Raw genomic sequence first — 121,896 nt, 5'->3', positions numbered from 1 at the left:
CACATGCTGGCCTTTTTGTAATTTGAGGGACTGGCCAGGGCATAGTGCCAAAGAATTAGAGAGGCGGGTGGCAGGAGACATTTTAATTTGTGCTTCCATGTGCAAAGGCATGCACCTCTAGCTTTGGTCGGTTCCTGTGATTAGGGTGGCCAACATATTCCAGGAAGGGGGGGAATAGGGGAGTGGGGGCAGCAAAATAGGGAGAAATGAACAAGACATAGGAAATGCCATAATTGGCACAAACAATGTTAATATCGAGATATGACGTAGTCTTTCAGCAGCATCCTTGTTTAATCAAAACAGGGGGAAACAATCAGTATCTGAAAGCGTTTGCTTACTTAGTGAATTTTCTGTCTCCCTTTTTTAACAAGCAATCAAAAAGTTCAAATCAGTAAGTTTTAGTAACATTTTTTAAAGTACTTACTTATGTATATAAAGCTGAGAAAAGTTCAATATTTCACCAAAAGGATTAGGGGGGTTATCTATGTTATGTATTGGTATGAAGCCCCGCCCACTTCTCTCTGTGACGTGCTTGCTTTGCAGTTTTCACTTCTGTCAATGTAAACATTATAATATGAAATGGACGTTTTTTCTTCAATAGGATATTTTTCAAGAAAAAGAAGCAATAGTATTTCCCTGAACCAGACGAGGGAAACTTACATTAATCTAGTTGTTTACAAGTGGATGAACCAGACTGAAGCAAAGCAGAGAGCTTTTGGAGTATTTTATACATCACAAATTCACCCGTTTTCAAACAGCTTGATTCACAAAGATTTAAATAAAATAATACTCAAAAATGCAATCTTAAGCTTAATTTTCTATATACATGTCCAACAGCATCAGAAAAATGACACAAGAACATAATAATAACACAATTTTCTTTAAAGTTAATCTTCAAATATAGATTTCAGAGATCGCGCTAATATATATCTAAAAGTAGACTCAGTGGTAGAATTATAATTTTTTACAAGTTTATATCTTTTGATTGGAATTTAAGAAGCGCCTAATTTTAAAACCATACATTTTCCAAATATCGAGTGTTTTTTATTATACGTTCAGATTTCTTTACCAAAGACAGAGTAAACTTTTTTTGAGGGGTTGATCTGGCATAACAAAGTTTTAATGCCCGTGCTACAATAACAGTCTGTGTCAGAAAGGCTCTTCGTGAAATATCAGCTCCTGCGATCCACATGATGTGTTTGGTCCGATGGGATGTTCTGCAGCGTCTCCTGGCTCTAACAGCGAGGGAGCGCTTTCAAGTCTCCACGGTTACAGACTTCTGTGGCAGCTGCTGGGCTTCATATGCATATCCTTAATGACACAAGTCCTCTTTAAAATGTACGAATTATGACTCAAACAATGTGATTTTTTTTATACCTCTTAAGATTTATCATTAATGATACAGTGGGAAGTAATTATCAATGGCTCTTTGGCCTGGGCTCATTTATCCTCAGTAATCCTGTTTAGCAGTTGAGAGTTGACTGAATTTAACAGGTTTGTCAGATATAAAGCTTGAGAAATTCCTCTGTTTCTTGGAGAAAAGGATTATGGGATGCAGACAGTGAGATATTTCAGGGCAGCTCGGGTAAAAGGAATGACCTGGCAGTCATTAGTGAGCTGGGAAGAAAGGTAGCAATTACCCCTCAGAGTCCCGCAGGAAGACAGTAGCAACTCTAAAGGGCCTTGTTAGGGGTGTGACAGGCTGTATTCAAAGTCCTCACAAGGCCTTTCCATGACTTATGTGTCTATATGTGTCTGATGATGTGGATTTACTGCCACAATATTTTTTAATTTCCTCAGTCAAATCAACGTTAAAAGGCTGGAATGTTTAATTTATTTAATACTCTATCTTTTGAAAGACTTGAATTAACTATGGGGAATCAGATGCAGAAAAATGATCTGATCAGAAACTGCATATGTTGTGATCAAACTTAAATCACTTTATTTTGGCTTTCCAAACTGATTTTAAAAGGGGTTTAGCAGAAACCCCACCTTCATTGATCTGAAAGTGTCAATAAAGGTTTTACCTAATATCATGATATTTTTAAGCATTTCAGAATAAACTATATCCATATATATCATAATAATATATCATAATAATAATATAATAACATGTAACCTTTGGCAGTGGTTCATTAGAAAGATTTACCTCCAAGCTGTGGGCTGGACTTTTGGCGTGAAGCAGCCCCACCCCCACCTTCTGTCACCCGTCTGTTTACCCACTAAATTCACACAAAAGTTTTTTTGAAATATTAGTTATTTTCGCTGCAAATTTTCCAACCCCAAAGTAAAACGACTCGATCTCTGAGGAATCCGCCTTTCGCTTCTTGTGGGTGCCGCCCATGTCATGTTGTCAACCTAGAGCCGGCCTCAACAGTGTGTCTGCGTTTTACCCCCAAAAACAAACAACATCTGAACTTTGGCAAAGATGGACGTGCATATTGTGCATATAAAAGGAAAGCGTTTTTGCCAATCACCGCTAGCTCCGCGGAGAAAGTGGGTGTGTGTGTTAGCCTGGGGGCGGTGCTGACAGCACAGACTCTTCCTGGAAGGGGCTGTTCCTCACTTTGTGACATCACAATGTCAGAACCCGCTCATTTACGTGGGTTGGGAGGGGCTGATGGTCGGAGCGCAGGTTTTAGTCAAAAATGCGTGAATGGAATAAAATACTGTTTTGGGGTTGGTTTTTGTGACGAATTAGCATTATAGTACATTTAAAAGCTCAAAAAAGTTGATTTTGCGTCATATAGGCCCTTTAAGCTGTAGTCACATGCGTCCATACAGGATGTTGACCTGTACTGGAGCTGCGGGTTTTTAGGTTCTCCGGGCTCGTGGAGGAACGTAGACAGAAATAGTTGCATCTTGAGGGGATTGCAGGTGGATCTTGCAGTTCCCTTGAGGCTCGTACGGCCACCTCAACGGACGTTGTGAAAAATGATGTGCATTTGTTTTGCATGAGGTAAGCGTACCATGAAGTATTTGTAAAATTAATGTACGTTGCACGCAGTTTTAGTGTACGAGTAATACTGTCGTATGGTGCCCTAATGCCCCACTTGTTAGTCCTGGCTGCATGTGCTGTGCAGCTGATACACAAGTGCCTGTGGGAATCCAGCACAAACTACACTTTGATCGTCTAATTTTCTCATTTTCAGCAGTCAGGTTGCACACACGGAGAATGCACTTCTCACCTGAACAGCACTAACGGGGCCCTTGCACTCTGCGCAGGATATGGAGGGGGTTGAAAAAGAAAGAAAAATCTGTACAACAGGCCTGCGTCTTACCTACTTCCCCCTTACGTGTTGTATAAGTTTTTGCTATGACCTATCACTCGCACCCTATCTGTAGGTATGGAGCGAGTGCTCTACGGGCTCACAGAATGGTCAACAATCTTAACCTTTCACGAGAGCCGCCTGCGTGCCCCGTCCAGGTTTCCCCTTGTCCACCAGTAAGGGCAGTTGTGACTGCGCCTTTATTCACTGCACCGTGAACAGAAGCTCCAGTGATGTTTTAATAAGGACTCTTTACAATTCACAGTGAAACAAGGAACTGTGTATTTGTGCATTAACTGTGCAGTTTTGACTGACCCTAATGCAGAAGTTGGAGCAAACATCACACTGCTGTGGTAAGAATCAGAAAATGTGCTTTGTAACATAAAGACTTGGAAAGCCCTGGATTTTTCTTGCTTTTGTTTTCATTTTACATCCAGAAAATGTCCTTCTGCTGATGAATGCCGCTTTTAGCTTAAAAAATAAATAATTAAATAAAAGCTCTTTAGCACTCTAAATGACCTGACTCCTTTGGCCTAAAATTATCTAAAAAGAATGCGAGTTCCTTGTAAAATATTTTCAGGTGACGTTATTTGACATCTGGAGTTGCTCTGAGTGGGTTAACTGTGCTCAGTTGGACCACTTAGATTTTTTTAGTGTGATTTCAAAACCTTTAAAGATTGACTGAGCCATTATTGAAATTTATGTGGAATTGCTGACTCACAAGAGCAGTGCACTAGTCCCAAGACTCGCTCCCAGATTAGAGATGAAAAATGTGTGCCTGTGAGTGAGAGCCAACTCACTGTTGCTAATGACTGCCTTCCCGTGAGCTTAATCAAAGATTTGTACATTTAATTGCTGTCAAGTCAGCGCTCACCACCTGCCATGCCTGGCCACACGTGTTCACCCCCTCTCTGGGAGCATTTCCAGCTCCATCTATCATCCCTGGCTCGAGGCTGAGACAACACAGCCTGCTTGACAACCTGTACTCAGCCGTCCAGCAGGGCCCAGCCAGGCCTGCGCAGCATGCAGCCTGAGAGCCTGTTCGGCGTGGAGGGAGGTCTGTCAGCACCTGGGCCTTACAGTTCCCAGCCGTTCCTCCCGTTATCTGAAACAGACCTGCCTAAAAACTGACACCAAATAAAGTCAGTGCGATGTGTGTTTTTGTTTGGCTCTCTCGCTGAGGCATTCACACGGCCCCGTGCAACCTGGTTGTGACATGAGATACGTATCAAAGAGGAGGAATTTTGTGAGGCTCCTCCAACCTCTGGAGGCCTCCTGCTTATGGATGTGTGTGAGCTCTGGTGGTCTACTCAGTTCCTCAGCGCGGGCTAACCAGAGATTGTGTGCTTAATCTGTTATCACTCTCAGCTTGTTTTCTCAGCTGTGGTCTAACAGGTTGGTGTAATGCTGCCACACTTGCAACGCCTTTGCAAGATTCTGTCAAGAAAGCTCATTGAAGTCCCTCACCTGGATTTGTGGGCTCATTATAGCATGTTTCAGACATTAATAGTCCCAGACGGCTTTGCTCATTTTAGGGGGATTAAGGAGAACACCGTATACAAGATCTGGTGTTTTTTAGCACAGAAAGCCAATTTTTTTATGTGTACTGATGTGATTTGGGGTTTTTTCTGGTCCCACTCCGATCATCTTTTGGTCTATTGTAAAGCTTTACCAGTGGTACAGTATTTCATTTTTAATTGAGCAATTTTTTTTGGTCAAAATTGAAAAAGTTGCTCATTAGAAATTCGCCTCTGAGTTGTGGGTAGGACTGTTGGCATGCAGTAAACATCCATTTGTTTGCATGCTCTCCCTCCAGTTTACAGCCCCTAACAACCTCATCCTAACATTACTGGTGCAACTAAAACGGCAAGCAATATTGGAGCTATCCAGCCGTACGGTTTAGAGCCAGATTTCAGCTCGGACGAGGAAAACAAAGACTTACATGGTTCCACTTGTCTGTGAATGGATGCATCAGAATTGAGCGGAGCTGTAATAGCTTTCCATAGTAGCTTCTATATCACACTTACAAGCTTTTTACGATGACATTTTTTCTTCTCCTCCTGATTAACGTTGATATGAATAAAGAAATACTCAAAAGAAGTAGGTGTAAAAATGCAGTTTGAAAAAGATATTTTTTTTGTAGAAAAATGGGCTACCTGCTTTGCTTCTTTCTGATGCATCAACTTTTAGGCGACTTGATCCATGCACTGGAAATGTTAGGCTGGGGGTGTGAGCGGCCATAGGGGGAGAGGGTGTAAGCACAGCACTCTTAGCAATGGGGAGCGAAAGGGAGATGGGGTTGCTCTGTCCTTCTCACAACTCAGAGAGAAATTTCTAATAAACTACTGCCGCTCTGCAGAAAATATGTCAACATGGTTTTTTTTTAGTTTGGATAAAAACTGCATAATCTGTGTGCAAATCGTAATGACTGGAGGGAGTCTTTAAACAACCAATATTGCACAAAGGTTCCTTTCAGCAACGCATGAAAATATCTAAGGTACAGATATAATTTTATGAATCAGTAATCAAATAATTTCCCGAATTCTGAATGACTCATAACATAAAAACACCTATCTACGCATATGTTTTATTGTCTGTTCCAGGTCAACACGATATGGTGCAACCTGATGTGGAAACAGACGTTAAACCTGTTCCAAATCCAACTGCTGAGCAGACCATGCCAAACTACATCTCAGTGGCTCAGGTGTTACACTTTATCCATTGTTATACTCATCCCTGAAAGTTTGCTAATTATCCCAGACAAAGCTGCAGGTGAGACACAGGAAAACAGGCCTGGCCTGTAGGGCGGGATTCAATTTGACTGTACCCTGGCAAGTCTGGACAAGGATCTCTACATCCTGATATCTCTTGAGGATGAGGAGCTTCAAGCAAGATGTAATCCAAACCTGCTCCCAGGGGTAGCTGTGCCAGTGAGCATGTTGAGGGCTACAGCTGCCTTCTGGACTCCCTGAGCTCATTAGTGGCACGCAATTTTCACTGAAGAGAGGATAATAGGCCATCCAAGAAGCTCTTATTTCCCACAAATTGTTTTAATTGCAGGATTTTGTTTAATTTAATATTTCAGTCGCAAGCGCCGCGCTACAACTTTATAAGTTGAAAGAGTTGTTGCGAACAGTTGCTCATTTGAATGGGAATTTAACCTGTAGAATTGATTAGGCTGTTGGAGAATCAGGTCCTGTCTTGATGGTTTATGGAAGTTTATCCAAGTTTATCCAGGACCTGAAGCTACCGACATCCCGAACATTTGACTAAACGTGAGTATAACCCATAGTATTCACAATGAGCAAGCAAGAGGCTTCTTCTCCTTTTTCTTGTGTTTACTAGCGCATGTTTGCCACCTACAGTTAAAAGAGGCTTGATGTGAAATGTCATAAACTTATTCACTGCTCTATTCTGATATATAATAGGTGATATAATTCGAGCTGAGCACAAACTGCAAGTATTAACCCTGGAGAACCTGCAGGGTCAAATTTAATCCTCGGTTTCTTTTTTTTTTTATGTTTTTATTATAAACCTTTTGACTGCTGTTACTTGCTGCTTCGTCAAAATGAACAAAGAAAAACCAAATTTTTCTAATTAACTTTAAAAGCGCTGAAGAAAATTGTTGTCCTTGATTGGTCAAAGTTCAACCGGATTTAGGTTTCAATGGATGTGCATTTCGTACGTAGAGCCCGAAAAAGGTTGTAGAAACTAGCGTTGCTATATGTGAACACAAGAGTTTTGAACGCAGACCCCTAGATTTACTATTAGACTTTTCAATGGAAGGGGTCGCTTGACCGCGTGCGTTGCAGAGAGCGATGTGAACGTAGGTTGACATGCTTTATCTAAATAAACATGCCCCCCCCCACACACACACCTGTAATTACACCAGTTAAACTTTTTTAACTTCCTGCTGCAGCAAACTAAAGTGGAACTACTTTTCTATGAAAAGAAAAACTGGGTCAAATAAAGTGAATTTCCTTTTTTTCAAATAAGTCAGAAAAAGTTAGAAGCTTTCCCTGTAGCTCCAGTTTTTGTCAGAAATAATCTCTAAGCTCAAGTTTAATGAGGTCAACACTTTATCACAGAGCGATTTCAGTTCTCCTCGTCTTGACTGATGTGAAACCTGAACTGAGCTTTTCCCTTTTACGTCCATAGTGTGATTATGTGGATTGTGTACATATTAATCATTTCCAGAGCAAAGCTCCTGACTCTGCCTTTGCTCATCTTTAGCGCTGAACCCGATGGAACCAGAGTCCACTTTTTGCGCTACGAGAGGTCTCCACCATATGGCATCTCCTTCTAAGAGGAAAATATACTTAGAGCTCCTAATGTCTCATATTGTGACAGCAGATGCAAAGTGAGTGGTCTTTTACGCTGACTCATATGTTTGGGCCACCCACGTACAAAAATCGCAGAGCTAATATGTTACCGTTTCCATAACTACCATAATTTATCCTTTCAAATTAACAGCAAAGCCTTTAACTTTTGGACCGACAGTGTCATAGATTTAGTTGAAAGCTCATGTGGATGATGGCTTTTGGCACATAACCGGAGAGCTTGTTAGAGAAACCCTTCAGAGACAGACGTTTGTGAAAATCCAGCAGGTGGCCTAAAAAGATGTCCCGCCTCATAAATCGCGGCGCGAGTGGAAAAATCCTTTGTGAAAGCCCAATCCACCATTCTTTTATTTTATCTAACTTCCTTGCATGGTTTCCTTTTTTTAGGTCAAACACAACTTCCTTCTTCACGATCAATCTGGACCATTTTATATGTCTGAGCCAAGATACCACTTAGGAGAAAGTCAGGACCTTTTGGAGTATGAATGGGAGGAAACGGCTGGAGAGTTCACCCATTCAACGACGACAGCTTTTCTTCGCTCCCGTGCGCTTAGGTTAATCGCCTAAAACGTGTTTTCTCTGCGTGGTATCAACTGACTTCCATGATTTGAAGGTGACCCTCCACCCCTATGCCTCCCATTGTGAAAACAGGGCCAGATATCTGGCTGTGGCCCCAGCGCCCTGCTTGTTGGGACAGCTGCTCAGATGATGTGGGCCCTCTGCAGGTTCCATGACTCATTTTCTGAGTCAACACCACAAACTTGGGCTTCAGCCTCAATGCAGCAGTGATTCACCAGCACATTTGTAGATGTGAATGATCATTTGTGTGTGTATACTTCACACAGAAGCTGTGAAACAGAAATCATTTCTCCAAAAATGTTTCTGGTTTGTCACTGAAGGATCAGGTGATTTTGGGACAAAAAGGGGAGTTCTGGGTTGTTAGCAGAGATTTGGTTTTTTCCATATTACCGAAAACTGGTCAGTCTGTCTTTTATTTTGACCTTTTCAACAAAGGGAACATCTTGCGTATTTTCTGCATATTTTAAACAAAACAAAAAACGTTTTTTTTTTTGTTCAAAATATGAAAAAAAAGAACCAGTGAAGCATTTTGTCCCTGCTCCTCCAAAGCCCCACCCTGTGTGTTTTTTAGATAACGCTGTCCTCCTAGCTGCAGATTACCTGGATCAGGTGTGTTCAGTCAATCAGAAACTGGACTCACCTGATCCAGGTAACAGGCAGTGACTAAAGCAGGGTTAACTGGAAAATAGGCAGAGGAGTAGATTTTAAGGAGCAGGGAAGGAGACATTTTTACAACACAGGAAGATCTTTATCTGCTGCCAACAGGTTTCAATCCATCTCAACGGTCATATTTGCAGTAAAGGTATTATTAAGTATGTCTTATGGATGATTATCAACTAAAGCATTCCTACATACAATTAAAGCCAAATAAACATATCAAACTCTCACATGGACTCCTGCAAGGTCTTCAGTTTACAGTTCCACTCTGATAAAAATGGTGTTTTTAACATGTTCTTAGGGCATTTTTCTTATGATGGAGGACATTATGCATTTCTGAGTATTTATTCATTTAAATCATTGTGAATCAGAATGAGAAAAAAACAAACTGTTTGAAAAAGAGCTTATTTGTGACTACATGTATTTGTACCTTTATTTTAGTATAAGCTGACTTTTCTCCCATTGTTTTTTTTTTTTACATCCATTTCTACTTCATCGTATCCAGTTTAAAATGCTGGAATAAATTCACAGTAGGATGCACATTCCATAAATATCAGGTTGTTTTTGGTTTTCTTTTTGCATGCGAAACAAAAATGTTTGGGTTTTTTCATCATTCATTCATCCTTCATGCCCCACATTCCCCGACCCTGCATTTACTTGTCCCAAAAATTCATGTGGATTTTATTTAAGCCACTCCCCAACTGTTTCATATTTAAGAGTGAATGATCGACACAAATTACAAGCTAATCAGATGTTTTTGACCACACCATTTAGCATTTATAATTAAATGATGATATTTTGGTTTTTGTTTTCACCTCTATTGTGGGTTTGCTTAAGACCCTCTGACAGGACTTGGATTGCATTTAGAAGTGTGTTTAGCTTTAGAAAAAGTTATTTTTGATTCCATAAAGCCAAAAACGAATCTCTTCAGAGGTAAAAGTAGCCTCCCAGCCACACCTCCTGCCTATGACGTGGGAAAGGTCAAACTTTTCATCTGGATTGCTCCAGTTCCACTCACCCAGGGACTGAATTAGCAACTTGCTTTTCAGTTGGTGCCTCCCTTGCCAGTCTAGCATGAAGAATGTGTGGGCTGGGATGGATTAATGATGTCAGGCCAGCAGTTTTGTAAAAAGAAAAAAAAAAGAAAAAGAAAAACCACTCCCAGTCTGCATATAAAAGCCTCTAAATACCAATCAACCTTGTGCTGACTGCTCTGAGTTCCCTGCGCGTGCTAAATATTATTGTTGTGAGTTGTAGGTTTGTTGACTCATATCTTCCATTGACATCTTACTCATTCAGACGCAACAATGAAAAAGGGTGTGGCTTTACTGCTGACACACATTCCCACACATTTATTCATCTGGCTTCGTGCAACTGTCATTTTTGAATTCCCGTCTTGTGTGATTTTTACTGCTTTTTTTTTTTTTTTTTTAAAGTTTCAAAAGATTCTGTGAGTGAGAAAAGAAGATAACCCGACCGTGAAATGTAATCCCACAAAGCAGTCAGTCCTGATCGGGCATGTTAAAACTCATAGTTGGGACGTTTTTGTGATTTTATTGGTTGTAGTAATTTGTTCCCCTAAATGTTTTGTGCCCAGATTGAAGACGCAGATACGGCAGAGCTTTCCATTAAAAGGCGGAAGACAGGAAAACCTGCTGTGAGTCAGTGTTGTATTTCCAATGTACTGTTTACTTATACGTTTGGCCTTTATGCATGACATGTGCTTCCCAGACATCAGATACTATCAGAAGATTAAATACCATTTATTTAAACTGGTACAATTTCTTGAGGTGTCTGAGATACATTTTTGTAAAAACAAATTACAGAGGGGCAGAGAGCAATGACTGTCTCAAAACCACATCTTAAAAACTCTGTTTTTAGCACAAAGTGGAGGAATGAAGGGCGGAGTCAACCAGTCTACTCCGCCTCTCGTTTCTTCTGCAGGCTTGTGATGTCAGAGATCTTAGGAGTTCACCTAAAGACACATTTTTAGACCTACAGGGTCCAAAAACTAAATTACAAAGGTATGTTTGAGAAAAGTCTTGTCAAGTAAACAAAAAGCCCAAAATACCTTAAAGACCCACTAGGACAAAAATCGTGTTTTTTGTGTTTTTAACATGTTCTTGTGGCATTTTTCCGATGATGGAGGACATATATAAAGAAAAATACTTTAATTTTGTAGTGTAAGTCGCATTTTTTCATAATTTGGCTGGGGCTGCAATTTATACTTAGGCACTTTAACATTGGGAGTTGGGTCATCTAGACCCACGAGACAGTGCGCTGAAGCTTTTTATTTAAATGATTTTCGATCTTCACTGGTGTCCATGGATGACATGAAATCCTGTCCACCTTTATCCACCTTTGTTATGGTAGGAAGAACACCTCAATGTAAGGGTGGGGTCATAGGATAGCACAAGTGTTAATGAACTACTGCTGCTCTGCAGAAACTATGACCTAGAAAACCATAGATTTTGGGAGAAAAACAACTGTAATAAATAGATCAAAAGAAGATTGGAGTGGGACTTGAAAAAAAGGGAATGAAAAGTTTTGGAAATTGACTGGAGAGCCAAGTGACTGATCCATTGAAATTTTAGATCTCACAGACAGAGTCCTCTCTGAGGGTTTTGTGACGGAACAGTAAAGAAAAACAAATTCCACTTTGAAACCATTTCGCTTGATCTGCTGTCAAGGGAAAATTCCACATAATGCTCTTGTGTTTGCATGTGCCGCTGCGATTCTCTCGCCGGCTAAGCTCTTTTAGTGAGAGTGTGGGAGTGTTTGAGCGCACACGGTGGGGCGTCAGCACACAGGCTCACTTCACGTGGTCCGAAGAGTGAAGGGCTATTAGGGGAAAGGTGAGTGTGGGACTGCTGCTCTGGGTTATCCAGTAACTCTCTCAGGCCTCCGCTGCCAAACGCGCACGCACACAAAGCAGGCTCCATCCCTGAAGGCTCAGCCAAATTTGCACTTCCACATTTTATCCTTGGAGGTGTAACCTTTACACATGCTAGTTCGGTATACACAGAAGCAATCAAGTAGTTCTTTATGTGCTGAATTCAGCTGCATGACAGGGAATCAATTTCACTCTAAATGACATATCTTTTGGAAGGGATAAGACACAAATTAGACTTAAACAGGTCAAAAAACTTGTTTACAGGTTTGTTTTTAAACTTGTCCTGTCCAACAGCTGAGTAAGCAGATCAGAGCTGAGTGCCTCTTGTATTGGACAGATTTTATTGTTACAATTGGGGTTTATGGATATTCAGACAGACTGAGTGTATATTTGTATAAACCCCTTTTGTGTTTGAGGCTAAGCTTTGTTTATGAAAATTATATTTGCATGCATACCTTGTTGGACCGGACGGAAAAAATGAAACAAAAGAGGAGAGAAAGAAACAGAGTGGGATGTCAGAGATGGGGGATAAGGGGTTAGAGAGGGGGTAGTCGATGTCACAAAGTTATAAAAGTGTGTAAATTAAATTACATAATTTAGTTCACACAGCAACAGAACAAACAAACAAAAAGGGTTTGAAGTATAACCATGCATTAATGATTAAAGATTTATCTCCCACAATTACTGCACAGGTACACACAATATCCGCTATATCCACATTACCGATATTCATGAAGAGGGGTGTAGAAAAAGAAAAAGAAAAAGGAGTAGGTGGAACAGAGAACACGCAGAGGAGCCCCGGCCCCGGCAGGGGCCCGCCCCACCCCAAGGCGCACCGGGCCTAAACCCAATGCCCCGACTGCTCGAGACCTACGCCGGCGCCCAGACGAGAGGCACGCCACCGCCCGGGAGTCCTGAGCCCCCAACCCCAGTGACAGGCCCACACAGCGCATCCGTGCAACTTCCCCGCCAGCCCCACTGAGGTCAAGAGGGGGGAAGCGGCAGAAACTGACCGCCCGAGTGGGAAGGCGGCCGCATTCGACCAGCGGAGGCCCCAGGCAGGGCCAGGGGGCGGTGGGCCTGACGACCAGGCTCTTTACTGCTATTTTTAATCAGTTTTGAACAGTGGAAGTTAATGAAATGTGAAAAAGTGACATACTTGTTCAGAGGGCGCTTTGGACATTGAAGCCAAGCTCAGAGCTAACTGATGTGCTTCAGAATTAAATAAATAAATAAAAGCTTTGAGTAAAAGGACTCTTCAATCTTCAGACTTTCTGCAATTACTTTTTTTTTTTCCTAAAGCACATCACATCAGAAATGGTACAATTGGAGTGGTCCTTTTTTTTGCTTATTGGGGGCTTTATTGACCTTTAATAACCTTCGAGAGAAAAGGCAGGTGGGCAAAAAAAGATGGAGGTGGGTGGGGTCTAGCTCCTCCTGTGTAACCTTACTTCTCAATGTACACGCCGATGACGCTGCTCACGGACTTATTTGTTTACCGTCCCTGAGCAGGACACACACTGAAGTGGGGTGATCGAGTCTGCATCCGTGACCCCAGTGACATCATCCGCCCCCGTTCATATGACCGCTGCCTTCATGAAGACAAACAGCTCGGGCCAGTGTCTCTGTCTGAGGACGGGGAATCACGGGACGGCGCTTTGAAGAAGAAGGCCACCGCGCACACGGGTCAATCAGAGCCAAGACACTGCTCTCTGGGTGAGTAATGATGGGCATCACGATAGATTACTCACAGAGGCATTAGTCACAGTAAATTTGTTTTATGTTCTTGTTCTGTGAGTGTGAATACATGTGTTTGTCTGTCTGGCAGGTTTGTGTAACAGTTAACCTTTAAAAAAAAAAAAAAAAAAGAGCACCAAACCGTCAGTAGATCCACCTGTAACAAAGTATTCTGAACAACACGGGTGAGATGTGGCCATTAGTGAGATCTCTGCACAGGATAGGCTGAGTCCAGCAGCACGAGGTACAAAGTGTTCATCCCAGCAAGAGCAAACATGTTTCTGCTGGGGAGGGTAGCTTACACAATGAAAAATTGCACACGTAATACTGTACAAGCATTTCTGAGGCGCCATTGGGGAGGGTCCAGCCATTTTCTGGCAGTGCGAGGGCACAGCAGCTCTACCATTGGCTGATCTGGAGATGGAACGAGCCAGTCAGCCCCGAGCTCTCCTCTCATCCCACAACTATCCAAGGACTGAGCCGTCAGCGGCGCCGATATGGTTTGTTTATCAGGCCACCTGGACATGCATCTGGTCAGGCAGGGAGGAGGCCTGTGCACAGCAATGCCAGATGGAGGAACATTCAGAACTGCGGCTGACTTTACAGGCGGCTCGGAAATCTCAGGAGCTGTGTGGAGTGTAGCGGACTCAATGAAGCGGTGATTGGGGCAGTGGGAAAAGATGAAAAAAAAAAAATTAATTACAGAGTTCTCCAGTTCCAGGTCAGTACTTCACAGTGCTGTCCTTCTCATGCTAATAGAGAAATTACATAATGGCCTCTGTACACTGACATAAAGTAACCTCTCAAGATAGTAGCGATGTGGACACAGAAGTGAGAGGAACTGATGATTACGAAGCAGCTTCATAATGAGATGAGTGACCATATCCTACGATGGAAAAAAAACCCAACAGATTTATTTGTAATAGGCCTAATGAGCCACACGAGCAATAATGAAGATAAAACTCTGATCAAGACGGAGGCTGGCGTGATGAAATCCAGGCACAAAGCACTTTCCAAGCATTGAGTAAGCCTGTGTTACTTGTAAGGATTGATGAACTCGATTTTGGGTTACCCTCGTACTTGGAGGTGCTGTTCAAAGAACGAGGCAATGAGGCAGCAGCTCCAAGTCTGCAAGTACGGAACATTTTGTGAAACGCAGGACATCATCCCAACAGATAACACATTAACGCTGTGTACTGCTTTGGAAGTTTAGTGTCACAGAGTCCAATATTTCGTAATTGGGCTTTTTAATAACTTTCTCTAGAACAGCAGGTTATGAATCTGGAAAGTGGAGGCTGTGATGGGGTTTCATTGTTTTGTTTTGGGTTTAGTTTAAAGTTGATTACTATGTGAGTCATGTGGTTTGAATAACCAGGAGAAAAAACTTTATCATTAAACGGCGTATACTTACAAAATGCCCCTCTCCCTCTTGGCGGGTGGTATCTATCTATCTATCTATCTATCTATCTATCTATCTATCTATCTATCTATCTATCTATCTATCTATCTATCTATCTATCTATCTATCTATCTATCTATCTATCTATCTATCTATCTATCTACAGTATCTTAAATTCCTAGCACTGCGCTTTTCTGGACTGAGAGGTCTGAGGTCTTTCCAGGTATCTGTTGTAGCCACTCCTCCAGCTTGGGGGTTACTGCCCCGAGTGCTCCAATTACCACAGGCACCACTGTCACCTTCACTTTCCAGGCTTTCTCCAGCTCTTCTCAGAGTCCCTCAGTATTTCTCCAGTTTTTCATGTTCCTTCTTGACGTTTCCGTCGCTTGGCACTGCCACATCCACCACAACGGCTTTCCTCTGTTCTTTATCCACCACTACAATGTCTGGTTGGTTCGCCATTACCATCCTATCAGTCTGGATCTGGAAGTCCCACAGGATCTTTGCCCTCTCATTCTCTACCACCTTCGGAGGTGTTTCCCGTTTTGACCTTGGGGTTTCCAGTCAATATTCTGCACACATGTTCCTGGATATTATTCCCGCCACTTGGTTGTGGCGCTCCATGTAAGCTTCAAAGAATTGCAATAAAAGTGAAACCCTTCTCTACAGCTATGCAGATGACAGTTTTTTTCCTTGGATGGAAAAATGAAAGGAAAAAAAAAATTTTTGTTGACAAAACTATAAAAAACGAATGATTTCTAAACATTTTTATATGAAACAGTACACTTCAGAATCGTTGTGTTCTAAAGAAACTATTTTTTTGTCATTATTGTGAATTTAAAACCTCACTAATCTTTATGTCCCAATAAAACCTTTTTTTAAATTGTATAATTTTTGGGCCACATTTACTGTCAGTCACTGGATGAAACTCATATAATGTTCTTTTCAGTGCCAAACACCTTCACTGTGCTGAGACACAAAAGTCATACTCCTCCTAGTTACTAAACCATTTTCTGAGATGATGACTCATCTCCAAAAGAGGAAAAAAAACCAAAAACTTCTGGACTCAGCAGAGCAGCATAAGGAGTTCTGCTTTGGTTCTTTTTCCGTTCAAAGGTTCTCCCGAGGTAACGGGGAGAGTCAAGCTAAAGGAGGTTTGACAGTTATTGCCACTCCCTGGAGAGTAAGGAAAAAAAGTAACTCAATAACGCCAGTATTATCCTTTAACCCAGATTACTGTCAGACACATGCTCCAGCAGGTAATAGCCTGGTAACCGCTGTCCTATGAAGCAGATGATGGGATGAATGTTCGCCACTGTGCTCACTACTACCTGGCGTCTAAGTGGTGACTCCATCACCTCTCACATCTGCCAGCTCGTTAATACAGTCAGCAGGAGAACAGAGCTCATGCCTGCTGATCTGTGCAAACCCACATGTATTCATTCACACGCGACTGAGTGAGCGGAGGTGGGCGCCCTGTGTGTCCATTTACATAAAATGTGCTGTTATCGTAGACAGCGGAGTAAAAACACTTTAGGTCTCAGCTTGTGTTCAGCCACAGACGCAACCCAAAAAAAGAAAAAAAAAGAGTCTGTCTATTTAAAGGGTTTTACAACACCGTCCAGATGCCGAACTTTGTGGTATTCCATTTATTCCCAGTACTGAGTGTCCCGGCCAGCGATATCCGAGTAACATCCGGTTTAGCTGGGGAAATCCTGGGACTCAGTGCAGGCTGTGCTGCCAAGATCGGGCCAGCTGCCATGAACCTTGATGTCAGATAGCAGAAATGAAACGCCACCTCTCAGAGCACAGCCCAAAACAACAGAGCGGATCAATATTCACTTATCTTAACTGTTTACTGGTGTTTCTCTGGGGATTACGTTGGCAGGGTAGAGCCAGATTTGCAGCGATATCAAGTTACATGTCACAAGTGCCAAAAGCAGACATTTGTGGACAAACATTACCCTCTGTTGTCACACATCAATGAGTTTAAAATGGCCAAACAACTAAATCCGGGCTCATTAAAGTCTTATTTTAACATCTCCGGCCACAGCGCGCATTGGAAAAAAATAGTTTTTTTCATCTTTATACATTGAAGTCAAAACATTTAATCATAAAATGAACATTTTCTTGACCACTTCTCTGTGCAAAGAAAGAAAAGCCTCAGGATTGTTGTTTCTTAGCTTTTATATAATGCATATTTGCTTTTGTTTTTACAAATTTGAACAAATAAAACAAACTGCACCAGTCAAAGTGTCACATAAATTTCATAGTGTTTTACCATAGACTTCATATACATACATATATGTCTCAGGCCACTGACCCACCTATACTTCTATATACATTTGTGGTTTTAAGCTGCACCACTTACATGCTCTCTAAACAACTTGTTTAAAGAGCATGTAAGGCTGTCCTCTGCTGCTCCGCCCGCCTGCACGCCGCCCGCCAGCCAGCCGCCTTTCGGATCAACAAGTCACACCAATGAGCTTCAGGAGAGCAAAGTCTGAACCTGCTGAGGAGTTCTGGGCAGCAGGGTCTCTGGATCTTTGTAGCCGTTGTTTGGGTTATTCAGAGCCGAGTAGACCTCCGCGTACGCTCTGCACACCAGCTCTGTCGACTGTCGGAAAATCTGCTCCCTGCAAGAACGGGCGAGACTTTCAATGAGGTGTGCTCTTCAAACAAAGCAGAAGCATAGCTTATGATTGAATCAGTCATTGATAATGGGCCCAGCCAGCATGAGTGAGAATATACCTTTTTTTGGGCACCTATTTGGCAAAACGGTGGGTGACAGAGTGTGGTGCACACTGCCACCTATAGATTCACAGCAATAAAGTGCTAAAGTGGAGTGACACAGCAAAAGAGGAATATAAAACTGTCAGGTCATTTTGCTTTTATTTCACTTTACAGAATTCCAGATCAAATCAAAAAAATTGACCCTTAAAACCGTGCAAAAAAACCACTAAATTTCTTTAAAAAATGAAAAAGAATAAAGAAAGCATATTTTTAACAACTAAAGTAATGCGCAAGGTTATTTTCTTTTTACATTTAGTTCTTATCTGTCCATTTACAGCGTTGTGAACATTTCAAAAGCAAAATTATTTAGAATATAAATTGGATTTGTGCATCTAGTTGTAATTTTGCTAGCAGTCCCAGAAAGCCGGACGCAGATTTAGCCCGTGGTTCCAGATATAAAGCAGGGACTTGGACTGGAGAGCCCAGCGACTCGAGGACACAGTGGGAGCTCCTCTGTTGCATCCCTCTCAGGCTCTTGAGGATCCATATTTTTAATTGGCCCACAGAGAGCAGGACACACCTTGGCCCACGCCACCTTCACCGACAGGAAATGTGAAACGATGGGGGGATAAAAATTGCCTTTCAGGATTTTGTCAGCGCTGTATTTTATTTTATTTTTAGACTGTTTTATCTCAGCAAACAAGTAGATGTGAGAGATAGCGGGGGGAGAATACGATTGATTTCAGGCTGCATGTGTGAGCGAGAAATGGACCAGAAGCTAATTAATGGCATCCTACCCATCAGCGCAACCATGTCCATTAATAGAGAACATTAACCTGAGGCACAGAGTGCTCCTCAAGCCCACCACTCTTCCCTGCGAGCGCAGCTCACAGAAAGAGCCCGGCAGCTGCACTGAGCTAAAAGCATGTACATTTTCCGACCAGAAGGACAAATCCAGACAGACCGTTCCCTCAAAGTGTTGGTGGATGTAGCAAATTAGGATTCAAACTCACCGTGCATTCGCTGCCTTGCTCAGAATACAAAAATGATGCATCTTTAAAACTAATTATTTTTAACCACAAATGCTATCTGCACGCCCCTTCTGTTCTAATCCCCGTGAACACGCAGTTCCTAAGCTCCTATCTATGTGATAAAGCATAAATAAACCTTAATGTTGCCTGCATGCTTTTGCTTATTTACCCAAAGTCAACAAAGGGAGACTCACTTGATGGCTGCACTCAGCAGGAAGTTGAGCTGCGGCATCACCAGAGAGTCGGGCGATGACAAGTACCGATCAAACTGGAGCTGTTTTAGAGGGATTCAGGTGAGACTTTCAATATTAGGCTCCTGCAGGTAATTCTCCCCGTGGAGAGCAACTCACCATGGCTGCTTTCACAGAGGAACCATCCATACTTGGGAGGAGGGACAGAGGACCCTGTGCAGAGAAAGAAATCAGCTTAAACTCAAAGCTGGAGCCGAAGTGGCAACAATGCAGAAGATGGGAAAAAAAATCAGACAGGAGCTCTTTTGTGCTTCAAAAATGTGTAGCTTTCAAACAAAATACGACACTCTTTCATATGACTGGGTTTTTCCGTACTTTAAAATGTAAAAACGCTAAAAAAAAATGAAAGCCGGTAGCGGTGTTGCTACCCGCCCCCGGCCTTCACCGCCCCCCTTTGACCCACCTTCACTGGCTTAGCGGCTGCCATGCCCTGGCCATACAAAGTCTACAACTTCTAAAACCAAAATGTTTTTCCAAAGTAGCTTCCCAATGAGGCTTGAGGAGTTAGAAGCTGATGGATCAAAATCCTGAAGAGGGGTTTCAATTTGTGGCGGCTGTGTGAAATTTCATGAAAATCACTTGAAGAAAAGTTTCCTTTTCCAATATTGTTTGAAAATGTAAAAAAAATCGCCAAATTTCACACTTTGCCACAAAGTGGCCGTCAAGCTGTGAGTCCTATGACCATCCCATGATAATTTTAAAACTTCCCTTGGAAGTGTGTTTTGTTAGTGGATTTTTGAAATATGTTTTTGGGCGCCATAAGATGGATTTTTTCGACGGTTTGAGCCACTGTGATTATATATTTTTTGAAAGTCACAAAGCCAATAATTCATTTTCACCGGGTACTAGGTGGATGCAAACTCTAGTGAGTTTTTAGGAATGTGTGTGGGGGGGAAAAAGGCGCAGTAAGAAAGAAGAATTGAGAAAACAATCTGGTCCTTGCAGTCCAGGTCTGCTGTGGTCCACAATAACTATTGTTAGGACTACTAGACTCGTGTGGTTTCATGTGAGCTAAAAAAAAAAGGAAAGTCTTCTCAAAATCCTGATGTCAACTAGACAGAGTAAATACACGTCTAACTGTGTGTACACAACGGCAGGTACATTTAAGGCAATTAGCCGTCACTGAATATCCAAAATGGTAACATTAAGTCAAGCTTTAATGCCTAAATTGCTAGTGTTAAAAACAGCAAATAGAAGAAAGTGCAAGGTTCAGAGCATTGGAGCTGCACCTAGAGTAGTTTTATAGGATTATGGGCGCCGTAACAAGCAGGCCATGATTCACTCTCTCATCTACGAGCAACAAGACCTGCGAGGAGGCCAATCTGTTTGTGTTTCCAGCCTATTTAATCACATACATAACAGAGAATTATGACAACAGACCTTACTTAAATAGCAATAACACATTTCAAACTGAGATGAATGTTTCACTCTAATCTTTGGGTGCATTTTGTTTACGTCTGTAATCAGGAGGGTGGCGGACTTGGGTGCTGTGCTGCTTCAGGGATGCTCCTTACAGTTTTTGAGGGTTGATCTATTGTGATGAGTAACCATGCCAACGGGAACAGCGGTTGCATGCAAGAACGTTGCGTAAACTTTTAAAAACCAAAGAAATGCCTTGGAGTTAGAATCTGAATCCCTAACAAGTTGAAGAGTACACTTAAAAGGAGCAAAACTGGGACTGAAGGGGAGGGAAATTCTTTGAAAGATCTTGATGAAAAACCATTGACCATTTATGAGGACTGGTCTGAGTGACAGGAAGTACCCGCCGTCTCCAAGAAGCAAAATTCCATAGACTTCTATAAAGAAATAAACATCTATTACTCAATTTATTTGTCAGAATAACCATTCTTGCTCTGACACCTTTTTAACCATGCTCTTTGCGACATATTGCTAATCCTAATCTTTCATGAAATTCAAGTTATAAACTGGCCAATCAGATGCCTCAAAAAGAGTATGTGTTGTCTGCTGGCCCCACGGTCAACCCTAGAAACATTTGATTGACAGATTGTACCAAGCCGATTTTCAAGTGGTAGGGGTGTGGACTTCCAACAAGCTCACTCCAGATTGGCGAGAGTGGTTGGCATAGAAACGTTGACTCAGACCTACTTGGACCAATTATGGCTGACTGTTGTCGCCTGGCACCAAGATGGCAGCGTCCGTACCGCGGAAAAAATGCCGACTGAATCACTTGGTTGGAGCTGGAAGTAAGGAGTTTTCTATTGGTGACATCACAATCAGTCAGTCCAGTTCTCAGATACCGTCAATGGGAGAAACTCCCAAAAAAACAGGATCATGAAGACACAGATGCAAGATGTGAAATGTGTTTTTAGGCTTATGGGTAAAAAGACAAAGTATAATTGTTCAGCTGTGGAATGACTGTAAAGTTAGTGAATGTCCTCTTTCCTCTTCCTTTAGCTGACAGTAAAACATTTGTCCCAAAATTTTTTTTAAAAAGTGTTCCTTTAATACCCCAATGTTTGTTTGATGTTTTACTGTCACATCTTTGGCCAGAAAAGCACGTAATTCCTGTTCACCTCTTCATGATGCTTCAGTTTTGTATTTTTTCCCCATGGATTTATTTCTTTAACAGGATTCTTAAGTTCCACCAAGTAAACTCATGTTTTCATTTTTAAAAACAAGTGAGGCTCCCTACAGTATATCGATGTTTATTCTGTATTTTATCACTTGATGTAACACCACTTTTCCCTTTTACAAACACCAAAATTTGTCAACACAAAAATTTTTTTTTTAAAGTTAAAGAGGTTTTAATTTTTTTTTATAAAACACCATTTCATTCTTGAAATTGTTTAAATGCACACAAAAAAACACCTTTTCTAATTAAAGTTGTGGGAAAGACTGGTCAGTTTTATCAGCAATAATGCAAACTTAGTTGTATTTTTAAACGAGTAAAAGTACTGGTTTCAGGACGGCAACCTACAATGTTATTCAAAAACCTTTTGCAGAACCGATGTTTATTTCAATTATTTTTGTTTATTGCTTTGTTTATTCTGCCTTCATTTATATTTTTTTAAACATATACAGAGACAAGGGTTTTGTTTGTGTTGCGGCGTTGGATGGAAGTGAGGGTGAAAATATATATAGATCGATGTCTCTAGTTAGACGTTTTTGTGTATTTTTATTTTTTGCTTGAGGTTTTTTACACTTTGAAATGTACTTTGTAAGGTCCTTTATGCTGTGCTTGTGTGAAAAATGCTTTGTAAATAAAGTTTGATTTGATCATTGTTCAGTGGAACAAAAACAGGGAAGAGGTGGTCACAAGAGTCTAAAGACAGTGTGACAGTGTTTTAAGACTGGAACGTTCTTTGTGTGACCCAGAATTTGATCATTGCCGTAGCCGAGCGTGACAGAAGACATAAACTGTGAGAATTACAGCCTCCTCGCCTCCAGGACATGGAGGTGCTTCCCCAGCAGCACACTGGGAGAACTGTAAAAGCTGCAGAACAAGAAGAAAATGACGAGAGCCTGCAGGGTGAGGAGCAAGGACGGGTTCTTCCAGCTGAGAGCCAAGCTTAAAGAGAAATGAGGTGTTCAGGAAAAAGGGGAACGGTGGATAAGGAAAGTTATACGGCCAGAGATTTCCAAACTGCTTTATTTTGTTATTAATATTAAAAAAACAGTACTATTAACTGAGGTGCTACTAGGAATGTAAAGCAGTAGCAAAAACTGAAAAAAATGTCCTGAAATTATGGAAAGATCTTAAAATATTAAGAGATTGGATTTTTTTTTATTTTTGTAATGCTTAAAGAAGCATGTATTAAGGAATTCTGAATCTTTATTAATAATTATACTAATATTGACCCAAAATGACTCTGTAGCTCCGCCTCTAACCTTATACCTTCACCTTGAATCTACAAAACAGTTAAAATTCTAAAAACTAATCAAATTTATTTGCACTTGAATAGATTTTCTTGTAGATTTATTTTACCTTTTTTCCTTGGAAAAAAATGACTGTTAGCTTTTAATGTAAGAACTTATCATTTTACTAATTAAAGTTTAAAAGAACTCTTGTTAAGCTTGAATCTTTACATTGGTGAAAATAGTTTATTATAACCTTATTAAAATGGTTTTAGAAAATGCATTTCACCGAAAAACTGATTTTTAGTGGATTCATGATCAATCTGGAATCAAATTAAATTGGATATTGATAAAACTATATCAAATCAGCTTCGTAATAGGTCAGGATCAAGTTTTAAATATGGAAAAGTCCAAAAGAAGCGTTGAGTTTTTCAAAAGTACAGAGCTGTCATCTGTAAAAACACTCAGGTGACTGCAGCTGTGGGGAATGTCAGTTATGGGAGTGCAGGAAGCTGGTGAGCAGCTTGGTGTGGGAGCAATCAACCAAACTGAGGGATTAAGACAACGGAGATGGCTGTGTGCTTTAGGAGGAGCAGGAAAAATCTCAATTCCTTTTTTATGTCCTTTATTTTGAAAAACTGAATAAAAAAACAGGATTATTATAGAGACAAATTTTGCTCAAGCTGTTACATATAATGATCAGCACTGCATCATCTAGCACTAAGAACCGTTCCAGAAGGTTTTCTGCCTGCAGAAACAGTTTTACACGACTCTACCAGGAAAATTTATTTTACTTGCTAGACATTTACTTTATTTTCCAATAAATCTTCCTGCAAAAATAAATGGAGCATTATTCAGTTCAGTTCCAGTGTCTGCCTGCAGAAGCGTTAAGAGAAACCTGCGACGGGCCACCCGCATAGAGAAGAAATGTGCAGAACGACAGTAACCCAGCTTTGTGCTCGGCCGCCGCCACCGGGGTGGGGTGTGTCCCAACATGACCCAGAGTCGAGCCTTGCACGCTAAAACCACAAGCATGGCTTTCAGGCAGCTCAGTGACAAAGTGCTGCAGGGCATCCGCTCTCTTTTCTGCACGAGAGCCCCGCGAAGAGGCGGCGGCGTTTTAACGGAAAATGACACCATCCGTCTTCAGCCCTCCTCCTTATCTGAACATCTGACAGAAACGCTATTATCCTCCAACAAAGACACAGGTCATGTGGTAACCATAGCAATAGTAAGGCCTATAAACACTGGCAAATGAGTTAACGCGGCTGAATTAATGATACAGTAAAAGAAAAAGGTAATAAAAGAGAGAATGCGAGGAGAGACCTGTTCGGTGCTGTGCTGCTGCACGCAGTTGTAGATGTAGCTGAGTCCAGCTCTGGTCAGCACATAGGAGGCCTGCTCGTTGATCAGGGTATCAAGGTGAGCCTCGATCTGGAAAATGTTGGAGAGAGGGCCGCAAAATAAAGTCCATGCCTCTATTGTGGACTAATGGTGCTTATCGTAAATGGAAAAACGGATAACAAAACTTTTACTGAACCTCTTGTCGTGCTCAGTTACAAAGCAGGTGCTAAAAATACAGGCGTGGATGGAGCATGTGAGCAACAATACGTAAACACTCTATGAAGCTTCAAATTAAATATTTTGGGGAAAAAAAGATTAAATGAAAGGGACGAGAATTATTTACTATTTTCTATTAAAAATGGGCTCACAGACAACGGGAGAGGACAACAGCGTCAATTTTATGTTGCCTTAGTTAAAAGTATTGTTGAAATCCCAACAGTTGAAAACAAGCTTGATTGAACAAAAATCCAAAAAATAATGTATTCACTGTTTGAAAATAGCCTTAAATTGTGGCGAACCTGAAACTCAAGCATCTCGAGTCTCTTATCGGTGAACTCAAAGAGAGCCAGCGTGGTCTTCATCACATACAGGGAGTTGACCATATAAGAGGCCATGTCAGCTGTGCCCAGGTTACTGGCTGACACGGTGCACAGCTGCAGCAGGGGATCCAGGATGCAGGAGAGCACCTGGGAGACACAAAATGAGATATAGAGATGGGGGGGGACTGAAATATTGAAGACTAAAATGCACAGAATTTAAAGTCAATACCCTAAAAACCACAGAACTGTTTCAATGCTGTTTCATGACATTCTGATTCCTAATTCATTCACCCAGATATGAAATTACTACCTTTTATACTCATTTCAACCTAGTTATGTATAAGACTGTTGAAAGATTTGAACTTGAGCAATTCACAATCTAGCTGTGAATATGCTCACCTTGATTTCGCTAAAATAGGGTGTTTACCTGAGCAAAGTCAGCCTGGCGTGCGTCCAGAGGAACAACAGAAGAGTCGTGGGAGGTGAGCACCTCCCTCAGGAGGGAGAGGGTCTGAGTGATGGATGCTGTCGGTCCAAGGTCTGCAGGAGGGAGCTCCACCTGTTCAGGCAGACAGATATGAGAAATACTACCAACACCTAAAGCTGCACTTTAAAGACCAACTCAAAAAGGTGGTGTTTTCTGGTGTTTAACATGTTCTTGTGGCATTCCTCAGATGATGTTGGACACATAAAAAGGAAATTAAGCACAGAATAGCATGTCTGACTATTTCTTTATTGAAGTTGTTGTAAATTAGGACCAGACAAAATACTCTGCAGAAGCTATGTCCAAGAAAACGACTCAGGTTTTTGATTGTGGCTAAAAACAGCATAATTATAGTTTAAAGATCACTGGGAACACTTTTACGAAAGCTCTAAAGACGATCAGAGTTCCACTTTAACGGGTGTCATGAACGCGGTGCAATAAACAAGAGCTGCATGACCAACAAATACACAGCTGCTACAGTGAGCACGAGTGGTCCTGTGATGAAGAGGGGTACTGATTTCTTCTGGACTCGTGGTGTAGAACTTAGCAAGGCCACCTTTGTCCACCTAATAGAGCAAATTATGAAAAAGGCTGTGTTCCTGGTAATAGCTGGAATTGACACCAAAACCCGGAGGGCTTCCAATTTGATTAAGACTAACCTACAGGGATAATTCTCGTAACTGCTATCGATCAGGACACAGCCAGCGTGTTAGGTGAAGGGGCTGGCGCTCGTGCTGTGGTATATTTGGGCGCCAATTTAACTAAAGAGTAAGGAGAATACTGGTTCTTGGCAAAAGAAAAAAAAAAAAGTCATCCTACTGCTGAGGCCAGGAGGCTGAAACTGTTTACAACCCCCAGTGTTTCAGAAATAGCCCTGTTGTCTTTGAGGGTTTTGGCGTAGAGTTGAAGTAAACAATGTGTCCACGGGAAGCAACACTTAAGCATTTTTATGAAAGAACAAGGCAAACGGAACTTTGTGTTTCACTCTGCCGTCTGGGCGTCGTCTTCCTAGCAATTACTTCTGTTCTTTTTACACATGCAGATGTTATTTTGAAGACACCCTTGTTGCACACACAGCACCTTGTCCATGAGTCTGCTAGCATGAAGGCTGAGGCTGTTGAAGAACATCTTCTTGCTGAGAAGGTGCATCTCCTCAATAGTCATGAGCAGAGAGGCCACACTGGTTCCAATAATAGAGCTGCACAGCATCACAAAAAAAGATAAATGATTAATTGATGCAACCTAGCCTCCAAAAATCCAATATCTGTCAATCAAACATACAAAACTACATCTAAAATCAAAGATAATATCACACCTTTGAACAACTTTACAGTGAGATCAGGTTTACATGAGTAAATTCTTCATTTACCTGATTGTGTGATGGTAGAATTTAAGCAGGTTGGACAGCTTATAGAGCAAGACGGCGCCAGGCTCGGCCACAATAACCTGCTCTATCCGCACCTTAGGAGCAGATCAATAACAGCACAAGTGAGTACATCAGCGCACCATGACAAAACAAATGATGGAGTCAACATTAGGCTGTTGATTGAGTTTGAAACTGGTGTTCCAGGCCACCTTCAGCGGCCTGCAGACGCCCTCTGTGATGTGTCCCACCACCTCTTGCATGTTGTCCTCCAAATCTAAAAATAGGAGAAAGACAAAAAAGTGCTTTTATAACTGTAGTTGTGTAAGCATTGACAGGAAAAACAATAAAATGAGCATGATTTTTTAATACGCTCAGTGTTTTGAGTAAGTGCCAATAATTAGGGATGTCCCGAACAGGGTTTTGTTTTGCCTCCATCAGATTCGGAGTCATTTGATTTGAAGAACCTGTTGATACTTAATCCAGTACTTTTGTAACACATTATAAAGATGAACAAATTTAATAAACCGATTAAAGTTGTTCCTTATTTTCATTTTATTCACCTTCTTTTGTCTTGTAATACTTTGTTCAAAGTAGTTTGAACAAGCGCAACTATCAACTTGCAAAAATAGGTAAAATTAGTCATGTAAGAAAATTTGGAGGCTGTGGATTTAGTATCCTATTAAATTGTATTAAATTATATTTTATGTATTAATTATATTTATTAATATTGTTGATAATATGTGATCAAATCTCCATTTAAAACTCCTAAACATGAAAAACAATGACTTTCTTTATAAATTGTTGTACTGCAAAAATGATGAGTATTCATGACCAGCCCATACCAATGTTATTATTTGATAGTCTTTATTGTTTTTGAGATGTTTTTGATTTTTTAAAATCACTTTTTTACCAGAGCTCGCGCTATGTAGATGGTCCCTTGGCAGCCTTCTCATTGGCTTCTCTCTTTTTAAATTATATACAAAAAAATTTGATAAAAAATTAAAATATATATATATATATATATATGTTTAAATGCCTCTGACTGTAATAAAGGCAAAGTATTATTATGCATTATTGGTTAATATTATTATTTCTTTCTTTTTTAATCAATTTTCCCAGAGCGGGTACTTTGTTGACGGTCCCTCACCCTGTGTAATTGCTCAAACTATCTTCTGCTGCGTTTTACGGCAGTAAAATGGGATCCGTTTATGTAATGGAGACTATAGGTAGGGTATTTATCTGTAATGAAATATCTAGGGCTGATCAAAATAATAAAACTAATACTGGATTCCATTTTGAAATACAAAGTCCGCCCTGAGTTTCAAACTTGAGTCTGAAACCTCATGATCACATGATCGGATCAGGAGACGCCTACAATTATCATTAAAAAAATAAATATACAGAAGAACAGAAATGTGTCACATTTACATCAAAAGTGGTGCAACTTGTATGAAAGAAATGCTTGGTAGAACTAAGAAAGAGATGTTTATAAGTGCATCTTACCCTGGAGGGTGACTTGTTTCAAAAGCGCCTCTAGATGCTCCTTTTCTGAAGCAGTTGCTTGGTGAAGCCAGGCCAGCATGTCTCCCACATACCTTCGGATCAACACAACCGGTCTGATTCAACTCATACAACATTTACACAGCAAAGAGATTATCCCTTCAATAAAAGACCAGCACTGATGAAAATTGTATTTGTGGATTTTTTAACATGTTCTTGTGGCATTAGTCTTCTGATGAAGGACAAATAAAAAGAAAATGAAGCTTAAAATTGCATTTCTGAGTATTTTTCTTTAATCCTTGTGAATCAGGAGCAGATGAAAACATGACATTTGAAAAAGAGTGTATTTCTGATGTAGAAAACACGCTGGACGGGTCACTAGGTGCCTGCTCCGCTCTATTCTCATAGACCACTAGATCACGTACGTCTTCGTTTTCCTCGTCCGAGCTGGAATCTGGCTAAAAACTGTACGGCTGGAAAGCTCCAATATTGCTCTCAATTTCTGTTACGCTAATAATACTAGCTTGGGGGTGTGAGGGACTGTAAGCTAGTGGGAGGGAATGTAAACAGATGAAAACGACATTTTTTGAATTTGGTTTAAAAAAAAAAAAGTCATAATCATGATCAAAAGACGAAAAGTAAAGCTTTTAAAATAGAGTTAAAGATGATTGGAAGGGGTCTTTAAAGCATTTACTCATGTTAACCCCAAATGGCTTTTGCTGTTACATAACAGAAGAAAGAAAAAAACTCAGGGTGAGTGTGTGTTTTGGTGAACACAGGGGGACAGGAAGCCGAGAAAGATCAAGATGTTCAAAGAAGTGTTGATGGCGGCAATAAAGTGGAGGCGATTTTGTGTTCTAGACATCTCGGCTTTCTGAGAAAATCTCCTATTTGGCTGCCGGGCACAAGAGGAGAGGGGCTGTGGTTTAACAGAAACACACACAAGGATTCTCAGACTCTCCGAGGATTGAGCTGCACTTTCAGCGTCTATTGATGTTCTGCAGGACAGCTTGTATTGGGTTTTTCTGGTGACGGCACAGAACAAAGCTTTTTGGCCGGATGCATTTTAGAATCGCAACTAAAACGAAAACCTCCTGCCCCCATGCTGTTATTTCTTTATATTTTAATTTAAATTCAACAACAGGACAAATTGTGCAGAAGTTTGGGTTACTTGTTATCCAGAAGGTAATTAGGATTGTTTTCATCGTCCAATATTGCCAGGGAGGAAGTGAACACTGACTGTCGCTAATTTATGCTGCAGAACATGAAGCCAGAAGACTTATCATAGAGAATTTTTTTATTGATAAGTATTTGTTTTAATCCAGATTTTATTATTAAAAAAAGCATCCATTTCTGTATCATGAAGTTGGGTTATGAGGTGAAATCCAACTCTTTTTTTCAAACTTGCAGGGGGAAAAAAACAGGCAAATCATTTTAAGCAATCGTTAACTTCCCACTGTAAGCACATCATAATCTTTACCATCAGATTTCTGTCACACGCTTCTTGGTCTGTCATGTTACTTTCAGTCGTGCAGCATGCCTCTCCTCTTTAAATCAATGGTGCACGTACTCGAGTGTTAATGAATGACAGACGGTGTGACTGAGGACGGGGCTCGAGCCCTGTGACAACATTCTGTGGCTCGGTCAGTGTTTGTGCTGCGCTTGCTGATTCCACGCTCATTTAAAAGCCTTTTCTCTATCTTTGTGTTCATCGAGCTGTGCAGAAAAAAAAGGTGCCATTTATGGATCACGGTTAAACAGTCACTGAGAGCCGCATCAGATTGAGGTTAAACTTGTCTATTTATTGAGTCACTGAGAGAAGGTTAACCTCAGGATTTCAAACTCAGTTTAAAAATGAGGTAGAAAGAGGAGCGGCTCCAAAGGGGCGTAGTCTAATACTACGTTCACATTAGACTCGGAAACGTGCCTTTGAGCGACCACTTCCCATAAAAGGTACTCAAACAAAAGCATTTTGGGCTTCCGTGTTCAAAACTCTAGCATTTAAGCGTCACTATGCAAGTTTTTAAGTCCGCTTTTGGACTTTACGTACAAGGCATGCATCCACTGAACGCGTGTTGAAAGATGAACAAGTTGAACTTCGACCAATCAGGGACTCGGATTTGTTATGGATGGGTCCTTTGTCAGTCACAGAACCATTTGAAAATCAATTAGGAAAGAGAAATTGATAATTGGGTTTTGTGTCTGGAGGGAATTATATGACACCAAGTCTTTCATATAGTTGTGATTGCATTGTTTTATACAAGAAACTGCCTCGTCTTTGACACACAAGTCCATCAATTTTTTCTATTTTCTAATTATCTGAGTCATTTCACTGATGGTTTTCAGAGGTTGACCGCCCAACCAGTATTACTCAAACATCTTGTATGCGATTACGCTAAACTGACAAGTCATGAAAACTCCACAACTACAGCAAAAAGGGTTGCATTTCATTTTTTTAAATTGTTGTTTTTGTGAAAACAATTTAAAAAAATGCTTAGGGTGTGATCATAAATGCAGACCTGAAAGGGTTTTAGAAAAAATAACTTTTAAGGATTTTCTTTAGGCAAAGTCTGAATATAGAGTATTGTGTGTTTCTCTGAGAAATGGCCACAAGGACTTGGTTCTTGGTTCCTGCAGACAGACACTAAAGACAGGCCAACAACAGCCAACAACTTTACATTGTTTCTGAAACTTCTGATCAGTATGATAGCCACAAGATAGCAACATGTCTGTATTTCAACTTTATCCACATTGTTCAGAGATTTTCTTTTGTATTTATTTATACTACAATAACAGAGTTTTTCCACCAAAATAAAAAAGGAATGTCAAATTATTGTGCTAATCGTGATTAATTAATGACAGACAAATTAGCTTATTTGTTCTTTAATCTATAACGTTTTTGTTTTTGTTGCTTCAAAATAAAATCCATTTTTAGTCTTTTACTTGTTAAACTACGTCCACAATGCCCTATGGCAACGCACGTTCAAGCAGTCTCTTCCAACGAAAAGTCTATGTAAACACACATATATGCATGAATTGGGCTTCCCTCTCCAACAATCTGGTGTTGACGCATTGCTACGAAACTATTTAAGTCTGTTTTCGGGTTGTGTAAACAAAACGCGTTGCAATTGAACGCGCACTGAAAATGAAACCAGTCGAACTTTGACCAATCAGGGACTCGGATTTGGTAGTGACGTTTGGATGGCGTCATTTCCAAAAAACGGAAGCGCAAATTGTTTGAAAATCGATCATAAAGGAGAAATTAATAATTGCTGTTTGTGCCCGGCCCGAATTTTATGACACCAAGTCTTTCATGTCTTAGTTTCGGGTAGTGACAGTCCAGTGTGAACACCGTAGGGGGGAAGCACGTTCAAGGACCGTTTTTTGAACCCGCATCACATTCTTGGTGTGCACCCATCGTGTGTGTCACCGCTCCCTGATGTGAGCATCGATTGGCTGCTGACAGACTTCCATTGACAGCAAGGTGAGGAGAAATGGTTAGTTGAAGAGAGAGGTGAAAATTAAGAAGCACATCGATATTATGGTTGGAAAATTTAGTTTAAAAACAAACCCTGATGGCACCATGGATGGCAGTAGGATGATGTGCCTTCTTTGTACACATGAGTTTATCATATAAACCCAAAGCATCCAGTTGTGGGGGCTTTTTCTTCTTCTTAATTGCTCGAGATTGGAAAAAAAAATACCCCATGGTGGTGTGAAAGTAAAGTTTTGAAGTCTGTTATATTAAAATATTTCATAAAGCCACTTTTTCTTTGCTGTATTTTAATCTTTTAATGTGCCACAATGTCACGGATTCAAATGAAAATACCTCAAAATGAGGCTTCTCACAGCAATTAGATTACATTCAAAATAGATTAATTAATCACAAATAATTAATTATATATAATTTACAATTAATAAAAAATAAAAATAAATAATCACATGACAGTTATAGTTATTTTATTTACTTTTTACAATCTTAAGTTTATAAATGACCAAAATATATGACTGTAAATATAAGAATTAGACAAATAATAAACAAGACACTACTTGTAGAGGTGGTGATATTTATATAATATTTACATGATTATCGTTTTCATTTGGATTAAATAACAAAAATACTGAAATGGGGGGGGGGGGGTGTTTGGGGGCTCCTTTAACAAGAATAACTTCAGAAATGTACCTCAAAGGATCATGGGAGTGCATTTCTATAGGGCGGGGGGTTCCTCCTGGTCCGCCGCGGGTCAGGGCGTCAATGAAGCCTCGCACCACGGCACATCTGCGCGCCGTCCCAAACTCGTCAAGAGTGTACCTAAACACAGAGGAGACAGAAGGCGACTCTGAGCATCCTGCCCTCGTGTGAAAAGGCGGCAGCCGCCACGCTGTTGTTGTGCAGGCTGAGATGTGGTCGCTCTCTAACGTCAACAATGTGCGCAGCCTTCCAAAAAGAGTTTTGAGGCCGTTCTGATGACTTGGCAGGGAAACACTTCGCAGCAGACTAAACAGAAGATAATGCCGACGCGAGATTCCAAGAAAGCTGGTATCCAGCCTCAACATTCGAAGCCAGAGAGGGACCTTGGACATTTTGTGGGCACGGAGACAGGTGCTCCTCGGCAAACAGGGGGGGTTTGTCCGTGAAAACAATAACACAAAAAACTTTCCCTTTCCTTTTCAAATTAATATTGACACTGTGTAGCTGCAAAAGAACTTTTATCCTTTTGTTTCGTAAAGCAAACACCAATTTAAATCCATAGACGGTGGATATTATTAGCATTTTCTGATATAAGATTCGACCAGGGTTTCATACATTCATTTCCTGCTTTTCGTGAGTGACTCAAAGGAGTTGATGGGGGGGTATGTTTGGATAATATGAGTCATCAAAAACCAAAACAAGATTTCAAGGCACAAAAATAATGTGTCACTCATTACAAAACTGATTGCATCTACTGACTCCCCATTAAACTCTGATGATGTCTTGTTTCTTTTAATATTTTGATGCAGTTGGCTCAGGCTACATCTAAAAACACCAGTTATATCTATATTTGAGTTTGATATTAAAGCATAAAAATGAGTCCTAAGGAAACATATTTACTAAATTTTATGGTGAACAACGGCATAACACTGAGGGACGATTCTTAGAACAGTGTTTTTCAACTTTTTTTGAGCCACGGCACACTTTAACCTTGACAAAAATCCCGCGGCACACCAGCATCCCAAAAAAAAAAAAAAAACAGAAATTCATGGTCTGTATTGATCGACAGCCCCCCCCCCAATCTCACGTGCATTTTTGTGATAATTGTGGCCGGAAAAGCAGGAAGTTGCGGCTGTTTTTTCTAAGAGATGAAATGAAAGTTAAATTAGAAAATTTAGAAACTGTTTGTTTGTTGTGGTTTCAAGGCGTTTCGCAAGGACAACTCATTGTGCGCTGGGACACTGGCTCTTTAAGCCAATGCATCATGGGAGATGGAGTGTGAAAACTGCCAAAAACTTGCAGAAAGACTCGCGTCTCTGAGCTTCATTGTATTGTCCACTTGTTTCACGGTCTGACACCGGACTCTGTGGAAAGCTACACCGCTAAAGAAGAGCTTTAGCTGGTATTTTTGTTAGAACTGAGCGACTTTATCAGCAGAATTAAGAACAAGGAAGTGAAGACTTTAAGCACTTCTGATTGGTCAGACTGATGACATGTGATTAAGCCTTCAAGAATGATTGGTGGAGACAGTTAAAGGGACGGGACTTTTCCGCAAACTGTCATAGCTGCAGGTAAATCGCGGTACCGTGATTCTTATCAAAATTTCTTTAATAGAATTAAATAAACACAAAGAAAAAGTAATTTTAAGATCTTTTATATTCCTAACTACTCAGTGTTTTATCCGGGCCTGTTTGGATGAACAAAGAGCTGATTTCCTGGAGATGGAAAATGTTTTTAGATCAGTTAATGAGGGCAATTTCTCCACGGCGCACTTGACCATCTCCCACGGCACACTAGTGTGCCGCGGCACACTGGTTGAAAAACACTGTCTTAGAATAACTGAGCTTTCAAATCACATAAATGGGAAGTGAATTGGGAGCTTGACCTTCACAGAACACGTCTGGTTTAATATGTAAATATGTAGCTGGAGAGATTCTGTTGTTTGTTTCATTTCAAGCTTGCTAATCAAGCATAATTCCCTCAACAATACTCAATTGATTCCTTACAGTTAAGTAAATCAAGATTAAATACATTTGAACTAGATGCTGAACACTTAAAATAAAAAAAAAATGAATTAAACACTTAGTCATGAAATATTTCAACTCTAACTTTGACTGATTTTCAATGTTTTAAGCAGTTTTGTCATTTAATCTCGTCTCTCGATGGCTGCATGTTGGATACATGTTTTGCTGCTTCAGGCTGTTGACTTTTTTATAGGCGAAAATCTTGTTTCTCCTTTCAGGAGCACATCAGTAAAAATGCCCTGGGGCTTCCCTCTTCACCTGAGAGTCTCCAAAAACAACAGTCCCATAACAAAAAGGGCGCAAGTAAAACACAATATGTGAGCTCTTTGTCAGTTTAACAACAGTGTATGGAAGATACGTTTGTAAAAAAAAAAACACATCTAGAAAAAAAAATTCTGTAATTACAAAATGAGGTGTTTTATATAAATGTGCCACAAAAAGAAATAAGACACGGGGAATCAAAAGTACATTTTTGTTTAGAAATCTTGAATACAAATTTACTGTACTTTATTATGAGTTCAAACACTCTGTAGGTGCCATGAATTAAGTGTGTTCTTTCTTATGTTAAATGAATATAGATTTGTTTTTTGATTATAGGTTATTGTGTAGGTAATCAGCTGGTGGGTCACCTGGTTGTGGGCTGTGACCTTAATTGACTATAACTCACCTGTGGTTTTTTTCCCTGTGTAAGATGGAAGGGGGGGTGAGCTGGGTTGCCGTATTTTTTGTTGACCGCTTTATGCGTTTTATACGCTTCATACGCTTTTGTGCTTTTCCCTTGATTTTTCTATTTTTGATCATAATATTACAAGTGGATGCAATTACCTTCATTTTCCATTATTAAAACCAGCAAAAATACAAACTTTGTTGCTCTATGGTTTTTGAGCGCGTCATTCAAAACCCGGACCCACCTAGCGTCAGCCTCTCAGCGACTGTTTGGTTTAGTCGCTACACACTCTTTAGCAAATATTCATTTCTAAAATTGGCAATTTTAAAGATATTTTGATCAATGTTTTCTTTCCTTTTTTACATGGTCTGTTTTTCTCATTTGAGTTTTTTTGGTGTATGCTTCTATCAAGCAGAGGGCCTGCTGATATTCTGTATCAATAAGACCACTCCAATGAAAATAGTGTTGGTGTTTTTAAAGTCCCCACTGATCATCTTTTGATCTGTTCTAAAAGCGTTCACAGTGGTCTTTTAATTATGATTGTGTCGTTTCTACAGAGCAGCAGTAGTTCATTAGAAATTCACCTCTGAATTTCAAATGAAACTACTAGTGCGGAAGTAACCATCCGCTGATATCCAATCACCCCTTTGTTCACACTCTCTCCCAGTAGCTTAAAGCCCCTCACATCCCCGAGCTAACATTAGCGGTGCAACAAAAAATGGTGAACAATGTTGGAGCTATCCAGCCGCGTAGTTTTGAGCCAGATAACCAGCTCGGACGAGGAAAACAAAAATGTTAATGTACCTTATTGTCCGCAAGTGGATGCATCAGAATGGAGAGAAACAGGGAGATTATGGCCCCGCCCACTTCCCTTGCTGAGTCCCAACTGAGAGGTTTTTTAAACTGTTTTTTTTTCATCTGCTACTGATTTATCATGATTTCAATAAAGAAATACTCAGCAGCCCAGTTTTAATCTTAAATACCTTTATATATGTCCTCCATCATAAGAAAAATGCAACAAGAAAATGTTAAAAACATGATTTTCATTGGAGTGGATCCTAACATTTGCTTGTGGCCTTCTTCTGATGATAGAGGACAGATATGAAGAAAATACGCTTAAAATTGCATTTCTGAGTATTTCTTTATTGAAACTGTCAAGAGCAGATGAAAAAATGCAGTTTGAAAAAAAGCACATTGGTGACATTGAAAATACAGCCGGAGAGTCACAAGCTCCCTGCTGCGCTCTATGCAGCCCCTTATAGACTACTGGATCCCGGAATGTCTATGTTTTCATCATCAGAGAAACTGTAAGGCTGGGTAGTTTCAATAGTTTCCAATATTTCTCACCATTTTTGTTGCACCAGTCATGTCAGGTTGGGCATGTGACGGATTGTTTGACAGCGGGAGATCATGCAAAAAGATGGATGATGCCAAGTGGGGACGGTGTTGCTCCACGCCAATAGTCCCACCAAAATTTTGAGGTAAATTCCGAATAATCTCCTGCCGCTCTGCAGAAACTATGTCCTAAAAAACAACGCAGGTTTTTTGATTTTCCCTAAGAATGGCCACAGCTTTTAAAACAGATCATCAGGTGATCGGAGAGGGACTTTAAATACACCGCATTAATGGAAATGATGCTAATCTGCGATTTGATTTTATATTATTTTGGGGATCTGCAGCAGAGGCTTTTTGGGTTTAATAAACATTCAGACTTAATTTTGTCATGCTGCACTGAAGTGAGTCTCAGGGTCCACTCCACACATCCTGAGAAAAACGCAGTCTTGGTTTGGGCGATGATGTAGTCTTAACACCAGTAATAATACGTCTCTGTGTATGAGTCTGTATTTTCATTACTTGTAAAGAACAGGGCGATCCTGCAGGGCCTCCATAGCTTGGGTGAGCACCGGACTGATATCACAGGTCTCCTGAGTCAGTCCTCTGCATTCATCTGTGCAGTGCAAAAAAAAAAGCAAATACTGACAACATAACCTTAATACAAACTGTTCATGCCGCTTCCTGCATAATGGTTCTGATCATAGCAACCATGTCAACAACAAGCGAGTCAAATGACCGAATGCATTTTCCCCACAAGTTTTTACAGCCAGTTACAGTCTGAGAGGTGAAAACACATGAAATGTTTTTGAAATATGCAGCTTTGCAAGTGACAACTTTTAATTTAACTGTATACCTACTTTTAAAAGGGTCCTGCTCTCTGTCCTGCAGCCCCCCATGTGCTACACTTTCTATTCTGTGATTTGTTATTGCATAATTGCACAGAGGAGGTTTCTGTAATCTAAACCGTTTATTTCCACTTCGATTTCAACACACGGTTAAACTGTGGAAATTTTGGTTTTGCTGCCATTCTTTTGGCTCAGACAGTCAGAGAATATGAGTCATTTAGGTTCTTGAATGAGGGCTAGACACGCAATTATGCTAACCCTAGAAGAGCAGCGTTTTTTTTATTCAAATAAATTTAAAAAGCAACAAGTAAATTATCAGTGAGGGCTTAAATGAAAGTGGATGAAAATCCTCGTAGGATGGATGTAAAATATGTTTTTGCCGTGAACAACAAGGCAGACGGCGAGACGTGGAGGCGCTGGGGATTGGAGTGGCACTCACTCTGAGCCCAGCGGTAGAGCTGCTCGTATGAGGTCTCCTGTAACACCGCCATCTGCTCCATGATCTCTAACCTGGAACAGACAGAGACCGCAGTAAATACGCATGTCCACAGCAACCTGTCATACCCAGACGGAATACCAAACACTTTCTCCTCACTCGTCTCTTGGTGTTCCGATTTCAATTTAAGAGAATAGAGTTGAAAACTGTCTGCAGATTTAGACTCACCCTGCAGTTTGTTGGTTTGTTCGCAGGAGGATTTTCACATCTTCATGAATTTGCTTCACACGGCTCAGGACTTTAAAGAAGTCCTGCAAAATTCAGTTAGGGAAAATGCTGTGTAAATACAGATCTTCTAAACATGATATATTTAATGCACAGAGAATACCCTCCATATTTACCTCACTTTCTATTTGTATGCTGCAAAAACCTGAACCTTAAGAAGATAAAAGTTTCAAGAAAAAATGTCTTGCAGGTTAAATCCTCTTATCAAGAACGTTTTTCAAGAGCAAAATAATCTTAGTTGGAGAAAACATGTCATAGTGACTACAATTTTATTCTTAAAATAAGATTTTTTGGTCTTTGCTTATTTAAAGGAAATCTTCCAATGGGGTATAATTTTTTTTTCTTATTTCTAAGGGGATTGCTTTTGCAGTGTACAGTTTTTTGTTCATTTTTATTTTTTAATGTTTTTATTCTCGTTTTTTGCACATAACATCAAAGTTGTGCCTTTTTATTCTAAATGACAAAAAAGTAAATCATAACTAAAACCGATTTATATTCAGATTATCATCTAATCCAGCTGTTATCTCTATCGTATCACAAGCTGCACCAACCACAATGGATGTCAAACAATGATATTTGGTGACCATAATTACCTATGCCATTACTATTTATTATTTTCAAAAGTAAACTTAAATTAAAGGTACTGTGATCACCTAAAGTGGTTCACATTTCGCAGCCTTGCACAGTTTTTGTGCCTGTTTTTAAAAGACAGAGGACGGTGCAACCTCAGGAGTGAATTTGCCTCAGGATGAGTGACACTGACAGCAACAACGAAGGAGACACTGAGAAAGTGTGTGGCCAATAATGTCTGATGCTATTCCAATCCGACACTGAGGAGGAAGACTTCCATGGTTTCAGTGCACAGGAGGAAGATGAAGAAAGCTCTCAGTGACTTTTACATTCATGTTTTTTTAAACCAGCCCTGTTAGCGTTGTGTTACAGTGTGTCACTGTTGTGGAAAAAAACTCCCGGCGCATGCGCTGCGCAGCGGTTGCCTCTGCCGCGCAGAGGCGCGCACGCGTCCATAAGTTACTGCTGGACACCACTGTGAACTCTGATCTAGGCACTGTTTAGAAAATAAAAGCTCAGGTATATTATTAATACTTTGAAAACTCTCTCTGTGTACCGTCTTTCTTTGCATTTTTATTGCATTTTGCGTGTACACCGTAAAGCACTTTGTGATTATATCTGTAAAAAGTGCTGCATAATTTTTTTGTGGGAGTGGGAAAAAGTTAATGTTTGTCTGGGACAAAGTGTATAAAGTGTGATGGGGAAAAAAAACATCTTAAAACTTCTATAATTATTGGAAAAATAATGTAACAAATAACACTACCGTAATTACTTCGGAGATTGTGTCTATTTCAGCTTTTTTTTTATAGAATGTAACTCCAAAGATAAATGAGGAACCACTCTATTAGGGCTGCACGATATGAGGAAAACTCGCGATATGCGATATTGCTGATTAATATTGCGATAACGATATAATTCGCGGTATATAAACAAATAGCAAAACAACCAAAAACATCATTTCCATTACACTGCAACAGTTTAAAAATTATACTCCAAATGACCCTCGTCGACATAGGAGGCAAACATAAAAGGGCTCATCTGATTGATCAACAACGTAAACGGGTCCTTCCGATTGGTTAAATGCATAAAGGGATTTGTTTCATTTGTTCAATATTTCAAGCTGCCATGAGATTGTTTTAGCACATTTAAGGTAAACATTTATTGCGATTTTCGCCGTCTTTTGCGGTATGCATATTGCACAGCTTGATGTCGCGATAACGATAAATTTGCGGTATATTGTGCAGGCCTACACTCTATCATGTCATTATCACAGGCAGCGGATTTGTGAGATTATGGATTAATTAGCGGGTTGTTTTATTAAATAAATGAAGGTGGACATCCTCCATAGAAGCTTTAAATAAGAAAATAACTTATGCTTATGTTTACAAACCCTTAAAGACTGACTTAGATGAATATTGTGTTTTTGGTGACATATATTGGGAATATTAAGCTTAAAATTGCATCTCTGAGTAATCTTTTAAATTAAATCATTGTAAATCAGAAGCAGACAAAAAACTGTATTTTGTTACGTAGAAAATACCCTGGGCGGGCCACAAGTTCTCTGCTACTCAACAGGAAGGGTGTGTGTGTGTGTGTGTGTGAGGGGGGGGTCAGGGATGCTCCAAAGTTCTGGTCAAATTTCTGAGGTGAATTTCCAATGAACTGCTGCCGCTCTGCAGAAACTATGTGAACACAGGATTTTTGATTTTGGCTAAAATGGCATAGTCATAATTTAAAGACCACTGGGAATGCTTTTACAACGGATCAAAACCTACTTAGAGTGGGACTTAAATATGTTTTATTACTCAAACACATTGTTGGCTTAGGGATGAAAATAATACAAAAAATGTTTAGATTTTACAGCTCATAAAGCTGACAGATGTGTCCAGCATTTAGTAACCACGCATTTAGCGAAGCCACACGGTCCCTTACTATACATTTCAGTGGGAGGATTGCGTGATTTCACTGACCTCTGTGACGGGCGCGTCCCGAGCATTTCGCAGGACGGCCATCTCCTCGCTGGAGAGCTGGAACTTGGCGAGAAAAGCTTGAGCCACCTGAGCCCTCACCTCCAGCCTTTGACTAAAGAAAAGTAGGACAATATTTTACTTTATTTATACCACAAAACAATATAAAGTAATCCCTTTAGCGTTTTTTCCCCTCCAAATTATGTAAAATCAGAAGCTATTTTGTAATACTGAGAAGTTTTTGCAAGTCGTCAAAACTTAACCTATTGACGCCTATTGATGCAAATATGTATACACCACTTCAGCTTAATTAATTTAGCATCTACTTAAAAGCTAAAGATTTTTTTAATAGCTGGAAATAAATTCAGGCTTCAAGGGGTTAATACAAAAGCTTTGTATTAATAAGGCCCCATACAAAACTTGTTTTTTTTTCTTTTATCAATGACTTTCTTCTTTGTATTCATAAATTCCAATTTTGCTTTATTTTAATATATTTGTGCTTTTTTTAAAACAGTTTTTTTTATTGTTTTAGCAAACTTTTTAACTATGAACTACTTTTAATTAACTTTTTAAAAACATTTTTATTTTTATTTTTAAATACTTTTGAACCAATTTCTATATTTTAAAATAACCACTTTTGTAGTGTGGAGTCTCCTTTACCAATTCATAATCCTTAAATTGTGAATTACAGTACAAAAGAAAATGGTGAATTTTATCAAACTGTTATACAAATTGCATGTAATGCACTGGTTTCTCCACCAGATGGGGGCCACGCACTGCAAAGCACCCTTAAATGCAGCAGCTTCAGAATGGCACCCTTAGAAGGAATTGGGTGACATTATGTATGGCAACATTTAAAATTAAGATCTGTGGGGGGAAAAAGTAACAAAATCATGATGAACAGTTAAATGCCACGTAATTAAACGCTAGGGCCCAAAAAGGGTCACGGACTGCAGCATTTTTTTACTCCCGTCCAAACGGTTCTATATGGAAGCTTGGCATGATTGAGCATTAAATCACCAGGTGACTTTGTAGCAGCAGAATCACCCAGTGATCATCTGACCTTTGTTACTCACATGGCTGTGACGCGTGCTCAGCCAGCTGAAATAAATGGCTGTAAAACTGTAGCCGGAATCCGTGATTCAGTGCTGCGCTTTACAGCTCATCAACCCTGACACACACACGGGTCCTCAAGAGGGGCAGTGTTGATATTTGTGTGCAAAATACGAAAATTACAGATCCGTGTGGTGCATGCTATACAAGCTTTAATATTAATGCAAGAAAAATAACTTTTTTTTCTGCCCCAGAGACACAGATATTAGCAGCTAAATGAAGGTTTTTCTGCTGTTTTAAATGATCCTTTTGCTTCATTTAGATATTTGAAAGTTTAGTCTGAATGACACTACAAAAAACTTTACTGATGTATGGACTTACACATCAAAAAATCTCAAAAAAGTCATTCCAATGAGAATATACTTAGACCAAGGTGTGCTTTTATAACTTATATTAACTGTCAAAACAAAAAAGAAACTTGGTCAAAAACATGCGAATTTTAAGGATCCTTAAATGAAGGATTTAAGATTCTTCTCTTTTAATCTTTGTCTTTGGGATATCATCTGATCAAAATTAAAAAAGGACAAAAAACAACAAAATCACAACATCAATCTTTCCAAAAGTTCACATGTGGTTTGTTTTCTTGGGCGGCCGGCAGACTCACTGCCGAGGCCGGCTCTAGGTTGACATCATGAAATGGGCGGCACCAACAAGGAGCGAAAGGTGGTGGTGTCTCAGAGATCGAAGTGTCTTATTTCTGGGTTGGAAAAAAAGCTCAGGAAAATATTTATTAAAAAACGTGTTCTTCGTGTGTCAAAGGTAATATATTATCATATACATGGATATTTGTCTATAAAGACTTTCATTCATCCAGGTTGATTCCATCAACAAAGCCTTTTGTATAAGAGGTGAAATGTCTTCAACTTTAAAAACAAAGTCCAGATGACAGCCCTTAAACCTACTACTATGATACATGGATATAGTTTACTATAAAAGGCTTAAGGATAGCATGGTTTGGCCCTTTAAGCTGATACAGTGAGCCACCAGGTAAGGACAGACTCAAAGGTTGATTTTAATTAAGTTTCAGACCCAAATCAAGACCATGTTTAAGTTTCACTTTTCCAAATCTAGCTTTGCACAAATGGGGGCTGATTAAGTACTTTTTTGCCCCACTGTCTGTGTGTGTATATGTATGTAAGTGTGCCCGGGGAATAGTGAGCGTAGAAGCCACTATCCAGGATGAAACATCCAAGATGCATGAGTACATCAATCTCAAGGTCCCAACTGACAGTGTGCTCAGTGAAGGTTTCAGGCAATGGAGAGCAGAAGATGTTGTGCTGGAGATCAGATCCTCATGGGAGGACAAACCCCTGCATGGGATGTACCACCGGACCATAACTGAAGTGGCTGATATCAAGAAGTCCTACCAATGGCTAGAAAGGGCTGGCCTACAGGACAGCACTGAAGCGCTCATCCTGGCAGCTCAGGAACAAGCCCTGAGCACCAGAGCAATAGAGGCTCAGATCTACCACACCAGACAAGACTCAAGGTGTAGGCTGTGCAAAGAGGCGCCTGAAACAATCCAGCACATAACTGCAGATGCTGGCAGGGAAAGCATACATGAAAAAAAAACGGGAAAGTGCACTGCTAGGAACAGCTAAGATATTGACAGGACGCTCTTTTTGCAAGAGCTTGCAACATGTTTCTATTAGCATCCACCCAACAGAATCCTGTGGGATGTAGTTGGAGCTCCTGCTGGGCAGACAACTTTGAAGCACTTCAGGAAGAAGTTTAAAAATATGCAAGCAACTATGATTCCATGAAGGACGATAATAGTTTAGGTTGAAGTGGGTTTTGTAAATGAACACCATTAAGCCGTGAGCAACAGGAGGACAATAAACCTTATTTTACAGTCAGTGGAGGTACATGAGGGAGGGAGGGGGCTCACTTTTTACAAGAATGGAAACATCTGCAGTGTTGCAAGACCAGCCTGACAGATCAGGCCAAGTTTGGAAACTGCAACACGGAGATGCCGCACACAGTGTACGACGGCAGAACAGAAGGATAATTTCCCCCTGTGCTGTCAGGACACGACACGTTCCCCTTTAGATTGCAATCGCCACATACCAGAGAGAGGCGGAAACGCACACGAAATTGACTACATGCTGGAGATTAAGGGGGAAATTAGGTCAACAAGTGCTTCAAGTTCAACTCAGATCAAAAGGCTCGAGTCGGGATGACAACGAGCCATCATGTCTCTGTGTGCTCAGATTTCCCATCTCACACGAATCACTCCATGTGCTCAAGCACGGGAAAGCATTGATGTAATAAAACTCAAACGCTGCCCCGTCGATGTGAGACACTAAGTACTGCCGGTTGCTTAATTACAGCTGAGCTGCGAGAGCTCCTTCGTTTTTTACCCGCACTAAAAGACTGGAGAACAATTGCTCTTTGTAGGAGGCCAATCAGCGAACAAGGCTCAAACATGTGGGAGCGTTCCGCATTAGAATCTATCAGAGGCATTTCAAAGAATGCCGTAGAAACCTGCAAAGCTGTTCGTTAGCCACGCGCCAACGATCAAAGAGAGCATTCAGTTACATCATAAAACACAGAGGAATAGTCCCTCTGATGTCCTGATTGTTCTCTCTGGGGTTTAAACCCTCTTCATTTATTAATGTCTGATCCAACACTCAAATATTTTTTGCAGTAATTAAGACAAAAGCCAAAATGACTGTAAGCTCTTGAGAATTACTGCCTTGACATGCAGAGATGCACAAAAAAAAAGGAGAAACTCCAACAGTAAGTGAGACAACTCATCTTGCACTGACCCAGGACAGCAGAACAGCCTTGTGTTTCATTATGGAACAACACACAACATTTATTAAGTGATCCTGATGACAGCCTTTCTGAACAGCGGCAGCTCCAAACAAAGAAAGCTCACATCTAGAAGCCAGCAGGCAAACATGGGTCGTCTGCAAACAGTGGCTCCTCTCCTCTACCTTTGCTGCAATAGTCACTTTTCCTTTCATTGGACTTGACAAATTACGCAGTGCCATGGGCAGGTAAGCCTCGGCTAGTACAAATCAAAGGGTGGGAACAAACTCTTAAAAATGGCCGAACTCACCCTGCAGAACTGCCTTGAAAGCAGAAGATTGGAGCTGCAGATGTTGCATTGCTATAATAAGTGTCAACAAGTGCAAAACGTCCAAAGAAATTGGTGGAATGGGACTGCAAAGGCCTGAGTGACCTGAAAACGATACGGCCAAAGGCCTAAAAGCAGGAGGTCCGAGTGGGTTTGAAGAGGACAGTTTGGCTGCATCCTTCCTGACACAAAATAGCTCAAGACAAGGTCAAAGCATGCACAAGCATGCAATCTGGCTGTTGGGTCACCGTGCTTCTGCACATGAAAATGTCAAGCAAACAGACAGCAGGTCCGCCCCTGGGAGCACCGTGCAAAGAGAAACAAGACACTGGAGCACTCGAGAGGACACTCCTGTCAAAGCTCCGACTGCTTCAACAAAAGCACTACAATACCTTCATTCATTCCCAGCATGCGCTCACTAGTGGCTTTTCCCCAGCAGCTGTCTGTCATTGCTCTTTTCAATGTTACTCTTCCCATTTCCATGTCAACTCTCTGTGAAGAGGTGCTGATGGTGCGCCACTGGAGCATGCATGCCGCGGTGCATCCGCAATGTCATTTCCCACCGTTCTATATCATTCTCACTGACGCTTCTGTGTAACGCACAAGGTCACCGAGCGCAGAGACCACACCTGCCACAAATGCAAATGAACCCCATCGTGCCACTAACTCCCAGTGAACTGGGGGGGGGAGTATCACTGTCACATTAAAATCAACTAATCTGACCACCAGATAGCCAGGTACTGCTGGATGATGCGTAAATGTTAATAAGTCTAAAACGTGAGTGCTATCTGGGACATTGACTAAATAAATGCAGATGTAAAATTGATTAGCCTACTTGGTTATCCCCCCCATGGTTCAAACCACAGTTTTCATTCCAATATAGGATTTATGTGTTACAAAACAACAAAAAAACAAAAAAAGGAAAGAAAAAAAAAATCAGTTTTAAATTTTAATCAAGCAAATAAAATGAAGAAACCCTTTCAGTTGGCCTTTACTAAGCCTCATGTAATGTAATACAACAATAAAAAAGAATGAATCCTTAAATTTAATGAAAGACGTGTTTGACACTTTTAACCTAAACACATCGGTATGCAGTAGATGCAACGATTCACTTTTTCCAAAATTTGACTCAATGTTGTGACATACGTTTCAAAGTCCTTCTGTGATGCAAATAATGCTTTTGTAGCATTTTCCTCATAATGGAGGACATTTCTAAAGAGAATTAAGCCCAAAATTTCATTTCTGAGTATTTGTTTATGTGTTGTGAATCAGGAGCAGATGAAAAACCAAAGCAGTTTGAAAAAATTGTATTTGTGACGTAGAAAATATGCTGGGTGGGCCACAAGCTCCCTGCTTGGCTCCATTCTGATGCATCCACTCGTAGAAGACTGGATCCATGTACGTCTTCATCATCATCCTTGTCTGGCATCTCGATCAAAACTGTACGGCTGGATAGCTCCAACATTGTTAGCCATTTCTGTTGCATCAGTATTATTGGGTTGGAGTTGTGAGGAGCTGTAAGCTAGTGGGAGAGCATGTAAAGAGACAGCGTTCGGCGACAGGAAGAGGGGGTGGGGGTCCTCTGCGCCATCAGTCCCGCCCACAACTCAGAGGGGAATTTCTAATGAACTACTGCCGCTCTGTAGAAACTATGTCCTAGAAAACGACCTGGGAACACTGTTAAAATAGATCAGATGATCGGAGTGGGACTTTAAACCAAAAAACGTATAGATATGGTATTAAGTCTTTCTGTTGCCATGTCTTCAATTCAATCAATTCCCTATCCATCTATAAGTAGAGTTATCCGGGCTGCTTGAGCCTTTCAAAGCGATCATAGAGTAAAGGTCTTTGCAAGTCTACATTAAAGGAGATTTCAACCAAATTTGAATGGGAAGCTTCATTCAATAAAATCAACATTAGTAGAACTGAAGATGAACTCAACATATAAGTCTATGTTGATTGTAAAGCTTTTGTTTTTAATTGTTATTACATATTTCTCATAAGGGAATCTTAATACAGAAATGACAGAAACTAAAGCAAATACTTGAATTATAGGTTAAGATTTATGCAGCAATCTTTAAATAACAGAAAATTATTTACTTAGTATCTGAAGAACGTCTTCCACCATTAACAACTTTTTTTCTCCTTATTTGAATTAATTATTGTGAAAATCAACAATGCAAGTGTTGCATTGTTGATTGATATAATTAAAGTGCAAGTGAATGATATAATTGTAACAAAGAGCTCTAAATCTATCTGTGCCTAATGTGATGTTTATTAAAAATGTTGAAGGGGATTAAAAATGATTATTTTAAATAATTATTGAATTAAGCTAGACTTGATAAATGGAGAAGTAAATGTAGACCATTCTCGTGTATTTTGGAAGTGTTCAAATGTAACAGGATTTTGGAAGATGGTGTGTGATATAACAGGCAAAGTGCTGGGATATGCAATGCCTCTGGAAGCAGAACTGTTTTCTTTGTACATGTTCACAGGAAACTCTGTCCACCAAAGTGACAAATTCTTATTTAAAGTTATGTCACTAGTCGCTAAAAAATCATTGACCAGGAACTGGGGTACTACGTCGATTCCCATCAAAGGAGCAATGGACTTCAACAATTAACGAAATCTATTCAACGGAAACAATAACATACAGGCTGAGACTGCAAGAGGCACAACTACACCGAAAATGGGAAAAATGGACACTTTACAACAAATAGACACAAGAAGCACCTAGAATTGACCCTCGTTTTTGATTATTTTTGTGGTTTGTGTTTCTTTTACATGTAACAAAAACTAATAAAAATAAATAAAAATAAGAAAAAGCTAGACTTGATAAAAGTGGAGAGATTCAAGAGCTAAATCATTAAAAAAACGGTTCTCCCACGCTCATGGAGGTCTATATTGCCAAACAAAAAAACCACACAACATGGGCGTTGAAACCGCTTGGCATTTATGAAGTGGACCCCGTCGCTCCTCTGGTGGCGTTTGACAAAGTGTTGTTTATCTGGGAGACTGACTGAATAAAAAGACTCGCTGGAAATGAGACGGGAATGAGGGCGCTTAGGTTTGGACTGATGATGATGATGCTGCTCTGTGACATATCTGACAGGCTTTCTAAATGACAAGTGGTTTTGGAACAAATGAGGACGGGGAAATAGAGCTTTGAGAGTTCTTTGTAATTTCAGCAGATAATTGAGAAAAAAGACGCCATGGTATCTTCATGGCGCTCTTTGTTCTCACTGTCTGTCTCATCATCTGGTGATTCCCACAACAGCATCTTTAACATTTTCAACAAGTCTTTGAACAAATTTAAATCTGAACCGCTTTGAGAGAAACTCTTTCACTTTCACAAGTGTTCACGAAGCTCTATGATGGGGTTACAAAGAAAAGGACGTACCAAGTCGGGATTTAACACTGAAGGGCAAAGAACAATATATTTAGGACATCTATCGCACTTAACTTAAACTTTTTCCTGGAAGGATCCAGGGTGTCTTATGATCTTTCTGAGGTTATCAGCAGCAATATTTTTTGGAGGATGAAGAAAAGCAAAAGATGAGGAAAAAAAGAGGAAAGCCCACGTTATCCCACATGTAAAATTTTAGATGATTTAAAGACGGGAAGGTGCTAGAGTTGTGTTTGCAAAGCAAAATGTGTATTTCTTCAGGAAAGACTGCAGACAGAAATTTTGTTGTCACGGCTGTGGCCGTCATATTGTTTTTTTTTGTTGTTGTATTTTTGTAGCGTTTTCTATCTCTGTTTTTTTGTTTTCTGCTGCAGTGCGAGGTTCTGTCTCTCTTTTTTCCCTCCTACATTTGTGCACAGATTGGAGCCCCGATTGTCCGGAGCTCCTGCTCGGAGGCTTTGTTGGAATTATGACTTTCTATCACTTTTACAGCGAAAAATACAGTAAATGCTTGCTATGTTTATCTGACAATATTCTGTTTCACCCCGTTAAGTAATATTTTCCACATAATACAGTCCTAAATTAAAGTGTTTTTGTCCCACAAATATTTAATTTATTATATGTGTACAATCCCTCACTTCAGCATCAAATCACATTTCCACTTTGCATTTAATTCATGTATCCTTTTATATTGGGGGATCCAGTGTTGTGGCCATTGTATGTGTTTTACATTTATGTGTGTGAAGGTCACTTTTTTGCTTTTGGTTTTTACATTTGTAATGTTTTTATTAAGTTTATGAATAACATTTGACTTGATATAAATCAAGATAAGAAATATGCAAAACTTTTGTTTGTCACAATGAACTTACTTTTCTCCTTGCAGCTTGTTTGTCTTTACAATGAGATCTTGAGTTTTTTCTTTTGCAGCCTGAGAAAACAGTTACTGTGTTTATAACATTGCATGATCAAAAGTATGTAGTGTGTGCCAGATGTGACAGTCACAACACGTGTATAAATGCAAACAATCACACTGTACCTTAAGCCTGCTGGTCATCTCCTCACAGCACGTGCTCATGTCCTGAACATCTTCATGAACGCTTTCAAGCTCCTGTAGAAAACAGAATAAAACAGTTCATCTTCTTTAATGGTTTTTTTTTTTTAAATTGTGAGTTTGTAACCCCGGAACATCGAACAGCACGGTTAGGTATTGTGGCAGCAGATTCCAAAGAAGTTTTCTCGTAACGACACTTGCATTTAGTTTTGGTTCCAGCGTCAGAGCCCGGAAAGGCAGCGATTTGTTAATCGGCTTCTGTACGAACAAAACTGTATAAGCTAACCAGATGATTTGCGTGTTTTAAGGTGTTATTGGAGATGTCTAAAGAAGTTTTTCCTCTCTTCCTCATCTTATTTTGTAAGATGAGGCCTCAGAACAGAGGAGAAAGCGTTTCTCCCATCAGCACTCGCATGTTTACATACTTTTGGGGAAACTGCTGCAGCAGCAGTGGAGACGACACACTCTCACAGTTGTTTTTTGATGTTTACACCGTTGCATCCCTGCAGAAGAAGCAGTCTGCCATGCACGCCCTTTGGTTTAAGCCGAAGGAACACACTAAGTATATGCATATATACAAAAATATATGGGTTTTTTTTTAGGAATTTTGTTTCTATTTTGAACTATTTGGTTGATGTATTAATACACCATTTACTTTGGAAAAGTATCTTAAAAATGAGCAAAGCAGGAGGATGTTTTTGATTGGATGCATATACACTCCAAATATTTACTTTATTGACTTTTATGCACGAATCTTATCAGACGTTTCTGCAAATGTAACTCCATTTAGCGGTACTATACTTGCAGGTCAGTTTAACTGCACCATTTATTCTGCGATAGACCGAAACCCCAAAAAAGAAAAGTGCATCTGCCAGAATGTGACAGGCCACTATTTTTTCATTATGTTGTTTTGTATAAATAATTATAAATATAAATATAATTTTAAAAAAAGTATAAAACGGTTAAGACAATCTTTCTTGTTTGCAGATGCAATTCAATGAAATATGTGGCATTTTATTTGGTCAAATCTCTGCATGTGTGGTTGACATGTTTATTTTTGACCAAGACCTTACATGGAGGAATAATCAGTCCAATAACCCAAAAGCAGTGGCAAATTCGTGTTTAATAGGTCCGAGACTAACAGTTTAAATCAGCATCCTGTCAGCTTCACTGCTAATTTTGGTCACATAAGTAGTGCAGTCAATTAATTATTCTAAAGGCCAACGCACAGTTTGGACATCATATACATGATTTATTTAGCTACAAAGTCAGCTTATTCAAAATGCTACTACATTCTAAAACAGCAGTATTTTTTCTCATGGTTGATGCTAAGCAAATAAAAAAAAAAGATTGAAATTCACATTGGCCACATGTAATATGTACTGCAAAGATAAACATTTCTGCATTGCCCAGACATAAATGCTGTTGGTGGACACATGTATTTAAAATGAAGCCAAAGTTCCATCAGATATCACACACCTAATTCTGTGAAATTTTGTTCTGTGGCACTGACCCATCCCTGCGGGAGCAGTGAGCAGGATATGGGAGCTATTAGATGGTTGACCTAACCCCAGCCGTAATCCTAACCCTAACCCCTCTTCCAGGTCTGTGAGGCCAAAAAATAAGCCTTCGTATTTAGAAAAAATGACTGAAAAATATTCACTTTCTTTTCTTAGAAGGAAGGTAACTGCACAAGTGTTTGGGATGGAGGTTATGTTACATTTACTCAATTACATCTGAGTGTATTTTCCTTTTGATTTGGGCATCTTTTAACTTATGTAAATTTGTGTTTACAGCAACTATTTTACTTTTTTCAGATTTTTTTGTTGTTGCTTTGTTTGCTTTTAGAATTAATCAACAGAGATTTCTTTTTTAATTGCTGCATTTAGTTTTTGAAAATATTAGTCATGCAGGACTTTCTTTTGTTTGCTTGTTTCACATTTAGCTTTTAGGTTTTCTTATTTAACAAGACGAAACCATTCTGTGAAACATTAAATTCCGAAAGTTACTCTGTGTTTGCAGTACGTTTACTATTTTACCTGCGTCCACATTTGGATGCTTTTAGGTCCATTTTACTTAAGGCACAAAAGTTTAAATTTTGACCTAAAAACAAGTAATTCAATGCTATGGAAAATTCACATGATGCACATTATGTTAGAGTTACCTCCTTTACTTCTTGAAATATTCGTGCAAAGTCCTCATTAATCGTTAGACTTCGTCTCTCTATGTCTCCGCGAAGATTTCTCCTGGTGCGCAAACTGTTTTCGGTGAAGAACACTGACAATGCCTTTAGAGCCTCCAGCATCTCCTGAGAATAAAATAGAGGAACCACTTAAAAACACAGGAGAGGATGATAACAAAATACTTCGGCAACACTATTCACATCAATTAAGTTGTGCTTTGAAGGTTAAATAGCGTGTTTATTTTAGCTTCAAGTAATTAACAGCACGAAAAATGTAAGTGTTAGCTGGAGCTGTGTTCTTCCCACACCAGCGACTGTTAGCTAGCTAGCATGAAACCAAACCCTCCGACGAACCTTGTCATTGTCAAGTCTCGTCTCCAATATTTTGTTAAGCTTCCTTGATAACGGGTTATTAGGCTGCGAAGAAACATTTGAATTTGATGTCACGGTGGAACTATCTATCGGAATTTCTGCTTGAGTATTAGCCATTTTTGCATACACTTCCACGTCAACTCTGAGAGGTATTTTGGTCCGTTTGAAAAGTACGTCCGGTCGGAATCCCAGATACAACGTTCCGGGGCTTAGTGAGGTATTCATTTCCTGCAGATTTGCTATTATGTAAAATAAGAGCTTTGTGTTTTCAGCTGGAATAAAAGGCGCTATACAAATAAATACAGTTTGAGTTTGAGTTTAATTTTAGTATAGACTTGTAGCACTTAAATTGAGAACTTTTTCTAACGCAAAGTATTCTCTTAAATAAAATGAAAGCAATAAGGGGGAAAAAATGAAGATTGAACTATCGATTGGTCATTGAGTGAATAATGGCTACAGTAAAAAAATAATAATAAGAGTTTTACGTAATTTACGTAAAAGAGAGAGAGAAAAACATTGCACTATAATTAGATTCTATTAACCATCTCTCACCTCCTGGGATGCTTGCAACTCCAGATCCACTGCAAACACTTCAGCCCTTGCAACAAATTTAAATGCATTAAAATTTTGCTTTGTCAGGAAATACAAGATTGCTCTTAGAGTTCCCTACGACCCTACTGAGAATGCATAAGTTGGTATGGGTGAGGAATGAATCTCAATAACTATGTTCTGCACAAATACATATTAAAATATTCAGACTATTTAAAATATAATGTAATGTAATGTCATTACTGATTGCATGAATTCCTAAAATGATTGAATTGTCAACTAAGAATTGAATATGTTTGCCTTAGTAAATAAACCCAAACTGAATTTTATTAGAGATAAAAAAAGAGAATTATTGTTTTTGCTAATTCCATTTTTATAAATAACAGATGTTTATTTCGTAATGTGTTTCACCTTTACGCGTACAAAGTAAAGCTTCCGTTTTCTGACTGTCCGTGAATGCGTCAGCGTGGTGGAGGTGAGTCCGGCCCCTGGGTGGAGTTCGGCGTGATTGATGGTTGCATCCCAGCGGCGTCTCTTGGACGCCTCCTCCCCGCCTCCCTCCAGTCTCTGAGCTGGAATGTGAGCTCGGGGTTCGGGCAGTCAGCAGCAGCAGCGGCTCCGCGCGCGAGTGGAGAACGGATCACTGCTCCGGTGCAGCGCACCGTTGAGAAGAAGCCGATTCCAGCGCACGTCCTGCAGTCACTTTTCGGATCGTCGGTTTCTGCTTCCTGCCTCTCGTCCTCCTCTGCAAAAAAGTTTGTTTTAGACCCAGCTGGGGTCCGCATATGGGAACAACCTGTGTATACCTAACTCACCTTCTTCTGGAAGTCTTCCAAAATGTAAGATTTGACGCATTTTTACATTAATCCGTGCGTTCTTGGAGATTATCTGCAATTTCTGCAATCCCAGTCCAACCTTTTCTGTTGGTTCGTTGTTAATTAACAAGTCATTTCCTGCATTGGTTGAAGTTTTACTATCTACTCTGATAAAGTTTCGTTTAGACTCAATAAAAAGCTTCGTTTGTGCCATGATGTTGCTGTATTTGGCCAAGTGTTTTACAGAATAACGCATGACATTGTGTTTGAATAAACAGTTATTTTGTTGTTATCTTTGTTTACATTCCATCTTTGGGGTAGATGCTTGGTGCATGATGGGATTAGGACAAAGGAGGAAAATGTGGATTTAAAATTGCTTTTATAAAATCATTTTTTTATAATAAACAAACCCCAATTACATTTTTTAAAACGAGGTTTCTTTAAGCATGTTTGAAAAAAATCTCAAATTACTAAATTCCTGACAGGAAGGCAACAAAATCTGAATAATAATGCATATCATTTAATCATTTTGCTCTGTTTCCAGCTTTCTATTCTTTGTAAAATATGGCTGGTTATGTATTGAAGTAGATGAAAATTCCTCGTTTTTTTTTCACTTATGTAACAGATATTTCATGGTTTCTCATAAGCCAACAGCTTTTCAGAACAGACCACTTATCTGTTTTTCTGCCTCTTTTTTCCCCTTCTTTTTGACAGGGACCTGGAGTCCCTGAGGTGGTAAAGACTGCGAGTGTTAAATGTTCACCTCAAGACCTCCAGCATCTGTTCATTAAACTGCTGTCCATTCAGTGACTGTGTGAGAAACTTGCGCTGCTTCCAATGGCGTCCAGTCTGACGTGCACAGGTGTTATCTGGGCCCTGCTGTCCCTGCTGAGCGCCGCTGCCTCCTGCGTCGGCTTCTTCATGCCCTACTGGCTGCTGGGAACACAGATGGACAAGCCGGTGTCCTTTGGTACATTCCGGCGCTGCTCCTACCCAGTGAGGGACGAGGAGAGGCAGATGACGGTGATGCTGGAGCAGTGTGGGCGCTACGCCTCCTTCCACGGCATCCCGAGCCTGCAGTGGAGGATCTGCACGGTGGTGACGGGCGTCGGGTGTGGCCTCCTCCTGCTGGTGGCACTCACTGCCCTCATGGGCTGCTGCATCTCCGACCTCATCTCACGTACGATTGGCCGAGTGGCCGGTGGCATCCAGTTTGTTGGAGGTGAGCACAGTGAGGAGGGGCTTGTACCTGCGGCTCACCTTGAACCCACGTTTTGGCAAATGAATTTGTTGTGATTCACTTTTAATTACAGGCCACAAACTGTAAATGTCGAGATGTAGATAATTGCACAGATTACAAAGGTTTTAATGACTGTAATTAACTCTGCAGCCAAATTTGTTTGTTCCTCATTAGAACTACAGTCAAGCATACAGATGAGGCAACAATGGAGGCATGAAACGATGCATTTTTGGACAAACAGTCCATCTATCAGCCCAGAAAATCTGCGGTTTCCTCAGATCGGCTGCTCAGGAAATGAAAAAGTCTCGGAAAAGAAGTCTTATTCCACTTTCTGTCCAAAAGTTTTGAAGCAATTCTCACATGAGTCGAGTTTTGCCCGGCCTCATTCCCAAGGGGGCCCTTAAGTGCAAATCACACCAACAAATCACTTAATGCAAAAACATACTAAAGATCACAATAGCAACTGAAAAAGCAAAAGAAAAAGAAATTCCAGAAATCAAAACACAATTACAAAAAAATTTAATTTCCAGAAATCAAAATGAATTTAAAAAACGAAGCACAATAAGAAACGGGAAAAAGTATGGGACGTCATTGATTGGATGAGTTTTTGGCGTTTGAGTTTTTTCAAATGCGTCTTTAATGTCAGCACAGAGCATATCTAGTATCAGTTTATGCCAAAAAAAAACTTTGAGTGAAATGATGAACAAACATCATCATCCAATCTACAATGTACCGACCTTTTCCGATTTACATTAAAAAAAAGGAGCACATTTTGGAAAAACTCAATCAAAATGAAATCAAACAAAATAAGAAACCATTTTTTTTAATTATTTGCTTAGCTTTTATAATTACGATGTTTTTGCGTTGAGTGATTTGCACTTCAGGGCCTCCGGACATTTGACATCAGGTATTGTTGGTAAGCAAGTTTTCCTGAAATCTGCAGAAAGGATGCGAGCTTCACAAAAAGCTTTGACTTGTTTGCTTGTTTAATCGCAGTAAATAGGTCCAGTTTTCACCGGCTTTGTTTATGTACTCTGTTGGGGTTTTTTTCTGAACATGTGCACTCTTTGGACATGAGGTCTGAGGAAAGGCTTCCAATGAACCAGCAAAGTTTTCTGCCCCACTTTAAGAAGTCTTGGCGCTCCAGCCCTCTCATTAACTCCCAAAAAGAAAAGAAAAAAAAAAGACTTGCTTGCACACTGCGGTGCAGCGGCTCACCGCGCCGCTGTTTACAATCCCCTTCACTTTAGTTTGGATTTAAAAAGTGAGGTGACAGGGAAGCAGGTTGCAAGCAAATTTGATGGAGCTGCCAGGTTTTTCCGGCTGGATAATTCTGCAAAAAGACCACGTGTTCTCATTTTCAAAGGGCTTAGCTTCTTAGAAACATCAGTATTTATGATGCATATAATATGGAGTGTGATTAAGGTGAAACTGTTGGAGTAACTTAGTTTCTATGTAAGAAAATCTCCAGTTAAACCCACATCCACTGGAAATGGTGTTACAGCAAGCTGCTATTTTAAGATACAGGATTAAAAAAAGAAAAATTCCTAGCGGTCTTTCTTGCGATTTGTCCCCTTTGCAGTCTCACAAATCCAGACACGCTCAAATTTAGATGGTGGGAAGAAGGGGGCGTACAATGCAAGGGGATGTTGCTCAGATCTTTTCATCTGAAACTCCGGCGAGCCAAAGGGCAGAGATGTCTCTGAATGGGCTAATTGGAGGCGACAGAACTGAGAATATCAGTGGGCTGTTGCACTGTTTTTTTGTCCACCCTCACCTGCAAGAGAGCGTGGAAATATTTCAGGCGGTCAGCAGGGGAAGTTGAGATGTTAAATTAAAACCTGATGATTGAAACAGACTGTGGATGTGGAGTGGGGGCTGGGAAGTGGGAGCAAATCTTGTGCCTTTGTCACAACTGCCCATAAGGGTAGATACGGGCTGTCTGCGGGCGAAAAATAGGCAAACCTGTCCAGAGAACGAAGGAAATATCAAGATTGTAGACCGCTCGGTGAATCCGCAGGGTGAAAATGTTAATGCGCTTTTTTTATCTGGACATGCTGCAGGCGACAGGTCGTATTGAACACTAATACAATACGGGAAAGTAAGACTCTGGCACGATTTTCCAATCTTTTCAACCCGTCTGAATCCTCCTCACTGTACAGGAAGCCTGTTTGTTAGTGCTGTTCAACTCAATTCAATTTTTATTTGTATAGCCCAATATTTACAACAATAGGCATCTCAATGGGCTTCATACCAGTAATTGTGTAATAAACATGAATCATAAAGAACATAAAGTCATAGAGTTCAATAGCTGATTGCTAAACCAACTTAAACAGCCTAAACTAATTTGGGCATCTCTGCTCCTTGTGTTCCCTTTGCATGCAGCTTGACTGTTAAGCATGTTCACGCGCATAAATGCGCGCTTCCAACTTTCACATTCAAAACTCTTGCGTGTACATGTAGCTATGCACATTTTCAAGAACATTTTTTGGTAGTGACCATACGTCACAACCGGATCTGAGTCCCTGATTGGTCAAAGTTCGGCCTGGTTTAGCTTTGAACATGCGTTCAGCGGCCATTTGTTTTGTACATAGACCCTTAAAAAAAGTGTGTATTTACGTGTGAATGTAAGAGTTTTGAATGCAGGAGCCCAAAACGCGCATTTATGTGCATTTACGTGGACTTTTAATAGCAAGTAGGCTTTAACGTGTATTACTGAGGGCGGTGTGAACGTAGCTTCAGATGCAGCTCCTGTCTACGAATCTCCATAGTAATAATAAAAATAACGATACTTTTTCATTTAAAAGTCGTCTTTTAAGACTCTCAAGGCTACTGAACAAATAACCCAAACAACCCAAAAACCTGCAACACCTTTACAGTGTTGCAAGTGACTAAGGCATTAGTGATTTGCAGGAGTGGAAAGAGGAAAGAAATGTGATGAACAACAGAAGTGAAGTGGCTTTGCCGTCTGATGCTTTGTGTTTTGTCTGATCCTGTTGTGGAGCACTAATGAAGAGCATCTTGCCAGGCAGGGGGAAAATCTCTCTACGGGCCGCCACAAATAAAAACGGCAAATTTTCTTGTAATTCAACTCACTCCCACGAAAAAGATTAGATCTGAAAGGGGGTATCAGAGCGCTTTATCTCATTAGCTGCCGCTCCAAATTTGCACAGCAACTATTGTTCCTGGTGTTGTTGTTTGCCTCTGTTTTCCCCCACTGGTTCATTACTTTCTCCACTGCACTTTGAGCATGATGCTGCTTGGGTTGGTGAAGCACTTTCTGGTTTTTGCAGAGAACAGCGGCTCCACAGATGAACGCCCCAGACATTTACAGATTCCTGACTTGGATTTGGTTGTCAGGGATTTGGCTCCCGGCTCCCCCTCCCCGAATGGGCTTTTGGGCGCCTCAAGCAGCGCTGCACCCAGCGGGGAGAAAGTTCCTGAACATTTGTTTTCATCAGCTTTAGCTTTCCTTGTAACTGTTTCTACTTTGTATTTCCCTTCAGCATTTGTCCGCTGACGGGGGCGCCGTATATCGTTCTGACAGTTTGCTATTAGATTGCATCACGACGGCTGACATTTTGACAGTTTTCACGATTGCCTCAGATATCAACAAGTAAATATTAGGGATGGAGCTGGGAGCCCGAGGCAGTCATTTTCCAATGTTTTTACAAGACGGCGCTTTGATTCTTAAATACTTATGACAGGCAGGGGCTCCTAAAACTGAGACACCTGATCTGCTTATGGTGTGGCTCAGAAAAATCTGTGGGATTATCTCTCAAAAACCAGTCAGAGTGGTGAAGTCGGGGCTTGAGAAGCAGGCCCACATTGCAGCACTTGGGCTTTGTGCAAAATAATTTGTGCTTAGAAGCAGAAAGTTGAATTTGAAAGAAACATATAGCTAGACTGCACGGTTTGGGCCATTGTTCTGTGCATTTTGTCGTGGAGATGCTTTACTCTGCAGGATTTTCCTGGCTTTTGTTTTTATTGTCATCTCAACTTTCACTATCCCTCATCCTCACGTCGCATAGAGTTTCCACGATCTTTGCACAAAAGAACTTAGACATGTTTAAAGACCCACTCCAATCATCTTTTGAGTTGTTTTAAAAGCATTCCCTGTGGTCTATTTATTACGATTGTGCCTTTTTTTTCTTCTTTTTTTTTTTTTTTTTAAAGCAAAAATCAAAAAAAGGTTAATTTGAAATTCTCCTCTGAGTTGTGAGCCAGGGAGCTTGTGGCCCACTGAACATATTTTCTGCGCCACAAATTTGTTCTTTTTCAAACTGCATTTTCTCTGTCTACTCCTGTCACAATGATTTGAGTAAAGAGAAACTCAAACCATCTTTTTGGTGTTTTGGTATTCTTGTGTCATTTTTTTTCATGATGGAGGACATATATAAAGAAAATTAAGTCTAAAATTGCATTTCAGGAGCAGATAAAAAAATGCCTTTGAGGAAAGCTTCTAGCTATGACATGGAAGCTACAACGGCAGGCCACAAGCTCCCTGCTCTTCTCCATTCTGATGCATCCACTTGTAGATGACTAGATCCATGTACGTCTAACGAACTACTGCTGCTCTGCAGAAACTATGTCCTAAAAAAACATACAGGTTTTTAGATTTAGGCTAAAAACTGCTTTAAAACAGCTCAAAAGATGATCAGAGGGGTACTTTAAGCTCAATTTTCTTAATATATGTCCTTCATCATCGGAAAAGTGCAACGAGAGGATGTTCAAAACATAGTTTTCATTTGTGTAGGCCATTAAAAGCTGCAGATCACTGACAGGGAAGGGATCCTTGTAGACTGAATACAGAGATTCTAGTGATGGCCATGTGTTCTGAATTCACTCCGACATCGGAAAACCTCCTCTGCGACAGTCTGATTCAGTTTGTGTGACTGCTTTATAGGGATTAATACTGTAGATTTGTGATATAAGCAGAAAATTCCTAAAGCACTGTAAAATGATAGATGTTTTTATTGCATCGGACTCCAACTCCGGGCACTTTATTTCAAGATTTGTGCACAGAGCTAAGCAGTGTTGTTTCTTTATGCAGAATATGAAATGGGCTGTGAGATTTGTGTGTAGAGGAGCAGCAATCAGATAAAACAATTTTTGATTTAAAAAATGCAATGCATGAAAGCAATAGAAGATACTTCAAAACAGGTTTGAAATCCTTCAAAATATTGCTTTGACCTGCAGAGAATGTCAGCGCGGCTTAAATCATTTTAGCTGCTGATAACAATGTCAGGCAATATAGCTGCTCAAAGCTGGAGGGTGTTGGCGATATTTTATGGTTGAACTGCTGAGTCCTCCAAACCGAAGGTGAAATAACAAGACAAACTCTACGCTGCACGGCGACCCCGCGCTTGGTCCCTTTTTTCTGGGAGTTTGTGAGGACTTCTTATGAACTGCTGCTGCTGCTTCAGAGAAGCTGCAACCTTATGAGGTGTTGTTTCCCGCAGGGATGTGAGCCGCGTTTGAAAAAACCGAGTGCAGCCTCGTTTTAAAGGAAGGTCAGCGGGGAATCTATAGAGTCTCATTTTGTCTGTCATCGTTGGGTGAAGTGAGGAGAACTGCTCGCACTTTGTAGAGGAAAATTCAATGCCATCACCGAGGGATGAGCATGAATTATTGAATAGAGGCGTTTACTGTGTATAACATAAAATATTAGTTGAGAGTTCTGACAGTGCTTTCATGAAAGGAGATCAGAAAAGTGTGGGTTTTCTCGTGCGACTCCTCTCCCGCGTGAGCTTTTTTCTGAGCAAAATGACAAACTAATGATTTATTCAACCCACAGTTTTTTGGTGGCCACTTACAAAGCTTTAGTTTTTCTATTTTTTTTTTAATCTAAAGTTAAACTGAGGGGTGAATAAAGTTTGTAGTGAAAGATGAAACCCTTTTTTTTTTAAACAAAACTTGTGACTTCCTGCCTGCCACAGTTTACACAGACCTGTTGGCAGCTCTGCTTGAGCTCTTCCCACACAACCTCCACTGGTGATGCAGCTGAACGGAAATAACAATTAATTGGCTGTGTTGAATTCTGGGCCAGATTCTCAGTTTTGTCTTTCTGGTTGATTGGCTGTGTTTGGCATCTATTGCCAGCACTTTTTGTTGGCCAACTTGAGGTCAGGCTGTCAGTAATTGAACAATGTGAAGCTGGTTGGATAATCTATGAGAATTTTTTTTTTTTTTTTTTTTGGTAAAGTTTGATGACAATTCAAGTCCACCACCTCCATGGGTAGCACTCTCAACATGCAATACTGAAGAGGGCAGCGGAAATTAACTTCTCTGCTCACATTGAACCTCCTCTGTGGCTCAGAGGGTGTTTCAAGGACACGAACGTGAGTGATAAATAGGAGAACATGTATATAAATTACACTCGGGCAGCCTTTATGGCATCCCTAATATTGCCAGGGGCCATTTGGCTCCAACTTGTTGCCCTGCTTCAGAGGGGTAGCAGCACAGTCTGGAGCTTTGTCCTTGTGTCAGCTTTAGGAGCTCTTGCCAGCTGGATCCTGCCCAGTCCCAGAATGTGTGCTTCCACTTCCCCTTTTGACCAACACCACTCATTTTCAGGAGCAACAGGAAAATGAAAGCCATCCCAAAAATGCCTCCAAATACTTTATTTATCTTTCCTTGTGGAACAGTTTTTTAATCTCTTTGTTGTGAGAGTTTTTTTTTTATATAAAACACGGCAAGGATGCAGTTTTGACTTAATTTTTCAGAGCTTGTCAGCTGCTATAAGGTGTAGAGGCAGCATCATCAACACTCATCCCACAAGTCGGAAGCCAAATGGCTTTCAACCTTTTAAAACAGGAGATGTTTTAAAGGGTTGAAAGCACAGACTCTTTGACATACCGTTTACGTGATCAACATGAATCAGCTGACTCTGACGTGGAGTATAGCGGCTTTTCCTGTCGTCTTTGCACCGATAACCAACACATTATTTAAAGTGCTGCTAAATTACGCAAGACTTCTTTTGTCAGGTACACAATCCACTGGAGTTAAGTTGATTGCTTAACGGGTTGAAAAGTTGTCGTAATAATTAAAAATTTATCAGATTGGGAGTTTTTACTTGCCAAAAAGGTGGGTCTACGGGCAGGAATGCCCAGTTTAGCTTAGTCTGTTTATTTTACTTTAATTAAGCAATTAGCTATTGTATTTTATAATTGTACAATTAGTGAAGCCCGTTGAGACAACTTTGTTGTAATATTGGGCTAAATAAAAAAAACTGAATTGAATTAAATTAATTTAAACAAAGTATAAATACAGTTTATTTTACTGTTTGTGGTGCATATCCAACTGAAATCTTTATATCTAACAAACTAAAATTAAATCAGAGGTAATTACGTGACCCTTCCTGGATTTTTTTTGACTCAGTCGCATTAAAAATAATCTAATTTACTTTCAAAAATAAAAAATCTGCTTTATAATCCAGTGAGTTTAGACAGACCAGTATGAAATCTGGTCTTTCTAAATGTTTTAGTACGACTTTTTTAAACTGATATGTCGCATCGCTTGTTGGAATGTTGGAGCCTTGTAGGTACTGAAGTCAGAAGCCTAGCACTGTTCTTCAGCTGTTTTGAATGAGCTGTCTGACTGTTTTGTTTTACTTAATGTGGCTTGCTGTCCGAAAATATGTCAGTTCTTCAGCGAGCCTCAATGGAGGGGTAAAAGAGACACATGTGGCTCCAGAGCCTCAGGTGGCAGATCCATGCATTTGGAGTTTCTTTAACGTGCCTCTCTATCCACAATCCCAAACTTATCAGTATTCCGTCCTCCACTTTGTCCTGCCAGGTTTGTGAGATGATGATGAACTGCAGTGTTTCATCTGTCATGTCGAAGCGGCATAAAACTAATGAGATTCCATTGGCCCAAATGTTCAAGCGAAGGCAGGCGGTGTGGACAAGAGCTGGGTGTAATGGTGTTCAGTACACTCTCTTGCTCTTTATTGCTCATGTTTCCGGTCTCTAATGGTTATAAAGTGGATGTCTCTTCCTTTGGGTTGATTGATCACCTAAAGTACGGACCTCTCTTGCACTGTAATGCGCTCATTCAACCTAGCGGCAACTTTAAAAAAATCAAAAAAAAATTATATCTCCTGGACATGCAGTTCCTTCAAACCCCTGCCGACTTGTCCACAAGGGTTCTGGAAGTCAGACAGCTGTGAAGCGTAGCCTGTGTGCCAGAGGCAGTCTGTTCTCTCCTGTGTTCAAGTCTATCTTTACTCAGGATGAACCCACTCCTCTTCTTCTGCCCTCGCTACCTTAGATTGCTTCAATACAGTTTTGCTCGGTTTTTAAAGACCCTCTCTGATAAAAAATGTATTTTTGGTGTTTTTAACTTGTTCTTGGGGCATTTTTCTGATGATGGAGGACATGTGTAAGGAAAAATTAAGCTAAAATTCTTTATTCAAATCATAGTGAGTCAGGAGCAGATGAAAAAATGCATGTATGAAAGCTTGTAAGATTGGCGTACAAGTTACTTCCTCAAGCCATGAGCTCCCTGCTCTGCTCCGTTCTGTTGCATCCACTTGCAGACAAATAGATCCGTAAACATTTTGTTTTCCTCATCCGAGCTGGTATCTGGCTCAGAACTGTGTGGATGACTAGCTCCAATATTGCTCGCCTTTTTTGTAATGTGAAGTTGGGGTTAGGGCTGCACGATATGAGGAAAACTTGCAATATGCGATATAAGTGATCAATATTTAGTCAATATTGCGATAACAATATAACTTGCGGTATATACACAAATAGCAAAAATACCAAAAACATAATTTCCATTTCACTGAAACATTTTGAAAATTATACTCCAAATGACCCTCGTCTACATATGAACATCTACATAAACATCTAACATGAAAGACCTCCATCTAATTCGTCAACAACTTGAAGGGGTGCAGCTCATTGGTCAAATGCATAAATGGATTTATTTGATTTGTTAAATACATCAAGCTGCCATAAGATTGTTTTAGGTTTTTAAGGTAACCATGTATTGCAATTTTCGCCATCTTTTGCGATATGCATATTGTACAGCTTGATCTTACGCTAACGATAAATTTGCGATATATTGTGTGTGATGGACTGTAAGCGTGAAAGAGAGTATGTAAACAGATAGATGATGGGAAGGGGGCTGCTTTACTTTGCTGGTTTACCCACAGCTCAGAGGCAAATTTCTAATGAACTACTACTGCTTTCAGAAACAGACTAGAAAACGACACAGGATTTAGGCTAAAAGTGGCATAATCATAATTAAAAGACAACTGGGAACGCTTTTAAAATAGATTTTAAAATATGATCAGAGTGGGTCTATAACACTATGTTTTTTTCCAAACTTCTGAACTCTGTCCACCCATCTGTATCTTTCCACTTCATCTCTCTTCCCTCTTTCCTCACAGTGGTTGGGCTCATCTCGGTATGCTGCAGGCAGAACAAAAAAAAAAAAGGGCTGGACTTTTTGACCCAAAGGTTGGACTCTGGTTCAGCCAGAAAGATGGAGCAGATTAATAAAAGCCAATTGAGTCAGACAGTAATAGAGAAAAGGTCGGAAAGCCAGGCATTAGCAGGGATTTCGTTTTGTCAAACAGGAAGTCTGGGGAACCATCGGATGGGCAGAAAGGTTATTTCAGTCTACCCCTGCGTTAAGTCATTTTTTTTTGCTGGTGTAGCAGCAGGCGTGCTGCATAGTAGGCTGTTACTTTTTGTCACTGAGAACAAAGCTGTAGCAGAAAAAGTGTGTGGAATGTTTGCCTTCGTGCGCAGCATTAACGCAGCTCTAAAAACAGAGGAAATAGGCTCCTGACTAATGTAAGCAAATGGATTTAGGAAATGCACAGCATAGTGATTAAACCATTAGTTGAATCAATGAGTTTAAATGATGTACAGAAAACAAACCCACTGTAATTTCACTGTTTCACATAAACAATCCTAGCAAAAGTGATGTGCAGGGTATTATGATAAAAGCTACGATTTTAATTTAAAGACCCACTCCCATCATCTTTTGATGTATTTAAAACCCTCCCAGTGTTCTTTTAAACTGTGATAATGGCATTTTTAGCTCAAATCAAAAAACCTGTGTAGTTTTTTTGGAAAGTTTCTGCAGAGCAACAGTTGGGCGGGCCTCCTGGCACGGTATAAGCCCACCCCCTTCCCATCATCTTCCCTGTTCCGCTAGCTTACAGCCCCTCATACCCCAACCTAACATTAGCAGTGCGGCAAAATTTGTAAACAATTTTGGAGCTTTTCAGCCGTACAGTTTTGAGCCAGATAGCAGCTCAGATGAGGAACACTACTAAGGGTAAAAACTATTTAAAACATATATGGATCTAGTCAAGTGGATGCATCGGAATGGAGCAAGGCTGAGAGCTTCTGGCTTACCATAGTAACTTGTACATAACACTTATAAGTCTATATTTTTACATCAGCTCTGTATTCACTATGATTTAAATAAAGAAAAAGTCAGAAATGCAATTTTAAGCCTAATTTTCTTCATATATTTCCTCCATCATGAGGAAAATGTTAAAAAAACAAAATTTTCCTTGAAGTGGGTCGTTAAAAGCTCAATACAATTCAATAAAATCAATTCAGTGGTCCAATATGAACTCTTTAAAACCACATTTAGTAGTTTTGTAAATTGCTAGTCACTTAAGCTGAATTAAAGTGGAACTTTTATTAATCTTATTTTAAATTCTGACATTAAATTACCTCAAATAAATTCAAAAAATACTCTTTAAAACAACCAATTCATGGATTTGTTTTTTCTAACTTCAGATTAATTTCTTTCATTCACTTGATTTTTTTCGAACCCATATTTTTCGCAAACGTAGTGACTCGTCTACCAGAAACGTTTAAAATCTATAAATTATTCATGAAAGTGTTATTTTCTGAACTTAATTCTGCTCAAAAAGACAGAAAGATAGTTGTTTACAGATGTCAGGTCTCAGCCATCAACACCTGAAGCTGTGAATACGTGTGAATGGATGAATCACCACCCAAACAGATGCTTCCCAGATGGGAAAGGCTCGAGCCTTCTTTGTCACGGGTGATACGCACAGTGGAGGCCATGTAGGATTTTATTGTTTGTGCTTGTACAACAGTGAGCAATGCTTTAGTCACATACAGGTACTTTTTATAAAGATGAATGTTCACCGAGATGAAGGGGAAGCACAGATGCCTCCATCACCACATGTTGGGTCTTAATTAGAGCTCAAGCGGATGATGGAGAAGCCTGCATTTTATCAGTCAAGACCGAGTCAGAGGCCATAATTTGGCTGAATAAATGCATAAGTATGGATTGGCTCTGGGTCCTGTGGGATCAGGTAGTTTGCTCAGTATTCATGTGGTTTTTTTTACAGTCTTGCAGCCTTTAACACAACAGTTAATTATCCCGTTCTTCCTAGTTAGGGGATTGTGGGGTCAATACTGCTTTTGTGCTTCATCCTGGTAGGTCAAATTGCAGGGTGGTGAGAAAATACGAAATGGGTGTTTGCAGACAGACCCACAACTAGAGAGCCTTCAGAGAACAAAGAAAAATACAAATTTGTCGATGGATTTCAAGGTAATTGGCCATATTTTGCTTCTTTTACATTCAACTGCCAAGGCAGTCCTTTTAAGGCAAACTTTTTTTTTATAATCAGAGTTACTGTAATCACCCACATAAGCGTAAGTCATAGAATCTTTTCTTTTGTAAATGCGATATTAAAAATTCCACTTAGGTCGGCACAAGATCTTCTACATTTTATTCCTAAATAGTGGCTAAAGTCCCACTCAGATCGTCTTTTCAGCATTTTAAGTGAGGAAAATGCCATTTTTAGCCTAAATCAAAAACTCTGTGTCATAGTTTCTGCAGAGCAGCAGTAGTTCATTAGAAAATCACCTCTTAGTTGTGTTCGGGGCCGTTGGTGCAGAGCAATCCCGCCCCACCATCCCCTTTCGGTTATTAGAGCTCTCTGTTTAGACACTCTCTCACTAGCTGACAGCCGCTTACAGACGAGGAAAACAAAGACGTGCTTGGATCTATTTGTCTACATGTGGACGCATCAGAATGGAGCAGAGCAGGGAGCTTTTGGCCCACCCTGTGTATTTTCTGCATCACCAATACAATCTTCTTAATGTTTTTTTTTTTTATTTGCTCCTGATTCACAACAATTTGAATTAACAAAGACCCAGAAAAGAAATTTAAGCTTAATTTTCTTTATACATGTCCTTAATCATCCAAAAATGCCACAAAAACACAATTTTCATCAAGCCGGCGCTCCACTCTTTGGTCGCCACAGTCTCACAGATCAGTTTACAGCTCAGGGAAAGGCTTCCGAGACATTTGTCGGCACGCTGCGAGACTCTGAGGACAGGTGAGGAAGTCGTAAACGGCAACTGAGTACGGGGTCAGAGGTGGAATTGGGTCGGACTTACTGTCCTTTTATGACCTGGAGACAGTAGCCGCATGCCTGAGGGAGACACTACTCTCTTCGGGTTTGAGTTGGTTCCTTCTTCTGTCTGGAGTTTCAAGAGAGTCCCTATACATAGGTCCGCATGTGGCTGAGCTTTTAATGACCCGTCTGCTGAGACCAGGGTCTGCCTTTCCTGTCTGCCTCAAAGAATGACAGTAATTTAGAGAAGCTGCCCAAACTTCAGCTCTAGACATTTCTAATGAGCATGCATCAATATCAGTTTTGTGGTTTGAATAACAATGGAGTCAATTATCTTTTCCTTAACAAATTCTGCTCATTTACTTTTCAACAGAAAGGACAGCTCCCTGAAGACTCTTTGTTAGTTTAATGATCAAATTAAAATACCCATGATGTGGATAAACAAAGGAAAGCTCATGTCCACTGTTGATTTTGGTAAAAACACATTAAAATAACAACTCAGTGGTGCAGGACGATAAAAGTTTTTTCCACCATTGTCAGGAAATGATATAGTTATAAAGCGCTTTGTGAAAATATGTCCCCGGGGGAAATGAAAGAGTGCATACCTTAGTTTTTTAAAGCTGACACAAGCTTAAGTAATCACTATTTTTGTGTCCCAAGGCTGTACTCCTGCAGACTGTGGGGAGTTTGTAGTGTTGGGGGTGTGTGTGTGTGTGGGGGGGTTAGTTTTGCTTTCTTCCCAGACTCTTATTCCAGCTGGTCAGCAGCAGTTGGGTGGGCTTTTCCCACTGGTTCTGGTTTCCACGGCAGCAGGGGTGGCACCTACGTAGAAGAAGTGGAAGAGAAGGTCAACGTTTGGGGGAAAATCCCAGCCTGGTGATGGTTGGGGGTCAGTGGTATAAGATAAACAGGTCAAGATATGAGATGCTTTGAGTTTGAGAGGCGGCACACTGTCTTTCCGTGTAGTAGGTTCAGCTCCCAGAATCTATTTTTTACTCTCCTCGGGCAGATTGTTTTACATTTAGCCAGCCTGGTGTTGACTCCCCTTTGGGTGAAGCAGAAAGGGAAAAGTTTCCTGCAGCCGCTTTAAGCCTCGAACAAAAAAACAGCTGACAAACGTACAAAAAAAAGACAGAGAAAAGTGTGAACTTAAAACGAGGTGCCGATGCAGGAACTCATTTCCAAATACATTATAAGCATAACACGTCACTTCTGGACTGTATAAATAAGCTTCTTAGGATGAGTTACAAGAGGCTATAAACAAGACAAATGGCTGCTCCGACCATATTTGTCCAATCAGCAAGAGTCTGTAGATGTGTGGAAGATTCTTCTGGGCAAACGCAGTGAAATAACTGCACAGACTTAAGGCGCCACTCCAATCATCTTCTGAGCTATTTTAAAAGCATTACCATTGGTATTATAAATATGATCATGCAGTTTTTAGCCAAAATCCCCAAACCTTTGTGGTTTTCCTGGGCATAGTTTCTGCAGAGCGGCAGGAGTTCATTAGAAATTTGCCTATGAGTTGTGTAAGCCCGGCTCCATCCCCATCAACCATCCATTGTACTGTCCCGCTAGCTTACAGCTCCTCACACCTCCAACCTAAAACGAAGACGTACATGGATCTATTTGTATTCAGATAGATGCATCAGGAACGGAGCAGAGCAGGGAGCTTGTGGCCCACACAGCGTATCGTCTACAAGCAAATTTGCTGCTTTCTAACATCATTTGAACAAAGAAATACCCAGAAATGCAATTTTAAGCAAAATTGCTCTATATATACGTCCTCATCATCAGAACAGTGTCACAAGAACATGTTAAAAACACATAAAATATAATTTTCATTGGACTGGGTCTTTAACTGAATTTGGAAGCAATTATTTAAACTATTAAGTAGGAACAGTTGTTTCCATGAATAAACCAGTATTGGAGTCTTGCATTGACAAGTAGATCATGACTCAGACTTCTATCAGCAGAACCCCCCCCCCCCCCCCCCCCCCCAAAACACACACACACATGTAGGGAGGGGGGGGGGGCACTCTGCCCACTCTTCCACCTCCACCCACACCTGCCACTGTTATGCACTTCATTACCATAAGTTGCATGTTCTCTCTTGAGTGTTGCTTTACTCCTTGTTCCTGTCCCTTCTTTGCCCGTTTCTTTTTACATTTGATTTTTTGCACATACATGCAACAAATTTTGCTGAAAAATAATAAAAAGTCTGAAAGACTTCTTTTTTTCCAGAGGGAAGAATAGAACAAAGGTCCTTTTGATCCAGCTGACTGACTTCCCTCTCTGTTCTGCTCTGAGTTTAGTCCATTGTGACTCTGCTAGTTTGGCGTCTCCGACATTATGCTCCCCGCCGCCTTGAAGCCCCGGCTCAGATTACAACAAAATACTGCAACCAGTTATTCAGGCTCTGATTTGGATTCAAACTCAGTCTGAACTGTTTAATCACATTTTCCAGCTGTGGGGTGATGTCTCTGGTGGGAGTCGGTGTGGACGCGTTGAAATGATTAAATTTAGGTTACTTTCAGCTGTTACGGTCTTGGAGGCATAATGAAAACAACCAATCTCCATTGAATAGCTCCAAGATAATGCAAACTTTGTCCGCCATCATTTGTCTGCTTTGTGTTGCAGCTTTCATTTGAAATCTAGCCTCCCCAGATAAAGTAATCTACATTCATTCTTAAGTTAAAATAGGTTCAAATTCATGTCATTGTGGTAGTGTCTTGCCTGATCTAACTCACCAACCACTTTATTGCACCTTGTTAGTACTTCGTTGGACCCTTTTTTGCCTTCAGAACTACCTTAATCTTTGGTGGCATAGATTCAACAAGGTACTGGAAACATTCCTCAGAGAGTCTGGTCCACACTGACAAGACAGCATCACACAGTTGCTGCAGATTTGTCGGCTGCACATCCATGATGCCAATCTCCTGTTCAACCACGTCCCTAAGGTGCTATACTGGATTGAAATCTAGTGACTGTGAGTCCAGTGAACTCATTTTGATGTTCAAGAAAGAAGATCTCAGATGATTCCAGCTTCAAGACATGGCATGTTATCCTACTGGAAGTAGCCTTCAGAAGATGAAGCACTGTGGTCATAAAGGGATGGTCATGGTCAGCAACAATACACAGGTAGGCTGTGACGTTGTAACCATGCTCAGTTGGTACTAAGGGGCCCAAAGTGTGCCAAAAAGATATTCCCCACACCATTACACCACCACCAGCCTGAACTGGTTATAGAAGGTTGGATGGATCTATGCTTTCATGTTGTTGATGCCAAATTCTGACCCTACCATCTGAATGTCTGAGCAGAAATACAGACTCATCAGACCAGACAATGTCTATTCAATCTTCTATTGTCCAGTTTTGGAAAATAGAGACAACAGAGATGCTCTTCTGCAGACTTCGGTTGTAACCAGTGGTTCTTTGAGTTACTGTTGCCTCTCTATTAGCTGGAACCAGTCTGGCCATTCTCCTCTGACCTCTGACATAAAGAAGGCATTTCCGCCTACAGAACTGCCGCTCACTGAATATTTTATTTTTTCTGACCATTCTTTGTAAACACTAGATATGGTTGTGGGTAAAAATCCAAGTAGATCAGTAGTTTCTGAAATACTCGGACCAACACGTTTGGCGCCAACAACCATGCCACGTTCAAAGTCACTTCAATCACTTTTCTTCCCCATTCTGATGCTCTGTTTGAACTGCAGCAGATCCTCTTGACCATTTCTACATGCCTAAATGATTTGAGTTGCTGCCTTGTGATTGGCTGATTAGAAATCTGCAGTAACAAGCAGTTGGACAGGGTATGCCCAATAAAGTGGCCAGTGGGTATAGAATCCAGTATTTGTACAAAATCATTGTATCTTTAAAAAGAAAGGATGGTCGCAAAGCCCATACCTTGATGTTACTGTATAATTGTACATCCAGTGCATGGGCAAATTGCCAAGGAAGCTGGGGGCTTTTAAAGGAGACAACTTTAAACAAGGGTGTCACCTATTAAGGTAAAGCAGAATGTTGGATTTCCAATTATAGAGCGATTATATGTGGAGCCAAAACCCCGGGAGCTGAGCCGTGTCAGTCTGCTGCAACTGATATCACTCTCATCTTCTTATCACCTGCTCTGCCAGCCAAGACCTGATCAGTACTGAATGTAAGTTGCAAAAGTCAATATAGTAATGCTAAAATTACAGTCTTTTACTGCAATCCCCCTTAGGGCTACTTCTGCCTTTTTTGTCTCCCGTCTCATTGCTGGAAAACAAAAAGTGTTGCTTTCAAAAGGACACCATTTAGAATTTCACCATAACTAAAATGAGTTTTATTCATAAGGCGGCAGTTTCATGTGATTTGTTTCAGGACAAACGTGTACAATTACGATCAAATTAAGCCGCTTTTCTACTCATCACTGAAGCGATGAGAAGCTGAACCGCTCCGACAAAGGGGACAGCAGGTTAGGAGTCAATGTTATTTTGCTAACATCACAGGATCTCTCTGAGAACAGCTGGATCAGGAAGTGAAATCCTCCAAAGCCGTTCTGCTCTACGTGTTTCTGACTGACCGTGATGTGCGGCACCACCTGACATTTGGAGATAACCAAGGAAGTGTGGGCGGAGGGCCAGAGCGTGAGGTTTGAGCACTCGGCTTCACTTGTGATGGATGCCCAACAGCTCGTCATGTGCAAAAGGGGAGATAATAGAAGCAGAGAAAGTCACCGGTGCTTTGGCATGCTGATAACACAGATCAAACTGTCAGTCACACAGTGAAGTGGACAAAGCAGGCTTTCTGTACTTTTTTGATATCTATACTGGTGTCTAGAAATATTGTTTTTTCAGCAAAAACTCTCTAGAGTAAGTGGGGTGCAATAAAGGAAGGTGCGTTTTGCACCAGTCATTTTATAGTTTTTGCTCAATGTCAGCCAAACAACAGCGGTACCAAGGTTATTTTCAAAGTCACCCAGTATACAGACTCCAGCTGCATGCACAAAATGTCAATAAAAGCAGCTGCAGCTATTTGGCGTCCAGAGGCTTCTGCAATACCCTGCTGAGATTTGGATAGTAAGCATCCATTATTACCTCAGCATCATGTCTTCTCGCTTTCATTGTGTCGGGAGCTCAGCAATAATTTAGCTGCTACTTTTAGGCAATTCAGCCGAGATGAGTTCGGCATTATTTAGTCGGCCAGACAAGCAGAGAAACAGCTCAGAGGCATTCACTTTGCTGCCGATTAGCATGGGAAATGTCCTCTCGGATTTAAGCAGGATTTTTATTATGGTAGGTGGGAAAATGGCTGATTAGATATTTTAATCTGAACTTCCTCAACTGCAACATTTTCAGGAAAAATACCAAGAAACTGTCTAAAAATTGTTTGACAGTCAGCGTTACAGTTAAATGTGTTTGCAAAATATTTAGTTTAATCAAAATAGAAAGATAACCCCTGCGACAAACTGGCGACCTGTCCAGGATGTACCCTGCCTTCGCCCACAAGTGGCCGGGATAGGCTCCAGCAGCCCGTGACCCCGAAAGGGAATAAACGGAAGAAGATGACTGAATGAATGAAAATAGAAAGATTATTCAAAAATAATTATATCTGCAACACAAAAAGACAGCTGGGAACGCTTTTAAAATAGATCAAGATGATCATAGTAGGAATATAACCACATTTTTTTTAATTTATGCATAATTATAAGGGACTGGAGTAATAATATTACTGCCTTTTATCATACAATACTGATTTAAAATCCCTGCAAAGGAAAAACTTTGAAATAAAAAAGTTGAAAGGACTTCAAGGAAAGCCGACTTCACATTTAATTTTTTATTTTTCATAACTTTTTTGTGCCTCATGCAAATCCCACAATCCTATACTGCTTCTGAGTGCTTTTCCCTGATGAAAATGCAGACTGAGCTAATAAATATTAGCCGGTAAATGCACCGCTTTGTTCTTTGTGCTTCAAACAAAAAACTGGCAGTGAAAGACTTCAGGATCAAAAGACACCCGACATTTACGAGCCATTGTGTCTTTTCTCTGGTGAATTGTGAAGCCTAACCTAAAATCGTGTGCGGTTTGAGACAAATCAAACAGATAAAAGGGAGCAATGAACCAAGGTGGAGCTCTTCAAACAGGAAAAATGAAACATTTCTCCTCTGAAATTTAGTTAGATTCTCCTCCCGGAGTTTTGGACAAACATTCTCCTTTGTCAACGAGAAACCCGTCTGAAAAGAAGACCGTGCCTGTGGAGATTTAAAGATGTTTAAAGGTTTGTTGTCTCTGAAGGCAAAGCTCTCAGACAGTCATTCTTCAAACTGATCATTGATGGGCTCTCAGCAGGGTGTAGCTGAGTCAGGAATACACCTGTCCTGAACCATCTGATCAAAGCCCAGGAAGCAAATGGTAGTGGCGGGAAAAGTCGATTTGGGGGTGGATCCTGCAGGAAGGTGGATCCAGGATTATGGTGGCAGCTTATGCAGAAACTGCTGATCAGTAACAAGAAATGTGCATGCTGTCTCAAGCTATGTGCAGAATAGCTATTTAACATTGCAGAGTGTTTCTTTCTATTCCAGACATCTGCATTTTTCAACTGAGGCATTTTGTTCATTTTCCCCCGACGTCCAGCCATTGACCTTCCCCTTTTGTCGTAAGATTCCTGCAGGTGATTGATCGCGTGTCTGGCAATTAAGTCTCTCCATCAGCACCCCGGCTGGACGTATCATCCCCGTCTCAGCTCTGTGTGATCATTAGCCCCTTTGTTAGACCTTGAGCTTAAGAAGTAACATCTAAGCAAGGGCAGTGTGCCGTGCGCAGAGCAGGCCTGTGATTCATTGGCATGTATGCGGTCGGCTCTATGTCTTCAGGGGAAGCAGTAATAGGTGGGGGCGGCAATGAGAACGTGGTGAAAATGGGACACTGTCACTTGAGTGGCTGTTAATGTAGGCTTTCACTGATGATAAGAAACACTGGGGAAAATGATCTGTTGTTATTATGTACTAATGGAGTGTAGAAGGTAAAGTGGGGTATGATGCGAAAAAATCCGATTTTCTGAGGAGTGTTTTGAAATGACTACCTGTTCGTAAACTTTGACAACCCTCGTATTATTGTCTTTGACATTATCTCATATTCTCAATGTACTCTTATAAATCCCGCTCAGCTGAGAGTGATGAAACCCAACCTCATTATCTTTATCTCCACCTAACTTCTGCCCTAAATCATTTGCTGTGACTTAAAAATGTTCCCACTGTACCAACTTGGAAATCCAGCTTCATATTGACCTTTTTCATTTTACTTTAAGCTGGAATTTAGACATGAAAAATTGATCATTTCATTTTGAGCGTTTTCGCTCTGGCTGGTTTCGTTTATTAGAGTTCATGGATAGATATTTTTAAGGTGTTAAAAATGAACTCTGGTGCATCCACACAAGCAAAGTCTGGTCTTTCTAACAACTTGGGTCTTAGGCCTCGGTAACAACTGCCAATATGGGTGGACGGGTGGTGGGCCGTCTGCAGGAAAAAATGAGCAAATCTGTACCGAGCATGGTCCGGTAGTCCGTAGTCATAGACCACTCATTGAGCTTGTAGACCAAAAATGTTCATGCATATTTTTTCTACTGGCATGCTCCGAGCGACAAGTCGTACTGAAAACTTAAACAACAAGCAAGGGTAAGTAAGGGTGAAGTAGGTGAGGCACAGGCATGTTGTGGGGATTGTTCATTTTTCCATTCCCCCCAAATTTCTACACGCTGCACAAGGAACCCATTAGTGCTGTTCATGTGATAGGTGTGTGCTCCTTGCTTGCAGCCTGACTGTTAGAAATTAGGAAATTAGACAATCCGAGCATAGTTTGTGTATTAGTATTTCCTACAGGCATATCACCTGCACAGCCTGTGGGTGGAGCATTTGCATGGGGGTCAGTAAGGAGCCAGAACCCGCACTTTACTGACTAGTGTGGCAAGGACACCATATCACAGAACCCTGTATGTCATAAGTGCATGAAACTTAATCTTACAGGTACTATACTTACCATACACCCAACAAGGGTACATTCCATTTTAAACAACTTCCCTTAAAGTGGCCGCACGAGCCTCAAGGGAACTGCAAGACACACCTGCGCTCCCTTTAAGGTGCGGCCATTCCTCTCTATTGGCTTGAACAACCCAAAAACTCACAGCACCCATACAGATGAATGTGACTTTTAGTCACTTGCAAGTGAATCTTGCTGCAGTTTAGTGTCAAAGTGAATGCACATGGACAGTTCATCAGACAAAAGAAATTAAATGACCTTTTGAGATGGAAAGCCATAACAGCCCACTTTGTGAGTACTAATCACAAACATTGACCTTCAGGGTTAGGGATGGAGGGGTTCATTTACCAGAGTTATTAGTCTCCAACATGAAAAAGATTGTTCATGCATTTTCTCTAGATAATGGAACAAATTTCAGGAAATTTACAGAAATGAGTGAATGTAAGCACCCTCATAAATCAAACGTATTCTGTCTGCAGCTATTTTTTTATTAACAGAAGACTACAATGACTATAGGTTTGTAGACATTGATTATTGAACCCTTTGTTACTTTATCACTTTATCAGACCTTCTCCATACGTATTCCTACAAATACTCTTGCAAGGTTGAACTTGTTTCCAAAGAGACACAAAATTGCATGACTAAGCTCAGAACAAAATCCTAGAAGAGGATTAAGGTTGAGTGGGTCAAACCACCTCCTTCGTTGAATTTGAAAGGAGATGTGAAGACGCGGTTTGTTTTGTTTTATTTCCCTGATATTTCCACAAATTAAGACACTTGGATCACCTTGTGGGAATATTGCAGCCTTTTACCTTTAAAATAGGAGGCGAGACATGGGTTTATGTGGAGTTTTTATGATCCCACTGAGACATTAAAAAAGAGTCAAGCTCCTTTAAAGGGGATAAGTGAAACAGTGACAAGTACCACCGCTTTGTATCATATATGAAGTCAACAAAATATAATAATATTAGTATAATTTTAATAAATCAATAGGAAATATTTCAGATTTAAGTTTACATGAGCAAATATAGTAGCTACAAACTCCTAAAGTATTCATAAATAGTTTTTACTTTACTTAAAGCAGAAGAACATTTCTCTCTATGTTGTACAATTGCTTTCTGGCGTGTTATGTCATCTGTGATCTCGAACTAATCTACCAGCCCGATAGTGAGGTACCTACAGGGAACCTGAAGCCCCTGGGCTCAGTGCCACTACCTCATTCATCTTCAAGACAGCTGCAGGCAGAGACCAGCCTCACGCCTGTCCTGCTGTGCTTGCATATGGGAAGAGTTGTGTGGGGATGATGAACCTTGGAGATTTCACCCAAACGCCACTGGCCTTTTCCCCCATATTCTATATGTTCATCTTAGGATGGAAAAACAGGAATTAAGAAGAGGTCTTCTACTCCAGGGAGCCTAGCTCTTTCTTTCTTCTGGGCTTGGTAGGGGTCAGTAAATGGCCTTGGAAACTCCACCAGCAAGCCTCTTTGGGCGGTTGTTATGTTTGCCTCCAGTTTGTTTTAGAAGCTGCTCACACATACATGTGCATGGGTGCTGAAACAACATTTAATATTTTTTCTAGCCGCTTATTATGCAGGCACATGCACATAGAGTGACTGAGGATGGTGTCCATAGCAGTTCTGGCTCTTTATAATGCTTTATAATGCTTTTTCAGACTTTGCTCACGGTCCTGGATAATAGTGAATTTGGAGTTACTACATAAAGTACTACATAAATCATGTTGTTTTAGGCCAACCTTCTTATACTAACTGTTTAATGAAATAACATGAGTCAGAGCAGCAGTCAGATTTTTGTAAAGACCCACTTCTATCATCTTTTGATGAAGTATTTCCAGTAGTCTTTTAATTATGATTATGCTGTTTTTGCCAGAATAATAAAATTGTGTCGTTTTCTAGGACATAGTTTCTGCGGAGCGGCAGGAGTTCATCAGAATTTTGCTTCTTAGTTGACCCCGCCCTCTTTACGTCACCTATAGCTAAGAGCTACCTCTTTACACACTTTCCTGCTATCTTACTGCCCCTCACAGCCCCAACCTAACATTACCAGGGCAACAAAAATGATGAGCAAGACAGCCGTACAGTTTTGAGCCAGATGGACAAGGAAAACCAAGATATACATGGATCTGGTCATCTAGAGCGGAGCAGGGACCTTGTGGCTCACCCAGTGTATTTTCTTCGTAACAAGTGCATTTTTTTTCATCTGCTCCTGATTTACAATGATTTGAATAAAGACAACCCTGCGACAGACAGGTTCCCCCTGCCTTCGCCCACAAGTGGCCGGGATGGGCTCCGGCAGCCCCGTGACTTCGAAAGGGAATAAATGAATGAATGAAGACATACTCAGAAATGCAATTTCAAGCTTAATTTTCTTAATACATCTTCTTGATCAGTAGAAAACTGCCACAAGAACATGTTAAAAACACCTAAAACACAATTTTCATCACAGTGGGTCTTTAAGTCTTGGTTGGAAAAATGTAGCATTATAACTATTTTCTTGATTAAACTGTGTGAAAGAACAACAATGGAGATCTGCAGACTCCAGAGGTCAGACAGTCACCCGTATGGTAAGTTGTTTGTTCTAGCAAGCACACGCAGAAAGTGTTGCAATGGCGGCAAGAAGAAAGGTTGTCCCAAACCAAGAGTCTTTTTTGTGCAGTGGTAGTCAAACACAGCTTGAATCAACTTGAAAGCTGCTGTTCACAAGCCCATGCAGCCTAGTTTGCCTGTCACATCAAAGCAGCGTTCCCAGTTCTTGCTGCACCAACTCACATGGGTAAAAATGCATGAACTTGTAATGTAATAAAAGCATTTAAAGAAAGATTTGAAGTGAGCGTCAATCATGAACAATCACATTACCAGTTGTCACTGCGTTTAGTTTCTCTCCCTTTCAGGGGTGTTGTTATCGCATTTAAAATGTAATTGAGGTGAAAAGAAAAGAGCATGACTGTATATAAAAGCTGGGTATGAGTGACTCCTCCCCCCTCGTGTTCCAAACAGGAAGTACCTGCTGGCTCCAAGAAGCCAAAAACCCATATTGAGAAATAAACAGATATTACTCAGTCATCCTATTTCTCAGAATACCCATTCTTGCTCTGATACCATTTTTAAACATGTTCTTGCTAATCCTCTATTTTTTCATACTATTTTTGTCTGTAGTGCAAGTTATTCAAGTTGTAAACTGATTTCTCAATAACTGACATCGTATTTTCGAAACGTTTTGTTGAAAGATTCTGCCAAGTCCAGTGTCAAATGATAGGTGTGTGGCCTTTCAACAAGCTCCCTTCTGATTGGTGAGAGTGGTTGTCATAGAAATGTTGACTCAGACCGACTTTGACCAATAACTGCTTACTGACGTCACCTGGCTCCAACATGGCGATGTCCGTATTTAGAAAAAATGGTGACTAATAGACTTAATTCTATTGTGGGCCTTAAATAAGTCATTTTCTTTGTGTAATGTCACACTTATGCTACATACACACCGGGCATGTGATGCAAGTTCAAGAACGCACTGAACATGGGCTTTTGTACGTGCTTTTAGCATGTGGTGTTCACACACATCACTACCCAATACTAGCGCATGTACTCCCAGCTGGAAATGCCTAAGTGCAAAATGTTGTGTAAATTTCACAAATCTTGCTTTAGGCTTTTTTTCACAGCTCTATTCCGATGTATGAAAGACTTGCTGTTGTATAATTCTGGGCAGGCCCAGAGCGCAACTAAATTTGTCCTTCAATGTTTATTACTTCTGTGATTTAAAAAGAACACCACCCATACTAAATTTCATGGTCCCTGATTGGTCAGAGTTCAACTGTTTTAACTGTCAATGCGCGTTTAATGGCCACAAGTTTTGTATGTGGAGCTCAAAAACGGACTTAAAAACTTGTATAGCGATACGTGAACAGAAGAGTTTTAAATGCAGAAGCCTGAAACGTGCATTTGCACACATTTTTATAGACTTGAATGCTCGTTGCTGAGGCCAGTGTGAACGTAGCATCACTCAGTCCAGTTCTCTCATACAGTCAATGGTTCTTGATACCTATGAAATGGCTTTAGCATCTTTTTTTAGACCGAGCTACACAAAGATTACAACATTGAAGTCAGAGGATTTCGATGATATTTAATATGCTGCCTCCACCCTTTTCCAGTTCCTCCAAACCAAAAAGAGGTTAGAGGCGGCTAGAGGTTGATGGGGGAGGGATGGGGCTCCGGAGGCCGCCTGTGGAATCTTTACATTCCACCAGAGAAAGTGGGAGGCATTCTTGGCCCCCGCCCCTCCACATTTCTTCAGCACCATAAACTGTGCAGCAGCAGCAGCTGGCGTGAGTTAGAAAGACAGTGAGAGGAGCAACTCCCTGCTATCGCCTCGACCATCTTCCTTAAATAAAGGCCAGTAAGCAGAAAAAGAAAGGAGGGAGGGGTGTTAATGCTAAAGAAGATGTGGCACCCATCCCTGCTGCAAATCACCAGATGGAGCTGATCTAAATCAAGTTTCTCCCTGCTATAAATACAATGGAGAACAAGCAGACGCTGACAATAATAAGCGACAGCATATGCCGTGGTCAGCCTCTGTGGGCAGAAAGGAGTGCTGCTTCTCCGTGCTTTGCATTTCTGCTCTGAAGTCACCCACGAAGGCACACAGTTTAGCACGCACCACAGCAGAGGCAGCTCCGGCGGCGGGAGATGCCAATCACACCAACGTCTGGGTTTCCGTTTAGTCAAAAAAAAAATGCCCACTAGAATCCGCCTCTGTGGTTTTCCTCAGTTTAGCGAGACAGGTTTGTTTAACAGCTGTTCTGCCCCTCTTTCCGTTTAGGTGTCATAACTTTATTGTAAATGTTTGTGCTAAGCACACAAGGATTAATTAAGCCTTCAAGAGGAAGAGACGGTTACAACACATGTAATGAAAGGTTCCGCGGGAAAACTGTTCAATTCATCGCGCCTCATGTTCACACATTCATCACCAACACTTTACAGCGTGTAATCTGTCACAGATGTCAGGGGTGGAGCTGGCTCTCCATCACACCCCAATGAGTCCTGACGCTGTATGAAAAAGCTCCGGAGACGAGCTCACACTCACAGATTGGATTAATTAGAAAGTCAGAATGATGTAATTGAACTTCGTCGTGCTGCAGAGCCTTCTTTTTAATTGGCAGATACATAAGGTATGATCACAGGTTGCAAATGCTTCATCTGACAGCCGTCAGTTAAGTTGGAAACTGTAAATTAATTTCACACGTCTTTCCTCAGATTTTGATTCTAAAGCTGTTTTCTGAAAGACCCACTCTGATAGAAATTGTGTTTTTGGTGTTTTTAACACAATGAAGGGAAAGATATAATGAAGATTATGCTTGAGGTTGCATTTCTGAGTATTTCTTTATTCACATCGATGTGAATCCGGAGCAAAAGTGCCATAGGAAAAAGCTTGGAGATGTGACATAGAACCTACAACAGCATACCACAAGCTCCCTGCTCTGCTCCATTCTGATGCATCCACTTGTAGATGACTAGAGGTCCATGTACGTCTTTGTTTTCCTCTTCTGAGGTATCTGGTTCAAGACTGTACGGCTGGGTAGCTTCTGTATGGCTCGCCATTTTTGTTGCTCTGGTATTGTCAGGTTGGGGTTTTGGCTATAAGCTAGCGAGAAAGCGTGTAAATGGATGGACAATGGGAAGTTTGGGTGGGCTTATACGTGCCATATCGGAGGCAAATTTCTGATGAACTACTGCCACTCCGCAGACACTGTCCTGAAAAAAATAACACAGGTTTTTGGATTTAAGCTAAAAACACAATGGTCACAATTAAAATACCACTGGGTATGCTTTTAAAATAAATCAAAAGATGATCAAAGTGGGAATTTCTTTTAACATGTTAGTGAAATGGATTAGTTTAGAAAAGGTGCTTGTGTTCCCCTACAAAGGTGTTGGATAGGAGTGCCAGCGCATGAGTTCAGCAGACCAAAATACTGCTGCAGACAACCTTGGAATTTCTCTGTTTCGCAATAAAAGCCTTACTTTCACTGCCAAGTTGCAACTTTTCCTTTCACATTATGGTCTGTCAGGAATTTGAACGCGCTGGCTGACAGCACTCTCCTTCACTCATGGATATCATTATAGAGTCTGTCTGAACGGATGAACTCTTTTCTCGCTCAACTGATGTTAGTCTTCCCTCCCAACCGAGCATCCAAATTCCAAAGCATCCAAGAAAGCGTGCACGGGAGCTTTTGTCAACATTTCAACTCTGAGGGATATGATCCATGCAGCTACACTACATTTTAGATACACAACATGAGGCTGAGTTAATACTTTAACACAGGAAAGTAAAGCACTCTGAGTCAGTTCATCTAAACTGCACCTCATGGTTCATTGATTGGTTTACCAGCTGTTAGGGCAACAGAGTAGCTCACAAGGGAAAAGTCTATAGAAGCTTACAGAAGGTGAGGTAAACATTAACCTCGTGCAACCCAGAATTTTAACTAGGATATCTTTGGAATGTTTAATTTTAGATCAAGTGAGCATCTGTCTAGCAGTCTGTTATCATGTTTAACGTTTAAAAAATATTTCTGTCTTCCCATAGTCTTACTTATATGACAGAATTTAACTTTTAGGTCAAATTGTTCCCTTTTGCAGTCTTCAAAAGTTTGAGACTTTCAAATTCATGACATTTACCAGTGTCAAAAAGAAAGTACGCTCTTTTTCCAGCTCTGATATACAAATTTTGTATCGAAAACATAAAGCAAATCATGAGGTATGTAAATATAATTTCACATATTAGAATGTGTTTTTAAAAAAATAGTAAAATGATTTGGAAAATAGTAATTCCATCATCATTTCACTCGAAGGATGTGGCTTGACGGATTCTGGAAATGAAATTTACTTTTAGAAATTAAGTTTATCATGCTAAATCTGATATATCAAGACAACTGACAGTTTATTCCAGTGGGAATCCCAATAAATTCCTTCAAGGTCATTAACAATCATCAAAAACAAATAAAAAAAAGTTTATCTTAAAATTTGAAGCATTTGCATTTTGAAATTAAAATGGCTAGTATAGCATTTTTCAAGTGCCGTCAGGAAAAAGTTTGATAAAATTACCTTCATTGATCCCACCAAGTGGAAATGCCACCAAAACTAAAACATGGATACACAGCTCTGTGTGACAAACTCAAATCGTGTTACACTGTTTAACTTTTTGCTGAAAATTTCTTTGGACAGTAGAGAATGAAGTGACACAAAGAATTTTTTTTTTTAACAAAATAAAAACTTGTAGCGCTTTTCAAACATAGTAGTGGAGTTACAATGACGTTGGTGGGTTTTTTTTAGCCACAGGACCGTGCCAAAAAAAAAGTGACTGTCATGTTGTACCACAAAAATATGATGTAAACAATTCACAGAGCAAATTTGAAGAAGTAGTCTTGTAGGCAAAAACATAGTGTTGCATTTATGTATGATAGACAAAGACTGAGATCTGCTCAGGCAAACAGCTGTATAAAGTGCATGGTTTTTCTTTGACATTGGTTCCCCTTCGGTCTGTCAAAAAAAGGTCTTAAAGGTCTCGAGCTTGACCAGCCAGAGTACTGGTACTTGGAGACTCCCGTTTTGAAGAAACCTGGACAAACGGGACCGAGCTTCAGCTGCCCGGTGATCTGCCAGACAACTCATCTGTATTCATACTGATGTGAACTGCTCAAGAGTTCATAGTGAACCTCATGTTCAGGTAGATCGGGTTTGCCCGTTTGATCCCTACCATAGTTTTCGTCTTGAACACCCTAATGGGAATATGCCGTTAGAGGCTGTTACCTTTAAATGTGTTGATAAACAGCAATATCACTGGAAGTGAGGTGCCTCCAGCACAGTGGAGACCTTGCAGCGTGCAGCAAGGTGTTTCAGAATGTGGAGACCTTGCCGTGCATTGCCTCCTGCCTCGTTGGCCTGCCATATGGCGTTGGTGGAGGAGCCAGCGCCTGGGGAAGGATGTGCCGTATGGTAGCAGGAAATAAACATACACAGCAGAACAGCAAAAACAAGGTGGTGGAGGGACAAAGCACTCCCCATTCTGCAGTCCACAAGGCAAACATGAAAAACGCGCAGCTTGACAGAGACAAATTGAAGAGTATATGAGAATCGAAGGGGTCATAAGCAGCCTTCAAATTGAATTGAAAGGTGTTCAACAGTTCACTTTCTCTTTATGTTGGCTGATTCATTTCCATGCATCACTTTTCAACTGCCTCTTGTGTTCTGAAAAAAACAGTTTGAAGATATTTCCTCCCCACTGAAGCCAGCTTTTGCCATGATGTCGCCTGTGGCGCCATGAGGCGTATCCAGTGTCATTTGCCATTTAGTGATGTATCTGTTCCTGTTTCAAAAGGTAGGACTATCAAGTGTTGTGGAGAGGATTGTTAGGGATATAAAGGCAGAGAGGGAAAAGCCAGCCAAGTAGTGCATTAGCACCAGTCAGGAGGTGTAAGAGCTGGTGATGGGTTCGCTTCTGTGTTTTGATCAACCTTTTTTTTTTAGAGAAGCTCGAAGGATTTCTGTGCCATCTGCGCCCTCCGGGTTCCTGGAATCCCATTGTTGCTGCTCTCAGCAGTAATGGGTGGCTCAGACCAATCCAACTCACCCCGCATCATAATCATAGATATACACAAGCATCAAAACACACCTTTACTGCATTTCTTTTACTCAAATCAATCTATCTCTGGTGTTCTTTATACATCTTTTCACATCTTTATGCTTCATTTAAAAGTTTTTCAGGGTAAAATTTCTTTATTTAATTTATTTTTTATCTTTTTTGAGAGGAATTTTTTGCTAAAACAGATAATTAAAAATGAAAATTGTAAGTTCTTGTGGAATTTTGCCGATGATGAAGGACATATGGAAGCAAAATTAGGCTCAAAATTGCGTTTATGTAGAAACGTTATCAGGTGAAGACTGGTATCTGTTTCAAAACTTGATACCTCCAAAGTTGCTCGGCCATTGTTGCTCCATTGGAAATGTTAGGTTGAGGGTGCGAGCAGCTGTAAGCTAGTGGAAGAGCATCTAAGCGGAGAACTCATAGTTATGGATGATGGGAAATCGGGACAATTAGTTCCGCCATCAACTTAGACACGTTTCTAATGAACGTCTTCCATTCCGTAAAAACTATATCCTAAAAAGACGACACAGATTTTCTTTTCTTCTACAAACAGCATAGTCATAATTAAAAGACCTCTGGGAACGATTTTAAAATAGCTCCAAAGATGATCAGAGTGAGTCTTTCAGTTCTTTTTTATCGATAAAATACCAAAGTTGGCGTAAAAGATGAAAATTTGTGGGGGGGAAATTGAATTTGTGGGTTTTTTTTGCCTTCTAAATGTATTTCCTGAGCTAGAGAAATTTCTATACTTACTCGACTTCAAATCTTAACTTTGAAGTGTTCCCTAACTCCTAAAGAAAGTGCTCTGCCGTGGTATAATTATTGACTAAGTATGCACCTGCCAAGCCTCGGTACTGAGAGGAAAACGGCATCCTTTAAGACAGAACATTCTGCTTTCTGCTAACAGGAAGCCTAATTCAGCATTGGCTCCATGACAAAAGCCATGCACGGTGCAAAACAGGGTATATTACTGGACGCTGGAACCCAAAACTATGATTAATGAATAAATTCTCACATGTGAGCCAATGCCTTGGAAGCAAACTCACACCTCAAAGTCAGCATTATTCTCGCTGCTCCGACCTTGGCATTCGCTCTGCAGCAACTAAATTTGTGCTCTTGTCATGACAACCAAGCAACTGCCCGAAGTGACATGAGGCTTTAGCAGGTTGTTCTATTTGACATTTGCCTCGGTGGCTTAGTTTTCTGTCAAGGGTGTTGGAGGATTTTTATGTTTTTGCTTTCCCCCTCTCTGACTTTTCACCTCATTTTCCTGTGCTTCAGCTTCCCTGGTGTGGAAAACTCAGCTCTCATGCCCCGACTGTGTTTTCCTCATCTCTCGGTGAGTCAGAAACGGCGGAGGATCAAAGAATTTCTTCCTCGTGGTGCTGTATAAAGCAGGAAGGAGCTTCAGGATATGGCACAGACTTCTGATATGCTGCCGGAAGACTATATCACACTTCGTTTTTTATTCCAAACATGTTGAAATTTGTTCAGGCTTAAAATCTTGAGCAACTTTTGCTGCCAAAGCGTAAGTAATAAAACAAGAAAGTGTCACTTGAAGTGATTTTCAGATGCAGCATATTGAAGAGATAAATGCTGAATGGAGGAAGGGCTTGAGATTGACAGTCCAGCAGGAAGCAGAAAGTCTAGCCAGGATGTAGCTTATCGTGATTTTATTATTGCAAAGTTCCCATGCAAGACAGCTTTTTGGGTGTTTTTTATTAAATTGGCTGAAGGGTGTAAGCGCTTCCCTGAGGAATGATTGATCACAAGGTTGCTGAGATGTAACTGAAGCTCTCCTCCTTAATGTATGAACCTGATGGAACAGCCGGAAGAGTTTGTCTACCCAATGTCCCCCCGGCTCCTCCTGCTCATTTGTCTCACCATCGAGTTGAGGAGGTGCCGGTGACAGTTCAGCACCAGGGGAGGGAGGGTCTGCAAAATCTGATCTCAATTGCGATTGTTTAGAGATTACCAGCGGAGTGAAATAAGACACACAATCTCTCTCCTTCCTCCGTGATGAATTGTTGCTTATTGCCTTTGGGGTCTGTTACCCTGAAAGATTCCCATTTACCTATTTTACAGTCAATTTCTGCACGGCGTGCACATATAACGTCTAAACACAGAAGCCCTTAAGTGCTGACCATCAGATTGGAAGCAGAACAAGGAGAAGATGACCTTCAAGTTTGGGGGAAGGGTTGCTGTTTTTTTCAACCTCAGCTCCATCAAGAATTCTCAAGAATTTCCCATGTAACCAGGCACCGGCGATTGTGTCTTAATGAATTCACTGAATACTAATCAGGTGACCTACGTTCAGGGGGTGGGGCAAGGGTTGACACAGACACAGTCCTGTTTAAGTATGCAGCAGCCTGTACTTGTCCAGCAATTACTGCAAAAACTTTAGCCACAAAAGGAGCAAATAAAAACTACTTTCTGCTTGGATTTGTCTTGAGGATAACCTGTGTTTGTCTAGATCATACCCACCTCGGATCAGACCAGTTGAGTATGGATATATTTTGCTCCTGAGACCTTGTTTATATAAATCTTTCAGCACCTCTGGCCAGAGGTTGTATCCTCCACCATTAATCAACACTCACCAGACTCCTAATCTTTTATCCGAGTCCTGTTAGCCCCACGGACAAACTCTTTATGGCTCAATCAATCACGCTGACTAGCTCTGAAATGTCCAGTGGTACATTCTCAACAGCACTTGGCAGGCTATTTAGTCAGTTTGGGGCTTCAATAACAGTGCTGTGGTAATCAACATTCAAGACTTGGAGGGGGTGGGGGAGGGGGTTAGTCTTGGCTGAGAAGCATGAGTATTCAACGCGTGGCGGGATGATCTCAGTTCAGTCGGGCTGGAACAAGCTCCTCGCGGACGCTCAGGCTGATTCAATGAGGTGGGGTTTTTAGGCATGGTGACCTGAACCTCCTCAAGCTCACATTTCATTACAGAAAATGTCTCTGCCTTTTTCTCTTGTGAGCTTTCTGGTGGAACAAAGTTAATTTTGCAGTGAAATTTCTTTGTTTTAGCCCATAAAGCAGATCTTTACTCCATCCACAAAGTAACACCCGCAAATTGAATCTGTCGTTCCAAGCTTGTGGGCGTTCATGTTCATGAATACTGATGGAACTTCCTAACGTTCATTTATAAAGCTCCATTTCCACTTAACTAATACAGTCTGGCAAGTCATTTATGATACTAGAAGAAAGATCGCTGACTATATAAAATATAATGTAAAAGTGGTTTTAATTTAAACTTTTAATAATGAAAAAAACTTTTTCATTATTTCAAAGAAGGGTTTCACAGTCCTATTGAAGCTGTGCTTATATCCAAATATTTGTAACCAGTTTGATGCAAGCACTTGAAATTTCTCAGAGCATAAAAATGACTGCATATGCCTTTAAGAGTATTGAAGAAGACTTCTTAAAAAAGGGATCGCATTTTAGGTTCTGCAGTCCCTTTTTGCAAAGAATTCTGCTTTGAGGCGCTGCATTTGTGCAGCATCATAGGACAGCATCTTCTTTTGTTCTATTTTAAATGTGTTCCCAGTGGTATTTTAACTATGACTATTAGGGGTGTTTATTGGCATGAGTCTGGTAAACATATAAGGATATACATGTCACGATATTATATATTTACCAAGACTGACAATATATTGCAGTTTTTTCATAGAGTATGACTTTGAAATGATTGACATGTCTAAAACAAAGCACCAAAATCTGCATTCTTATATGGCTCCAGTAGTTCTGTATGTGGTGTTACCAGTACTAATTTAAGTACTCCCCCCTGGTTAAACTGAGTTGCATATGTATCATTGAGCTCTGGAACAACAGCAGTTTTGAGTGAGATGCCAGCTCAGACGGGGAAAACAAGGATAGATCAAATTGTCAGGTGGATGCATCAGAATGACAGCGCAGCATGGAGCTTGTGTCCCATCTAGCATATTTTCTACATATTAAATATGCTCCTTTTCAAACGACATTGTTTTTTGTTTTATTTTGGCTGCTCACCCATCACCATGATTTGAATAAAGAAATCCCCAGAAATGTTTTTCTTTAAATATGTCCTCCATCATTACAAAAATGCCACAAGAACACGTTGACTACACCAAAAACACAATTTTCTTCTGAGTGGGCCTTTAATTTTCTGCATTCCACCTTTTAATATTTTTTTTAAAGATTTCTGCTTTTTGATGCTGTAATTTTGGCAGCAAAGCCGATTTAAAAGGGGAGCAGAACTATGTGTCTGTACAGAACAGTGTTTCTATCGACAACAGCAAAAAAAAAAACTCTTCACCAACTTCTCTACTTCATTCTCTGGATATTTAAGTTTATTAAAGAAGAGGGTGCTCAATTTAATAGATTGGGCAGCTAAATTCTTTCTGTTTTATTTTGGAAATAAAGCAACCATCCCCTCCTCTGGAGCAGGTCAAGAGTTTCTCAGTTCACATTTTCAAAAAGCGCAACAAAAAAAAGCTTCCAACTGCAAGATAACCATTTTCCAAATGAGTTCCGAACTGCCAAACAGATTTTTCTGGCACTTGGGTTCACTTGACTTTGGGGGTGGTGGTGGTGATGGGGGGGGGGGGTTCTGGATGAATGTCTGTTGTGCCTGTGGAACTGAGATTTGGAACTATTCTGTTTTGTCTCTGGCATTTGGTGGAGTTGTGCAGTCACTCTGCAGAGGACAGGGAGGGAGCTGTGGAAATGGGGCTTCAATGCTTTGGGGAGAAACTTTGGCTTTACAGAACGTTCTTTAATTTCTTATCCTCACTCGTTTGCGAAACAAAACTAAGTAATAATGAAGGACAGATCAGTCTAGTGAGGATTAGACTTTAGACTGCAGGAGGGAGGAAATTTTTAAAAGTGGTCTCGTTCTTTGTGTGATTTTTATAGACTTTTTTTTATCTTAGTGAAAGAGAAACCGTGGCAGGATTATTGATTTTCATTCGTCCTTTTGCCACGACTATTAACTGGGATCAAATGACCTACTGACTCTGAAGGCGGGACTACCTGCAGCCTGATTAAAGCCATGTGTGTGTGAGCAGCAAGGATATAATAGAGTCATTTGGTCTGTATTGTTTAAAGCAACATAAATCTGGCTGCGACACAATCACAGTTTTATTCCACTTTCAAATCATTCATTGTTAACTGTGCATAACCTTGTTTTTCCAATTGAAGAAGCGGAGTAAAAAGGAAACATAAATTCCTTGCATTTGATGGTGCTAAATAAACATTTTTAATCCACCCACTCAAAGTCCTTTAGATTGTGTATAAAATGACAATGCACAATGTTTCATAAGCTTGTGATGGAATGAGAAAGCCTGTCAAAACAAGAATCAAGTCATCAAATTCAGCCAGTGGGCTGAGCAACAATGCCAATTTGGGAGAAAGCCCAGCTGTGCATTGCATCGTGTTTTTTCAGAGGAGACCGTTTAACACCAGGGTGATTTAATAAAACAACACACAGCTCTCCGTAGTCCTGATTTGGTGTTTTCCTGAGTCCAATTTTGGAAGCCGCACAGATAAGAGGGCAAAGCATAATTCTCTTGATTTTAGCTCTCACCGAGGCAGCATGAACGGCGATAACAGTAAATCATCTGAAATGGGAATGGTACACTTTTCTTCACATCTATTTGTTTTCAATCTATAGAACCACTGAGGCAGAAATAACTTTTTATCCTCAAGTGGGCAGGATAAAGCCGATATTATTGCATGATTATAGGATCACAGTGCTAATTCAATATGGTACGAGTTGCTCTCAGCACACCCCGCTTGCTCTGATCCCTCTCCCTCTCTCCTGTTGCCCTGTTGTGTTGCTCACAGATTACTTGACATAATAAATAATATTCACTCATTCCAGCTATGCTCTCCTCCTTAACGACTTTCAAATGTCAGGCCAAAAGAAGTTCAGTGTAACCTTTAACTGTTTCGGCAGAGGATCACTTATTAAAGGTTATTTCTTCTGCATTAAATGAACAATGGCAATGTTTAATTCCAGCATCCTCAGTTAACTTGATATTACATCATTTAAAGACACACTCCAATGAAAATTGTGTTTTTTGGCGTTTTAAACATGTTACTGTAGCATTTTTCTGATGATTAAGAAAAATTAGGATTAAAACTGCATTTCTGAATATTTTTCTATTGAAATTGTTGTGATTCAAGAGCAGAAAAGAAATGTCGTTGAAAAAAGCCTATAGTAGTGAAGTTACAGTCGGTGGGCCACAGGCTCCCTGCTCTACTCTATTCTAATGCTTTCAGACAAATAAAACCATTTAAATCTTAGTTTTCTTCATCCAAACTGAACTTTGGCTCAAAGCTATACAGCTTCTCTCAGTCGTGAACAAGATCCCAAGATATTTAAACTCCTCCACCTGGGACAGGAGCACTCCACCTAACCATAGGTGAGTACTAGAATAAAGATCAACCGGTAAATTAAGAGCTTTGCTTTCTGGGTCGGCTCTTCCTTCACCACAACGGACCAGCAAAGTGACCGCATATCAGCTGACGCTGCGCCAATCTTCCTGTCGATCTCACGCTCTGATCTCTCAGAAGAGAGAGCTGAGCCAGAAAGCAAAGCTCTCAATTTACCGGTCAATCTTGGTTCCAATACTCACCCATAGTGATAAACTCTGGGTCATTACCTAAAGAACGAGGTCCAACCGGCTGAAATGGGCTTCTTCCGTAGGGTGGCTGGGCGCTCACTTAGAGATACGGTGAGAAGCTCGGTCACCTGGAGAGAGCTTGGAGTATAGCTCCTGCTCTTCCATACGAACAGGAGTCGTAGTTGAGGTGGCTCGGGCATCTAGTCCGGATGCCTCCTGGACGCCTCCCTGGAGAGGTGTACCGGGCATGTCCAACCGGGCGGAGGCCCCGGGGAAGACACAGGACACGCTGGACAGACTACATCTCTATGTTTACCTGGGAACACCTCCTGGTTATGCGAAAAATTCCTCTCCCCTGGCACAAGGTACATGCTGGTTTCTCAATCTTTTCCCAAGAAAAGAGATTAGATGGACTGGTATTCCCTGTACAGAAGCACCTTCTATGCTCTGTCATTGAACTCTTCCCTTGGGATTTTGATCGATAGCATTATCTTGTTGTTTCCAGAATTGGACAATGCCACCTATAGTATTCCTAGCGACCTCAGTTTCAGAAGTCAGAACTGTGTCTCTCCTTCTTGTCACTGGCAGGAAACAACTCCAGAGTTCTTAAGGTACTTCATCTCCCAGCAACCCCAGCACACACTTCCTGGATGCCTCACACCTGACTTTCATTTGCAGTTACTCGCAGTATACTTAAACACTGCACTGAGCCTCACTGAGTGCCAAGTATTGTTTGTGCCACTATGCCTGCATTACCAAGTGCTATATCTGGACCTGATCTTCTGATTTCCTGACCCTGTTTTGTCTCTGACTCCGGTACATGGAATTTCATGTACCAGCAACGGCCACAAATCCTAGGATGAAATGCTGATACAACCTGGCTTTGAATTTCCTAACAAGACCAGACTTGTCTATCAAAGTCAGCCATCCTCCATCCTGTTCTTTTGATGCCCTTATGGAAGTTGCATACTTTAGAGAGCGGTAACAGGTTTTTCCAAGGCTTCTCTATACAGGCTTCTCTTTATTTGGTGGAAACTGGGTCCTTCCTAGGAAGAAGTTGAATTGATGTGTCACCTTGTCCTTCAGGACTATAGACCTGGATTTTTCTAATTTAATCCTTTAACACCCTAAATGTCGCTAGCAAGACCTAAATAACATGCTCTTCGACATACTAGAACTCTTTGAACGTTTCCACAATCAACGTGAATCATCTGATTCTGAAGCGGACAAAAGCAGATTTCCATATCGGCTGTGCACCAACATCAGAATCTGAATTATTTATTGTCATTACAATTGTAAATTGCAATGAGATTTGAGCAGCCCAAGACAAACCGAGACATCATTGTACAAAAGCTGCCCTCCCTTCCCCCTCTAGCTCCACCCCTGGTGGATGAATAGATAAGTTTAGAACCTGGGGTTCATATATTAATTTAACTGAATTTAGGATAACAGATGAACTCATACTTAAGCTAGAGCACAAAAATATTCACACAAAGGTAGAGTTTGACTGAGGCTTGTAAAATATTCTCTACGCTGAAATGCTTTCTCAATTTAGTTGGGACACAAATCTTCTAGTTTAGCGGCTTATCAATTTTTGTAAGTTAATCTGAAAAAATACTAACGAGCTAAAATGGGAGTAATGGAGTAAAACTTATGTAACCGATTCCCTTCATGTGTGTCTAGCTCAACTGTGCAAAGAAGCCTACTGACTTTATTATGAAAAGTGAAGTGAGGGATAAAAAACATTCAATTCTTTCCCCTCAGATTTTGTAGGTACTTGTTCTGCATGGTGGTTCTACTTTTACTGCCTTTTATAAGCGCTTGAGAACTTGAGAATGGGGTCTCACGTCCCGCCGAGTCCTTCTCTTGCAGACTGTTTTTTAATCTACACCCCTACAAAGAAATCCTAGGAATGAGGGTGACCTGTTGGTTTAGGGACTACAGGGATTTTTTTTTGAAGGCCTGCTCATACTCAGTCCAGCTCAGTCCCTGTGGGTGAAAAGCCAGGCTGGTGTGTGTCCTTACAGAAGGCGTGAAAGCATTGAGGTGGGACTTTAAACACAGGCTGTGGAGTACTTTGTCCACTTGGCAGTGGGAGTCAGTTTCTGCTCCATCCCCGAAGCGTTTGCTTAGTCTTTTGAAAGGAGGCTCTTTGTGTTTGTGCTGTGAAGCTGCTCACATGATGAGCCTCAGAACTGTCAGGGAGGCATGCTGACGTCTGGCAGAGGACACTAAAACATTCATTGCATATTTGGATGCCATAAAACATGAGTGTTATGCCAAACATTCCCAGTCCTTTGATATCCCCCAGACGGCCTTGGCTTTTTTAATATTTACAGTTCATTATAAGGAGTAATTAAGGGGAGGCATGCCCCGCTTTATAGGTAAATGCAGACTTTTTCACACGTGGCGTGCTGCACATCAGGCGCTGTCAGTGGGCGGAGGACGCAGCTCACATCAGACATGACCCAGTTAGTTAAGAGCCACACTTTTAGGACCCCATAAAGTACCCTGAGGAGGATTATTAGATCCTTTGTCTTCGCTCTTCTCATCTCACATTTCTGTACTGTTACAGCTGATGGAAAAACCTAGCGGTTCATTTCTAATGAAATATGCCTTCCTATATCATTACATTTTATATTTTCACTTAAGTCGACTTTTAAAAGATTAAAATATTTCTCCTATTACATTGATAAACCGTAGAGTACTTCAATATAAAGTACTTTCTTTGCCAGCAGCTCTAACTTTTATTTTTAATAATAAAGTATTGCCAGACATTGAAAGGAATGGACAGCTTCCGTTGAGGTGTAAAAGCAGCAAAGAATTCTGCACAGTCAAGAGCGAGTCTGGGAAACCTTGATACGAAAACAGACTGAAACCACTCATTTGACTGTTTACATGCTTTGGATGCCAGCACTATCTGATCTCATGGACGGTTTGATTTGCACAGTAAGTGATGCCAAAAGTCTGTGTCACTCTGCTATGAATCCTTTGCACGGATTTAGTCTTTTTTCGCATTTGTTTGAGAGTTTGGTTTATCCCTAAAAAATAAAGAGAAGCTTATTCTGCCTTCCCTATCTAAAAAACGATCTGAACTGAAAGTCTTTTGCAGTGCATTTAGCAGAGCCTCTTTCTTGATTATGCAATTTGTACTCATGAGTCGTGGACCTAAAGCTGTTTTGACCAGTGTTTAATGAAGCAGAAGTTCATTTTGCTCATTGTAATTGGTGTGTTTATTAATTGCTGGTTTTAGTTGGAAACTGCGTGACAAATGAATGGTGTGATTAGATAAGACTAGCTCGTAACCGAGTGCCTGCAGCAAAAGCCCCACACAGATCAATGAAACACAAACTGCCGGTTGCTCGCGGCTCCGCCAATGACTGATCGGAGAACACGGAAAGAAATTAAACTGTGTACAAGAAAGCAGCAAGGAAGCAAGAGATTTGCTGCGTCTTTCTTTGGTTTGTTTTTAATGTGTTTAAACTTGAGAACATTATTGACAGCAGTTTTCTGTCAATTCACTGAAGTAGTTTTTAAGTTGAGGATAAATTGAATCGATGCTCACCTAAGGAAAATGCAAATTCACGAATGATTTTCTTTAAAAGTCCTTTTGTGTATTTTTTTAGAGAGATAAAAACCTTCTCTGCAATTTAAACGAAAAAATTCAAAATTCTATTAAAAACCCTTCATCATTTATCTATTCTAAAAGTAGTCGTCTTTTAATTATGATTGCCGTTTTTGTCTAAAAACAAAAGTTGTTGTTTTATAAGAAATAGTTTCTGCATAGTGGCAGGAGTTCAATAGAAATTCACCTCCGAGTTGTGGCAGTAACCCTACCCCTCTTCCCGTCACCTATAACTGAGAGCTCTCTGTTTACTGGCTCTCCTGCTAGCTTACAGCCCTAACCCTAACAATTATTCAGGATTCTTTATTGTCATTTCACCACAGGGACAAGGCAAAATCAGTGTCTCTGGTCCTGGGCCAGCCGTTTACAGTGCGATTAAAACAGGGAGTAAGAGATATATCAATATGATATATTACGATTCCTATAGGTGCACTGTTCCTATGATTATTTCACAGTCCTACGATTATTGCACAGTTCCTATGATTATTGTTGAGTGATATTGGAACTGTATAGTTTTGTCAGATGCCAGCTCGGACGAGGGAAACAAAGATGTGCATGGATCTAGTCGTCTAGTGTAGAGCGGCAGTAGTTACTTAGAAATGCACCTCTGAGTTGTTGGCGCAGAGCTGAGACCTGCTTCAGATTCTGCTTAAAAATGCAATTTTGAGCCTAATTGTCTCTATATCTATTCTCCATCAAGTGGATGTAAAAAAAAACGCAGCCGACTTTAGGTTGACGTCATGAAATGTACGACACCCACAAGAGTGAAAGGTGGTGCCTCAGAAATCGAGTCATCTTACTTCCGGGTTGGAAAAGAGATCAGGAAAATAATTAATATTCAACGTAAAAAAAATGATTTGTGTGCTAAAGGAAATATATTTTCATATATATGGATATCGTTTTCTATAAAAGGTTTAAGAATAGCATGGTATAGCTCCTTTAAAAACATCAAAAGCACATTTTTTCCTCTGAGTGTGTCTTAAATGAAAATCCTTTATTTGTTCAGTTCAAATCTTATGTTAAAACCGTTTTTCCATATCAATAAAATAGGTTTAGGAATGGAAGTTAGACAAATAAATTGATCATATTTGAAATGAGTTGAATCGTAAATCAAATTTGGTTTTGAATTTGTACATCAACAGTTTTTTTTTAGCATAGAAGCCCACCCTTTTTATGCGTGCCTATATGCATTCACTGTCTCTGTGAAGGTTTGAAGTGATTTGGCCAGCGACTATAAGTGAGTTTGGATTTGACTGCCTGTAACAGTGAGCAGTCAGTCATTGATTTTCTTTACCAGTCAGATTTCAGCGCATTTCATTATGTTTGCCTCTCTAAAACTGATTTATTTGGGGAATTTGTGCAATAGGTGGACATCTACGCAGTGGGCCTATTGCAGCTGTGTCCACATCTGCATTCTTTGTTGCTGTATAGACATCAAACTTGCTGAATGTTGAAAGAAAAACCTGCTTGTGAAACAGTTTTAAAGACTAATGACGTGTCTCTCCAACCGTTGTTAGTTGAAAATGAACAAACCTGATTCCCAGCAAAATGACTACGATCCCAGCTGGACAAATAGTGTTGGTTATCAAGTGCAGTCAGCTGTGAGACATGTTGTTGGCAACCATTTGCAATGCGCGACACGGAAATTAAAAATTCTTCCCTTGTTGGCTTTTATTCAAGGAAACAGCTTTGGCAGTATGTGCTTGTAGTGTTTATTTGAAGGAGAGGAGAACAGGGCTTTGTAAAATAGAGATGATTTAGGAAATCCCTTTAAGTCATAGGTTTTTTTTAAATGAATACAGCCAAGATTTTATTTAAAAGGTGAATATTTCTGCCAAAAATGGTTTCTAGAAAACAACTAAATCCAACTAAGTGTTTTGGAAGGAGCTGTATCAACTCATATAGGGTGCTAAAAGGTTTAGGGGCCTCAAAAAACATGTGGATAGCATTTAAAGAATAAAATTAAATAATAAAGTGGTTTATAATTGTAAAATGTGGAAATATCTCACATGAATCTTAATTGTGATAATTTGAAATGACTAATTCAGTCTGGTGATGCAAAACAGCAACATATTTGCTGAATTAGTACCAAAGATCCACTGATCTGATAACTAACAGCATGTTAATCCCCACCAAAAAGACATGTTTAATAGAAATTGTTGCAAATTGTACATATTCAACCATTTTCAGTCAACCCTGTAAAGCCCACTACATCAAGAATTGACAGAACATTCAATTTTAGGGGGAATTTAGTTGTTTATTTTTAAACCATTTTTAAAAAAAATCACAAATGTAAATTGCAATATAATTTTTTGGGAGATCGAGATAGTGTCAATTATGATACTACCATAACTTTTTGCCTCACAACATTGTTAAGATGCAAAAATATTGGCACAAGTGTTCAAGAAAGAAGTTTCTTATTTAATAGCTGTCTCAAACATAATCCACACATTTTAACAACACAATTTGCATTCCTTCAATATGGCACGTTTTCATGTAAAAAACTGAACAACAATACATTAGTTATCCTCACCATAAAGTTTTGAAAATTAACAAAGGTTTTCTGCCTAAGGCGTTTTTGAGATTTTAAGGAAACAGACATTTTTAAATGAGGAAAAGTCCCCTACTTCCCTGAGTGGCATGATAATAACACCGTATTTTCGGCACTATAAGGCACTCCTGATTAAAAGGCGAACTGTCATTTTTTTAAAGAAGGCTTTTAAAGGGCCTTTATCAAGTAAAATAATTTATTTGAGCTTTTAAGTGTATTACAATGGTCATTCCTCACAAAAAAACAACCCAAGCAGTATTTTGATCCGTTCACACGTCTGAGCATTCCTTTAAAAACCTGCTCTCTGAGCACCAGCCCTTCCCCATCAACTAAATGAGCGGGTTCTCATATAGTGATGTAGACGAGTGATGAACAGCCCCTTCCAGGAAAATTCTGCGCCACCCACAGTGCCCCCAGGCTAAAAAACACACCCACTTTCTCTGTGGAGCTAAACTCTTTCATTTTATATGGAACATATGACTATCCATCTTTGCAAAAGTTCAGATGTTGTTTGTTTTCTTGGGCAACACGCTGCTGAGGCCGGCTCTAGGTTGACATCATGAATTGGGCGGCACCCATAAAAAGCGGAGAGAATCGTCTTACTTCCAGTTAGGAAACTAACTCTCAAAAATAAACTTATTTCATAAATAAATTGTCCTTTAGTGTGCCAAAGGTTTTCATATGTATGGATATAGTTTACGCTGAAAGGCTTAAGAAAAGCATGATATAGACCCTTTTAGTGTGTGGAAAATACTGTTCCAAATTATATACAATGGGTTTTTGTTTTGGTTGTGCTAATGAAATAGAGGTCTCAGAAATGCATTCATGAAGTATTAGACAAATGGTTGTATAGGGTTAAAATAAGTCATCCATAACAGTTTTTTGCGCAGTCCTTCCTATAAACAGCCTGAAGCGATGTTCCGATTGGTGGATAAAAAATCCTGGGTGCCTCACATGAATATGACCAAATAACTTAGCTGTGTTCACAGTGGTTTGACCTTTTCTGGCAGCAAATAGCAGAAAGAGGAGGGGGAATGTGTTGAGGAAGATTCTCAAGTCAGAAGCTGTTTTGTCTGAGATTTTTTTCTTTCTTTCTGTGCTTCTTCTGACCTACATTCACGTCCACACAGGCAAAAATAAAACTTGACAAAAGAGTGCAGAATTGCAAATCTTCGGGGAGGTTAAAGTTATATTGATTAAGCGCAACGCTTGATAGAAAACCGCTGAACAGACTATTGACAAAGTGACACTGAATGGCTGTCAGTTGCTGCAGCACATATTTAAACGCCTCACTGTGCGCATCACATATCAAACAACTCCATTTAAATCCCTTGTTTTTTTATTGCATCTTCCTATCACTCAGTTCTGCCTTTCAATAAAACCCCATCTGGGTTATAAACCAAATCCAGACCCCCAGCTTCACTAAAGCAGCCGCATTGATCCAAGTTAGACAACAGAGAGGATCTAAACCCGATAAGAGAGGCAGGCAGGCGAGTGTGTCTGGTGTTTTAGGTGAAGTAGCAGACATGCCTGCACATGCTCCATGGACCCGTGAGTCACAGTCGAGCCTAAAAGTGACACTGAACCCACAGCAAGGATTAGATTATTTAAAGCTCAGAAAAGTAAACATGGCAAGGGAGGGTGAGGTGAACCACATATTAGCATGCCGACAATCTCACTTTAAATCAATACTCCTTTCATGCAGTTTCGGCAAAACAATTTCCTGAAACTGCTTTTGTTCACCCCTCCAACATTGGTAGGTGAAAGACAGAATAAGGGCGTTATTTTCATGCATTCTCTGTTAACATTTACATGCCTCTCGTGGTGGGAATCTTACATCAAGCATACTCATTCAGGGACGACCCCAGTCCCAATTCCCTGGCCACCAAAAATTCACTCCAGCTTCTGCAGCAGGCTTTTCTTTTTTTTTTTTCCTCCCTGCCCTCTTTGGCCCCTTGAATGATAACCTTGAATGGCATTGTCTCGGGCTATGAAGGAGGGTAAAGAAATTCCTCTGGTCTTGACAGAGAGCAAGAAGGCTTGACAAAAGGCATCAGTATTCCACAAATCAGAGAGTGTGGGAGAATATGAAAAAGGAGCTTTTCATTCAGGTAAAAGACACACACACAAAAAAAAAAGAATGGGGACCAATCGTCCTGATGGAATACAACTCTTCTTCTTTTTATCTTTTTCTTTTCAAAGCAACAAAAAATCCGCTTTCAACACTGAGCTCGACGACAATGATGAAATCTGAGGCAATGAGAGGCAGCATAAAGATCACTACATTAGAACTGAATTTGTGGTTCAGAACACAGATATGTGTGAGACTGATTGCATTTGGTGAACTCTCTCCCTGCAGTTCAGACTGTTCTTTCATAGCAGCCTTTAGGCCTAAACTGCCTGCTAATAACGGCCACATGGAGATCAATTGAAACTTGATCTGTGAATGAGCCGCTTCTTGGATTCTCCATTCAGCGCCCCATATGACCTTTTCTTCTGCCTCCTCACCTCCTAAACTGGATGTAAATGATCAAGCAGAAGCAAAACTCCAATATGAGCAAAGTCTGGGTAGCAAAAATATAGAAAGTTCCTAGTGTTTGTTTTAATACCATTTAATTACTGTTTTTTTGCTAAAAAATAAAAAACAATGTCGTTCTCTAGGACATAGTTTCTCCGAGTGTCAGTACTAAGACATTCGCATCGGAGTTGTGGACAGGACTGTTGGAGCCCCCTTCCCCTCATCAATCACTTTAAACACCCTCCCACTAGCTTACAACCCCAACCCAACATTACCGGTGCAACAAAAAATGTTGAGCAATATTGGAACTGTCCAGCCGTACAGTTTAAAACCAGATGCCAGATAGGCTTGCCCTAATAGCTTTTATGTCACTCTTGCAAGCTTTTCCCACTGCATTTTTTGTGTCTGCTCCTCATTCACAACAATTTGAATAAATAAATACCCAAATATGCAATTTTAAGCTTAGTTTTCTTTATATATCACGAGAAAAATGCCACAAGAACACGATAAAAACACTGATGACACAATTTTCATCGGAGTGGGTCTTAAATAAAAAGAAAGTCTGGCTCTTAGAAAGTGGTATGCGTCCAAAACTCTGAAATGTTAATTGAAGTTTCTAAAAATGAAGTGGCTCATCTGTATCTTTATGAACCAACTGATTCTGGCAGATCTCTCACAAATTATTTTTATTGTGTGGAATGTTTTCATCCATCTGCTCAGTCGTGTCATGTAGCCGCCGCTCAGCCTCTAAAACTCTCGTGTTGATATTAAGCAAATTTGCACACGCTCTTGTAACAATTTCATCATGAGACTACCATCTGCTTGGAGCAAAAGCAACGTGTTCAAGTCGTCTGAAAAAGAAGATTTCTTGGATGTGCTGTTGGAAAAACCGACCCGAGGCTTTTTAAAGTAGTTCTTGACTCGAGATTTCAAACAAAAATTCATTTCAGTGCGTCTCTGCAATTAAAAGATCTTTGTTTGGCTGCATATAAAAGAAGGATGGCGTATGTTTTCTACTCCTAACAAAATAAATATTTCAAAGTATTGGCACGATTCTCACACGGAAGATCTCAATATAACATTAAGCCTCTGTCACTGCGGGTAATCCGGACCCATGGAGGGGTGCAGACATGACTGGCCACAATTTTCATTGAGGCTCAAGGGATGTAGTTTAAAGTGAAACATAAAACTGTTATGCGTGTGGTGAGTGTATTGTGACATATTCATAAGATGTAAGATGCACACACTTATAATGTACAGGTGATGCCGTTGTACAGTGTCCTTACGCCACACTCTAGTCCAGGGATGGGCAGCACTCCTGCATGTTTTCCAACATACCCCGCTCTGTCATGCTCTAGTTGGCTGGACACACCTGATCCAGGTAATCAGTCATGAGTAGGGCTTGGATATCTGGATATCGTGCAGACACACTGGCCCTCAAGGCCTGGAGTTGCCGCACTTATGGGGTGTGTGCTTGATACGTAAGTGCCTGTAGGATGCCCACACAAACTACACTATGATTGTCTTTATTTATTTTTTCACTCTGATTGTCTAATTTCCTAAATTCTGACAGGCCGCACGCAAGAAGTGTGGCTGGATGTTGGCAGCAGGTATGACTGACGCAGGGGGCTCGATGAGCCTCCTCCAGTGTGGGTCTTTAGGCAAGACCCTTTGTGCTTCAGCCTACCTATGTAGCCAAAAGCGGGCCCAAGTCTGGGTTTCCCCATGCCTGTCCCCAGCCCAGATAAAGTATAGGGCTGTGTCAGGAAGGACATCCAGCGTCAAAATCTTTGCCAAATCTTGACATCAGTTAAGATTTGAAGTCAAGAGGTTTAACGTTAGCTGTCGATGGGTGTCACCTTCATAAATTCCCAAATTTCTGTTTGCTCACATTAGGACCCGTCAGTGTTGTCTTTGATAACAAAGAGGCAGAAAACATCTGCTTACAGCAGCAAGCCTGCAGACTGAAGGTCTAAAGGTGGCCGCCTCTGAGGGCTTCACGGTTCAAACAGCTTTGCTAACAAACCGAACAGACCTCTTTTTCTCAAAGTAATCTTTTTCCCACATCCCCATCTTCCTCCTCCTGCTTTCAATAACCCACATAGTGAGTGTGGAGGATGGGATTGAATGGAATTAACTATCCTGGGAGGAGGAAAAAAATTTAAATTCATCAAATAGATAAAAAGCCCTGAAGAGAAACCCTGTTTGAAGCAAACTGCAACTCAGCGACGCGTTATATTTTCATTCATTTGCCGCCACAACCGTTTGTGTTACGCAACAACTTACCTAACAGTGTTACAGTGAAATGTGGGCGCTTTCGCTGATTTTTCTGACTGAAACGAGACTTTTCAAAGTAAAATCTTTGCAGTGTTTTTTCGCTTTTTTGCATTTGCACAAAATAAATCACAGTTTTTTGTTATTTTGGGGGAAAACTTAACGGTGAAGTCTCCATCACTTGTCTCCGGTTCCTCTTACACCTGATGGTGGCGATTTTTTTCAGTGGATTTATTCAGATGCATTTACACCCCCTCAAGCTGTTCAGGCGGGAGGGCTGGGGCTCTCTAAATCTTGACTTTACCAAATGAAAATGTTCTGCCGTCGCTGCTTGCATTGCTGGATCTTTTCTAAAACAAAGCCACTTATTTTTCTCGCTCCCCTCATTCTGCTGCGAAGAAATTCCATTTTAATTTTCTACCGCTGTATCTCAGCTTTGCACTTAAAAGAGAATTTTAGATTTTAGTTTAATATTAATGAGGAATACATTATGATGCTGGCTCTGCATTACAGTCTTTACAGTTACTAATGTGAATATAAGCACATTTGATAAAACTCTGGAAGAAACTTATTAAATACAAATGGGCCTTTTTTTCTGCATTTTCGCTGAATGATAGGTTTTGAAGTTAATCAGAGCAGCCTTTTTTTTTTGTTAAATGAGGGCTTTTATTGTCTACGTGTTCCTCTTCAGCTGTGTTGCTTCCTTTAGTAATTTTTCTAGGTCTGATGCAGAGACTCATCTGAAATTCTCTTAAGGGTGTGTGGGAGCAATGGCTGTCTTCACACATATTAAGAAGAATCCCTGGATGCCCTCTGATCCTCAGCTGGAATTACACAAACTTGGCCAGAGCTTGCTTTTTTGCTTCCCCTCGCACTCATCAGCATGCCGGAGTTTCACCGAATTGATTTTTCCCACCAGCAGCACCACAGAACTGCACTAGCGAGATGGAAACCGGTCGCCGTCCTTCTGGCTTCGGCAGCAGAAACACAGATGTCTTTTTTTTTCTTCTTCTTCTTCTCTTTTCCCACCTCAGATGTTAGTCTGTTTGTCCAGCCAGTCTCCATTAGCATGTGGATTAATTCCCGCTCGTTATCAGTTGCAGATGTAATGAGGCAGCCCTGGATGGCAGGCCTAATCACCTTGGAAGGAAAAGGCTCTGCTGCCATCCTCACTTCCAAAAACTGATAGCAAGGCAGACGCATCAGAGGGGATTAAGCTAATGTGATGGCGGAGCCACCTACAAGGGGCCCCCACAGGGTATTTAAAAAAAAAAAGTCCTTGCTTGACATGCAAAGAATAACTTGTCAAGACCTGGCTATGGGCAAACATCGAGTATATTAATCCTTAATGTAATGGCCTTGACGAGATTTTACTCTTGTCTCTGTGAGCAGCTTTAAGAAAAACTATAAGTCCCTTTAATCACTGACATAAAGCAGTCCCTCGAGGAATTGCCAGAGTTTTTCAGCAATTATTGCTTACTGAAATATGTGATGCCCGCGTGAGAAATTGCTTAGCCATTTGCATACTGTTTGCAGCTCATTTGGAGGAGTTTTATGAGCTGCATGGAGGCCTTGTTGTTGCAGGAGGTGCTGTGGTACAGTGAGCAGCCTTGTTTTTACGCACAGGTTTGTTTCTAATTAAGGCAGAATTGAGTTCCACTCCGAGCATCTTTTGATCTATTTTAAAAGTGTTTCCAGTGCCCCATTTGAATATAAATATACAGTTTTTGGCAAAAAATAATAAGAACAGTCATAGTCTAGGACCAGCAGAGCAGTAGTAGTTGATTAGAACTTTGGAGTTGTGGGCAGGACCGTTGGTGCAGAGCAATCCCACCCCTCCTTCCTCACCCTGTTGCTGAGAGCTCTCTGTTTACAGAGCTAGTCTCCCACTAGCTTTCAGCCTTTCAATTCAATTTTATTTATATATCCCAAATTCTCAACAACAATCGTCTCAATGGGCTTTGTATAGGTAATTGAAAAAGTTAAAGATAAAATCAAAAGGATCATGAAGACATAGAATTCAATAGGAAAATACTAAATTGAACTAACAAACTGACTAAGCTAAACTGGACATCCCTGCCCTTAGACCCTCCTTCGCGGTAGGAAAAACTCCTAAAAAAAACGGATTCTGGAAAAAACGAAGAAACTTCAGGGGTGCCCACATGAAGGAGGGATCCTCCCCCAGGACGGACAGGCGATTTCACACCCCCAACCTAACATTACCAGTGCAACGAAAATGGCGAGCAATATCGGAGCTATCCAGCTTCACAGTTTTGAGCCGCATACCAGCTCAGACGAGGAAAACGAAGACGTACTTGGATCTAGTCATCTGCAAGTGAACGCATCGGAATGGAGCTTGTGGCGTGCCCATTGTATTTTCTACCTCACAAATGTGATCCTTTTCAATTTCCTTTTATGGCTGCTTCTGATTCACAACAATATGAATAAAGAAATAGTCAAGCTTACTTTTTTTTATGTATGTCAACACCAAACACATCATTTTCATCAGGGTGGGTCTATAAAAATTGTGATTAAAAAACTATTTTTCTTTTATTTGGGAAAGTAGGTGTAAAGAATAAACAATGAAAAGAAAGAGAAAAGGCAGCATGCTGCTTTGCATTTTTATTCACACTATCAAAAGATTTTGAAAGATTATGAAATAATAAAAGCAATTCCAACCATCCTCAAGGAGCTTCATTAAAATCGTTTGTCTTCGCTCACAGAACGTGTCTCATCGGCCTCTAGCTTTTTTTTTTATGAAGTTGCCCGGCCCTCTGTTATTGCTGCGGTTCCCTGAACGCCTCCTTTCATCTCATCCTCAGGTCTGCTCATTGGTTCGGGCTGCGCGCTGTATCCCCTGGGATGGGACAGCGAGGAAGTACGGCAGACCTGCAACAACAGCTCAGACCAGTTCAAGCTGGGTAAGGTTTCATCACACGTGGATTCTTTTGAGTTTGTTTGGATGTTTTGCTCCCAGAGATGAAGGCAACAATAAAGCAGCACCTGACACCTTCCTCTGAAAAACAGACACCAATCTCTGCTGCTGTCACTAAAGACAGAACCAGGATTTCTTGGCTTTTAAAATGCATGATAAAAGTGAACCGATCCTCTGGTAGCTGACGAGCGCAGGATAGCAATAAATATGTGCTGAGAATACCTAGGAGCTGGATGTGTGCTCTGTATGAAGCTGGCATTATCAGGACTATCTCACTGCCTGCAATATGCTGCTTTATCTGACACTGAGAGAGTAGGCGAGTCTCCATGCTGCAGCTGCTCAGTTTATTAAAACGACCCAAAAATTAATGGATTTTTTTTTAAATAATTCTCTTTAAATCAGCAATGAAAGAGAAACAAATATTTGGTTTTTAGATATTTCAAAAGTAAAACATTAAATTTCTCCTCAACATGGATGTTTTTTTGTTCCAAAATGTTATCTAGCCTGTGTTGACATTTTTAGTTTAAAATAACACATTTATTGCACTGACTGAAGGAAAATTGTGCAGATGCACAAACAAAGAGAAATACTTCTCTCTAAACTGTTAGAGGAACAAAAGGATGAGTTCTTATTTACTGAACATTATTTAAAGTGAATTATAGTGCTGTTATTTGTATTTATTTGGGTGAAAACAAAGTAAACATGAAGGACATTTGATTGTAAACAGAACACATGATGGTTCTAATCTGGGCAGCCTAAAAACCCTGAATTATTGTTAACAGTATTTAAGAAGATCCAGACATTTGTAGAAGTGAAATTTTAGATTAAAAAAAACCTGCAGAGATCTCCCAATTTTTAGGAGACACTAAAGGAGACAAAGCAAAGGTGACCAAGAGGGAGTGAGGCAGAACCAGGAAAACAAAAATTAATTCTTCAGCTCTGGATGTTATTCGTTTCTGAAGGCGGGCTCATGTTGCTGCAGGTACCTGAGCATTAAATAAATAAAGCAAGCTGTACTTGACCTTAGTTAATGATCACTATATTTAATTAAGCAAATGTGACTCAGGGGCATCTCAGTTTTTGTCTTTTTTTAAACTATGCATTTCATCATTTCTGTAATCAGTTTGATAAATTTGTGGGATTTCTCTTTTATTGTATTGACTACAATTAATACTTGACATGAATAAATAAATCAAATCCAACATAAGAACTCCTTTTGGTTGTTGAGGATTTCCTTGATAGGACTGAAACCAAGACATTTCTCCTCCTTTAAAGGCGAACTCCAATGAAAATAGTGTTTTTGGTGTGTGTGTGTGGGGGGGGGGGGTCTGATCATGAAAGACACATATTAGGAAAACTAAGTTTAAGATTACATTTCTGAGTATGTCAATATCATCATTGTTTTGAATCAGACGTGGACTAAAAAAATGACATTTGAAGTAGTTACGTAAAAGCTACAATCTGCTGCAAGCCACCCAATTGCATTCATGACATTCTGATACATATACTTGCAGACAAATCGATCCACATCCTCTCAAAATGGTAAGGCTGGATAGCTCCAATACATTTTTTTGCACTTATAATGTTAGATTTCTTTTCTTGTGAACTCCTGCTGCTCTGCAGAAACTCTGTCCTAGGAAACGGCACAGTATTTATTTTTTTCTGGCAAAAAATAAATAAATAAATAAATAAAGCATCATTACAATTGAAGACCACTGGGAACGCTTTTAAAATAGACCAATGGATGATGATTTGAGTCTGTCTTTAAGGCTGAATTTAAAAAAAATAAATAAAACTAAATCCGGCCAGAATCACCAAATCCAGAAACGCAGGTCAGAAATAGAAACAAGGTCAGAACACAAGCAGGCAGACTGCAAACCACGAACAAGACAAAGCTGGACACAAATGTCATGAATGCTAAGCAAACAACTATATAGCAAGCACTGATTGTGATGCAGGTGCATATATACTCTCAGACGCAGGTGAAATTCATGAGGCATAATACCAAACAAGGGACAGGAAACACTTTCAAAAAGCTCAGACTTTGATCAGACAAAAACATGGCAAAATGTTTTTAAAAATGGGAAACAATTGTTTTTTATGAAGGTATTAAAGATATGGCCTTTTAAAGACAAGGTTTTTAATAAAAACAATTATCTTAATACAGAGTTCCCACAAATATTACAGAAACATCTTTGTGTTCAAATTGTGAGTATCTACAACCAGCTTCTAAAAAATAATTTGTATAAACTAAAAATGTTGACTATAAAAAGCAGATTAACCTGGATGGGACCACCACATACGATGATTACATGATTTCACATTCTCTGTTCTTCCAGTTCCAGCCAGAGTCTGAATGCTAAAATTAAAAAGTAAAAAAGCCTCACACAAAAAATAAAAGTCTTTCTCAATTGGCAGAATGAATTTCCACCATCTAAAATTGATCCCCAGCTGAATTCCAGTAACTTCCAAACACTTGCTCAACCAATTCATGCTCACTTGAAGAGGAAAGGAATTCAAACACAGCTTGTCCTGTCACAGGATGGCAGAAATGTATCCATTATAAAAACCCTTGCAGTCAAATAATCCCAACGGACCAGGGTGCAAGAGGCATTACAGCAAATCACGAAAACTAACCCAATTATATATAATTACACAATATGAATTGCTCACTATGGGAGAATGCAAACAAGTCCAGCAGCAGCAGAAAAAAATGAGTTTAGCCCCAGATAATTGATGTTAGGTGGGAACAGTGGCTTATTACATGCCATGCATGCCATGTTTTAAAGGGTGAAACATTTGTTTTGCTGGTTTTGTTTAAATAAATATTATATTTGTAAAATGTGCAATTTTGTGTGATATTAAAGTGAGGATGACCTTCATAGATCTATGCAATCATTGTCTGAGAAGGAAAATTTATACTTTCCTATTTGGCAACTTTTTTTTTTTTTTTAACCTGTCCTCTCCAACAACTGAGCAAACAGAGCAAACAGATCCCCCACTTATTTTTGTTTATTTTAAATTACTTTTATGTATTAAATTTCATGTTTTAGATATATGAAATGGATGTAACATTTTAAAGTGTTACATCCAAGGGTGAAATTCTGACACTTGGCAGCTTCTCTTTAAGAAAAAACAGCTGACAATGACTTTACCATTACTGACAATATCAATATCATTGTCTGTGAAATTTATGTTGTAACAGATGTTTTTTTTTTAATATTTACTGAAACAAGCACTGACCAGGAAGGAAAAGGAAGAGGGAGGAGAAAAACAGCTAAAAACTATCATAGGTTTATAGGGGCTTTCATCTTGTTGTCTCTTGTTGTCCATCATGTCTTTGTATTCCAGCACATTGTGTTCTACATTCTGATTTGCTTTAGACCACTGTCAATCAATCTTCTTTGTGCTGTGTCTCCTGCACTCCACAGAAGCATTCAGTTTGCATTTTGCATCAGCCTTTTATTGCTAGCTGTGCAACTCTGAAAACTTTTTTCTACAAAGGTTTTAACTAGAAATCTTTAAGCGAGAAAAAAGTGTGAAAATGTTCCTTTCTGTCTAAGAAAAGTGGATAAAGTGTCTAGTGAAGTTATACAGCCTTAAAATATCCATGATAATAATTGAAATTGCAACAACAAAAAAGGCTAACTAATTTGCAGATTCCACCTGTTGCAGGTTCTTTTTAGCTCCCACAATAAACGAGGGATCACTGTATTTGCTGTTTTTATTGTCCTATCCTTATAGTATGTAATACATTGCTCACTTTGCTTAAATCCCTCAACCGCTATGGTCTGCTCGATAATTTGTCTGTGTTTCCAAGAGTGAACCCCAGCAATCAAACGGAAACAAGAGTTTGTCTGTTCCTTTGGTTTACAACAGAATAAAGTTGATACTTCAGTCCTGCCTTAACCCTTTTTAACACTGTAGCTTTAGCTCTACTGTTGATGTTCTTTGATTTACCACAACTTTTCAACTGTTTGCGCAATTAACGTAATTCCAACGGATTCTGAAGCGTTACATATTAACCTTGCACTAAAATGTAACACTTTACAGTTGTGGAGTTTTCTTGCAGTTAATATAAACCAAAGGGTCAAAAGCCATGTTGCAGAACAAATGTTCCAACGTGAAAACTACATAAAGCAGCATACACACCGGGCATTTGGCGCTAGATCAAGAACACATGTTTAGTCCATGGTGTTAACCCTGGATAGGCAGGTTTGAGCTTCTTCTTCTTCTTCTTTTTCCACAGTTTACTAGCACATGTCCACCACCTACATTTGGAAGAGACTTGGTGTGAAATGTTGAATCGGTGCAAATACCGCAAATTGGGCACAAAATGGAAAAGGTTAAGTTCATTGCTAACGTCCTTGCATTATCTAATATGGATTACCATCATGTCAGGAGAGTGGCCTTGGTTTATTTTTATTTGAAAAAACAAACACAGACATCGTCAGGCATGTCATCTTGTCTGGGTTCACCAGATAAACCAGCTTTGCAAGTTACATCACCTGCTCCATACGTCATTTCCAAATCTGGGTCCCCCGATTTGAGCCCGTGTGAAAATGTTGGAGGCTACACGTAAACGCAAGTTTTGAACACAGAAGCTGGAAACGCACATTTACATAGGCTTCTTATAGTAAGTGGCCACTTAAACGTGCGTTGCCAAGGGCGGTGTGTACGTTGCTTTAGAGTTGTGATTTTTAAACCTTAAACCAAAGACCATTTAGTTTGTTATCTATATAGCTGTGAGAACACATCAAAAGCCAATTTGCTGATATTTTGATTAGATATCTGATGTAGTTGTGATAATGCAACACTTTATTATATTCCAAATGGTACAAAGACCGTACACAAGTCACATATCTCTAAGCATATCAGAAGGAGCTGTAATCAAGTTTCTACAGCTCTACTACCACAAAGGGGCATCATCATACCTTTCATCCAGCTGCTCTTTTCTGAGTGTTGAATGTCAGCAGCCTTTGTCATGCAAATGCCCTTTTGAAGGAAGCTGAAAAGAAATTCAGTTACATCATTTACATGCCGAAATAACCAGGTTATTTTAGCCTGGAAACTGAACTGCCCTAATTCTTTTATCCTGGTTACAGGAATAAAGTGTCTGAACTTCATGACATTGAAGATTACTTTTAAACCAGATTCTAACACGGTGTTTCAAAAAGGCTGTAACATACTGTCAATATAATCAATGTGCTCATTTTGAAACAATTTTATAATGATATAGGTTGATTTGATTAAAAACTTGCCTCAGACAGATCGATCTGCTTGGATCATAGAAATATAAATTGATTCATCGATTAAGTCGATTAATTACACACCAAACAATCATAGTCTGGAAATGTTTTTAAATCTTTGGAAGCAAAGGGATTTAAAAAAAATCGATTGCAGTCATACTTAGTGAACTAGAAATCTGACATCAAACAAAGTTTAGAACAGTGTAACTATAACACTACATCCAAAGCATGTCTAAGGAAAAAATAACAGGAATGAGGCATAAGCAAAAATACTAAGGAACACAGTTAATTGATAAACAGGTTGAGCTGTGTCCTGGAAAAGAAAAAGAAAAGGTTAAAAACATGACAACATGAGTGAGGAGATGGTTAATTTAGTTAGTGCTTCACCTTACAAGTCATTGGGCTTTACAGTTTCCTCTTTTTTTACTTCTATCTGATCTTTTTTGTAGAATAGCATTTTCCCTGTTTGCTGATGATATTATGATGTGTAGTAAGAGCAGGGAGCAGATGAAGAAACATCTAAAGATTTGTTGCGGAAAGGAGAGGAATGAAGGTCAGCAGCAAGACAGTATCTGTGAGTAAAAGAGTAGGGCTCAGGTGGAACGGTGGGGTTACAGGGAGAAGATGGAGGATTTTCAGTACTTAGGGTCAACAGTTCAGAGCAAGAGAGAGTGTGGGAATGAGGAGAAGAGGTGTGTGCAGACAGATTGGGATGGGTGGAGGAAGGTTTCAGGTGTGATGTCTGACTTAAAGGTGTCATCAAGAATGAAAGAAAAGGTGTAGAAAACTGGTGAGAGCAGCCATGCTGTTGTTTTGGAGACGATGGCAGAGCTGGAGGTAACAGAGCTGAAGATGTTGAAGACTGAATTAATCTGAAGAACAGCCCATGTTAGATGTTTTAGAGATAAATACAGGAAAGCAGATTGTTTGGACATGTTGAGAGGAGGTACAGTGATTATGTTGGTGGTTGGAGCTCCCGGGAAGATGCTAGAGGAAAACCAAAGAGGAGGTTAATGGATGTTGTCAAGGAGGACTTGAGGGTGGTTAATGTGAACAAGGAGGATGCGTAGAATATGGTTAAATGGATGGATAAATTGCAATTTGCCAAAGGGCAAAGAAGAAGAATAAGCTGCAGATTTACCATTTTCATCAACTTTTGTTGAGGTTTTATTTAAAGTGTAATAAATATTTAGTTGTGTTATAAATTCAGGTTGGACTTTAAGGCAGATAATTCAATTCAATTCAATTCAATTTTATTTGTATAGCCCAAAATCACAACAACAGTCGTCTCGATGGGCTTCGAAGTAAAACATGAACTCAAAAGGATCATGAATACAAAGAGTTCAATAGGAAAATACTAAAATGAACTAACAAACTGACTAAGCTATACTGGCATCCCTGCCCTTAGACCCCCCTTCGCGGTAAGGAAATTCACTTGTTGGCCAAAACTAGGGATGACTTAGACCTGTTTACTTCCAACTGTTTTTTTTCTGACTTGAATTGTTTGAAATTGAAAAAAACAAAAACAAATTCCTCCCTGAATGCATCAAGGACTTAACCAGTCAGATGTAGAAAAGTACAGATTGGTAACTGAATGTGATGCACATCAGAGGGATTTTAAAGCTTGGATGCTCAACCCTGACTAGAATACATTAAGGTCTGCAACTGGGAATTCTCCATGTTCCGTGATGACCAGTACTGTTTTTGTACACAAATAAAGAGTAATTTCTGGGAACACTAATCAACAGATTTAATGCGGTCACAGTTTTGCAAACTATTGGGGATTATATCCAGCTGCCCTTGTGTTTTTTTACTTAGAGGAGACGGGTCAAAGGTTAACGAACACCAGGCTTATTACACAAGACAAACACTTGTCAGTTATTTGTAGGGGAACATGGGAATGTGGAAATTCACGCAAAAAGGTGGACTTTTAATAAATAAAGACAAGTCTGAGCTCTTGTTTCTGCCTTGTGAATTCAGGTTCAGGATTGAAGCTGCCAAAATGTCCATGCTATAAATACAAACCACCTCCGTGTTACTCAAATGAATGCAATTCTGAAGGCATTAGGTTCCTAATTTTATAATCACAGAAATTTGAGAGCATGTCATCCGAAGTGATCATGTTGGAAATCCACTTTACATTTTTAGCACTATTCTCCTTGAAAGAACTGGCTCTTCTTTGAGCATTACTGTTCAGTAAAACCAGCTAATTAAATCTTTGTGTTGAAGACTGGTTATTTCTGTGTCCCATCAGTCTTGTTAGCTCAAGTCTCAAATAGAATTTCACTAAAATGATTTCTGGACTCTGTCTTTTACTAGACAAGGAGAGTCAATTTTGTTGTGTGTATGTTGAAAGTCACTTCTTAGCAAATATGCTGCATTCAAGCTCAATTTGAATTTTAAACACTGAGTCTTGGTGTTTTTGCAATGAAATAACAGTCAGAGAAGCTGCGATTTTCAGTTCTGACTGCCAAATAAGGTTTCGTCAACACAGAGCTCATGCGACTCCTCCCCTCCCTTCTTCTATTCACCTCCTAATTAAAAGTCCAACAACGCTCCACTCTGATATTCTCACATCTCATTAAAGCATCTCCCGAAAACTATAATCAGATATTTTTTTGGCACACTTGCAATTACCAGTTAGGATTGTAGAGTTCAGTTAACATATTTAATCGAACTTTGTGCTTTTAAAAGAATTTCTTAGACTCTGACTCATGCTGGCCTGTTCAGAAATAAGCTTAAACTGGGTTCTTTTTATTTGCTTTAACATTTTTCACAAGCAGGAGGGTGAGGGTAACAGTGAGTCGTGCAAAAATGTTAATCAGCCGACCTGATTCTTGCTGCTTAACACCAGCTTGTTAATGTCAAAGCAACATCAAAGATGCAGCACAGTACTCTCCTGGCACACTTGGGCTGCTTTTCACCCTGACCTGATTGGCCCTCACCAGGGTTTGTTTCATCCGATAGCTCGTTTCGTTTGGCAGAAGTGAAAGCTATTTTGAACTCAACTGCAGACCAACAAGCACAACGTGAACAAAAGTCTTGGTTCACTTGCAAGCGAACCCTGTTGTGCTTCAGTGTCAACTTGACTGCAGATGGACTATTTCTGCTTTATCAATGAGTGAAAAGCAACCCAACAGTTGTAAACAATTAAGATTTGTGCATCTCAAGTAAGTAAACTGAAGAGCTATGAATCACATAAATGTTGGATAATGAGTCATTAGTGAAGATGGTGTAATGAGGAGGATAAACGGCTCATCAGTAAATGATCATCATGCGACTAATGGAAGAAATCAGTTTTCTGCTCTTTGTGGGTGTTTTGTGAAAGCAGTCATTATTTCTATGAAATCCATTCTGGGCAATCAGGTGGGAGCTTGTTGGAAATCCCCCCGTGACTTGAAACACAAGCTGTTTGTTTCTCAATAGAAGACTATGGGATTTTGACTTCTTGGAATGAGCTGATACTTCCTGTTTGGAATGCAAAGGGGGAGGGGTCACTCAGTTAGGTTCATATACAGTCAATAGGTGTACCCCGCCTTCACCCAACAGTAACAGGATTGGCTGCAGCACCCCTTTGACCCCGAAAGGGATTTGGCAGGTTCTGAAAATGGATGGGTGGATGTATGGATGGATGGCTTTGTAAAAGTAAACTAATCAAACTACACTTTTCTTTTAGCTATGTTGTCCTTTCTTCTTTTACTCCTTTATTGCTGCTGTGTCCCTTCATAGAATTGTGTTAGAATAGTTGTAAACATTTTTCTACACAGGTCTATTAAAAAACTGTCTGTACAAACAGAAGCCAAATGAAGTTTTTTTTCTTTAATTAGTTTGACAGTTACCGTTGGAAAGATGCAGTCTCTAATGTTTGCTTCACTCTGTAGGCTCCTGTCAGATCGGCTGGGCGTACTACTGCACGGGGGCTGGCGCCGCCGCCGCCATGCTGATCTGCACCTGGCTGTCGTGTTTCGCTGGGAAGAAGCAGAAACATTACCCATACTGAGAAGCAGCGGCGTCAGACGGATACCTCGGGCGGTAGGACTAAAGGGAGAGGACTCAGGTTGTGAAGGACTCACTCCGGCTCAGCGCACCAGGCACCAAAGACGACAAATTGTTTTGGTGCACTGCACATCATGGGACACTCTTCATCAGACAACTGCAGGGACTCTTTCATTAGGCAACACTCACAGACGTATAAATATATATATACATATAAATATATATATCTATCTAATAAATGTGTTCTTAAATGAAAGCTGAATGGACCAATCTTCTTTGTAAAATTGTTACATTACTTTTTTATTTAACAGAGAGTTCTCTTTTTCCCGTGCTTCATCTTTGGTCGCTGTTTATGTGACTGTGTGCCCTGTAATGAACAGACAAGTAATATTCCTTTATTGTTACCCCAGGCGTTTCCATCTCCTTCTTGTGTCTTGTTTTTTGCCTTAAACATGACGTGAAATGCAATAATCCCTTTGACCTGCGGCCCCTCTGCACTCCCAAAAAACAGAGTTTATTTAACACCTTCCATGAGGTATACATTGTGTACGGTAATGTATTTTATCATGTTATCACAAGTTTTTATATTCAGTTTGAGTTTACTCTGTGTCACGCTTTTTGCTTTGTAAATAAATGTTTACTGAAATTTGGCTTTGAAGTTTTTTATTTTTATTTTTTCTCAGTTTTGCCCTAAAGCAAAACCAGCTCTTGCTCTCTTAAAAGGATTTTCTCACTATTTCTTTGCCTTTTGCTTCATACGAGCCCCCTTACACACATAACCATTAAAGACTATGATGACCGTCACCTCTGTGAATTTGACTTTAACCTATTATTGATGAGGTTAATCTGATGGCCTGGAGCTGGAATGTTTGGTGTTTGGTCAGTTTGATTAACCAGAAAGCCTTAAACTACAGACACATTAAGCATATGTGGCATGTTCAACAACGCACTGAATGTGGGTTGAACAACGTGCTTTTGGCATATGGTGTTCACACAGGGTGAGTGAGGGGTGCGAATCTTACGAATCTTGCTCTCTGCTTTTTCTTTCGCAGCTCTTCTCCTATATATGAAAGACTTGGGGTTATATAATTCCAGCCGGGCACAAACAGTAACTATTAGTTTCTCCACTATGATCGATTTTCATCCAGTTGGCACTTTAAAGGGGATGTCATCCATACGTCATTACCCAATCAGAGCCCTTGATTGGTCAAATTTGAACTGGTATTGTTTAATTGCGACGCCTTTTGTATGTAGAGCCTGACTTGTGTAGCAATGCATGAATATGCGAGAGTTTTGAATGTGAAAGCCCAAAACTCACACAAACCGACATTTGCACAGACTTTTAATTGGAAATGGTCGCTCAAACGCTCGTTTCCGAGCCCAATGTGAACGCAGCATCAAAGTTTGAAGCCTGAGATGTAATCATACCCTGGGAAACCGAGCACCTTTGCATTAGGTTTATCAGCCGAACACAGAGTATCTTTACCTGCTTTCAGAGTGTGAATCACAATAATGATAACCCCCCCTCTGTGTGTCATTACAGACGTGAGTTGCACCCAGCTTTGCAGTTCCTATTTTTAGGCTCTCCTTTTCCCACTCTGATTAGCAAACATCATACCAAATGTGTACGAAGTCAGCTCATTTACAATGCAGCTGTTCGGATCTCATTAGCCCTCCTACTGTCTCACAATGCTCAGCATCCATCAGATAATGAAAACGCTCCCTCCTGCTCCAGCCTCACCGGAGAAATATCTGCGTCTGAAGTGTTGCCGTGGATCCGCCTTGCTCTTCCTCCATCTGATCTGCTGCTCTGATTGATATCAGCCGCGAATGTTACAGAGTCAACCAGATGCCTCATCAGCCAAAGGTCTGACATATTGAGGTCAAGTTGGAGCATCCCCTCCCTTGTCCCAGCACCTTTACTTCAGACTGACAGAATCCTGCATTTAGTCTGAGAACTTGGCGGATGAGCAATTTGCCAACATGCTAAATGTGTGGTACAGCTGCTCTCCTAAAGGGAGATCAGAACTGTTGGAGCTGATGTGAATTCAGACTGACAAGTGTGAATGTTCACTGAGCTCGGTGTAATATGGTTATACTGTGAGGACCACACGCTGATTTGGACTCTTTTGTGCATGATTGCAGGACGAAACCTCAGACATGAAAAAAAATACGTTTTTTTATAAGTTTGAGAAACATTTTCCCTTAAGAGTATGTGTCAAAACTACAAGAGGAAGAGAAATCAGATTTTAAAGGGGGACCATTTTCAGCTGATGGGGTCAAGCAGCAAAAAGTAGGAAGGAAAGGGGGCCTCATAAAAGAGTAGAAAATAAGGTTGATAATCCAACTTAAGGAAAGTAGCCAACAACCCATGTTTGTTAGATGTGATGAAAAAGAAAATTAAAGTTGAAGTCGCTGCCCGCCCTCGTCCCCCCTTTTTGACCTGCCCTTACTGGCTGAGCGGCTGCTACACTTCTTGATCTCCCCCTCTAGCCCTGCCACCCACAGTCAGATGTGCACAAGACAAGCTAATAAAAAAAAACACACACTTTTTTTCTAAATGGCTAATTTTCTGTTGGTTTCATCTCCATGGTAACCATTAAATTCTTTGGTTGCCTGGGGGCGACAAGCAGTTCTATGTAATTTTTGTAAAAATCTGTCAAAGTACATTTTTGGATTTCCATGGTAACGGAAGTTTTTAGTTACCCCCCCCCCCCACACACACACACACACACACACACATTCCTAATATGTTCCTGTCATATGTCATATCCTTTTATTTAGCTTGAGCCAACAAGATTACATTTTCTTAATATTCCAGTAACAAATGTGCAAGGGCCAGTGAAACGCCACTTTGGCGAGCTCGCCCCGCTAACGCCGTTCAAACTCAACATACTTTAAAACCAACATTTTTTTCCCAAGTAGATTTCGAGCGATGATCAAGGAGTTATGAGGTAAAAGCTCAAAATCCAAATGAGTAGGTAAAATTTGTAGAAGGTATTAAAGATGACTTTATTTTAATTTAAGATGGGGGCGTCCTTCTGAGGTCAAAGGTCAACGACACTTCAGTTGTGATTGTAAACTCAACCTGGTGACATACAGCACAGACCAAAAGTTTGGACACACCTTCTCATTCAAATGAATGAGAAGGTGTGTCCTGCATGTGTGAAGTTTTATGACGAACACTGGAACAAAAGAAGTTTATTTTCATATATTGTGTGAAAATATGAAAATTACCAGATTTCACACTTTGCCACAACATGGATCCCAAGCTGTAGGCCCTGTGGCTATCCCATAATCATTTTAAAACTTCCTTTGGATTTTCCGGGCACATTTTTTTTCCCCAATTCATTTTCACCAGGTACTAGGAATGGACAAAATTTTAGTGAGTTTTTGAGTATGTTTTAGGCGCAGTAAGAAAGAAGAAATTTTCAGCTAAAACAGTCTGGTTCTTGCAGTCCAGGCCTGCTGCAAGCCATGAATAGGGAATACAGACAAACCTATGACGCATCTTCTTTGCTTGAAAAAGAAAAGGTTTAAATGCCACAAAGAGCCGGGCACACAGCACCTCTTAGAAAAGCATCCATCTCTGCTGTGATGAAACTTATTTGTTTGCTCGTCTGTGTGATTTCTTGGAGCAAACAGACAGTTGCAATTAGAGAGAAGCCAATAAATCAGCTTTGTGGAGTTTGTCTTTGGCAGCCAGATAAACCTTTCAACATCTATTAGCCTTTTTAAGTCCGTCCATCAAGTTTCTGCACTGAGACAAACATGCACCCTCACTTTTATAGACATTTTACAATCCTTATATTCCACTCCACATGCTGGCTTTTAAACTGCAAAAAGAAGCTAGAGAAAATTGGACTAAGGATTTAAAGCAGAAACTTTCATTTTGCTGAAGTCAATAATCCGACCCACAACTGCACTGATGCCATCCAGAAGGATTGGCTGTTCCCCTTCATGCCCTCTATGATCAAAGAACATTTTGTTCCCGCAAGTTTCCGATCAATGGATCTCGGTCTGAAAGATTTTCTATAATAGTCAACTGAAAAGTAAGAGAGGCTCAAACACAAACGCATCGGTTTTCCATCATTTCAAAGCACTAGTGAGACGCTTCCCATCCATTCAAGTCAGAGCAACAGTATCTCAGTGACTGGGATATGACATACTAACGCTTAAAAATAGCTCGGCTCGTATCTTGGCGAAACAACCTCTAGTTTGAAAGGGGTCACAACAAAAACCCACCCACATAAGCTCTCATTTCTTTCCCATGTGAACCCACACAAGTCCCCGCTCTGCTTCCAGGAGCTGCCAGTCAGCCCTGCTTGTTGCTTCAGAGATCTGACAAAACACCATGATAAAATGGACAGGAAGGTAAAGGGAATCTGTGATAACACACAGCGGACGAGCTGCTTCAACAGATGGGATCAGAGGCTGTTTCTGAAAGCTCGCAGACAGGCGTGGATGGATTACCGCTCAAGGTTGGCTGGTTCACCCTCAGGGATTCGCCGGCTGCGCTTAGCAGGCTTTCCAAATTAGCAGTTTGAAGTCAGGAGAAGATAAATGCCATACTGGGAGGAATATTTGATCAAGGAAAGATGTTCGCTCAGTTTTACTGGCACCGCTGTTTACTTTTTAAAGACCAAACACACAGAAAGCGCTTCCAATTTGAACACGTTTGGAATCGTAGAGTGGAGCAGGTTTTACATGGGGTCACTGCCGTCCAAACAGGTGTGCCATCAGAAGGTTTCAGCAGAGAGAATTATTTAGCAGTGAGGCCCTCCTCTTAATTCCCCTAATGAAGGGAACCCAAAGCATTAATCCAATAGATCAAAATAAAATCAGAAGACTGACTGACGAGCACATAATGGCATTGTGTTAAGCACTCATGTGCTTTGTGCTTTGTGTGGAGTGATCACATCACTCCAGTGTTAGTTTCGCTCCATTGGCTCCCAGCTGATTCCAGAATCAAGTTCAAGATCCTCCTGTTAACCTATAAGGCCTTACATGGAATGGCCCCGTCCTATATTAAGGACCTCATAGTCCCTTACCATCCAATGAGAACACTTCGCTCGCAAAATGCAGGACTGCTTGTGGTTCCTAGAATTAGTAAAAGTACGGTTGGAGGTAGAGCGTTTAGCCACCAAGCCCCTGTCTTATGGAATAAACTCCCAGCTCATGTAAGAGAGGCCGACTCAGTTTCTACATTCAAAGTTAGACTGAAAACATTCCTCTTTGGACAGGCTTATTGTCAGCCTAGTTAGTATTTAGAGATTATTTAACTTAGTGTTAATTTGTTTAAATTAAACTTAATAGTAACTATTTGTTTTAAAAGGCTGCTAGAAGTTGAAGCTGGGGTAACTATGGTGCACTGGGGTTCTGTCCTCTTTTCTTTTCTACTTCTACGCTTCCTCTCCTCTATTCTTGATCATAATTCATTATTTAGTTCTCCATGCCTCTGTTTGGTACAGTGCGATTCATGTATTGTCCCTCTTTTCCTCTCCCCTCCTGGGGAGTGGGAGTGCTTCCAGACTCCAGTTGGCTCATCCGTGCTCCAGTTCCTGACCGTTTACCTCGCCTTTGCTCCTGCTCCTACACCTGGCTGTGGATCCTGCCTCTGGCTCATCTCTGGCTCGTCTCTGCTCTGTACCTGACCGAGTACCTCGCCTTTGCTCCTGCTCCTACACCTGGCTGTGGTTCCTGTCTCCGGCTCGACTCGCGCCTTTGACTGTCCCCACAACCACGGCTGCATGAAGCTTGTCTGCTGGACTTTTATATATGTAGTTGTAGATTTAGATAAGTTAATTCTTCTCTAAGAGTTCTGGTAAATCGCCTGTCCGTCCTGGGGAAGGATCCCTCCTTCATGTGGGCACCCCTGAGGTTTCTTCGTTTTTTCCGGAATCCGTTTTTTTTGGGAGTTTTTCCTTACCGCGAAGGGGGGTCTAAGGGCAGGGATGCCAGTATAGCTTAGTCAGTTTGTTAGTTCATTTTAGTATTTTCCTATTGAACTCTTTGTATTCGTGATCCTTTTAAGTTCATGTTTTACTTCGAAGCCCATCGAGACGACTGTTGTTGTGATTTTGGGCTATACAAATAAAATTGAATTGAATTGAATTGAGTTTTCCTCATGCATGGGCACTCCGACTTCCTCCCGCAGTCAAAAAACATTGGCCTTGTAGAGTATCTATCCAGAGACTTGGAAGGTCGTACGTTCAAATCTGCAGTCAAGTCAAACCAAAAACTAAAAATGGGACTCATGCAATGCGCACACAGCTTTAAGGGATTGGATTGAGAGGTTAAGCCACCAGGCTCGGCTATGACTGCAGCTCACTGCTACCCAAGAGGATGGGTCAAATGTGAATTTCACACACCCAGGTGTGTGACATCTATGACACTTTAATTGGTATTTCTAAAATGCCCTTTGGTGTGCATGTGTGTGTGAGTGTATGGCCCTGCAGCAGACTGGATATCTGTTCAGGGTGCATCCTGCCTTCGCCAACAAGAGCTGGGTTTGCTCCAGGAACGGCGTGACCTCAAAAGGGATCCTACAGGTTCCAAAGAAAGATGGATGGATGCACTGACTGATAAGAGGTTACTATCAGGTTCACCTTAAAGTTGATGATGCAGACTAGCATGGCTACTTTAATCCCAAACTCAGGAGGCTGCAGTACATCCAAAAGTTGGAGCAACCTGATAACAACTGTTTTATATTTTTTAAAGAAATGGAAAAACCTGCTGTTTAAAGCGCTAAAATTGAACGTTCAGGCTCTGTAATCCCCAAAAGCTTTGCAGAATTGGCAGTCAAACTGTGAATGGTTCTCAGCTGTGGAAAAAAAAAAGAAGTCCTGTTTCATAGTCCCTTTGAGAGCATAAAGTCAGGCAATTAAAAGTGAAAATACGTAAAGTGTTTACAGACACGCTGTAGCATTAAATCTGTGCAGAAAAGATGCAAGAGCAGCACTCTCTGTGCACCTATTCAAAGATTGTCACAACTGGGCCTCTGGTGGTGTAATCAACTCTGCTATCAACCCTTTGCAGAACACAGGCCTCCCTGAAAAAACAAGCTAAATCTTTTATCCCTGAGTGTAAAGGGATATGTGGTATTACCTTCTATCATTATAGTATGTTTTTAATAAAAAAAATAAGTCAACCAAAAGTGAATTAAAGTGAATTCAACAGCTTTATCAGTCGGCTTCAGCTCCCTGACCTCTGGTGTGTGTACAGTTTCAACTTAACGCTCGGTGCATCCTATCACCCAAATGTGAATCATCACTGGCCTTAAACTCAGCTTTAAAAACCACTTTGAACATCTTTTGATCTATTTTCAAAGCATTCCCAGTGGTCTTGTATCCCTTGTGCTATCCTAGGCACATTACCATTGGGAGTTGGGTCATTTAGACCCACTAGACAGTGCGCTGAACCTGTTTTCTTCAATGCTTTGTGAACTTCACTGGTGTCCATGGATTACATGAAATCTTTCCACCTTTATCCACCTTTGTCATGGTAGGGAGAACACATCAATGTATGGGTGGGGTCATCTAAGATAGCACAAGGGTTAGGTATGATTATAATTTTTAGACAACATTTTTAAAACTGTCGTTTTCTAGGGCATCATTTCTGCAGAACGGCAGTAGTTAATTTGAAACTTGCCTCAGAGTTGTGGGCGGGACTGTTGGCATGAAGCAATCCCATTGCTGAGAGCTCTCTGTTTACATGCTCTTCTGCTATCTTCCATCTTCCATGGTGCAAGAAAAATGGCGAGCAATGTTGGAGCTATCCAGCCATACAGTTTTGAGGCCAGATGTCAGGTCGAACGAGAAAAACAAAGACGAACTTGGATTTAATCAACTGGATGCTCCTGAATGAAGTGGAGCAGGGAGCTTGTGGCCCCGCTCAGCGTACTTTCTACATCACAAATAAGATCTTTTTTCAGCAACATTTTTTCATCTGCTCCTGATTCACAACAATTTCAATAAAGAAATCCACAGAAATGCAATATTCAGTTTAATTTTCTCTATATACGTATGTCTTCCATTAGCAGAAAAATGCCACAAGAACATTATAACAAGACCAAAAACACAATTTTCATCGGAGTGGATCTTAAAAAACACGCTGAAAATTTCTATTAAAAAATCCTTTCAATCAACTGCAAAAGTGAAATTAAGGTCCATCTTTGCTTGTCTGAAAACTGCTTTTTCAGTTCACGGAACATTCTCCTACTTAGCTTTAGCAAAGGCAAGTCGTGTTCTGTCACAGGAGATGCTGACCCAGTTCTAGACTGTACTCTTTGGATTCTTTCATGCACTTTAAACTGTTTTGGCGGTAGCAGCTTAAAAAATCAGCAAAAGGGATAAGTGGCACTTCTAGCCCTCCAGGAGTTAAACACTTCCAAAGCGAGGAAAGTGGGAAAGGAAATCCAATGTGGACTCCTATCTCTTCACAGTCTTGTTTCCTTTTATCCATCCACACATGGATCAAAACTGTTAAACATCATGCCTTTACATCCATTTAGAGAGCCTGTGTGGTAATATTCTTCCAAAAATGCCTTCAAAATCTTGAAATCTTTAAAAAAAAAAGCTGCAGTTTAAACCCTCAACTAGAGGGAAATCTGCAAACCCTTGGGTTGGTCCACTGAAACTTTCAATTTGCATCAGATATGCAGTGCTGAAAGAATTTTTCATTATGAAAGGTCACTTACAAGCAATCACCAACAGTACAAATAAACCCATGAAATCCCTCACCAAATTCCAGACCTTAAAGTCACAGTTACCTGGTCAAAAAAACTGGGAAAAAAAGCATCAAACATAGGGGAAAATTCTCTGAAAGCCAAGTTAGGATCGCTAGGGTATTATTTTCCTCTTGTGTTTTACTCAGAAACTGACAGTTTTGGCAATTTCTAAAAAAAACATGGCCATCCAAGGATAAAAATGATTTTTTTCCCCCCTTAATTTTCAGTTTTACCTCTTTTAATTTTAGCTGCCCTTTCAAAATAAATGCTTTGATTTTATGTAAAACTCTTTCTTTGATTTCT

The 121,896-nt window shown here is 40.3% G+C and overlaps 2 protein-coding genes and 1 long non-coding RNA gene across 3 annotated transcripts; 2 read left to right on the top strand and 1 right to left on the bottom strand.

Annotated features, from left to right (window-relative positions):
• The first annotated feature begins 13,033 nt into the window (after positions 1-13,033).
• LOC110016189 lies at positions 13,034-19,769 on the top strand. Its single transcript, XR_002291481.2, has 3 exons — positions 13,034-13,454; positions 18,814-18,931; positions 19,006-19,769. It is a non-coding gene; the product is annotated as an uncharacterized LOC110016189 (long non-coding RNA).
• On the bottom strand, positions 16,712-51,650 carry cog6 (component of oligomeric golgi complex 6). The gene is made up of 19 exons (XM_004075290.4): positions 51,448-51,650; positions 51,076-51,219; positions 48,897-48,968; positions 48,730-48,788; positions 40,263-40,374; positions 37,666-37,748; positions 37,441-37,511; positions 36,676-36,769; positions 32,122-32,250; positions 27,942-28,033; positions 26,648-26,712; positions 26,442-26,533; positions 26,153-26,270; positions 25,016-25,147; positions 24,568-24,735; positions 24,032-24,139; positions 18,989-19,042; positions 18,833-18,912; positions 16,712-17,510 (listed from the first exon to the last, which is right to left on the bottom strand). Exons 1-19 carry the CDS (start codon positions 51,580-51,582, stop codon positions 17,363-17,365), a joined length of 1,956 nt encoding a protein of 651 aa, XP_004075338.1. The 5' UTR covers positions 51,583-51,650; the 3' UTR covers positions 16,712-17,362.
• Positions 51,651-52,534: 884 nt separating this feature from the next.
• lhfpl6 (LHFPL tetraspan subfamily member 6) lies at positions 52,535-113,516 on the top strand. Its single transcript, XM_004075289.4, has 4 exons — positions 52,535-52,853; positions 53,544-54,051; positions 103,508-103,606; positions 112,751-113,516. The coding sequence occupies exons 2-4, from the start codon at positions 53,667-53,669 to the stop codon at positions 112,867-112,869; spliced, it is 603 nt and encodes a 200-aa protein (XP_004075337.1). The 5' UTR covers positions 52,535-52,853; positions 53,544-53,666; the 3' UTR covers positions 112,870-113,516.
• The last annotated feature ends 8,380 nt before the right edge of the window (positions 113,517-121,896 follow it).

Source organism: Oryzias latipes, chromosome 13, assembly GCF_002234675.1.
Source record: "Oryzias latipes chromosome 13, ASM223467v1".
Lineage (NCBI taxonomy): Eukaryota > Metazoa > Chordata > Actinopteri > Beloniformes > Adrianichthyidae > Oryzias > Oryzias latipes.
Note: the sequence above shows the minus strand (reverse complement) of the source record. Positions and strands in the feature narration are given on the sequence as shown.

Coding starts and splice junctions, on each gene's coding strand:
- cog6 (XM_004075290.4), bottom strand. CDS start 51,582: ATGGCTAATACTCAAGCAGAAATTCCGATAGATAGTTCCACCGTGACA. Junction 40,375..48,729: donor AACAAGCTGCAAGGAGAAAA/GTAAGTTCATTG, acceptor ACTTTTCTTTAG/TCAAAGGCTGGAGGTGAGGG. Junction 37,512..37,665: donor ACAAACCAACAAACTGCAGG/GTGAGTCTAAAT, acceptor TGTCTGTTCCAG/GTTAGAGATCATGGAGCAGA.
- lhfpl6 (XM_004075289.4), top strand. CDS start 53,667: ATGGCGTCCAGTCTGACGTGCACAGGTGTTATCTGGGCCCTGCTGTCC. Junction 54,052..103,507: donor TGGCATCCAGTTTGTTGGAG/GTGAGCACAGTG, acceptor TCTCATCCTCAG/GTCTGCTCATTGGTTCGGGC. Junction 103,607..112,750: donor CTCAGACCAGTTCAAGCTGG/GTAAGGTTTCAT, acceptor TTCACTCTGTAG/GCTCCTGTCAGATCGGCTGG.